The sequence below is a fragment of the Pristiophorus japonicus genome, unplaced genomic scaffold, assembly GCF_044704955.1.
Source record: "Pristiophorus japonicus isolate sPriJap1 unplaced genomic scaffold, sPriJap1.hap1 HAP1_SCAFFOLD_56, whole genome shotgun sequence".
Taxonomy (NCBI): Eukaryota; Metazoa; Chordata; class Chondrichthyes; family Pristiophoridae; genus Pristiophorus; species Pristiophorus japonicus.
The window spans coordinates 2,205,336-2,347,093 of NW_027254467.1; the positions used below are offsets into that span (position 1 = coordinate 2,205,336).

The 141,758-nt window shown below is 45.5% G+C and overlaps 1 long non-coding RNA gene and 37 other non-coding genes across 39 annotated transcripts in view; 37 read left to right on the plus strand and 1 right to left on the minus strand.

Moving 5' to 3' along the window:
* The first annotated feature begins 29,905 nt into the window (after positions 1-29,905).
* Positions 29,906-29,979, plus strand: trnai-aau (transfer RNA isoleucine (anticodon AAU)). The gene has a single exon. It is a non-coding gene; the product is annotated as a tRNA-Ile (tRNA).
* Positions 29,980-32,141: 2,162 nt separating this feature from the next.
* On the plus strand, positions 32,142-32,215 carry trnai-aau (transfer RNA isoleucine (anticodon AAU)). Its single transcript has one exon. It is a non-coding gene; the product is annotated as a tRNA-Ile (tRNA).
* A 2,162-nt stretch (positions 32,216-34,377) lies between these two features.
* Positions 34,378-34,451, plus strand: trnai-aau (transfer RNA isoleucine (anticodon AAU)). Its single transcript has one exon. It is a non-coding gene; the product is annotated as a tRNA-Ile (tRNA).
* Positions 34,452-36,614: 2,163 nt separating this feature from the next.
* On the plus strand, positions 36,615-36,688 carry trnai-aau (transfer RNA isoleucine (anticodon AAU)). The gene has a single exon. It is a non-coding gene; the product is annotated as a tRNA-Ile (tRNA).
* A 2,162-nt stretch (positions 36,689-38,850) lies between these two features.
* On the plus strand, positions 38,851-38,924 carry trnai-aau (transfer RNA isoleucine (anticodon AAU)). The gene has a single exon. It is a non-coding gene; the product is annotated as a tRNA-Ile (tRNA).
* Positions 38,925-41,086: 2,162 nt separating this feature from the next.
* trnai-aau (transfer RNA isoleucine (anticodon AAU)) lies at positions 41,087-41,160 on the plus strand. Its single transcript has one exon. It is a non-coding gene; the product is annotated as a tRNA-Ile (tRNA).
* Positions 41,161-43,322: 2,162 nt separating this feature from the next.
* On the plus strand, positions 43,323-43,396 carry trnai-aau (transfer RNA isoleucine (anticodon AAU)). Its single transcript has one exon. It is a non-coding gene; the product is annotated as a tRNA-Ile (tRNA).
* A 2,206-nt stretch (positions 43,397-45,602) lies between these two features.
* trnai-aau (transfer RNA isoleucine (anticodon AAU)) lies at positions 45,603-45,676 on the plus strand. Its single transcript has one exon. It is a non-coding gene; the product is annotated as a tRNA-Ile (tRNA).
* A 2,206-nt stretch (positions 45,677-47,882) lies between these two features.
* On the plus strand, positions 47,883-47,956 carry trnai-aau (transfer RNA isoleucine (anticodon AAU)). Its single transcript has one exon. It is a non-coding gene; the product is annotated as a tRNA-Ile (tRNA).
* A 2,206-nt stretch (positions 47,957-50,162) lies between these two features.
* On the plus strand, positions 50,163-50,236 carry trnai-aau (transfer RNA isoleucine (anticodon AAU)). The gene has a single exon. It is a non-coding gene; the product is annotated as a tRNA-Ile (tRNA).
* Positions 50,237-52,442: 2,206 nt separating this feature from the next.
* On the plus strand, positions 52,443-52,516 carry trnai-aau (transfer RNA isoleucine (anticodon AAU)). Its single transcript has one exon. It is a non-coding gene; the product is annotated as a tRNA-Ile (tRNA).
* Positions 52,517-54,721: 2,205 nt separating this feature from the next.
* Positions 54,722-54,795, plus strand: trnai-aau (transfer RNA isoleucine (anticodon AAU)). Its single transcript has one exon. It is a non-coding gene; the product is annotated as a tRNA-Ile (tRNA).
* Positions 54,796-56,957: 2,162 nt separating this feature from the next.
* On the plus strand, positions 56,958-57,031 carry trnai-aau (transfer RNA isoleucine (anticodon AAU)). The gene has a single exon. It is a non-coding gene; the product is annotated as a tRNA-Ile (tRNA).
* Positions 57,032-59,252: 2,221 nt separating this feature from the next.
* trnai-aau (transfer RNA isoleucine (anticodon AAU)) lies at positions 59,253-59,326 on the plus strand. The gene has a single exon. It is a non-coding gene; the product is annotated as a tRNA-Ile (tRNA).
* A 2,206-nt stretch (positions 59,327-61,532) lies between these two features.
* Positions 61,533-61,606, plus strand: trnai-aau (transfer RNA isoleucine (anticodon AAU)). Its single transcript has one exon. It is a non-coding gene; the product is annotated as a tRNA-Ile (tRNA).
* Positions 61,607-63,812: 2,206 nt separating this feature from the next.
* On the plus strand, positions 63,813-63,886 carry trnai-aau (transfer RNA isoleucine (anticodon AAU)). Its single transcript has one exon. It is a non-coding gene; the product is annotated as a tRNA-Ile (tRNA).
* Positions 63,887-66,092: 2,206 nt separating this feature from the next.
* On the plus strand, positions 66,093-66,166 carry trnai-aau (transfer RNA isoleucine (anticodon AAU)). The gene has a single exon. It is a non-coding gene; the product is annotated as a tRNA-Ile (tRNA).
* Positions 66,167-68,372: 2,206 nt separating this feature from the next.
* On the plus strand, positions 68,373-68,446 carry trnai-aau (transfer RNA isoleucine (anticodon AAU)). The gene has a single exon. It is a non-coding gene; the product is annotated as a tRNA-Ile (tRNA).
* Positions 68,447-70,652: 2,206 nt separating this feature from the next.
* On the plus strand, positions 70,653-70,726 carry trnai-aau (transfer RNA isoleucine (anticodon AAU)). The gene has a single exon. It is a non-coding gene; the product is annotated as a tRNA-Ile (tRNA).
* A 2,162-nt stretch (positions 70,727-72,888) lies between these two features.
* trnai-aau (transfer RNA isoleucine (anticodon AAU)) lies at positions 72,889-72,962 on the plus strand. Its single transcript has one exon. It is a non-coding gene; the product is annotated as a tRNA-Ile (tRNA).
* Positions 72,963-75,124: 2,162 nt separating this feature from the next.
* Positions 75,125-75,198, plus strand: trnai-aau (transfer RNA isoleucine (anticodon AAU)). Its single transcript has one exon. It is a non-coding gene; the product is annotated as a tRNA-Ile (tRNA).
* Positions 75,199-77,404: 2,206 nt separating this feature from the next.
* On the plus strand, positions 77,405-77,478 carry trnai-aau (transfer RNA isoleucine (anticodon AAU)). Its single transcript has one exon. It is a non-coding gene; the product is annotated as a tRNA-Ile (tRNA).
* Positions 77,479-79,672: 2,194 nt separating this feature from the next.
* trnai-aau (transfer RNA isoleucine (anticodon AAU)) lies at positions 79,673-79,746 on the plus strand. The gene has a single exon. It is a non-coding gene; the product is annotated as a tRNA-Ile (tRNA).
* Positions 79,747-81,939: 2,193 nt separating this feature from the next.
* On the plus strand, positions 81,940-82,013 carry trnai-aau (transfer RNA isoleucine (anticodon AAU)). Its single transcript has one exon. It is a non-coding gene; the product is annotated as a tRNA-Ile (tRNA).
* Positions 82,014-84,207: 2,194 nt separating this feature from the next.
* On the plus strand, positions 84,208-84,281 carry trnai-aau (transfer RNA isoleucine (anticodon AAU)). Its single transcript has one exon. It is a non-coding gene; the product is annotated as a tRNA-Ile (tRNA).
* A 2,193-nt stretch (positions 84,282-86,474) lies between these two features.
* On the plus strand, positions 86,475-86,548 carry trnai-aau (transfer RNA isoleucine (anticodon AAU)). Its single transcript has one exon. It is a non-coding gene; the product is annotated as a tRNA-Ile (tRNA).
* Positions 86,549-88,742: 2,194 nt separating this feature from the next.
* Positions 88,743-88,816, plus strand: trnai-aau (transfer RNA isoleucine (anticodon AAU)). The gene has a single exon. It is a non-coding gene; the product is annotated as a tRNA-Ile (tRNA).
* Positions 88,817-91,010: 2,194 nt separating this feature from the next.
* On the plus strand, positions 91,011-91,084 carry trnai-aau (transfer RNA isoleucine (anticodon AAU)). The gene has a single exon. It is a non-coding gene; the product is annotated as a tRNA-Ile (tRNA).
* Positions 91,085-93,278: 2,194 nt separating this feature from the next.
* Positions 93,279-93,352, plus strand: trnai-aau (transfer RNA isoleucine (anticodon AAU)). The gene has a single exon. It is a non-coding gene; the product is annotated as a tRNA-Ile (tRNA).
* Positions 93,353-95,546: 2,194 nt separating this feature from the next.
* Positions 95,547-95,620, plus strand: trnai-aau (transfer RNA isoleucine (anticodon AAU)). The gene has a single exon. It is a non-coding gene; the product is annotated as a tRNA-Ile (tRNA).
* A 2,193-nt stretch (positions 95,621-97,813) lies between these two features.
* trnai-aau (transfer RNA isoleucine (anticodon AAU)) lies at positions 97,814-97,887 on the plus strand. The gene has a single exon. It is a non-coding gene; the product is annotated as a tRNA-Ile (tRNA).
* Positions 97,888-100,080: 2,193 nt separating this feature from the next.
* trnai-aau (transfer RNA isoleucine (anticodon AAU)) lies at positions 100,081-100,154 on the plus strand. The gene has a single exon. It is a non-coding gene; the product is annotated as a tRNA-Ile (tRNA).
* A 2,194-nt stretch (positions 100,155-102,348) lies between these two features.
* trnai-aau (transfer RNA isoleucine (anticodon AAU)) lies at positions 102,349-102,422 on the plus strand. The gene has a single exon. It is a non-coding gene; the product is annotated as a tRNA-Ile (tRNA).
* A 2,193-nt stretch (positions 102,423-104,615) lies between these two features.
* trnai-aau (transfer RNA isoleucine (anticodon AAU)) lies at positions 104,616-104,689 on the plus strand. The gene has a single exon. It is a non-coding gene; the product is annotated as a tRNA-Ile (tRNA).
* Positions 104,690-106,882: 2,193 nt separating this feature from the next.
* Positions 106,883-106,956, plus strand: trnai-aau (transfer RNA isoleucine (anticodon AAU)). Its single transcript has one exon. It is a non-coding gene; the product is annotated as a tRNA-Ile (tRNA).
* Positions 106,957-109,150: 2,194 nt separating this feature from the next.
* Positions 109,151-109,224, plus strand: trnai-aau (transfer RNA isoleucine (anticodon AAU)). The gene has a single exon. It is a non-coding gene; the product is annotated as a tRNA-Ile (tRNA).
* Positions 109,225-111,417: 2,193 nt separating this feature from the next.
* Positions 111,418-111,491, plus strand: trnai-aau (transfer RNA isoleucine (anticodon AAU)). Its single transcript has one exon. It is a non-coding gene; the product is annotated as a tRNA-Ile (tRNA).
* A 19,872-nt stretch (positions 111,492-131,363) lies between these two features.
* The window catches only part of LOC139254519 (uncharacterized), a 20,296-nt gene continuing 9,901 nt past the window's right edge, over positions 131,364-141,758 (minus strand). For both annotated transcript variants that reach the window (XR_011592031.1, XR_011592030.1), the window contains exon 4: positions 131,364-132,292. This is a non-coding gene — a long non-coding RNA (uncharacterized lncRNA). The remainder of the gene's footprint in view (positions 132,293-141,758) is intronic.

The following is a 141,758-nucleotide window of genomic DNA, read 5'->3' on the forward strand; positions in this document are numbered from 1 at the left end:
GTCATCTGCAAAATTGGAGATTTTGCACTCAATTCCATCATTTAAATCATTAATATATATTGTAAAGAGCTGGCGTCCCAGCACTGCACCCTGCGGCACTTTACTAATCACTGTCTGCTATTCTGAAAAGGACCCATTTATCCCGACTCTCTGCTTCCTGTCTGCCAATCAGTTCTCTATCCTCATCAGTACATTACCCACAATACCATGTGGTTTAATTTTGCACACCAATCTCTTCATTGGGACCTTGTCAAAGCCTTTTGAAATTCCAAACAGACCATATCCACTGGTTTTCCCTTGTCCACTCTACTAGATACACCCTCAAAAAATTCCAGAAGATTTGTCAAGCATGATTTCCCTTTCATAAATCCATGCTGACTTGGACCAATCTATCACTGCATTCCAAATGCGCTGCTATTTGATCCTTAATGATTGATTCCAACATTTTGCCCAGTTCTGATGTCAGGCTAACCGGTCTATAATTACCCGTTTTCTCTCTGCCTCCTTTTTAAAAAAATGTGGTGTTAGATTAGCAACCCTCCAGTCCATAGGAACTGATACAGAGTCGATAGATTGTTGGAAAATTACCAATGCATCCGCTATTTCTAGGGACACTTCCTTAATTACTCTGGGATGTAGACTATCAGGCCTTGGGGATTTATCGGCCTTCAATCCCGTCAATTTCCCAAACACTATTTCCCGCCTAATAAGGATATCCTTCAGTTCCTCCTTCTCTAGCCCCTCGGTCCCCTGGTACATCCGGAAGGTTATTTGTGTTTTCCTTTGTGAAGACAGAACCAAAGTATTTGTTCAATTGGTCAGCCATTTCTTTGTTCCCTATTATAAAGTCACCCGAATCCGACTGCAAGGGACCTACGTTTGTCTTGACTAATCTTTCTCTTCACATATCTATGGACGCTTTTGCAGTCTGTTTTTATGTTTCAAGCAAGCTTCCCCCTCTTAATTAAACCCTTTATCCTCCTCTACTGAATTCTAAATTTCTACAGTCCACCAGTTTGCTGCTTTTTCTGGCTAATTTATATGACAATGATTAACTGTGACCTCAGCTCCTTTATTCAGACTCCAGAGTGTTGGTACAGTGTGGGAGACATGCTTATATACAGTACTCCTAAGGGATGCTGGGATCCCTTAGGACTCCAACAGGTAAGCCGTCTGCTGATAGTATGCAACCCCAGGCAACCTGTATAATACATGACAAGTGGGCCAAGGCAGCAGCGTGTTCTGCGACCAATCGCGCTGATTGAGGGTTGGATACTGAGTCGGACTGTCAGGTGAGTCAGTGCGAACCCCTCTTAAAGAATTTATCTTCTCACAGTTAAATCGAGGTTTGTTTTGGCAACGTAACAGGTGAACATTTGTCAGTATTTTGTTTCCCTGGAGTTCCTATTATGAGTTCCAGGTACTTCAGTGCCAAGTCGAATAAAAATTGAAAAGATCATTCATTTCCCTTTAGCATGTCACTGTTATTTAAAGGAACAGAGATTGATTTCCCCTCATTATGCATTTGTAGTAGTTAAAGTAACTGCCTTCCTATTGGAAGTGAGTCACATTCTGTGTTGGAGGAGATGGCTGGTGGTTTCAGCCTTTAAAATACTCCTCCACTTGTTGAAATTCCTCCAAAGTATCACCCTTGCCTATCTCTGTACCCTCCTCCAGCCCAGCAATCAACTTAACATTTTTTTTTTCTTTGGAATAGAGGAGGCTGAAGGGAGACGTTATTGAGCTGTATAAAATTTTGAGGGGTCTAAATCGAGTGCATAGGACGGACTTATTTCCGATCGCAGAGGGGGGTCACCAACCAGGGGGCATGGATTTAAAGTAATTGGTAGGAGGTTTAGAGGGGAATTTCTTCACCTAGAGAGTGGTGGGGGGTCTGGTACTGGTCTGGTGGGATTAGGCTGGATAGCTCTCTGTCACCCTGCGCAGACACGATGGGCCTAAATGGCCTCCTTCCGTGTAAATTTCTATGCTTCTATAATGAGAAACAATTTTCAGTGTCGGGGGTCTGTGTTGCTGTTAGTTAAAATGTACAGAGATTGATTTACCCTCATTATGCATCTTTAGTCATTAAACAAAAACCTTTCCTGTTCGCAGTAAGTCACATTCTGCACTCGGAGAGAGAGCTGGTGTCCTCAATCTTTAAAATACTCCTCTTGTCCAAATCCCACCAAGGCCTCGCCGCTCACTATCTCTGTAATCTCCTCCAGCCCATCAACTCTCTTAATAAGGAGAAATAATTTTCAGTGTCAGAATGCTTGGTAACCAGAGGTCACCGATTTAATGTGATTGGCAAATGAACCAGATGCTACACGAGGGGGAAAAATTGAGCAGACAGATGTTATGGCCTGGAACGCACTGCCTGTAAGGGTGATGGAAGCAGATTCACATGTTACTTTCAAAAGAGATAAATATTTGAGTTGGAAAGATTTGCAGGGTTATGAGGCAAGAGGAGTGGCTTTCATCCTCATGTCTGAAGAGAAGTAATGGCAGGGATAGTGGATGCACTGGTTGTAATTTACCAAAATTCCTTGGATTCTGGGTAGGTCCCAGCAGATTGGAAAACTGCAAATGTAACGCTCCTATTTAAAAAAGGAGGCAGACAAAAAGCGGAACATCTGTGGTTGGGAAAGTGTTGGAGTCCATTATTAATGAAGCAGTAGCAGGACATTTGGAAAAACAAAGTTCGGTCAAGCAGAGTCAGCATCGATTTATGAAGGGGAAGTCATGTTTGACAAATTTGATGGAAATCTTTGAGGATGTAACGAACAGGGTGGATAAAGGGGAACCAGTGCATTTGGACTTCCACAAGGCGTTTGACAAGGTGCCACATAAAAAGTTACTGCACAAGGTAAAAGTTCATGGGTATGGGGGTAACATATCAGCATGGATCGAAGATTGGCTAACTAACAGACAACAGAAAGGTGGGATAACTGGTTCATTGTCTGGTTGACCATCAGTAACTAGTGGGGTGCTGCAGGGATCAGTGCTGGAGCCTCAACTATTTACAATTTTTATTAGTTACTCGGATGAAGGGACCGAGTGTAACGTAGCCAAACTTGCTGATGATAGAAAGATGGGTGGGAAAGCAAGTTGCAAGGAGGACACAAATAATCTACAAAGGGATATAGATAGGCCCAATGAGCTAGCAAAAATCTGGCAGATGGACTATAATGTGGTAAAACGTCAGGTTATCCCTTTGGTAGGAAAAATAAAAAAGTAAATTATTATTCAAATGTGACAATTACAAAATGCTGTAGTACAGAAGGATCTGGGGGTTCTTGTACATGAAACTCAAAAAGTTAGTATGCAGGTACAGCAATAGGCAAATGGAATGCTGGGGGATGGTATAAAAGTAGGGATGTCCATCTACAACTGTACAGGGCATTGGTAAAACCACACCTGGAGTACTGCGCACAGTTTAGGTCTGGACTTGTCTCTATTCCCATGCCAAGGGGATTGCTACACCAGACGAGAGGGGCAACATTTGGGGACACGGATTCCCCACCAATTCCCATTCCCCTTCCTTCTGGTGGATAATGGAGGGACCACTCTGTGCAATGTGCAAGTCAGTAAGAACTGTCAGCAAGCTCTTTCTAATTGGAGATTTTAGTCAGTGGAAACTTTGACACACTATTGTAGATTTTGTACCAAATATCAATTTAAAATTAAAGTAAAAGTTCATAATTTTATTCCAAACTGTATTTCTGTTGAGAGTCACTGAATTAAGGGGAAGGATAACACACAGCGTTTCTCAAATGGACACTGCAGCCCCGAGAACACAATAAGCAATATATCCAGAATATTATAGTCCAGCCCAGTTATAGGGTTATTAACATCAGCAGAAACAAACCCCAATTATCAGAATGAACATGGTTCAGTCAGTATGCTATTTACAGCAGGAATAACAGCAGATTCCAACCCATGCAGTCACTTGTGAACTCGCTGGTGTGTCAGCAGGGTGGATGACCAAGTGAATCCCTTCCCACACTCAGAGCAGGTGAACGGCTTCTCCCCAGTTTGAACTCGCTGGTGTCTCAGCAGGGTGGATGACTGAGTGAATCGCTTCCCACACTCAGAGCAGTTGAATGGCCTCTCCTCATTGTGAACTCGCTGGTGTGTCAGCAGGATGGATGACTGAGTGAATCCCTACCCACACTCAGAGCAGATGAATGGCCTCAGCCAAGTGTGAATTCGTTGCTATTTCCGCAGAGTGGATGACTGAGTGAATCCCTTCCCACACTCAGAGCAGGTGAACGGCCTCTCCACAGTGTGAACTCGCTGGTGTGTCAGCAGGTGGGTTGATCGAGGGAATCCCTTCCCACACTCAGAGCAGGTGAACGGCCTCTCCCCAGTGTGAACTCGCTGGTGTGACTTTAGATGGGATAATCGAGTGAATCCCTTCCCACACTCACAGCAGGTGAACGGCCTCTCCCCAGTGTGATTGCGTCGATGGGGATCTGCGTCCCTTCCCACAGTCACCACATTTCCACGGTTTCTCCGTGGTGCGGGTATCCTTGTAACTCTCCATGTTTGGACGATCAGTTGAAGCCTCACTCACGCACACAATACGTTTACAGTTTCTCTGCAATTTGAATGGTGCAATGTTCATTTAGGCTGTGCAACTGGCTAAAGCTCTTTCCACAGGCAGTGCACTGGAACACTCACTCAGGTGTGTGTGTCACAGTGCTTTTCCAGTCACAGTGATATTTGAAATCTTTACCCACAGGCAGAACAGACAAACATTCCTCCTTCCACTTTCAAAGGCCGATGATATTCAGGACCTGATGAATAGATTGACTCCGTTAGATCGTGACGCAATGTTTGATTTGTGTTTCCTGTCTGAAAATCTAACCTTCTAAAACGCTGTAAAAGGAGATAACAAAACTCATTACTGTCAGTACAAGACAGAAATTCAGAATAGACACATCTAGTTTCCATGAAACATTCTTTCCTCTCATTCTTCCAAAGCTGTAAATGCCTGTCCCACACATTGTCCCTCCTGCTGTGCTGAAATCCAAACCCATCGCACATTTCTCGACTGTTTCTCCTCCACTCCCAGTTTTCACCACCAATTCGGGCTGGGGTCAGATCGACACTGACTGGTGCCTCTCCAATCCGAACGCTTCAAATATGTACTCCTTTGCAAAACTTGACAGTTAACTTGGAAACTCATTTGACAATTAACATACTACCATCAACAATATGGAAACCACATAGCGAACTTTGAATGTGCAGCACAGTAACAGACTGTTTGCTATAACTGCTGAACGCGGTATTCAAGCTCCACGCCAGCGTCCTCCCACCCTCTTGATCTAATCCTGTAAGCATACCCTTCCAAACAGACAAAGCATGATCTGAATTAACTGAACAGTTGAATTGGAAAAGGCCATCTGGTCCCAGTGAGGACGGTAGTGTTGGATTTGCTCAGCCACAGGACTCTATAATGAGGTGCCACCCGGTGGCCAATGCATTTCCTAACCGCAAGCAATCGATTTGATCATTACAATCTCGTTGATCAACATTTCCCGGTTGCGGAGCTAAATGCCCCATCAGATGGAAACATTGAAAATGTGCATCAGATCAAAGACTGAATTTGGGCAATAATGTAACTGTTTTTGACAATTTGACGCAAGCTATGAAAGATTTCAACAGGGCACTGCTGTGAAACCCTCTGTGTACGTGAACGTTATGCTTTGCCTTAAAAAATAAACATTTTGGTGAACTGTGTAGGTAGATTGAAACTGACACGTGGCAAGATAGTAAGTTCCAATAATAGTGGGAGCCCTTTGGTGATATTGTGTCCTAACAATTAAATGTCGAAAGAAAAATAAAACAAAGATTCAAATTTATATAACGCCTTTCACGACTTCAGGACGTCCCAATGCACTTTACAGCCAATTTAGGAGTTTTGAAGTGCTGTCACTTTTGTAATGAAGGGAAGGCAGCAGCCAATTTGCACACAGAGAGCTCCGACAATCAGCAAAATGATAATGACCAGATCATCTGTTTGTTAGTGATGGTAGTTGATGGATCAGCAATAATCAGGACAGAGGGGAGAACTCACCTGCTCTTCTTCCAAAATAGTGCCATGGACCTCGGGTCAACGTCTCATGTGAAAGACGGCACCGCAGACAGTGCCACACTCCCTCAGTATTGCACTGGGACTGTTGGCCTACATTTATGATCAATGTACACATGGAACATTCATGAAGAGTATCAAAGAGGGCAATATGGACATATACATTTTTATTGATTAAGTCTTTGAGGGATTTGGAGTAAAAGTGGAAACATAGAATTGAGATACAGACCCGAAAATATTGAATTCAATAGTGGGGCAAGCTCAGGAGCTCAATGGCCACATCCTGTTCCCAATTAAGAGGCATAAAAGGTTGAATGGCCACCTGCTGCTACGATATAACAGACCCGAGAGGGTGAATGGCCTCCTCCTATTGCTATGTAGCAGGCTCCAACTAACATGGAGCGGGGCAGTAAGTCATTCCTGTTTCCTATAAAGCAATATCTCAGATCTGAATAGCCTATCCCTATGCAACAGGCTACAGGTGCAGAATGGCCTCCTTCTCTTCCTTTGTGACAGTTTCTGAATGGTCTACTCCTGTTATTATGTTCCTATTAGTGTGAATTAATGCTTGTTCTCCATCTGCAGCCAGTACAGATACAATCACTCTTTCCTTATTTAACAGGTGGTGACCATCTCAAGGGATCAGGTAGTTATTGGAAAAAGTATGTAATCAGGTGCCCAATCAACATTTACCATAAAGAGCAGTGCCCTCTTCAATCAGACGAGCAGCGGGGATTACAAAAACAGCGGGCCTGAGCATCACGAAAGCAACCGAGCAGCGGGGAGCACAAAAGCAGCTCGACCAACCAGCGACAGCTTACCTGGGAAAGAAGTTAAAAGAAAACCAATTGTGATGTCACAGGCAAGTGATTGGTGTTGAGTTTCTCACTTTTCTTAAGCATTGGTTTATATTAAGAGCCGGTATTAAAAAGTAAATGTTTAAAACTTGAGAACTTAATTGATTAACTGCATTAGAGAAGGCAGGGGATGAGATGTGTTACTGCTGCTGCATGTGGGATCTGCTTGATCCCATTGAGGTCCACGGCGACCACACCTGCAGCACTTTTTGAAGCTCGAGGAATTTCAGCTCCATGTTGATTAACTGGAGTCCGAGCTTCAAACAATGCAACAGATCAGAGAGGTGCAGAATTACCTGGACGCTGTGTCCAGGATGCAGTCACACCCCTTAGATTAATTAACTCAAAATTGGTCCGTGGTCAGGGACAAGAGGGTATACCCGCGAGTGAGGCAGGTATGGGGACCGATTATGTAGTGATGGAGGAGCCGCAGCCCTTGCAATTGTCCAACAGGAACGAAATTCTTGCTCCCTATGCGGACGAGGGCAAGGACTGCAGGAAGGATGAGCAAACCGACCACAGCACCGTGGTATAGGGGGCAATTCAAGTGCGGGGAGTAAAAAGGAATATGGTAGTGATAGGGGACAGTATAGTTAGGGGGATAGATAATTTTATCTGAAGCCAAGAGGGTGAGGCCCGAAGGCTGCATTGCCTGACCACTGCCATGGTTAAGGACATCTCCTCTGGGCTGGAGAGGAGCTTGTCATGGAATGAGGAAGATCCAGTTGTCGTGTTCCAGGAAGGTACCAATGACATCGATAGAACAATGCAAGAGATTCTGCTGCGAGAGTATGAGCAGCTAAGGGCAAAGTTAAATATCAGACTACAAAGGTAGCAATATTTGGATTACTACTTGAGCCACGAGCACCTTTTCACAAGGTCAATAAAATCATACAACTGAACACGTGACTCAATGACTGTTGTGGGAGAAATGGTTTCAATTCATCCGGCACTTGCACGAGTACTGGGGTAAGAGGAAGCTGTTCAGTTGGGACGGGCTTCACTTGAACATTGCTGGGACTAGTGTCCCGGCGAATTGAATAACTAGGCTGTAGAGAGGGCTTTCAACTAAAGTGTGTGTGGGGGGTGGGGCGCGGGGCGGTGGAGGGTTCAGGTGAGTGGAAATGTAACGAGTCAAACAGCATGGAGAAGGCAATAGTGCCGCCTGGCGGTGGGGGAATGTTAATCAGAGTGCAACAGGAAGGGAGAAAATGTATACAAATAAAAGTGGAGCAGAAATTGGGGTCAAAGCAGGGAAACATTTTAAAAAGATAAAATTAATAGCTCTTTATCTGAATGCACGCAGCATTCATAACAAGATGGATGAGTTGACGGCACAAATATCTATAAATGGATATGATCTGAGAGTCATTGCAGATACGTGGTTGCAAGGTGAGCAAGACTGGGAACTGAATATTCAGGGGTATCTGACAATTCGGAAGGATAGACAGAAAGAAAAAGTAGGTGGGATAGCATTGTTAGTTAAGGATGCGATCAGTACAGTAATGAGAAATTATATTGGCCCTGATGATCAAGATGTAGAATCAGTTTGGGTGGAGATAAGAAATAATAGGTGGCAGAAGTCAGTGGTGGGCATAGTGTACAGGCCCCCTAACAGTAGTTACACCACTGGACAGAGTATAAATCAAGAAATAACGATGGCTTATAATAAGGCTATGGCAATAATCATGGGCGATTTTAATCTTCATATTGACTGTACAAACCAAATTGGCCAAGGGAACAGTAAGGAAGAGTTCATAGAGTTATCCGGGATTGTTTCCAGAACAGTATGTTCGGGAAGCAACCAGGGAGCAGGCTATCTTGGAAATGGTACTGTGTAATGAGACAGATTAATAAATGATCTCATGGTAAAGGATCCTCGAGGAAAGAGTGATCGTAGCTTGGTTGAATTTGTAATTCAGTTGGAGGGTGAGAAATCTGGATCTCAAACCAGTGTCCTGATCTTAAATAAAGGCGATTACAAAGCTGTAAGGCAGAGTTGGCAAAAGTGGACAGGCAAAATAGATTAAAGTTGATAAGCAGTGGCTGACAGTTAATGAGATAATGTGTAACTCTCATCAAAAGCTTATTTCAGTGAGATTTAAGATAAGGGAGAGCCATCCTTGGCTAACGAAGGAAGTAAAGGATCATATGAAATGAAAACAATGGCATTTAAAGTTACCAAAATTAGTGGGCCAGAGAATTGTGATTTTGTTTTAAACAGCAAAGGACGATTATAAAAAGAAGAAAGAATAAAGTTAGATGATTAAAAGAAACAAGCCAGAGATATAAAAACAGACAATAAGAGCTTCTACAGGTACTCAAAAAGGAAATGTGTGGTTAACGTAAACGTTGGTCACTTAGAGGATGAGAATGGCGAATTAATAATGGGAAACAGGGAAATGGCAGAAACTTTGAACAAATATTTTGTATCGGTCTTCACGGTAGAAGACAATAAAACATCCCAATAATAGATAATCAAGCGTATGTACGGAGGTAGGAAAATAAAAAGAACACCATCACTAAAGAAACGTAGTCTGTAAAATAATGGGACTAAAGATGGAAAAGACCCCTGGACGTTTTGGATTGCATGCTAGGGTCACAGAATAATTGGCTGCAGAGATAGTGGATGCATTGCTTGCAATCTATCAAGATCCCCTGGATTCTGGAGAGGTCACAGCGGATTGGAAAAACACAAAAGTAACCGCGCCCCCCCACCCCCACCCCCGCCGCCCCCCGCTATTGAAAAGAGGAGAGACACAGAAAGGAGGAAACTATAGACCAGTTAGCCGAAAATGTGTCGTTGGGAAAAGGCTGGAATCCATTATTAGGGAAGCAGTAGCATTACATTTGTAAAAGCATAAAATATAATGCAGTCAAGCAGAGTCAGCATAGTTTTAGGAAAGGTAAATCATGTTTGACAAATTTGCTGGGGTTCTTTTGGGATGTAACGAGCAGCGTGGATAAGGGGGGCACCGGTGGATGTGCTGTATTTGGATCTCCAGAAGGCATTCGATCAGGTGCCACATAAAAGGTTACTGCACAAGATAAATGCTCACGGGGTTCGGGTAATATATTAGTGGGGAACATGTCGGAATCAATTATTAAAGATGTAATAGCAGCGCATTTGGAAAGCAGTGCCAGGATCAGTCCAATTCAGCATGGATTTATGAAAGGAAAAGCATGTTTGACAAATCTAGAGTTTTTGAGGATGTAACTAGTCGAGTAGATAAGGGAGAACCAGTGGATGTGGTCTATGTGGACTTTCAAAAGGCTTTTGACAATGTCCCACACAAGAGATTAATGTGCAAAATTAAGGCGCATTGTATTGGGGGTAATGTATTGAAGTGGATAGTGAACTAGTTGGCATATAGGAAGCAAAGAGTTGGAATAAACAAGTCCTTTTCAGAATGGCAGCCAGTGACTAGTGGGGTATCGCAGTGTTCAGTGTTGGGACCCCAGCTATTTACAAGATACATTCATGATTTATACGAAGGAATTGAATGTAATATCTCCAACTTTGCAGATAACACTAAGCTGAGTGGCAGTGTGACCTGCGAGGAGGATGCAAGGAAGCTGCAGGGGGAATTGGGCAGGTGAGGCGAAGGGGCAAATGCATGGCAGTTGCAGTATTATGTGGATAAGTGTGAGTTTATCCACTTTAGTTGCAAAAACAAGAAGGCAGTTTATTAACTGAATGGTGACAGATTAGTAAAAGAGGAGGTGCAACGAGACCTGGGTGTCATGGTACATCAGTCTTTGAAGGTAGGCATGCAGGCAGTAAAGAAGGGAAATTGCATGCTGGCCTTCATATTTGCGTATAGCAGCAGGGAGGTCTTACTGCAGTTGTACAGGGCCTTGGTGAGACCACACCTTGAGTATTGTGTGCAGTTTCGGTCTCCTAATCTGAGGAAGGAAATTCCTGCTATGAGGGAGTGCAGCGAAGGTTAACCAGACTGATTCCTGGGATGGCAGGACTGACAGTTGAAGAAAGACTGGATCGACTAGGCTTATGTTCACTGGAATTTAGAAGAATGAGAGGGGACCCCATAGAAACATGTAAAATTCTGACGGGATTTGATACGTTGGATGCAGGAAGAATGCTCCTGATGTTGGGGAAGTCCAGAACAAGGGGCACAGTCTAAGGATAAGGGGTAAGCAATTTAGGAATGAGATGAGGAGAAACTTCTTCGCTCAGTGAATTGTGAACCTGTGGAATTCTCCACCACAGCAAGTTGTTGAGGACAGTTCGTTAGATATATTCAAAAGGGAGTTAGATGTGGTCCTTACGGCTAAAGGGCTCAAGAGGTATGGAGAGAAAGCAAGAATGGGGTACTGAAGTTGCATGTTCAGCCATGATCATATGGAATAGGGTCGCAGGCTGGATGGGCCGAATGGCCTACTCCTACACTTACTTTCTATGTTTCTTTGTTTCTATTTGCATGGATAGAGGATTGGGTAACTAACAGAAAACAGAGAGTCGGGATAAATGGATCATTTGCAAACGGTAATGAGTGGGGTGTCACAGTGATTGGTTCTGGGGCCTCAACTATTTCCAATTTATAGTAATGACTTGCATGAGGTGGTCGAGCGTAACGGAGTCAAGTTTGCTGATGATACAAAGATGGGTGGGAAAGCAAGTTATGAGGAGGACACACAAAAACTGCAAGGGAATATAGACAGGCGAAGTGAGAGAGAAATGTTTGGCAGATGGAGTATAATGTGGGGAAAATCAGGTTATCCACTTTAGCAGAAAAAATAAAAAGCAAATTATTATTTAAATGGAGAGAGATTACAAAATGCTGCAGTACTGACGGAGCATGAAGCAGAGAAATTTAGTGTGCAGATTCAGCAATTAATCAGGAAGACAAATGGAATGTTGGCCTTTATTGCAAGGAGGACGGTGTATAACAGGAGGGAAATCCTGCTACAACTGTACAGGGTATTGCTGAGGGCAGACTTAGACTACTGCGTACAGTCTTTATTTAACGAGGGTTATACTTGCAATGGAGGCAGTTCAATGAAGGCTCACTGTGGTGATTCCTGAGATGAAGAGGTTGAACTATAGGAAGACAAGAACATAAGAACATAATAAATAGGAACAGGAGTAGGCCATACGGCCCCTCGATGCTGCTAAGCCATTCAATAAGATCATGGCTGATCTGATCATGGACTCAGCTCCACTTCCCCACCTGCTCCCCATAACCATTTATCCCCTTATCATTTAAGAAACTGTCTTTTTCTGTCTTAAATTTATTCAATGTCCCAGATTCCACAGCTCTCTGAGACAGCGAATTTCACAGATTTACAACCCTCTGAGAGAAGAAATTTCCCCTCATCTCTCTTTTAAATGGACGGGCCTTTATTCTAAGATAATTCCCCCTAGTTCTAGTCTCCCCCATCAGTGGAAACATCCTCTCTGCATCCACCTTGATATGCCCCTCATAATCTTGTATTTTTCGATAAGATCACCTCTCATTCTTCTGACCTTCAATGAGTAGTGGCCCAGCGTACTTAACCTTTCCTCATAAGTGAAGCCCTTCATCCCCAGAATCACCCTGTTGAACCTTCTCTGAACTCCAAATCAAGTATATCCTTTCATAAGTATGGAAACGAAAACTGCACGCAGTATTCTGGGTGTGGCCTCACCAAAACCTTGTACAGCTGTAGCAAGACATCCCTGCTTTTATACTCCAGTCCCTTTGTAATAAAGGCCAAGATTCCATTCGCCTCCTGATCATTTGCTGTACCTGCAAAAGATCCTTTTGGTTTCACGCACAAGTATCCCCAGGTCCCGTTGTAATCCAGCGCTTTGCAATCTTTCTCCATTTAAATAATAACTTGTTCTTTGATTTTTTTTCTGCAAAAGTGCCTGACCTCATACTTTCCAACATTATACTCCATCTGCCAAATTTTTGCCCACTCACCTAACCTGTCTATGTCCTTTTGCAGATTGTTTGTGTCCTCCTCACACATTGTTTTTCCTCCCATCTTTGTCGCAATCCCTTCGTCAAAGTCGTTAACATAGATTATAAATAATTGGGTTGATGAAGAAAGGTTGAGCAGGTTGGGACTATACTCATTGCAGTTTAGAAGAATGAGAGTTGATCTTATTGAATCATAAGACACTGAGGGGGATCGACACGGTAGATGCAGAGGGGATGGTTCCACACGTGGGAGAATCAATAACTAGGGGCATAGTTCACCAATAAGAGGTCGCCCATTTAGATCAAGGATGAGGAAACGTTTCTTCTCTCAGAGCACAGTAAACCTGTGGAATTATCTGGCCAGTGCTGTGGAGGATGGGTCATTGTATATACGTAACGTGGAGATAGACAGATTTTTGACGGATAAGGGAATAAAGGGTTGTGGGGAGCAGGCAGGGAAGTGAAGCTGAGTCCATGATCAGATCAACCATGATCTTATTGAATGGCGGAGCAAACACGACGGGCCGAATGGACTACTCCTGCTCGTATTTCTTACATTCTTATGTAATATTTTAAAGGCTGTACAACAGCAGAGAAAGTTGGGGGAGTTCTTACAAAATTATTTCACATTGTAGCAGGCTCCGGCAGGCGGCTATGACGGGAGAGCAGAATGTATTCTCCACTTCCTGTGGAGCAGTATCGAGTGTTTGAATGGTCTACTTATCTTCCTATGTTCCAATTAGTGCGAGTGAGCATGTGGTCTCACCCTGCAATCAGGACAGATACAATCGCTCATTCTTTAGGCTGACCACCAGAATGGATCGGATAGTTTAGGAACTGATGTTCCTCTCATCCACCATGCTACTTCCAATCGGAATGGCCTCCTCCTTTTAGTATGTAAGAATACCGATGAGCCGAATGGTCTCCCGTGTTCCTAGGTAACAGTAGCGAGGGATTGAATGATCACCTAATGTTTCAATATTGCTATTTGATTCTCGTTGAACAATATGTCCCGGTTGCGCAGAGAATTGCCCCATACTAACTGTGCATGGGATTATAGGCTGAATTTTGGCAATCATGTAACTAGTTATGACAATTTGACAAAAGCTGTGAAATATCTCAAAGCGGAACTGTCGTAAAACCGCATGTGTGGATGCAGAGACTGCTTTGCTTTGCAAAAAAAATCATCTTGAAGGAACTGAAACTGAGACGTGCCAAGATTAAACAATTACTTCAGTGGGTACTCTTGGTGATATTGTGCACTGTCAATTAAAAGTTGAAATAAAAACAAAAGAAATATAGACATATCGAGTGGCGTTCTCCAAGGCTTAGTACTAGGAGCACTGCGGTTTCTTATATAAATTAATTATTTGGTACAGTCTACAATTTCAGAATTTGCAGATGATACAAAGCTTAGAAGTGTAGTTAACAGTGAGTTATACAGTGATAGAATTAAATAGACATTGACAAGCTAGTGGAATAGACGTAACATCTCAAATATAAGTCAAAGTAGAGAAGAGTGAGGTGATACATTTGGTACTCAGAATGAAGAGAGGCCATACATACTAAACTGTACAATTTTAAATGGGTGCAAGAGCAGAGATACCTGGGGGTGATGTCACAAATGTTTGAAGTTTTAACAAGCTCCGGCAGGTGGGCGTAACAGGAGAGCAGAAAGACATTCTCCAGCTCTTATGTAACAATATCGGGGGACAGGGCAGACTATTTGTTTGCTTATGTAAGCGGTGAAAAATGACCTCCTTTTTGCTACATAACAGTATCGAGGATTTGAATGTCATCCTGCTGTACCTTTGTAACAGTATCGAGTGTCGGAACAGCCTCCGACTTTTCGTATGTAACAGTATCTATGAGCCGAACGTTTCCTCCTGTCCCTATGTTCCTTTTAATGAGCATGTGGAGTAAACCTGGAGCCAGGAAAGGTAAGATCGCTAATTACTTATTTGACAGGCCTTCGGTGGTTACCACCTCAAGGGCTCAGATAGTTACTGTAAATAGAAGTTTCTCAGGGGCCCAATCATCATTTACCATAAGCTGCAGTGCCATCTTTATTTGGGAACTGATCTTTTCACCAACCGTGCTACGTCCAATCGGAATACATAATACTCTATTACTTTTCCAGGTTAACTTGATAGCTTGCTTGGAATCTCACATGACCTTTACATTACGCACAATAACCATATGGAAGATATACTTACACCCAACGTGCAGCACTGTGACAGGCCCTTTCTCCTTACCGGCGCACGCCAGCGTTTAAGCTGCACGTCTCAATCTAACTACATCACCATAATCTTCTAAACAGACAAAGCACGATGTGAGTTAACTCAATACTTCAATTGAAAAATGCAATCTGGGCTCATGGGCTCATTAAAAATGGCGGGCTTGTATCTGCTCAAGCACAGGACTCCCTTTTTAGGTCGATTTACACTTCCCAAACATATTGGGAAATTACAACCCCAGTTCTCGATGATCAATATGTCCCGGTTGCGGAGAGAATTGCCGCATCAGATGGAAATACTAACGATGTGCATGAGATTAAAAGCTGAATTTTGGCAACAATGTGTCATGACAATTTGTCAAAGCTGTGAAAGATCTCAAAGCCGAAGTGTTGTGAAACCTCTTGTGTGCGTACAGAGTCTGCTTTGCTTTGCAAATAAATCATGTTGTCTAAAAACTTTAAATGGAATTGTAACTGCGATGTGACAAGATTAAGCAATTACTTCAGTGGGGACTCTTGGTGGTATTGTACAGTAAAATTTAAAAGTTGAGATAAAAACAAAAGAAAGATAGACATATTGAGAGGCGTTCCCCAAGGTTTAATACTAGGAGCACTGCGGTTTCTGATATACATTAATGACTTGATCTTGGGGCTACAGGTCACAATTTCGGAATTTGCGAATGATAGGAAATTTAGAAGTGTAGTAAACAGTGAGGTACATAGTGATAGACTTAAAAAGACATAGAGAGGCTGGTGGAATAGACGGACACATCTCAAATATAATTCAACGCAGAGAATTGTGAGGTGATACATTTGGTACGAAACTAAGGAGAGACCATACACACTAAACTGTGCAATCTTAAATAGGTGCAAAAGCAGAGAGAACTGGGGGTGTAATTTCCCAATATGTTTGAAGTTGTAGCAGGCTCTGGCGGGCGGGCGTGACGGGACAGCAAAAAATAATTCTGTAATTCATATGTAAATGTATCGGGGGACAGAGCAAACTATTTGTGTAGCTGTGTAAGAGCCTTGAGGAGAAGAATTGCCTCCTCCTTTTCCTATGTAACAGTATCGATCAGCGGAATGGCCTCCTCCTCTTTCTATGTAACAATATCGAGGGTTTGATTGGTCTCCTGCTGTTTCAATATTGCTATAAGTGTGAGTGAGCATATGGTCTCCCCCTTAAGCAGGGGCAAATACGATCGCTCCTTTCTTATTTAACATGTCCTGGGTGGTGACCGCCTGAAGGGATCAGGTAGTTATTGGAAATAAAAGCTACTCAGAGGACCAATTACCATTTACCATATAGAGCAGTGCCCTCTTCATTTGGGAACTGACCTTCATCACATCCGCCAGGCTACCTCCAATCGGAATGCCATAATTCTCTACTCCTTTTCCAAATTCGAATCTTAATTTGGAATCTCACATGACCATAAATGGTTCTCAATAACCATATTGAAGATATACTTACACCCAACGTACAGCACAGTGAAAGACCAGTTGCTCCAACTGGAGCATGTCAGTGTTTAAGCTGCGCAGGAGCCTCCTCCCAGCCATCTACATCTAACCCTATCACCATAACCTTCTAAACACACAAAGCACAATGTGAATTAATTGAATGCTTGAATTGAAAAATGCAATCTTGGCCTTTTAAAAATGTTGGGCTTGTATCTGCTCAAACACTGGACTCCCTGGTTAGGTCCAATTACACTTCCCGATCATTATAATCTCGTTGATCAATATGCCCCGGTTGCGGAGAGAATTGCCCCATCAGATGGAAATACTAACAATGTGCATGAGATTAAAAGCTGCATTTTGGCAATAATGTAACTAGTTATGACAATTTGACAAAAGCTGCCAAAGATCTCAAAGCAGAACTGTGGTGCATCCTCAAGTGAACGTGCAGATTCTGCTTTGCTTTGTAAAAATATCATCTTCTTGAACACTTTAGATGGAACTGAAACTGAGACGTGTCAAGATTAAGCAATCCCTTCAGTGGGAGAGGTTTGATAATGTTGCGTATTAAAAACTAAAAGCAGAAATAAAAGGAAACGTAAGATAGAGTAATCACGTGGCATTCCCAAGGTTTATTGCCAGGACTCCTGCTGTTTCTGATATACATTACTGGCTTGCTCTTGGGACACGGGGGACATATTTTTGAAATTTGAAGATTATACAAAACTTAGAAGTGTAGTTCGCAGTGAGGAAGATAGTGATAGACTTTAAAACACATAGGCGGGCTGATGGAATAGACGGGCACATTTCAAACATTATTCAAAGCAGAGAAGTGTGGGGGAATAGATTTGGTACTAAGAATGAGGAGAGACCATAAACACTGAAATGTACACTTTTAAAGGGGGTGCAAGAGCAGAGAGACCTGCGGGAGTTCTTTCATACATGTTTGGCATTTTAGCAGGCTCTGGCGGGCAGGTGTGACAGGAGAACAGTAAATCATTCTCCAGTTCCTAATGTTCGACTTTGGCTGGACAAATTTGGCTGGAGAAGTTCATAAAGCAAATGGGATCCGGCGCTTTATTAGTAGCAGCATAGATTACAAAAGCTAAGATATTTTGCTGAACCTATATAAGACATTAGTTCTGCCCCAGCTGGATTGTGTCCAATTCTGGGGAGCACATTTTTGGAAGAACATGACTATTATAGAGGGTACAGAAGGCTAAAATAGTTACAAGGATGGGGCATTATAGTTATTGTGATAGACGAGAGAAGCTGGGCTTGTTATCCTTAAAGCAGAGAGGGCTAAGAGGAGATTTGATAGTGGTGTTAAAAATTATGACGTATTTAGATAGAGTAAATAAAGCGAAACTGTGTCAAAGCTCTAAATGGTCGATAGCCAGATTTAAGGAGGTTGTCAAAAGAACCAGAGGCCGCAGGAAGAAAATTTATTTTTCGCAAAGAGTGGTTAGAATTTGGAATATACTGTCTGATAGAACGGTGGAGGCAGATTCAATCGTGGCTTTCAAAAGGGAATGGTATAAATAATTTAAGAAAAAATGCAGGGATTATGGTGAAAGATTGGGGAGTGGGATTAACTGGATTGCTCTTCGAAAGATCATGCGCAGACTCCAGGGCCCAGCGTCTTTCATGTCCTGAGGACGTCCCAAAGCGCTTTACAGAAAAGTATGCATTTTTGAATTGCTGTCACTATTGCAATGTAAGAAATGCGGCAGCCAAATTTGAACTCAGCAGCCTCAAACTACAGGATTGCGACAATGATTGGATAATCTGCTTTCGATTAATTAGAGAAAACTATCAATATTGGACCGGGAACCGGAGAGACTTCGCCTGCTCTTCTTCGAAAATATTGCCATACGAGCTTTTACGTTCACATGAGAGAGCAGACGAGGCCCTCGTTTTAACATCTGATCTGAAAGACAGCACCAGCGACAGCGCAGCACTCCCTCAATAATGCACTGGGAGTGTTGGTCTAAACTTTGTGCACAGGTCCCTGGAGAGGCGCTTGAACCCAAAGCCTTTCGATCCAGAGATAATGTCCCTATGGTTGACATCGTTCACGTCATTCTGGCCTTTGAGTCAGAAGGTGGTGGGGTCAAATCCCACTGCACAGTGTTGAGCACATATTCTAGGTCGGCACTTCCATTGACAGTATTGAGGGAGCGCTCTTCTGTCAGCAATTCCGGCTTTTGGATGATTCGGGAGAACCAGGCCCAGAGTTCACTCTCAGATGGACTTTAATGATACATGGCACTATTGCAAGTAGAGCACTAGAGTTCACCCTGGTGTTCTGGCCTGCATTTGTCCCTCAACTAACATAATTAAAAAAGACAGATTAACAGTTTATGATCAGATCGCTATGTGTGGGAGCTTGCTCTGTGCAAATTGGCTGCCGTGTTTCCCATTTACAATATTGACTACACTCTTAAAAACAAAGCGCTGAATTGATTGTAAAGCACTTTGGGATGATCTAATATTGTGAATCATGTTTATAAATAGGGCTTCTTTCTTTATATGTTTCAATGACCACTGGCGACCTCAATCATGTAAACAAATCCCATACCACTATTCTCATTGGGCGAAGATGTCCTTATCCAATGCAAGTGTTCAGTTCATTCGCATCCTGTTTTACCCCTTCTGTGTGGATTAAGATCAGAATGAAATGGTCATTTCTTAATAGTTCCCAAAGAGACTGTCAACTTTTATGGTGGATTGCAGCCTTAAATTGAATTACTGAAAAGGAGTATGAGATTATGGGCTAAATTTCTGTATAAATGTACACAGTTATTGCACAAAGATGAAGAGCACCGAGGAGGCCAATAGGAAGCATTTGATTACAGGATGGATAGATGTATGTTGGACACATTTTGAGGGATTTGGAGTAAAAGCGTAAAAATGCAATTGAGATATCGATCAGCCATTATCTAACTCAATGGTGGTGCAGGCTCGAGGGGCTGAACAGCTTCCTTCTGTTCCCGTGTAACAGACGTGAGCGAGTTAGTGGCATCCTCCTGTTTATAAGTAACAGGCATGAGCGGGTAATTAACCTGCTCTTTTTCCTATGTAAACATTGCGAGGGACTGAATGGCATCCTGATGTTCCGAAGTAAATGTTCCGAAAAATCTAAATGGCCTCCTCCTGTTCATATGTAACAGGTGTGAAGGGGTCAATGGCCTCCTCCTGTTCCGATGAAACGGGCTCGAGGAGCTGAACGGCCTCCTCCTGTTGCTATGCAGCAGGCTCCGGCAGGCGGTTGTGGGGGCAAAAAGGCATTCTCCATTTCCTATATAACAGTAGCGAGGGCCTGAACAGCATATGTCTGTTCCTATTTAACAGGCTTCAGGTGCAGAATGGCCTGCTCCTTTTCCTATGAAATAGGATGGAACGGCAGAATTGCATCCTCCTGTGGCTATATTACAGTATCGAGGGTCTGAATATGCTCTTCCTGTCCTATGTTCCTAAAATCCGGTGCCCACTGCAGCAAGGAGAGATAGAGTCGCTCCTTCCTTATTTTACAGTCCTGGGTGGTGTCCACCTCAAGGGGTCAGGTAGTTATTGGCAATAGAAACTACTCAGTTGCACTTTCGCTATTTACCATGAAGAACTTTACCCTTCTGCAATTGTGAACTGATCTTATATTTATCAGCTGGGGTACCTCCAATAGGAATGCCACAATTTTGTACTTTTTGCCAAATTTGATAGTTAACTTGGAAACTCAGATGACAATTAAATTCCTATCAACAATATGGAAGAGACACAGAGAACAATTGAAGATTCAGCACAGTAACTGATCATTTCCCATAACTGGTGTGCGCGGTGTTCAAGCTCCACATCAGTCCACTCCCACTCACTTGATCTCATCCTTCCATACCCTTCGAAACAGGCAAAGCAGGGTGCGAATTAACTCATCAGTAGAATTAGGAAATTCCATATGGTTCCTGTGAGGACGGTGGCTTTGGATTCGCTCAACCAAAGGATTTCCTAATGAGGCACCACCCGTTGGTCAATGCACATTTTAACCGCATTCCATCGATTTGGTCATTAGAATCTGTTTGATTTCTGCTCACCCGTCAACCCTGTTCTCGCTGAGTTACATTGGCTTCTGGTTCAGCAACGCCTCTATTTCAAAATTCTTATCCTTATTTTCAAATCCCTCCATGGCCTCGTCCCTCCCTATCTCTGTCATCTCCTCCAGCCCCGCAATCCCCCCAAGATGTCTGCGCTCCTCTAATTCTGCCCTCTAGAGCATCCCTGATGATAATCGCTCAAACATTGTTGCCTAGCCCCAAACTCTCGAACTCCCTGCTTAAACCTTTCCACCTCTCTATCGCTCTTTCCTCCTTGAAGACTCTCCTTTAAACATATCCCCTTTGAAAGCTTTTGGTCACCTGAACTAATTTCTACTTATGCGGCTCGGTTTCAAATGTCTTTTCACATAATACACCCGTGAAGCGCTTTGGGACGTGTCACTACATTAAAGATGCTATATACATTGTTGTTGTTGTTTCACCTCATGGTTGTGGAGAGAATTGCCCATCAGTTGGAAATACTGACTTTATGTATGAGATCAAAGGCTGCAGTTAGGGCCAAACAGCAGTAGTTATGAAACATTGACGAAATCTATGAAAGATATCAATGGTGAACCTTTGCTGAACTTGATGTATACTTGCAGATTTTGTGTTTCTCTGTAGAATATTGGTGAACTGCTGAGTTGGAATTTGAAATGGAGACGTGCCAAGTTTACGCTGTCACTGCAGTTGGAGACTTTTGGTGATATTCTGTACGAACAATTACATGTCGAAATCATAAGAAAGGCGTGCATTTATATCGCAATTTAAATTAGTCAAAGTCCCACAGCACTTCACAGCCAATTAACTATTTGTCAAATGTAGTCAATGTTGTTATGGAGGAAACGCACCAGAAGAATTGTACACAGCAAGCTCCCATTACAGCAATGTGCAAATTAGCAGATAATCTGTTTATTTATCAAAGATGTTGGTTAAGGGTTAAATATTGACTGGACATCGGAAGAAATCCCGTCTTCTTCTTGGAAAATAGGGTTTCTACGGAGAGAGCAAACAGGGCCCTCTGATTAATGTTTTATATGCAAGAGTTTTTACAGTGCAGCAGAACCTCCATATGTAATTGGGAGTGTTGGCCTGGAAGTTGGGCTTAAATGCAGAGCCTTCTTCCACACAGGCAACAGTGGTACCCACTCAGACAGAGCTGACACATCAGCTATGATATATTATGCATTGGTTGCATGTCTTATCATCAAATTCAATCAAATTATGAAAAAGGGCAATGACTGAGTCCATCTGCCACCATTAATATGTCCCGTGGAAGATGAGCAATCGACATTAGTTTGTTAGCTGGCTGTGCAAAGTAGGAACTGAAAGCTGTTTAGTCATACAGTAAAAGCTGATAATGTCAGTGCGGGATGAGAAGCTACAACAGTGGACATTTAAAGATCACACAGATGAATTTCAACAATTGTACATCCCAGTCTGGCGTAACAATAAAACAGGGAGGGTGGCTCAATCGTAGCTAACAAGGGAAATTAGGGATAGTTTTAAATGCAAGAAAGAGGCATATAAATTGGCCGGAAAAAGAAGCAAACCTGACGATTGGGAGAAATTTCCAATTCAGCAGGAGGAAGACAAAGGCTTTAATTAGGAGGCGACAAATAGAGTATGAGAGTAAGCTTGCAGGGAACATAAAAACTGACAGCAAAAGCTTCTATATATATATGGAAAGAAAGAGATTAGTGAAGACAAAAGTAGGTGCCTTGCAGTCAGAATCAGATGAATTTATAATGAGGAAAAAAAATGGCAGACCAAATTGAACATATAGTTTTCTTCCGTCTTCACGAAGGAAGACACAAAATAACCTTCCTGAAATACTGGGAACCGAGGGTCTAGTGAGAAGGTGGAACTGAAGGAAATCCTTATTATTCAGGAAATTGTGTTATGGAAATTGATGGGGTTGAAAGCCGATAAATCACCAGGGCCGAATAGTCTGCATCCCAGAGTATTTAAGGAAGTGTCCCTAGAAATAGTGGATGCATTGGTGGTCAAATTCCAACATTCAGTAGATTCTGCATCAGTTCCTATGGATTGGAGGGTAGTTAATGTCACCCAAATTTCTAAAAAAAAAGGAGGGAGAGAGAAAACAGGGAATTATAGATCGGTTAGCCTGACATTGGCAGTGGGGAAAATGTTGCAATCAATTATAAAAAATGTAATAGCAGCGCATTTGGAAAGCAGTGACATGATCGGTCCATGTTAGCACGGATTTATGAAAGGGAAATCAAGCTTGATAAATATTCTAGAATTATTTGAGGATGTAACTAGTAGAGTGGACAAGGGAGAACCTGTGGTTGTGGTGTATTTGGACTTTCAAAAGGCTTGTGACAAGGTCCCAGACAAGAGATTAGTATGCAAAATTAAAGCACATGTTATTGGGGGTAATGTATTGACATGGATAGAGAACTGGTTGGTAGAAAGGAAGAATAGAGGAGGCATAAACAGATACTTTTCAGAAAAGCAGGCAGTGACTAGTGGGGTACCTCAAGGTTCAGTGCTGGTACGCCAGCTATTTATAATATGCATTAATGGTTTAGCCGAAGGAATTGAACGTAATATCTCCAAGTTTGCAGACGACACTAAGCTGGTTGGCAGTGTGAGCTGTGAGGAGGATGCTAAGAGGCTGCAGGGTGAATTGGACAGGTTATGTGAGTGGGCAAATGCATGGCAGAGGCAGTATAATGTAAATAAATGTGAGTTTATCCACTTTGGTGGCAAAAACAAGAAGGAAGATTATTATCTGAATGGTGACAGATTAGGAAAGGGGAGGTGCAACGAGACCTGCGTGTCATTGTACATCAGTCATTGACAGTTGGCCTGCAGGTACAGCAGACGGTGAAGAAGGCCAATGGCATGTTGGCCTTCATCGCGAGAGGATTTGAGTATAAAATGCAACATCCCACCGACACCTGGGTGTCCCTGGTCAAAGGCCGCCCTAAGTGGAGGAAGAGAATCAGGAAGGGCGCTGAGCACCTCGATTCTCATCGCCGAGAGCAGGCAGAAAACAAGCAGTGTGCGGCAAACCAGCAACCCCACTCACCCCCCTTTCCTTGAAAGACAGTTTGCCCCACCTGTTACAGAGACTGTAATTCCCGTATTCGACAGTTCAGTCACCTGAGAACTCATGTTTAGAATGGAAGCAAGTCTTCCTCGATTTCGAGGGACTGTCTATGATGATGAACATCTGCTCTGAAACTTCTCTGCACATGGAGAACAACCCCTGCTTCTCCTGTCTCTCAATGTAACTGAAGTCCCTCGTCCCTAGCACCATTCCACTGAATCTCTTCTGCACTATGTCGAAGGCAATAGCATCCTTCCAACGTGTGGTCCCCAGACTTAAACAAAATACTCCAGCTGAAGCCCAGTGTGTTTTAAATGTTTCACACACCGTCTTTGCTTTCTATTCTATGTGTAAATAAATCCGATTAACTCATACTGTTTAGAAGCCTTCTCAACGTGTCCTGTTACTTTCAATGTTGTGTGTACATACACCACATTTAAATTACACAATTTAGTATATAGTGTCTCCCGTGATTGTCTCTACCAAAATATATGAGTTCAAACTTTACTGTGTTAAATATTATCTGCCAGGTATCTGCCCATTTTATCAGTCTGTTATCCTCCTGAATTATGTTCTCAGCTAACTTATTTTTTATTACATTTCCGAGTTTTTTTTCTTCTGAAACCATTGAATTATGTCTTTTACACCCAAATTAATTTTATTACTGGAGATAATAAAGTGCCGTGGTCCCAAGTAACACCGCTGTGTACCTCCTTCCTGTTAGAAAAAACAACCCTCTACCTTATGACCCTTTGGCAAATTTGGATCAATGATGTCACTCTCCCTTTAATCCCATGGGAATTACGTTTGCTTACAAGTCGATTATGCCTGTTGAAAGTCCAGGTACACAACATCAAGCACAGTAGCATCATATACACACTCCGCTAATTCAGCACAGAATGCGATCCGGTTAGACAAACACGATTTGCCTTTTATCAAATGCGAGATGACTTTCATTTATTATCGCATTGTTCCCCATAGCCAATTAATTTTGCCAAGCATTATTGACATTAAAGGTTTCCTCACCACTGACCTTAGACTGTGAGGTTTGTAGTTGCCAGGTTTATCCCAGTCCCTATTTTTTCAAAGTTGTAACATTTGCAATGATTCAGTCAGCAAAAACAGTTTCATAGAATTAATTTGGAAATGACTGTGACTGTGCAACCTTTTACTCCACCCACAGCCAGAGTGATAAATGCGCTGGGCAAGTTTTAAAGACTTTACCCTTTCTACAGCTGAGAAGGTTTTTTCACTGGGTTTAGATAAGAATTTGTCTTTAATTAAATGACCGGCACACGGTGCGACCGTGGGATCTGTAAGCCTGATATGGACACTCCGATTTTTTCCAAGAAAAACCTTTCCTTGCTGACGTTCGCACGCTCACAGAGTCATGGGATCTTACAGTGCAGCAGGAAGCCATTCGGTCCATCATTCCTGTACCGGTGTCCTGTTCCCGTGCTTTAATAGCAAATTTCAGTTAGATATCTTCGGGAACTGCAAAAACTGGCCAAATATTATTCCGTGATTTAAATTATTCGCAATTCTGGGCAGCACGCTTTAGTTGGCGTGTTAACGGTTTGGAGAGATCAAAGAGGAGAATTACTAGAAAGGTACTGGGAATGAATTACTTCAGTTACACGTAGAGAAAAGAGAAGTTGGGATTTTTCTCCTCAGAGCAGAGAAGGTGAATAGGAGACATAATAGCGGGATTCAAAATTATGAGCAGTTTTGATGGAGAGAACAAGGTGAAACATTTTCCAGTGGCGGAATGGACGGTACCAGAAGAAACAGATTTAAGATAAACGGCAAAAGATTCAGAGGCGAGGTGAGTTTTTTCTTACGCAGCAAGTTGTTGTAATCTGAATTTGACTGCCTGAAAGGTTGGTGGAAGCAGATTAAATAGTAATTTTCAAAACGGAATTGGATAAACAGATGACTGGAGAAAAATCCCGGGCTACGAAGAAAAAGCAAGAGAGAATATAAGTATATAGAATTAGCAGCAGGAGTGGGACATTCTGACCCTTGAAACTGCTCCACCACTCAATTAGATCATGATCTTCCACCTCAACACCAAATGAAATGTTCACCAGGCACCGAGTGTGAAAAATCCCGAGAAAAGGAAAGAATGAAATAGATTTCAGTGGATGCCTACCCGCACGTGATGCTGTGGATGCGCGGACAGATCTTTGGTGTTCTCCACAAAAAATGCCATTTGCTGCGAACAGTTTTCCCTGGCGCGAATGTGGTGAGAATTTGGAAGGAGCAAGCAGGAAAGACCTGGTTGGTCTGCTTATTGGCAAGGACATGTGTAGCAGCTTCCCTGGTGGTCTAGTGGTTCGAATTCGCCGCTTTCACTGCGACGGTCCGGCTTCGATTCCTGGTTAGGGAACATTGTATTTTCGGCCGTTTGAATTGCAAGGCACTTCCTGAAAAAATGTACAGCTCACCACACTGTTGCTGGCGCAACCATCGGCAGCGCATCATTCATTGCAGTAATGCAGTATACACTTCTGTGCCTTCCGTTTGAAAGTCAGCAGCAAATGACGAGATCTTGCTCAACAAGTGCTGCTTGACACCGTAAATATTGCCAATCATGGTTAACTTTAGTCTTCCATGTACATTTTTGCGGCACATCACTCAAGCTTCCCATCAGTCAATGCATTGCCAGTGTGGAAATAATCAGCATTTTAAACTAAGCAACGTGTGCAAGACTGGAATCAGTGAATGCCTGAACCATGGGCACAGATAACTTATCCTGAGCATTCAATTGGCCTGGGCCCCTCCTATATTGCACATTGGCTCACTGTGTGTCTATGGTTGGCGTTCACAGGCGATTTACAAGCTCTGAATTTCCCAGCAGAGAATTCATGGAGTGCTTGATCTAACCGACATTTAACATCAGTATCGTTATATCTCTCCTTGATTCGACTCTTATCTCTCTTCAGCATATCACTGCTTTGGACTGAACCTGTTATAATTTCACCTTGGCTCGGGGTCAGTGCGGCTAAGTGGGACTTCGGCCCCTCTCATTTTAACACCCCACCAGTGTCGAGAAAAGAACGGAATATTTTTATGCCATTTTATTTTCACAAACAGTTATAAATTCTCCTGTGTATTTCACTGTGTCTTCAAGACTGTGAGATCGAGCCTGTTGTGCAAGCTTTATTTCTTTATGAACACTTCAGCAGAAGATTAAATCAACATATCGAAATAGAATTGCTGATTGACACTGTAAGTTTGCCAACATTTAACTGCAGTGTGAGAACAATCTCAATTATCATTAGGCTTCCATTACCTTCTTGCACGACATCACCCTAAGCAACATAGTTGATCACAGCACAGGTATTAGTCCAATCATTGCCAGTGCGAAAAAATGCACATTTTGAACTTAGCAACGTGTACAAGACCACTACCTGGATCGTGGCAGTGATAACGGAACATGAGCATTACAATTTTCGGTATCATTATACATTACATTAACACAACCTGAACTCCGAGATGTGTTTGGGACCCATTGCCCCGAAATGAGGACTGAGTGGGCGGGGCAATTCCTTCCGGAGTCAGGATTTCTTTCAAAAAGGTGTGAGAATATTTTGCTTCGTTCACTGTCAGGCCGAAATAGTTCAGTTGGGAATGCGTTTGACTGAAGATCCAGATGGTTCCTGGTTCTAATTCCGTGTTTCAACAAGTTCTGGTTATTTCGCTTTCCCTTCATTCTAACGGTAGTGTCTGATTTTATATCGGAACAGTGCTTGTGGGATGGGCTGTTCAGCGGTTACGTGATAATTTTCAACATGAATTGTTTTTAGATTTAGCGCTCTTTTTCTGTTTCGTTCTATATGCACTCTGCCGAGTGTTGTAGATGAACAGTGAACAATGTTTAAGCGATGTGATGTGTTCAATGTTTATACAATAAACCTGTCGCGCACTGTGAGTCGGAAACACAATCCCCGCAGACTGAGTTTTCACGCAACTTCAACAGACTCTGTGGCCGGTGAGCTCAGTTGGTTGGAGCGTAATGTTAATAACTCCAAGGTCGCGTGTTCGATCCACGTACGGGCCATTCCAGTGTTTTTCATAATTTTTATTCGGTTTTTCGTCACTTTTAAAATCAAATCTTTATAATGAAACAAATCCACACAGAATCCCAAGGGTTGGGAATTATTTGGAATAACAGTCATGGCGTATTTGCCGACGGGATGGAGAGGCACATCTTTCTGTTTATTTTTGTTTCTTGGTTTGCTGATAAACGATGAACCGGAGGCCTGTTCCCGTAAATGGTCAAATGTAGGAACAGACAGACAGAACGGTTCTGTCGCCTGGAGATGGGCAAAAGGCTGCAGTTCAGGACAATAATACCCGGCACCGAGAGTGAAAAATCCCGAGAAAAGGACAGAACGAAAGATTTCAGTGGATGCCGACCGGCACGTGATGCTGTGGATGCGCGGACAGATCTTTGGTGTTCTCCACAAAAAATGGCATTTGGTACGAACAGTTTTACCTGGCGCGAATGTGGTGAGAATTTGGAAAAAGAAAGCAGGAAAGACTGTGTTGGCAAGCACATCTGCAGCAGCTTCCAGTGGTTAGGATTCGGCACTTCTACCGCTGCGACCCGGGTTCGATTCCAGGTCAGGGAACATTGTATTTTCTGCCGTTTGAACTGCAAGGCTGTTCCTGAACAAATTTACAGCTCACCACGCTCTTGCTGCCCCAACCATCATCAGCGCATCATTCTTTGCAGTGATACAGCATACACTTCTGTGCTTTCCGTTTTAAAGTCAGCAATCAATGACGAGATCTCGCTCAACAAGTGCTGATTGACACCGTAAATGTTGCCTTCCGTGTACATTTTTGCGGCACATCACTCTAGCTTACCATCTGTCAATGCATTGCCAGTGTGGAAATATTCAGCATTTTAAACTTAGCAACGTCTGCAAGACTGGAATCAGTGAATGCCTGGGCCATGGCCACTGATAACTTATCCCGAGCATTCATTTGGCCTGGGCCCCTACTATATTGCACATTGGCTCACTGTGTGTCTATGTTTAGCGTTCACAGGCAATTTACAAGCTCCTAATTTCCCAGCAGTGAATTCATGGAGTGATTGATCTAACCGACATTCAACATCAGTATTGTTAAGTCTCTCCTTGATTCGCGACACTTATCTCTCTTCAGCATAGCACTGCTATGGACTGAACCTGCTAGAATTTCACCTTGCCTCGGGGTCAGTGCGGCGATGTGGGACTTCGGCCGGTCTCCCTTTCACAGCCCATCAGTGTCGAGAAAAGAACCGGGTATTTTACTGACATTTTATGTTCTCAAACAGTTATAAACTCTCCAGTATATTTCACTGTGTCTTCAAGACGGTGAGATCGAGCCTGTTGTGCAAGCTTTGTTTCTTTATGAACACTTCAGCAGAACATTAAATCAACATGTGGAATTGAATTGCTGATTGACACTGTAAATTAGCCTTCCATTACGTTCTTGCACGACATCACCCTAAGTAACCTAGTTGATCACAGCACAGATATCAGTTAATTCATTGCCAGTGCGAAAAAATACACATTTTGAACTTAGCAACGTGTACAAGACCATTGCCTGGATCTTGGGCACTGATAACGGAACATGAGCATTAAGATTTTCGGTATCATTATACTTTACATTGACACAACCTGAGCTCTGTGATGTGTTTGGGACTCATTGCCCCGAAACGAGGACAGAGTGGGTGGGGCAATTCCTTCCGGGGTCAGGTTTTCTTTCAAAAAGGTGTGAGAAAACTTTGCTTCGTTCACTGTCAGACCGAAATAGTTCAGTTGGGAAGGCGTTTGACTGAAGATCCAGATGGTTCATGGCTCAATCCCGTGTTTCAGCAATTTTTGGTTATTTCGCGTTCCCTTCATTCTAAGGGTAGTGGCTGATTTTATATCGGGACAGTGGGCTGTTCAGCGGTTGCGTGATAATAATTTTCAACAGGAATTGTTTTTAGATTTAGCTGTTACGTTCTGTTACGTTCTATTTACACTCTGCGCAGTGTTGTAGATGAACAGTGAACAATGTTTAAGCGTTGTGATGTGTTCAATGTTTATGCAGTAAATCTGTCATCCAGTGTGAGTTGGAAACACCATCCCCGCAGACTGAGCTTTCATGCAACGTTAACACAATTTGTGGCCGGTTAGCTCAGTTGGTTAGAGCGTGGTGCTAATAACGCCAAGGTCGCGGGTTCGATCCCCGTACGGGCCATTCCAGTGTTTTTCATAATTTTTATTCGGTTTTTAGTCACGTTGAAAATCAAATCTTTATAATGTAACAAATCCATTCAGAATCCCAAGGGTTGGGAATTATTTGGAAAAACAGTCATTGCTTCTTTGCCGAGGGGTGGAGAGGCACATCTTTCTGTTTATTTCTGTTTCTTGGGTTGCTGATAAACGATGAACCGGAGGCCTGTTCCCGTAAATGCTCAAAAGTAGGAACAGACAGACAGAACGGTTCTGTCGCCTGGAGATGGGCAAAAGACTGCAGTTCAGGATAAAAACACGAAATGAAATGTTCACCCGGCACCGAGAGTGAAAAATCCCGAGAAAAGGACAGAATGAAATAGATTTCAGTGGATGCCTACCCGCACGTGATGCTGTGGATGCGCGGACATATCTTTGGTGTTGTCCACAAAAAATGCCATTTGCTCCGAACAGTTTTACCAGGCGCGAAAATGGTGAGACTTTGGAAGGAGCAAGCAGGAATGACTGCGTTGGTCTGCTTGTTGGCAAGCAAATGTGTAGCAGCTTCCCTGGTGGTTTAGTGGTTAGGTTTCGGCGCTTTCACCGCTGCGGCCCGGGTTCGATTCCCGGTCAGGGAACATTGTATCTTTGGCCGTTTGAACTGCAAGGCTGTTCCTGAACAAATTCACAGCTCACTGCACTCTTGCTGCCCCAACCATCAGCAGCGCATCATTCGTTGCAGTGATACAGCACACACTTCTGTGCCTTCCGTTTCAAAGTCAGCAGTAAATGAGGAGATCTCGCTCAACAAGTGCTGATTGACACCGTAAATGTTGCCAATCATGGCGAACTTTAGCCTTCCGTGTACATTTTTGCGGCACATCACTCTAGCTTACCATCTGTCAATGCATTGCCAGTGTGGAAATATTCAGCATTTTAAACTTAGCAACGTCTGCAAGACTGGAATCAGTGAATGCCTGGGCCATGGCCACTGATAACTTATCCCGAGCATTCATTTGGCCTGGGCCCCTCCTATATTGCACATTGGCTCACTGTGTGTCTATGTTTAGCGTTCACAGGCAATTTACAAGCTCTGAATTTCCCAGCAGTGAATTCATGGAGTGATTGATCTAACCGACATTCAACATCAGTATTGTTAAGTCTCTCCTTGATTCGCGACACTTATCTCTCTTCAGCATAGCACTGCTATGGACTGAACCTGCTAGAATTTCACCTTGCCTCGGGGTCAGTGCGGCTATGTGGGACTTCGGCCGTTCTCCCTTTCACAGCCCATCAGTGTCGAGAAAAGAACCGGGTATTTTACTGACATTTTATGTTCTCAAACAGTTATAAACTCTCCAGTATATTTCACTGTGTCTTCAAGACGGTGAGATCGAGCCTGTTGTGCAAGCTTTGTTTCTTTATGAACACTTCAGCAGAACATTAAATCAACATGTGGAATTGAATTGCTGATTGACACTGTAAATTAGCCTTCCATTACGTTCTTGCACGACATCACCCGAAGTAACCTAGTTGATCACAGCACAGATATCAGTTAATTCATTGCCAGTGCGAAAAAATACACATTTTGAACTTAGCAACGTGTACAAGACCATTGCCTGGATCTTGGGCACTGATAACGGAACATGAGCATTAAGATTTTCGGTATCATTATACTTTACATTGACACAACCTGAGCTCTGTGATGTGTTTGGGACTCATTGCCCCGAAACGAGGACAGAGTGGGTGGGGCAATTCCTTCCGGGATCAGGTTTTCTTTCAAAAAGGTGTGAGAAAACTTTGCTTCGTTCACTGTCAGACCGAAATAGTTCAGTTGGGAAGGCGTTTGACTGAAGATCCAGATGGTTCATGGCTCAATCCCGTGTTTCAGCAATTTTTGGTTATTTCGCGTTCCCTTCATTCTAAGGGTAGTGGCTGATTTTATATCGGGACAGTGGGCTGTTCAGCGGTTGCGTGATAATAATTTTCAACAGGAATTGTTTTTAGATTTAGCTGTTACGTTCTGTTACGTTCTATTTACACTCTGCGCAGTGTTGTAGATGAACAGTGAACAATGTTTAAGCGATGTGATGTGTTCAATGTTTATGCAGTAAATCTGTCATCCAGTGTGAGTTGGAAACACCATCCCCGCAGACTGAGCTTTCATGCAACGTTAACACAATTTGTGGCCGGTTAGCTCAGTTGGTTAGAGCGTGGTGCTAATAACGCCAAGGTCGCGGGTTCGATCCCCGTACGGGCCATTCCAGTGTTTTTCATAATTTTTATTCGGTTTTTAGTCACGTTGAAAATCAAATCTTTATAATGTAACAAATCCATTCAGAATCCCAAGGGTTGGGAATTATTTGGAAAAACAGTCATTGCTTCTTTGCCGAGGGGTGGAGAGGCACATCTTTCTGTTTATTTCTGTTTCTTGGGTTGCTGATAAACGATGAACCGGAGGCCTGTTCCCGTAAATGCTCAAAAGTAGGAACAGACAGACAGAACGGTTCTGTCGCCTGGAGATGGGCAAAAGACTGCAGTTCAGGACAAAAACACGAAATGAAATGTTCACCCGGCACCGAGAGTGAAAAATCCCGAGAAAAGGACAGAATGAAATAGATTTCAGTGGATGCCTACCCGCACGTGATGCTGTGGATGCGCGGACATATCTTTGGTGTTGTCCACAAAAAATGCCATTTGCTCCGAACAGTTTTACCAGGCGCGAAAATGGTGAGACTTTGGAAGGAGCAAGCAGGAATGACTGCGTTGGTCTGCTTGTTGGCAAGCAAATGTGTAGCAGCTTCCCTGGTGGTTTAGTGGTTAGGTTTCGGCGCTTTCACCGCTGCGGCCCGGGTTCGATTCCCGGTCAGGGAACATTGTATCTTTGGCCGTTTGAACTGCAAGGCTGTTCCTGAACAAATTCACAGCTCACTGCACTCTTGCTGCCCCAACCATCAGCAGCGCATCATTCGTTGCAGTGATACAGCACACACTTCTGTGCCTTCCGTTTCAAAGTCAGCAGTAAATGAGGAGATCTCGCTCAACAAGTGCTGATTGACACCGTAAATGTTGCCAATCATGGCGAACTTTAGCCTTCCGTGTACATTTTTGCGGCACATCACTCTAGCTTACCATCTGTCAATGCATTGCCAGTGTGGAAATATTCAGCATTTTAAACTTAGCAACGTCTGCAAGACTGGAATCAGTGAATGCCTGGGCCATGGCCACTGATAACTTATCCCGAGCATTCATTTGGCCTGGGCCCCTCCTATATTGCACATTGGCTCACTGTGTGTCTATGTTTAGCGTTCACAGGCAATTTACAAGCTCTGAATTTCCCAGCAGTGAATTCATGGAGTGATTGATCTAACCGACATTCAACATCAGTATTGTTAAGTCTCTCCTTGATTCGCGACACTTATCTCTCTTCAGCATAGCACTGCTATGGACTGAACCTGCTAGAATTTCACCTTGCCTCGGGGTCAGTGCGGCTATGTGGGACTTCGGCCGTTCTCCCTTTCACAGCCCATCAGTGTCGAGAAAAGAACCGGGTATTTTACTGACATTTTATGTTCTCAAACAGTTATAAACTCTCCAGTATATTTCACTGTGTCTTCAAGACGGTGAGATCGAGCCTGTTGTGCAAGCTTTGTTTCTTTATGAACACTTCAGCAGAACATTAAATCAACATGTGGAATTGAATTGCTGATTGACACTGTAAATTAGCCTTCCATTACGTTCTTGCACGACATCACCCTAAGTAACCTAGTTGATCACAGCACAGATATCAGTTAATTCATTGCCAGTGCGAAAAAATACACATTTTGAACTTAGCAACGTGTACAAGACCATTGCCTGGATCTTGGGCACTGATAACGGAACATGAGCATTAAGATTTTCGGTATCATTATACTTTACCTTGACACAACCTGAGCTCTGTGATGTGTTTGGGACTCATTGCCCCGAAACGAGGACAGAGTGGGTGGGGCAATTCCTTCCGGGGTCAGGTTTTCTTTCAAAAAGGTGTGAGAAAACTTTGCTTCGTTCACTGTCAGACCGAAATAGTTCAGTTGGGAAGGCGTTTGACTGAAGATCCAGATGGTTCATGGCTCAATCCCGTGTTTCAGCAATTTTTGGTTATTTCGCGTTCCCTTCATTCTAAGGGTAGTGGCTGATTTTATATCGGGACAGTGGGCTGTTCAGCGGTTGCGTGATAATAATTTTCAACAGGAATTGTTTTTAGATTTAGCTGTTACGTTCTGTTACGTTCTATTTACACTCTGCGCAGTGTTGTAGATGAACAGTGAACAATGTTTAAGCGATGTGATGTGTTCAATGTTTATGCAGTAAATCTGTCATCCAGTGTGAGTTGGAAACACCATCCCCGCAGACTGAGCTTTCATGCAACGTTAACACAATTTGTGGCCGGTTAGCTCAGTTGGTTAGAGCGTGGTGCTAATAACGCCAAGGTCGCGGGTTCGATCCCCGTACGGGCCATTCCAGTGTTTTTCATAATTTTTATTCGGTTTTTAGTCACGTTTGAAAATCAAATCTTTATAATGTAACAAATCCATTCAGAATCCCAAGGGTTGGGAATTATTTGGAAAAACAGTCATTGCTTCTTTGCCGAGGGGTGGAGAGGCACATCTTTCTGTTTATTTCTGTTTCTTGGGTTGCTGATAAACGATGAACCGGAGGCCTGTTCCCGTAAATGCTCAAAAGTAGGAACAGACAGACAGAACGGTGCTGTCGCCTGGAGATGGGCAAAAGACTGCAGTTCAGGACAAAAACACGAAATGAAATGTTCACCCGGCACCGAGAGTGAAAAATCCCGAGAAAAGGACAGAATGAAATAGATTTCAGTGGATGCCTACCCGCACGTGATGCTGTGGATGCGCGGACATATCTTTGGTGTTGTCCACAAAAAATGCCATTTGCTCCGAACAGTTTTACCAGGCGCGAAAATGGTGAGACTTTGGAAGGAGCAAGCAGGAATGACTGCGTTGGTCTGCTTGTTGGCAAGCAAATGTGTAGCAGCTTCCCTGGTGGTTTAGTGGTTAGGTTTCGGCGCTTTCACCGCTGCGGCCCGGGTTCGATTCCCGGTCAGGGAACATTGTATCTTTGGCCGTTTGAACTGCAAGGCTGTTCCTGAACAAATTCACAGCTCACTGCACTCTTGCTGCCCCAACCATCAGCAGCGCATCATTCGTTGCAGTGATACAGCACACACTTCTGTGCCTTCCGTTTCAAAGTCAGCAGTAAATGAGGAGATCTCGCTCAACAAGTGCTGATTGACACCGTAAATGTTGCCAATCATGGCGAACTTTAGCCTTCCGTGTACATTTTTGCGGCACATCACTCTAGCTTACCATCTGTCAATGCATTGCCAGTGTGGAAATATTCAGCATTTTAAACTTAGCAACGTCTGCAAGACTGGAATCAGTGAATGCCTGGGCCATGGCCACTGATAACTTATCCCGAGCATTCATTTGGCCTGGGCCCCTCCTATATTGCACATTGGCTCACTGTGTGTCTATGTTTAGCGTTCACAGGCAATTTACAAGCTCTGAATTTCCCAGCAGTGAATTCATGGAGTGATTGATCTAACCGACATTCAACATCAGTATTGTTAAGTCTCTCCTTGATTCGCGACACTTATCTCTCTTCAGCATAGCACTGCTATGGACTGAACCTGCTAGAATTTCACCTTGCCTCGGGGTCAGTGCGGCTATGTGGGACTTCGGCCGTTCTCCCTTTCACAGCCCATCAGTGTCGAGAAAAGAACCGGGTATTTTACTGACATTTTATGTTCTCAAACAGTTATAAACTCTCCAGTATATTTCACTGTGTCTTCAAGACGGTGAGATCGAGCCTGTTGTGCAAGCTTTGTTTCTTTATGAACACTTCAGCAGAACATTAAATCAACATGTGGAATTGAATTGCTGATTGACACTGTAAATTAGCCTTCCATTACGTTCTTGCACGACATCACCCTAAGTAACCTAGTTGATCACAGCACAGATATCAGTTAATTCATTGCCAGTGCGAAAAAATACACATTTTGAACTTAGCAACGTGTACAAGACCATTGCCTGGATCTTGGGCACTGATAACGGAACATGAGCATTAAGATTTTCGGTATCATTATACTTTACCTTGACACAACCTGAGCTCTGTGATGTGTTTGGGACTCATTGCCCCGAAACGAGGACAGAGTGGGTGGGGCAATTCCTTCCGGGGTCAGGTTTTCTTTCAAAAAGGTGTGAGAAAACTTTGCTTCGTTCACTGTCAGACCGAAATAGTTCAGTTGGGAAGGCGTTTGACTGAAGATCCAGATGGTTCATGGCTCAATCCCGTGTTTCAGCAATTTTTGGTTATTTCGCGTTCCCTTCATTCTAAGGGTAGTGGCTGATTTTATATCGGGACAGTGGGCTGTTCAGCGGTTGCGTGATAATAATTTTCAACAGGAATTGTTTTTAGATTTAGCTGTTACGTTCTGTTACGTTCTATTTACACTCTGCGCAGTGTTGTAGATGAACAGTGAACAATGTTTAAGCGATGTGATGTGTTCAATGTTTATGCAGTAAATCTGTCATCCAGTGTGAGTTGGAAACACCATCCCCGCAGACTGAGCTTTCATGCAACGTTAACACAATTTGTGGCCGGTTAGCTCAGTTGGTTAGAGCGTGGTGCTAATAACGCCAAGGTCGCGGGTTCGATCCCCGTACGGGCCATTCCAGTGTTTTTCATAATTTTTATTCGGTTTTTAGTCACGTTGAAAATCAAATCTTTATAATGTAACAAATCCATTCAGAATCCCAAGGGTTGGGAATTATTTGGAAAAACAGTCATTGCTTCTTTGCCGAGGGGTGGAGAGGCACATCTTTCTGTTTATTTCTGTTTCTTGGGTTGCTGATAAACGATGAACCGGAGGCCTGTTCCCGTAAATGCTCAAAAGTAGGAACAGACAGACAGAACGGTGCTGTCGCCTGGAGATGGGCAAAAGACTGCAGTTCAGGACAAAAACACGAAATGAAATGTTCACCCGGCACCGAGAGTGAAAAATCCCGAGAAAAGGACAGAATGAAATAGATTTCAGTGGATGCCTACCCGCACGTGATGCTGTGGATGCGCGGACATATCTTTGGTGTTGTCCACAAAAAATGCCATTTGCTCCGAACAGTTTTACCAGGCGCGAAAATGGTGAGACTTTGGAAGGAGCAAGCAGGAATGACTGCGTTGGTCTGCTTGTTGGCAAGCAAATGTGTAGCAGCTTCCCTGGTGGTTTAGTGGTTAGGTTTCGGCGCTTTCACCGCTGCGGCCCGGGTTCGATTCCCGGTCAGGGAACATTGTATCTTTGGCCGTTTGAACTGCAAGGCTGTTCCTGAACAAATTCACAGCTCACTGCACTCTTGCTGCCCCAACCATCAGCAGCGCATCATTCGTTGCAGTGATACAGCACACACTTCTGTGCCTTCCGTTTCAAAGTCAGCAGTAAATGAGGAGATCTCGCTCAACAAGTGCTGATTGACACCGTAAATGTTGCCAATCATGGCGAACTTTAGCCTTCCGTGTACATTTTTGCGGCACATCACTCTAGCTTACCATCTGTCAATGCATTGCCAGTGTGGAAATATTCAGCATTTTAAACTTAGCAACGTCTGCAAGACTGGAATCAGTGAATGCCTGGGCCATGGCCACTGATAACTTATCCCGAGCATTCATTTGGCCTGGGCCCCTCCTATATTGCACATTGGCTCACTGTGTGTCTATGTTTAGCGTTCACAGGCAATTTACAAGCTCTGAATTTCCCAGCAGTGAATTCATGGAGTGATTGATCTGACCGACATTCAACATCAGTATTGTTAAGTCTCTCCTTGATTCGCGACACTTATCTCTCTTCAGCATAGCACTGCTATGGACTGAACCTGCTAGAATTTCACCTTGCCTCGGGGTCAGTGCGGCTATGTGGGACTTCGGCCGTTCTCCCTTTCACAGCCCATCAGTGTCGAGAAAAGAACCGGGTATTTTACTGACATTTTATGTTCTCAAACAGTTATAAACTCTCCAGTATATTTCACTGTGTCTTCAAGACGGTGAGATCGAGCCTGTTGTGCAAGCTTTGTTTCTTTATGAACACTTCAGCAGAACATTAAATCAACATGTGGAATTGAATTGCTGATTGACACTGTAAATTAGCCTTCCATTACGTTCTTGCACGACATCACCCTAAGTAACCTAGTTGATCACAGCACAGATATCAGTTAATTCATTGCCAGTGCGAAAAAATACACATTTTGAACTTAGCAACGTGTACAAGACCATTGCCTGGATCTTGGGCACTGATAACGGAACATGAGCATTAAGATTTTCCGTATCATTATACTTTACATTGACACAACCTGAGCTCTGTGATGTGTTTGGGACTCATTGCCCCGAAACGAGGACAGAGTGGGTGGGGCAATTCCTTCCGGGGTCAGGTTTTCTTTCAAAAAGGTGTGAGAAAACTTTGCTTCGTTCACTGTCAGACCGAAATAGTTCAGTTGGGAAGGCGTTTGACTGAAGATCCAGATGGTTCATGGCTCAATCCCGTGTTTCAGCAATTTTTGGTTATTTCGCGTTCCCTTCATTCTAAGGGTAGTGGCTGATTTTATATCGGGACAGTGGGCTGTTCAGCGGTTGCGTGATAATAATTTTCAACAGGAATTGTTTTTAGATTTAGCTGTTACGTTCTGTTACGTTCTATTTACACTCTGCGCAGTGTTGTAGATGAATAGTGAACAATGTTTAAGCGTTGTGATGTGTTCAATGTTTATGCAGTAAATCTGTCATCCAGTGTGAGTTGGAAACACCATCCCCGCAGACTGAGCTTTCATGCAACGTTAACACAATTTGTGGCCGGTTAGCTCAGTTGGTTAGAGCGTGGTGCTAATAACGCCAAGGTCGCGGGTTCGATCCCCGTACGGGCCATTCCAGTGTTTTTCATAATTTTTATTCGGTTTTTAGTCACGTTGAAAATCAAATCTTTATAATGTAACAAATCCATTCAGAATCCCAAGGGTTGGGAATTATTTGGAAAAACAGTCATTGCTTCTTTGCCGAGGGGTGGAGAGGCACATCTTTCTGTTTATTTCTGTTTCTTGGGTTGCTGATAAACGATGAACCGGAGGCCTGTTCCCGTAAATGCTCAAAAGTAGGAACAGACAGACAGAACGGTTCTGTCGCCTGGAGATGGGCAAAAGACTGCAGTTCAGGACAAAAACACGAAATGAAATGTTCACCCGGCACCGAGAGTGAAAAATCCCGAGAAAAGGACAGAATGAAATAGATTTCAGTGGATGCCTACCCGCACGTGATGCTGTGGATGCGCGGACATATCTTTGGTGTTGTCCACAAAAAATGCCATTTGCTCCGAACAGTTTTACCAGGCGCGAAAATGGTGAGACTTTGGAAGGAGCAAGCAGGAATGACTGCGTTGGTCTGCTTGTTGGCAAGCAAATGTGTAGCAGCTTCCCTGGTGGTTTAGTGGTTAGGTTTCGGCTCTTGCACCGCTGCGGCCCGGGTTCGATTCCCGGTCAGGGAACATTGTATCTTTGGCCGTTTGAACTGCAAGGCTGTTCCTGAACAAATTCACAGCTCACTGCACTCTTGCTGCCCCAACCATCAGCAGCGCATCATTCGTTGCAGTGATACAGCACACACTTCTGTGCCTTCCGTTTCAAAGTCAGCAGTAAATGAGGAGATCTCGCTCAACAAGTGCTGATTGACACCGTAAATGTTGCCAATCATGGCGAACTTTAGCCTTCCGTGTACATTTTTGCGGCACATCACTCTAGCTTACCATCTGTCAATGCATTGCCAGTGTGGAAATATTCAGCATTTTAAACTTAGCAACGTCTGCAAGACTGGAATCAGTGAATGCCTGGGCCATGGCCACTGATAACTTATCCCGAGCATTCATTTGGCCTGGGCCCCTCCTATATTGCACATTGGCTCACTGTGTGTCTATGTTTAGCGTTCACAGGCAATTTACAAGCTCTGAATTTCCCAGCAGTGAATTCATGGAGTGATTGATCTAACCGACATTCAACATCAGTATTGTTAAGTCTCTCCTTGATTCGCGACACTTATCTCTCTTCAGCATAGCACTGCTATGGACTGAACCTGTTAGAATTTCACCTTGCCTCGGGGTCAGTGCGGCTATGTGGGACTTCGGCCGTTCTCCCTTTCACAGCCCATCAGTGTCGAGAAAAGAACCGGGTATTTTACTGACATTTTATGTTCTCAAACAGTTATAAACTCTCCAGTATATTTCACTGTGTCTTCAAGACGGTGAGATCGAGCCTGTTGTGCAAGCTTTGTTTCTTTATGAACACTTCAGCAGAACATTAAATCAACATGTGGAATTGAATTGCTGATTGACACTGTAAATTAGCCTTCCATTACGTTCTTGCACGACATCACCCTAAGTAACCTAGTTGATCACAGCACAGATATCAGTTAATTCATTGCCAGTGCGAAAAAATACACATTTTGAACTTAGCAACGTGTACAAGACCATTGCCTGGATCTTGGGCACTGATAACGGAACATGAGCATTAAGATTTTCGGTATCATTATACTTTACATTGACACAACCTGAGCTCTGTGATGTGTTTGGGACTCATTGCCCCGAAACGAGGACAGAGTGGGTGGGGCAATTCCTTCCGGGGTCAGGTTTTCTTTCAAAAAGGTGTGAGAAAACTTTGCTTCGTTCACTGTCAGACCGAAATAGTTCAGTTGGGAAGGCGTTTGACTGAAGATCCAGATGGTTCATGGCTCAATCCCGTGTTTCAGCAATTTTTGGTTATTTCGCGTTCCCTTCATTCTAAGGGTAGTGGCTGATTTTATATCGGGACAGTGGGCTGTTCAGCGGTTGCGTGATAATAATTTTCAACAGGAATTGTTTTTAGATTTAGCTGTTACGTTCTGTTACGTTCTATTTACACTCTGCGCAGTGTTGTAGATGAACAGTGAACAATGTTTAAGCGATGTGATGTGTTCAATGTTTATGCAGTAAATCTGTCATCCAGTGTGAGTTGGAAACACCATCCCCGCAGACTGAGCTTTCATGCAACGTTAACACAATTTGTGGCCGGTTAGCTCAGTTGGTTAGAGCGTGGTGCTAATAACGCCAAGGTCGCGGGTTCGATCCCCGTACGGGCCATTCCAGTGTTTTTCATAATTTTTATTCGGTTTTTAGTCACGTTGAAAATCAAATCTTTATAATGTAACAAATCCATTCAGAATCCCAAGGGTTGGGAATTATTTGGAAAAACAGTCATTGCTTCTTTGCCGAGGGGTGGAGAGGCACATCTTTCTGTTTATTTCTGTTTCTTGGGTTGCTGATAAACGATGAACCTGAGGCCTGTTCCCGTAAATGCTCAAAAGTAGGAACAGACAGACAGAACGGTGCTGTCGCCTGGAGATGGGCAAAAGACTGCAGTTCAGGACAAAAACACGAAATGAAATGTTCACCCGGCACCGAGAGTGAAAAATCCCGAGAAAAGGACAGAATGAAATAGATTTCAGTGGATGCCTACCCGCACGTGATGCTGTGGATGCGCGGACATATCTTTGGTGTTGTCCACAAAAAATGCCATTTGCTCCGAACAGTTTTACCAGGCGCGAAAATGGTGAGACTTTGGAAGGAGCAAGCAGGAATGACTGCGTTGGTCTGCTTGTTGGCAAGCAAATGTGTAGCAGCTTCCCTGGTGGTTTAGTGGTTAGGTTTCGGCGCTTTCACCGCTGCGGCCCGGGTTCGATTCCCGGTCAGGGAACATTGTTTCTTTGGCCGTTTGAACTGCAAGGCTGTTCCTGAACAAATTCACAGCTCACTGCACTCTTGCTGCCCCAACCATCAGCAGCGCATCATTCGTTGCAGTGATACAGCACACACTTCTGTGCCTTCCGTTTCAAAGTCAGCAGTAAATGAGGAAATCTCGCTCAACAAGTGCTGATTGACACCGTAAATGTTGCCAATCATGGCGAACTTTAGCCTTCCGTGTACATTTTTGCGGCACATCACTCTAGCTTACCATCTGTCAATGCATTGCCAGTGTGGAAATATTCAGCATTTTAAACTTAGCAACGTCTGCAAGACTGGAATCAGTGAATGCCTGGGCCATGGCCACTGATAACTTATCCCGAGCATTCATTTGGCCTGGGCCCCTCCTATATTGCACATTGGCTCACTGTGTGTCTATGTTTAGCGTTCACAGGCAATTTACAAGCTCTGAATTTCCCAGCAGTGAATTCATGGAGTGATTGATCTAACCGACATTCAACATCAGTATTGTTAAGTCTCTCCTTGATTCGCGACACTTATCTCTCTTCAGCATAGCACTGCTATGGACTGAACCTGCTAGAATTTCACCTTGCCTCGGGGTCAGTGCGGCTATGTGGGACTTCGGCCGTTCTCCCTTTCACAGCCCATCAGTGTCGAGAAAAGAACCGGGTATTTTACTGACATTTTATGTTCTCAAACAGTTATAAACTCTCCAGTATATTTCACTGTGTCTTCAAGACGGTGAGATCGAGCCTGTTGTGCAAGCTTTGTTTCTTTATGAACACTTCAGCAGAACATTAAATCAACATGTGGAATTGAATTGCTGATTGACACTGTAAATTAGCCTTCCATTACGTTCTTGCACGACATCACCCTAAGTAACCTAGTTGATCACAGCACAGATATCAGTTAATTCATTGCCAGTGCGAAAAAATACACATTTTGAACTTAGCAACGTGTACAAGACCATTGCCTGGATCTTGGGCACTGATAACGGAACATGAGCATTAAGATTTTCGGTATCATTATACTTTACATTGACACAACCTGAGCTCTGTGATGTGTTTGGGACTCATTGCCCCGAAACGAGGACAGAGTGGGTGGGGCAATTCCTTCCGGGGTCAGGTTTTCTTTCAAAAAGGTGTGAGAAAACTTTGCTTCGTTCACTGTCAGACCGAAATAGTTCAGTTGGGAAGGCGTTTGACTGAAGATCCAGATGGTTCATGGCTCAATCCCGTGTTTCAGCAATTTTTGGTTATTTCGCGTTCCCTTCATTCTAAGGGTAGTGGCTGATTTTATATCGGGACAGTGGGCTGTTCAGCGGTTGCGTGATAATAATTTTCAACAGGAATTGTTTTTAGATTTAGCTGTTACGTTCTGTTACGTTCTATTTACACTCTGCGCAGTGTTGTAGATGAACAGTGAACAATGTTTAAGCGATGTGATGTGTTCAATGTTTATGCAGTAAATCTGTCATCCAGTGTGAGTTGGAAACACCATCCCCGCAGACTGAGCTTTCATGCAACGTTAACACAATTTGTGGCCGGTTAGCTCAGTTGGTTAGAGCGTGGTGCTAATAACGCCAAGGTCGCGGGTTCGATCCCCGTACGGGCCATTCCAGTGTTTTTCATAATTTTTATTCGGTTTTTAGTCACGTTGAAAATCAAATCTTTATAATGTAACAAATCCATTCAGAATCCCAAGGGTTGGGAATTATTTGGAAAAACAGTCATTGCTTCTTTGCCGAGGGGTGGAGAGGCACATCTTTCTGTTTATTTCTGTTTCTTGGGTTGCTGATAAACGATGAACCGGAGGCCTGTTCCCGTAAATGCTCAAAAGTAGGAACAGACAGACAGAACGGTTCTGTCGCCTGGAGATGGGCAAAAGACTGCAGTTCAGGACAAAAACACGAAATGAAATGTTCACCCGGCACCGAGAGTGAAAAATCCCGAGAAAAGGACAGAATGAAATAGATTTCAGTGGATGCCGACCCGCACGTGATGCTGTGGATGCGCGGACATATCTTTGGTGTTGTCCACAAAAAATGTCATTTGCTCCGAACAGTTTTACCAGGCGCAAAAGTGTTGAGACTTTGGAATTAGCAAGCAGGAAAGACTGCGTTGGTCTGCTTGTTGGCAAGCGAATGTGTAGCAGCTTCCCTGGTGGTTTAGTGGTTAGGTTTCGGCGCTTTCACCGCTGCGGCCCGGGTTCGATTCCCGGTCAGGGAACATTGTATCTTTGGCCGTTTGAACTGCAAGGCTGTTCCTGAACAAATTCACAGCTCACTGCACTCTTGCTGCCCCAACAATCAGCAGCGCATCATTCGTTGCAGTGATACAGCACACACTTCTGTGCCTTCCGTTTCAAAGTCAGCAGTAAATGAGGAGATCTCGCTCAACAAGTGCTGATTGACACCGTAAATGTTGCCAATCATGGCGAACTTTAGCCTTCCGTGTACATTTTTGCGGCACATCACTCTAGCTTACCATCTGTCAATGCATTGCCAGTGTGGAAATATTCAGCATTTTAAACTTAGCAACGTCTGCATGACTGGAATCAGTGAATGCCTGGGCCATGGCCACTGATAACTTATCCCGAGCATTCATTTGGCCTGGGCCCCTCCTATATTGCACATTGGCTCACTGTGTGTCTATGTTTAGCGTTCACAGGCAATTTACAAGCTCTGAATTTCCCAGCAGTGAATTCATTGAGTGATTGATCTGACCGACATTCAACATCAGTATTGTTAAGTCTCTCCTTGATTCGCGACAATTATCTCTCTTCAGCATAGCACTGCTATGCACTGAACCTGCTAGAATTTCACCTTGCCTCGGGGTCAGTGCGGCTATGTGGGACTTCGGCCGGTCTCCCTTTCACAGCCCATCAGTGTCGAGAAAAGAACCGGGTATTTTACTGACATTTTATGTTCTCAAACAGTTATAAACTCTCCAGTATATTTCACTGTGTCTTCAAGACGGTGAGATCGAGCCTGTTGTGCAAGCTTTGTTTCTTTATGAACACTTCAGCAGAACATTAAATCAACATGTGGAATTGAATTGCTGATTGACACTGTAAATTTGCCAACATTTAACTGCAGTGTGAGAACAATCACCATTATAATTAGCCTTCCATTACGTTCTTGCACGACATCACCCTAAGTAACCTAGTTGATCACAGCACAGATATCAGTTAATTCATTGCCAGTGCGAAAAAATACACATTTTGAACTTAGCAACGTGTACAAGACCATTGCCTGGATCTTGGGCACTGATAACGGAACATGAGCATTAAGATTTTCGGTATCATTATACTTTACATTGACACAACCTGAGCTCTGTGATGTGTTTGGGACTCATTGCCCCGAAACGAGGACAGAGTGGGTGGGGCAATTCCTTCCGGGGTCAGGTTTTCTTTCAAAAAGGTGTGAGAAAACTTTGCTTCGTTCACTGTCAGACCGAAATATTTCAGTTGGGAAGGCGTTTGACTGAAGATCCAGATGGTTCATGGCTCAATCCCGTGTTTCAGCAATTTTTGGTTATTTCGCGTTCCCTTCATTCTAAGGGTAGTGGCTGATTTTATATCGGGACAGTGGGCTGTTCAGCGGTTGCGTGATAATAATTTTCAACAGGAATTGTTTTTAGATTTAGCTGTTACGTTCTGTTACGTTCTATTTACACTCTGCGCAGTGTTGTAGATGAACAGTGAACAATGTTTAAGCGATGTGATGTGTTCAATGTTTATGCAGTAAATCTGTCATCCAGTGTGAGTTGGAAACACCATCCCCGCAGACTGAGCTTTCATGCAACGTTAACACAATTTGTGGCCGGTTAGCTCAGTTGGTTAGAGCGTGGTGCTAATAACGCCAAGGTCGCGGGTTCGATCCCCGTACGGGCCATTCCAGTGTTTTTCATAATTTTTATTCGGTTTTTAGTCACGTTGAAAATCAAATCTTTATAATGTAACAAATCCATTCAGAATCCCAAGGGTTGGGAATTATTTGGAAAAACAGTCATTGCTTCTTTGCCGAGGGGTGGAGAGGCACATCTTTCTGTTTATTTCTGTTTCTTGGGTTGCTGATAAACGATGAACCGGAGGCCTGTTCCCGTAAATGCTCAAAAGTAGGAACAGACAGACAGAACGGTTCTGTCGCCTGGAGATGGGCAAAAGACTGCAGTTCAGGACAAAAACACGAAATGAAATGTTCACCCGGCACCGAGAGTGAAAAATCCCGAGAAAAGGACAGAATGAAATAGATTTCAGTGGATGCCTACCCGCACGTGATGCTGTGGATGCGCGGACATATCTTTGGTGTTGTCCACAAAAAATGCCATTTGCTCCGAACAGTTTTACCAGGCGCAAAAGTGTTGAGACTTTGGAATTAGCAAGCAGGAAAGACTGCGTTGGTCTGCTTGTTGGCAAGCGAATGTGTAGCAGCTTCCCTGGTGGTTTAGTGGTTAGGTTTCGGCGCTTTCACCGCTGCGGCCCGGGTTCGATTCCCGGTCAGGGAACATTGTATCTTTGGCCGTTTGAACTGCAAGGCTGTTCCTGAACAAATTCACAGCTCACTGCACTCTTGCTGCCCCAACCATCAGCAGCGCATCATTCGTTGCAGTGATACAGCACACACTTCTGTGCCTTCCGTTTCAAAGTCAGCAGTCAATGAGGAGATCTCGCTCAACAAGTGCTGATTGACACCGTAAATGTTGCCAATCATGGCGAACTTTAGCCTTCCGTGTACATTTTTGCGGCACATCACTCTAGCTTACCATCTGTCAATGCGTTGCCAGTGTGGAAATATTCAGCATTTTAAACTTAGCAACGTCTGCATGACTGGAATCAGTGAATGCCTGGGCCATGGCCACTGATAACTTATCCCGAGCATTCATTTGGCCTGGGCCCCTCCTATATTGCACATTGGCTCACTGTGTGTCTATGTTTAGCGTTCACAGGCAATTTACAAGCTCTGAATTTCCCAGCAGTGAATTCATGGAGTGATTGATCTAACCGACATTCAACATCAGTATTGTTAAGTCTCTCCTTGATTCGCGACAATTATCTCTCTTCAGCATAGCACTGCTATGGACTGAACCTGCTAGAATTTCACCTTGCCTCGGGGTCAGTGCGGCTATGTGGGACTTCGGCCGGTCTCCCTTTCACAGCCCATCAGTGTCGAGAAAAGATCCGGGTATTTTACTGACATTTTATGTTCTCAAACAGTTATAAACTCTCCAGTATATTTCACTGTGTCTTCAAGACGGTGAGATCGAGCCTGTTGTGCAAGCTTTGTTTCTTTATGAACACTTCAGCAGAACATTAAATCAACATGTGGAATTGAATTGCTGATTGACACTGTAAATTTGCCAACATTTAACTGCAGTGTGAGAACAATCACCATTATAATTAGCCTTCCATTACGTTCTTGCACGACATCACCCTAAGTAACCTAGTTGATTACAGCACAGATATCAGTTAATTCATTGCCAGTGCGAAAAAATACACATTTTGAACTTAGCAACGTGTACAAGACCATTGCCTGGATCTTGGGCACTGATAACGGAACATGAGCATTAAGATTTTCGGTATCATTATACTTTACATTGACACAACCTGAGCTCTGTGATGTGTTTGGGACTCATTGCCCCGAAACGAGGACAGAGTGGGTGGGGCAATTCCTTCCGGGGTCAGGTTTTCTTTCAAAAAGGTGTGAGAAAACTTTGCTTCGTTCACTGTCAGACCGAAATAGTTCAGTTGGGAAGGCGTTTGACTGAAGATACAGATGGTTCATGGCTCAATCCCGTGTTTCAGCAATTTTTGGTTATTTCGCGTTCCCTTCATTCTAAGGGTAGTGGCTGATTTTATATCGGGACAGTGGGCTGTTCAGCGGTTGCGTGATAATAATTTTCAACAGGAATTGTTTTTAGATTTAGCTGTTACGTTCTGTTACGTTCTATTTACACTCTGCGCAGTGTTGTAGATGAACAGTGAACAATGTTTAAGCGATGTGATGTGTTCAATGTTTATGCAGTAAATCTGTCATCCAGTGTGAGTTGGAAACACCATCCCCGCAGACTGAGCTTTCATGCAACGTTAACACAATTTGTGGCCGGTTAGCTCAGTTGGTTAGAGCGTGGTGCTAATAACGCCAAGGTCGCGGGTTCGATCCCCGTACGGGCCATTCCAGTGTTTTTCATAATTTTTATTCGGTTTTTAGTCACGTTGAAAATCAAATCTTTATAATGTAACAAATCCATTCAGAATCCCAAGGGTTGGGAATTATTTGGAAAAACAGTCATTGCTTCTTTGCCGAGGGGTGGAGAGGCACATCTTTCTGTTTATTTCTGTTTCTTGGGTTGCTGATAAACGATGAACCGGAGGCCTGTTCCCGTAAATGCTCAAAAGTAGGAACAGACAGACAGAACGGTTCTGTCGCCTGGAGATGGGCAAAAGACTGCAGTTCAGGACAAAAACACGAAATGAAATGTTCACCCGGCACCGAGAGTGAAAAATCCCGAGAAAAGGACAGAATGAAATAGATTTCAGTGGATGCCTACCCGCACGTGATGCTGTGGATGCGCGGACATATCTTTGGTGTTGTCCACAAAAAATGCCATTTGCTCCGAACAGTTTTACCAGGCGCAAAAGTGTTGAGACTTTGGAATTAGCAAGCAGGAAAGACTGCGTTGGTCTGCTTGTTGGCAAGCAAATGTGTAGCAGCTTCCCTGGTGGTTTAGTGGTTAGGTTTCGGCGCTTTCACCGCTGCGGCCCGGGTTCGATTCCCGGTCAGGGAACATTGTATCTTTGGCCGTTTGAACTGCAAGGCTGTTCCTGAACAAATTCACAGCTCACTGCACTCTTGCTGCCCCAACCATCAGCAGCGCATCATTCGTTGCAGTGATACAGCACACACTTCTGTGCCTTCCGTTTCAAAGTCAGCAGTCAATGAGGAGATCTCGCTCAACAAGTGCTGATTGACACCGTAAATGTTGCCAATCATGGCGAACTTTAGCCTTCCGTGTACATTTTTGCGGCACATCACTCTAGCTTACCATCTGTCAATGCGTTGCCAGTGTGGAAATATTCAGCATTTTAAACTTAGCAACGTCTGCATGACTGGAATCAGTGAATGCCTGGGCCATGGCCACTGATAACTTATCCCGAGCATTCATTTGGCCTGGGCCCCTCCTATATTGCACATTGGCTCACTGTGTGTCTATGTTTAGCGTTCACAGGCAATTTACAAGCTCTGAATTTCCCAGCAGTGAATTCATGGAGTGATTGATCTAACCGACATTCAACATCAGTATTGTTAAGTCTCTCCTTGATTCGCGACAATTATCTCTCTTCAGCATAGCACTGCTATGGACTGAACCTGCTAGAATTTCACCTTGCCTCGGGGTCAGTGCGGCTATGTGGGACTTCGGCCGGTCTCCCTTTCACAGCCCATCAGTGTCGAGAAAAGATCCGGGTATTTTACTGACATTTTATGTTCTCAAACAGTTATAAACTCTCCAGTATATTTCACTGTGTCTTCAAGACGGTGAGATCGAGCCTGTTGTGCAAGCTTTGTTTCTTTATGAACACTTCAGCAGAACATTAAATCAACATGTGGAATTGAATTGCTGATTGACACTGTAAATTTGCCAACATTTAACTGCAGTGTGAGAACAATCACCATTATAATTAGCCTTCCATTACGTTCTTGCACGACATCACCCTAAGTAACCTAGTTGATTACAGCACAGATATCAGTTAATTCATTGCCAGTGCGAAAAAATACACATTTTGAACTTAGCAACGTGTACAAGACCATTGCCTGGATCTTGGGCACTGATAACGGAACATGAGCATTAAGATTTTCGGTATCATTATACTTTACATTGACACAACCTGAGCTCTGTGATGTGTTTGGGACTCATTGCCCCGAAACGAGGACAGAGTGGGTGGGGCAATTCCTTCCGGGGTCAGGTTTTCTTTCAAAAAGGTGTGAGAAAACTTTGCTTCGTTCACTGTCAGACCGAAATAGTTCAGTTGGGAAGGCGTTTGACTGAAGATACAGATGGTTCATGGCTCAATCCCGTGTTTCAGCAATTTTTGGTTATTTCGCGTTCCCTTCATTCTAAGGGTAGTGGCTGATTTTATATCGGGACAGTGGGCTGTTCAGCGGTTGCGTGATAATAATTTTCAACAGGAATTGTTTTTAGATTTAGCTGTTACGTTCTGTTACGTTCTATTTACACTCTGCGCAGTGTTGTAGATGAACAGTGAACAATGTTTAAGCGATGTGATGTGTTCAATGTTTATGCAGTAAATCTGTCATCCAGTGTGAGTTGGAAACACCATCCCCGCAGACTGAGCTTTCATGCAACGTTAACACAATTTGTGGCCGGTTAGCTCAGTTGGTTAGAGCGTGGTGCTAATAACGCCAAGGTCGCGGGTTCGATCCCCGTACGGGCCATTCCAGTGTTTTTCATAATTTTTATTCGGTTTTTAGTCACGTTGAAAATCAAATCTTTATAATGTAACAAATCCATTCAGAATCCCAAGGGTTGGGAATTATTTGGAAAAACAGTCATTGCTTCTTTGCCGAGGGGTGGAGAGGCACATCTTTCTGTTTATTTCTGTTTCTTGGGTTGCTGATAAACGATGAACCGGAGGCCTGTTCCCGTAAATGCTCAAAAGTAGGAACAGACAGACAGAACGGTTCTGTCGCCTGGAGATGGGCAAAAGACTGCAGTTCAGGACAAAAACACGAAATGAAATGTTCACCCGGCACCGAGAGTGAAAAATCCCGAGAAAAGGACAGAATGAAATAGATTTCAGTGGATGCCTACCCGCACGTGATGCTGTGGATGCGCGGACATATCTTTGGTGTTGTCCACAAAAAATGCCATTTGCTCCGAACAGTTTTACCAGGCGCAAAAGTGTTGAGACTTTGGAATTAGCAAGCAGGAAAGACTGCGTTGGTCTGCTTGTTGGCAAGCAAATGTGTAGCAGCTTCCCTGGTGGTTTAGTGGTTAGGTTTCGGCGCTTTCACCGCTGCGGCCCGGGTTCGATTCCCGGTCAGGGAACATTGTATCTTTGGCCGTTTGAACTGCAAGGCTGTTCCTGAACAAATTCACAGCTCACTGCACTCTTGCTGCCCCAACCATCAGCAGCGCATCATTCGTTGCAGTGATACAGCACACACTTCTGTGCCTTCCGTTTCAAAGTCAGCAGTAAATGAGGAGATCTCGCTCAACAAGTGCTGATTGACACCGTAAATGTTGCCAATCATGGCGAACTTTAGCCTTCCGTGTACATTTTTGCGGCACATCACTCTAGCTTACCATCTGTCAATGCGTTGCCAGTGTGGAAATATTCAGCATTTTAAACTTAGCAACGTCTGCATGACTGGAATCAGTGAATGCCTGGGCCATGACCACTGATAACTTATCCCGAGCATTCATTTGGCCTGGGCCCCTCCTATATTGCACATTGGCTCACTGTGTGTCTATGTTTAGCGTTCACAGGCAATTTACAAGCTCTGAATTTCCCAGCAGTGAATTCATGGAGTGATTGATCTAACCGACATTCAACATCAGTATTGTTAAGTCTCTCCTTGATTCGCGACACTTATCTCTCTTCAGCATAGCACTGCTATGGACTGAACCTGCTAGAATTTCACCTTGCCTCGGGGTCAGTGCGGCTATGTGGGACTTCGGCCGGTCTCCCTTTCACAGCCCATCAGTGTCGAGAAAAGATCCGGGTATTTTACTGACATTTTATGTTCTCAAACAGTTATAAACTCTCCAGTATATTTCACTGTGTCTTCAAGACGGTGAGATCGAGCCTGTTGTGCAAGCTTTGTTTCTTTATGAACACTTCAGCAGAACATTAAATCAACATGTGGAATTGAATTGCTGATTGACACTGTAAATTTGCCAACATTTAACTGCAGTGTGAGAACAATCACCATTATAATTAGCCTTCCATTACGTTCTTGCACGACATCACCCTAAGTAACCTAGTTGATTACAGCACAGATATCAGTTAATTCATTGCCAGTGCGAAAAAATACACATTTTGAACTTAGCAACGTGTACAAGACCATTGCCTGGATCTTGGGCACTGATAACGAAACATGAGCATTAAGATTTTCGGTATCATTATACTTTCCATTGACACAACCTGAGCTCTGTGATGTGTTTGGGACTCATTGCCCCGAAACGAGGACAGAGTGGGTGGGGCAATTCCTTCCGGGGTCAGGTTTTCTTTCAAAAAGGTGTGAGAAAACTTTGCTTCGTTCACTGTCAGACCGAAATAGTTCAGTTGGGAAGGCGTTTGACTGAAGATACAGATGGTTCATGGCTCAATCCCGTGTTTCAGCAATTTTTGGTTATTTCGCGTTCCCTTCATTCTAAGGGTAGTGGCTGATTTTATATCGGGACAGTGGGCTGTTCAGCGGTTGCGTGATAATAATTTTCAACAGGAATTGTTTTTAGATTTAGCTGTTACGTTCTGTTACGTTCTATTTACACTCTGCGCAGTGTTGTAGATGAACAGTGAACAATGTTTAAGCGATGTGATGTGTTCAATGTTTATGCAGTAAATCTGTCATCCAGTGTGAGTTGGAAACACCATCCCCGCAGACTGAGCTTTCATGCAACGTTAACACAATTTGTGGCCGGTTAGCTCAGTTGGTTAGAGCGTGGTGCTAATAACGCCAAGGTCGCGGGTTCGATCCCCGTACGGGCCATTCCAGTGTTTTTCATAATTTTTATTCGGTTTTTAGTCACGTTGAAAATCAAATCTTTATAATGTAACAAATCCATTCAGAATCCCAAGGGTTGGGAATTATTTGGAAAAACAGTCATTGCTTCTTTGCCGAGGGGTGGAGAGGCACATCTTTCTGTTTATTTCTGTTTCTTGGGTTGCTGATAAACGATGAACCGGAGGCCTGTTCCCGTAAATGCTCAAAAGTAGGAACAGACAGACAGAACGGTTCTGTCGCCTGGAGATGGGCAAAAGACTGCAGTTCAGGACAAAAACACGAAATGAAATGTTCACCCGGCACCGAGAGTGAAAAATCCCGAGAAAAGGACAGAATGAAATAGATTTCAGTGGATGCCTACCCGCACGTGATGCTGTGGATGCGCGGACATATCTTTGGTGTTGTCCACAAAAAATGCCATTTGCTCCGAACAGTTTTACCAGGCGCAAAAGTGTTGAGACTTTGGAATTAGCAAGCAGGAAAGACTGCGTTGGTCTGCTTGTTGGCAAGCAAATGTGTAGCAGCTTCCCTGGTGGTTTAGTGGTTAGGTTTCGGCGCTTTCACCGCTGCGGCCCGGGTTCGATTCCCGGTCAGGGAACATTGTATCTTTGGCCGTTTGAACTGCAAGGCTGTTCCTGAACAAATTCACAGCTCACTGCACTCTTGCTGCCCCAACCATCAGCAGCGCATCATTCGTTGCAGTGATACAGCACACACTTCTGTGCCTTCCGTTTCAAAGTCAGCAGTCAATGAGGAGATCTCGCTCAACAAGTGCTGATTGACACCGTAAATGTTGCCAATCATGGCGAACTTTAGCCTTCCGTGTACATTTTTGCGGCACATCACTCTAGCTTACCATCTGTCAATGCATTGCCAGTGTGGAAATATTCAGCATTTTAAACTTAGCAACGTCTGCATGACTGGAATCAGTGAATGCCTGGGCCATGGCCACTGATAACTTATCCCGAGCATTCATTTGGCCTGGGCCCCTCCTATATTGCACATTGGCTCACTGTGTGTCTATGTTTAGCGTTCACAGGCAATTTACAAGCTCTGAATTTCCCAGCAGTGAATTCATTGAGTGATTGATCTGACCGACATTCAACATCAGTATTGTTAAGTCTCTCCTTGATTCGCGACAATTATCTCTCTTCAGCATAGCACTGCTATGCACTGAACCTGCTAGAATTTCACCTTGCCTCGGGGTCAGTGCGGCTATGTGGGACTTCGGCCGGTCTCCCTTTCACAGCCCATCAGTGTCGAGAAAAGAACCGGGTATTTTACTGACATTTTATGTTCTCAAACAGTTATAAACTCTCCAGTATATTTCACTGTGTCTTCAAGACGGTGAGATCGAGCCTGTTGTGCAAGCTTTGTTTCTTTATGAACACTTCAGCAGAACATTAAATCAACATGTGGAATTGAATTGCTGATTGAAACTGTAAATTTGCCAACATTTAATGCAGTGTGAGAACAATCACCATTATAATTAGCCTTCCATTACGTTCTTGCACGACATCACCCTAAGTAACCTAGTTGATTACAGCACAGATATCAGTTAATTCATTGCCAGTGCGAAAAAATACACATTTTGAACTTAGCAACGTGTACAAGACCATTGCCTGGATCTTGGGCACTGATAACGGAACATGAGCATTAAGATTTTCGGTATCATTATACTTTACATTGACACAACCTGAGCTCTGTGATGTGTTTGGGACTCATTGCCCCGAAACGAGGACAGAGTGGGTGGGGCAATTCCTTCCGGGGTCAGGTTTTCTTTCAAAAAGGTGTGAGAAAACTTTGCTTCGTTCACTGTCAGACCGAAATAGTTCAGTTGGGAAGGCGTTTGACTGAAGATACAGATGGTTCATGGCTCAATCCCGTGTTTCAGCAATTTTTGGTTATTTCGCGTTCCCTTCATTCTAAGGGTAGTGGCTGATTTTATATCGGGACAGTGGGCTGTTCAGCGGTTGCGTGATAATAATTTTCAACAGGAATTGTTTTTAGATTTAGCTGTTACGTTCTGTTACGTTCTATTTACACTCTGCGCAGTGTTGTAGATGAACAGTGAACAATGTTTAAGCGATGTGATGTGTTCAATGTTTATGCAGTAAATCTGTCATCCAGTGTGAGTTGGAAACACCATCCCCGCAGACTGAGCTTTCATGCAACGTTAACACAATTTGTGGCCGGTTAGCTCAGTTGGTTAGAGCGTGGTGCTAATAACGCCAAGGTCGCGGGTTCGATCCCCGTACGGGCCATTCCAGTGTTTTTCATAATTTTTATTCGGTTTTTAGTCACGTTGAAAATCAAATCTTTATAATGTAACAAATCCATTCAGAATCCCAAGGGTTGGGAATTATTTGGAAAAACAGTCATTGCTTCTTTGCCGAGGGGTGGAGAGGCACATCTTTCTGTTTATTTCTGTTTCTTGGGTTGCTGATAAACGATGAACCGGAGGCCTGTTCCCGTAAATGCTCAAAAGTAGGAACAGACAGACAGAACGGTTCTGTCGCCTGGAGATGGGCAAAAGACTGCAGTTCAGGACAAAAACACGAAATGAAATGTTCACCCGGCACCGAGAGTGAAAAATCCCGAGAAAAGGACAGAATGAAATAGATTTCAGTGGATGCCTACCCGCACGTGATGCTGTGGATGCGCGGACATATCTTTGGTGTTGTCCACAAAAAATGCCATTTGCTCCGAACAGTTTTACCAGGCGCAAAAGTGTTGAGACTTTGGAATTAGCAAGCAGGAAAGACTGCGTTGGTCTGCTTGTTGGCAAGCAAATGTGTAGCAGCTTCCCTGGTGGTTTAGTGGTTAGGTTTCGGCGCTTTCACCGCTGCGGCCCGGGTTCGATTCCCGGTCAGGGAACATTGTATCTTTGGCCGTTTGAACTGCAAGGCTGTTCCTGAACAAATTCACAGCTCACTGCACTCTTGCTGCCCCAACCATCAGCAGCGCATCATTCGTTGCAGTGATACAGCACACACTTCTGTGCCTTCCGTTTCAAAGTCAGCAGTAAATGAGGAGATCTCGCTCAACAAGTGCTGATTGACACCGTAAATGTTGCCAATCATGGCGAACTTTAGCCTTCCGTGTACATTTTTGCGGCACATCACTCTAGCTTACCATCTGTCAATGCATTGCCAGTGTGGAAATATTCAGCATTTTAAACTTAGCAACGTCTGCAAGACTGGAATCAGTGAATGCCTGGGCCATGGCCACTGATAACTTATCCCGAGCATTCATTTGGCCTGGGCCCCTCCTATATTGCACATTGGCTCACTGTGTGTCTATGTTTAGCGTTCACAGGCAATTTACAAGCTCTGAATTTCGCAGCAGTGAATTCATTGAGTGATTGATCTGACCGACATTCAACATCAGTATTGTTAAGTCTCTCCTTGATTCGCGACAATTATCTCTCTTCAGCATAGCACTGCTATGCACTGAACCTGCTAGAATTTCACCTTGCCTCGGGGTCAGTGCGGCTATGTGGGACTTCGGCCGTTCTCCCTTTCACAGCCCATCAGTGTCGAGAAAAGAACCGGGTATTTTACTGACATTTTATGTTCTCAAACAGTTATAAACTCTCCAGTATATTTCACTGTGTCTTCAAGACGGTGAGATCGAGCCTGTTGTGCAAGCTTTGTTTCTTTATGAACACTTCAGCAGAACATTAAATCAACATGTGGAATTGAATTGCTGATTGACACTGTAAATTAGCCTTCCATTACGTTCTTGCACGACATCACCCTAAGTAACCTAGTTGATCACAGCACAGATATCAGTTAATTCATTGCCAGTGCGAAAAAATACACATTTTGAACTTAGCAACGTGTACAAGACCATTGCCTGGATCTTGGGCACTGATAACGGAACATGAGCATTAAGATTTTCCGTATCATTATACTTTACATTGACACAACCTGAGCTCTGTGATGTGTTTGGGACTCATTGCCCCGAAACGAGGACAGAGTGGGTGGGGCAATTCCTTCCGGGGTCAGGTTTTCTTTCAAAAAGGTGTGAGAAAACTTTGCTTCGTTCACTGTCAGACCGAAATAGTTCAGTTGGGAAGGCGTTTGACTGAAGATCCAGATGGTTCATGGCTCAATCCCGTGTTTCAGCAATTTTTGGTTATTTCGCGTTCCCTTCATTCTAAGGGTAGTGGCTGATTTTATATCGGGACAGTGGGCTGTTCAGCGGTTGCGTGATAATAATTTTCAACAGGAATTGTTTTTAGATTTAGCTGTTACGTTCTGTTACGTTCTATTTACACTCTGCGCAGTGTTGTAGATGAACAGTGAACAATGTTTAAGCGATGTGATGTGTTCAATGTTTATGCAGTAAATCTGTCATCCAGTGTGAGTTGGAAACACCATCCCCGCAGACTGAGCTTTCATGCAACGTTAACACAATTTGTGGCCGGTTAGCTCAGTTGGTTAGAGCGTGGTGCTAATAACGCCAAGGTCGCGGGTTCGATCCCCGTACGGGCCATTCCAGTGTTTTTCATAATTTTTATTCGGTTTTTAGTCACGTTGAAAATCAAATCTTTATAATGTAACAAATCCATTCAGAATCCCAAGGGTTGGGAATTATTTGGAAAAACAGTCATTGCTTCTTTGCCGAGGGGTGGAGAGGCACATCTTTCTGTTTATTTCTGTTTCTTGGGTTGCTGATAAACGATGAACCGGAGGCCTGTTCCCGTAAATGCTCAAAAGTAGGAACAGACAGACAGAACGGTTTTGTCGCCTGGAGATGGGCAAAAGACTGCAGTTCAGGACAAAAACACGAAATGAAATGTTCACCCGGCACCGAGAGTGAAAAATCCCGAGAAAAGGACAGAATGAAATAGATTTCAGTGGATGCCTACCCGCACGTGATGCTGTAGATGCGCGGACATATCTTTGGTGTTGTCCACAAAAAATGCCATTTGCTCCGAACAGTTTTACCAGGCGCGAAAATGGTGAGACTTTGGAAGGAGCAAGCAGGAATGACTGCGTTGGTCTGCTTGTTGGCAAGCAAATGTGTAGCAGCTTCCCTGGTGGTTTAGTGGTTAGGTTTCGGCGCTTTCACCGCTGCGGCCCGGGTTCGATTCCCGGTCAGGGAACATTGTATCTTTGGCCGTTTGAACTGCAAGGCTGTTCCTGAACAAATTCACAGCTCACTGCACTCTTGCTGCCCCAACCATCAGCGCCCCAACCATCAGCAGCGCATCATTCGTTGCAGTGATACAGCACACACTTCTGTGCCTTCCGTTTCAAAGTCAGCAGTAAATGAGGAGATCTCGCTCAACAAGTGCTGATTGACACCGTAAATGTTGCCAATCATGGCGAACTTTAGCCTTCCGTGTACATTTTTGCGGCACATCACTCTAGCTTACCATCTGTCAATGCATTGCCAGTGTGGAAATATTCAGCATTTTAAACTTAGCAACGTCTGCATGACTGGAATCAGTGAATGCCTGGGCCATGGCCACTGATAACTTATCCCGAGCATTCATTTGGCCTGGGCCCCTCCTATATTGCACATTGGCTCACTGTGTGTCTATGTTTAGCGTTCACAGGCAATTTACAAGCTCTGAATTTCCCAGCAGTGAATTCATTGAGTGATTGATCTGACCGACATTCAACATCAGTATTGTTAAGTCTCTCCTTGATTCGCGACAATTATCTCTCTTCAGCATAGCACTGCTATGCACTGAACCTGCTAGAATTTCACCTTGCCTCGGGGTCAGTGCGGCTATGTGGGACTTCGGCCGGTCTCCCTTTCACAGCCCATCAGTGTCGAGAAAAGAACCGGGTATTTTACTGACATTTTATGTTCTCAAACAGTTATAAACTCTCCAGTATATTTCACTGTGTCTTCAAGACGGTGAGATCGAGCCTGTTGTGCAAGCTTTGTTTCTTTATGAACACTTCAGCAGAACATTAAATCAACATGTGGAATTGAATTGCTGATTGACACTGTAAATTTGCCAACATTTAACTGCAGTGTGAGAACAATCACCATTATAATTAGCCTTCCATTACGTTCTTGCACGACATCACCCTAAGTAACCTAGTTGATCACAGCACAGATATCAGTTAATTCATTGCCAGTGCGAAAAAATACACATTTTGAACTTAGCAACGTGTACAAGACCATTGCCTGGATCTTGGGCACTGATAACGGAACATGAGCATTAAGATTTTCGGTATCATTATACTTTACATTGACACAACCTGAGCTCTGTGATGTGTTTGGGACTCATTGCCCCGAAACGAGGACAGAGTGGGTGGGGCAATTCCTTCCGGGGTCAGGTTTTCTTTCAAAAAGGTGTGAGAAAACTTTGCTTCGTTCACTGTCAGACCGAAATAGTTCAGTTGGGAAGGCGTTTGACTGAAGATCCAGATGGTTCATGGCTCAATCCCGTGTTTCAGCAATTTTTGGTTATTTCGCGTTCCCTTCATTCTAAGGGTAGTGGCTGATTTTATATCGGGACAGTGGGCTGTTCAGCGGTTGCGTGATAATAATTTTCAACAGTAATTGTTTTTAGATTTAGCTGTTACGTTCTGTTACGTTCTATTTACACTCTGCGCAGTGTTGTAGATGAACAGTGAACAATGTTTAAGCGATGTGATGTGTTCAATGTTTATGCAGTAAATCTGTCATCCAGTGTGAGTTGGAAACACCATCCCCGCAGACTGAGCTTTCATGCAACGTTAACACAATTTGTGGCCGGTTAGCTCAGTTGGTTAGAGCGTGGTGCTAATAACGCCAAGGTCGCGGGTTCGATCCCCGTACGGGCCATTCCAGTGTTTTTCATAATTTTTATTCGGTTTTTAGTCACGTTGAAAATCAAATCTTTATAATGTAACAAATCCATTCAGAATCCCAAGGGTTGGGAATTATTTGGAAAAACAGTCATTGCTTCTTTGCCGAGGGGTGGAGAGGCACATCTTTCTGTTTATTTCTGTTTCTTGGGTTGCTGATAAACGATGAACCGGAGGCCTGTTCCCGTAAATGCTCAAAAGTAGGAACAGACAGACAGAACGGTTCTGTCGCCTGGAGATGGGCAAAAGACTGCAGTTCAGGACAAAAACACGAAATGAAATGTTCACCCGGCACCGAGAGTGAAAAATCCCGAGAAAAGGACAGAATGAAATAGATTTCAGTGGATGCCTACCCGCACGTGATGCTGTGGATGCGCGGACATATCTTTGGTGTTGTCCACAAAAAATGCCATTTGCTCCGAACAGTTTTACCAGGCGCAAAAGTGTTGAGACTTTGGAATTAGCAAGCAGGAAAGACTGCGTTGGTCTGCTTGTTGGCAAGCAAATGTGTAGCAGCTTCCCTGGTGGTTTAGTGGTTAGGTTTCGGCGCTTTCACCGCTGCGGCCCGGGTTCGATTCCCGGTCAGGGAACATTGTATCTTTGGCCGTTTGAACTGCAAGGCTGTTCCTGAACAAATTCACAGCTCACTGCACTCTTGCTGCCCCAACCATCAGCAGCGCATCATTCGTTGCAGTGATACAGCACACACTTCTGTGCCTTCCGTTTCAAAGTCAGCAGTCAATGAGGAGATCTCGCTCAACAAGTGCTGATTGACACCGTAAATGTTGCCAATCATGGCGAACTTTAGCCTTCCGTGTACATTTTTGCGGCACATCACTCTAGCTTACCATCTGTCAATGCGTTGCCAGTGTGGAAATATTCAGCATTTTAAACTTAGCAACGTCTGCATGACTGGAATCAGTGAATGCCTGGGCCATGGCCACTGATAACTTATCCCGAGCATTCATTTGGCCTGGGCCCCTCCTATATTGCACATTGGCTCACTGTGTGTCTATGTTTAGCGTTCACAGGCAATTTACAAGCTCTGAATTTCCCAGCAGTGAATTCATGGAGTGATTGATCTAACCGACATTCAACATCAGTATTGTTAAGTCTCTCCTTGATTCGCGACAATTATCTCTCTTCAGCATAGCACTGCTATGGACTGAACCTGCTAGAATTTCACCTTGCCTCGGGGTCAGTGCGGCTATGTGGGACTTCGGCCGGTCTCCCTTTCACAGCCCATCAGTGTCGAGAAAAGATCCGGGTATTTTACTGACATTTTATGTTCTCAAACAGTTATAAACTCTCCAGTATATTTCACTGTGTCTTCAAGACGGTGAGATCGAGCCTGTTGTGCAAGCTTTGTTTCTTTATGAACACTTCAGCAGAACATTAAATCAACATGTGGAATTGAATTGCTGATTGACACTGTAAATTTGCCAACATTTAACTGCAGTGTGAGAACAATCACCATTATAATTAGCCTTCCATTACGTTCTTGCACGACATCACCCTAAGTAACCTAGTTGATTACAGCACAGATATCAGTTAATTCATTGCCAGTGCGAAAAAATACACATTTTGAACTTAGCAACGTGTACAAGACCATTGCCTGGATCTTGGGCACTGATAACGGAACATGAGCATTAAGATTTTCGGTATCATTATACTTTACATTGACACAACCTGAGCTCTGTGATGTGTTTGGGACTCATTGCCCCGAAACGAGGACAGAGTGGGTGGGGCAATTCCTTCCGGGGTCAGGTTTTCTTTCAAAAAGGTGTGAGAAAACTTTGCTTCGTTCACTGTCAGACCGAAATAGTTCAGTTGGGAAGGCGTTTGACTGAAGATACAGATGGTTCATGGCTCAATCCCGTGTTTCAGCAATTTTTGGTTATTTCGCGTTCCCTTCATTCTAAGGGTAGTGGCTGATTTTATATCGGGACAGTGGGCTGTTCAGCGGTTGCGTGATAATAATTTTCAACAGGAATTGTTTTTAGATTTAGCTGTTACGTTCTGTTACGTTCTATTTACACTCTGCGCAGTGTTGTAGATGAACAGTGAACAATGTTTAAGCGATGTGATGTGTTCAATGTTTATGCAGTAAATCTGTCATCCAGTGTGAGTTGGAAACACCATCCCCGCAGACTGAGCTTTCATGCAACGTTAACACAATTTGTGGCCGGTTAGCTCAGTTGGTTAGAGCGTGGTGCTAATAACGCCAAGGTCGCGGGTTCGATCCCCGTACGGGCCATTCCAGTGTTTTTCATAATTTTTATTCGGTTTTTAGTCACGTTGAAAATCAAATCTTTATAATGTAACAAATCCATTCAGAATCCCAAGGGTTGGGAATTATTTGGAAAAACAGTCATTGCTTCTTTGCCGAGGGGTGGAGAGGCACATCTTTCTGTTTATTTCTGTTTCTTGGGTTGCTGATAAACGATGAACCGGAGGCCTGTTCCCGTAAATGCTCAAAAGTAGGAACAGACAGACAGAACGGTTCTGTCGCCTGGAGATGGGCAAAAGACTGCAGTTCAGGACAAAAACACGAAATGAAATGTTCACCCGGCACCGAGAGTGAAAAATCCCGAGAAAAGGACAGAATGAAATAGATTTCAGTGGATGCCTACCCGCACGTGATGCTGTGGATGCGCGGACATATCTTTGGTGTTGTCCACAAAAAATGCCATTTGCTCCGAACAGTTTTACCAGGCGCAAAAGTGTTGAGACTTTGGAATTAGCAAGCAGGAAAGACTGCGTTGGTCTGCTTGTTGGCAAGCAAATGTGTAGCAGCTTCCCTGGTGGTTTAGTGGTTAGGTTTTGGCGCTTTCACCGCTGCGGCCCGGGTTCGATTCCCGGTCAGGGAACATTGTATCTTTGGCCGTTTGAACTGCAAGGCTGTTCCTGAACAAATTCACAGCTCACTGCACTCTTGCTGCCCCAACCATCAGCAGCGCATCATTCGTTGCAGTGATACAGCACACACTTCTGTGCCTTCCGTTTCAAAGTCAGCAGTCAATGAGGAGATCTCGCTCAACAAGTGCTGATTGACACCGTAAATGTTGCCAATCATGGCGAACTTTAGCCTTCCGTGTACATTTTTGCGGCACATCACTCTAGCTTACCATCTGTCAATGCATTGCCAGTGTGGAAATATTCAGCATTTTAAACTTAGCAACGTCTGCATGACTGGAATCAGTGAATGCCTGGGCCATGGCCACTGATAACTTATCCCGAGCATTCATTTGGCCTGGGCCCCTCCTATATTGCACATTGGCTCACTGTGTGTCTATGTTTAGCGTTCACAGGCAATTTACAAGCTCTGAATTTCCCAGCAGTGAATTCATTGAGTGATTGATCTGACCGACATTCAACATCAGTATTGTTAAGTCTCTCCTTGATTCGCGACAATTATCTCTCTTCAGCATAGCACTGCTATGCACTGAACCTGCTAGAATTTCACCTTGCCTCGGGGTCAGTGCGGCTATGTGGGACTTCGGCCGGTCTCCCTTTCACAGCCCATCAGTGTCGAGAAAAGAACCGGGTATTTTACTGACATTTTATGTTCTCAAACAGTTATAAACTCTCCAGTATATTTCACTGTGTCTTCAAGACGGTGAGATCGAGCCTGTTGTGCAAGCTTTGTTTCTTTATGAACACTTCAGCAGAACATTAAATCAACATGTGGAATTGAATTGCTGATTGACACTGTAAATTTGCCAACATTTAACTGCAGTGTGAGAACAATCACCATTATAATTAGCCTTCCATTACGTTCTTGCACGACATCACCCTAAGTAACCTAGTTGATCACAGCACAGATATCAGTTAATTCATTGCCAGTGCGAAAAAATACACATTTTGAACTTAGCAACGTGTACAAGACCATTGCCTGGATCTTGGGCACTGATAACGGAACATGAGCATTAAGATTTTCCGTATCATTATACTTTACATTGACACAACCTGAGCTCTGTGATGTGTTTGGGACTCATTGCCCCGAAACGAGGACAGAGTGGGTGGGGCAATTCCTTCCGGGGTCAGGTTTTCTTTCAAAAAGGTGTGAGAAAACTTTGCTTCGTTCACTGTCAGACCGAAATAGTTCAGTTGGGAAGGCGTTTGACTGAAGATCCAGATGGTTCATGGCTCAATCCCGTGTTTCAGCAATTTTTGGTTATTTCGCGTTCCCTTCATTCTAAGGGTAGTGGCTGATTTTATATCGGGACAGTGGGCTGTTCAGCGGTTGCGTGATAATAATTTTCAACAGGAATTGTTTTTAGATTTAGCTGTTACGTTCTGTTACGTTCTATTTACACTCTGCGCAGTGTTGTAGATGAACAGTGAACAATGTTTAAGCGATGTGATGTGTTCAATGTTTATGCAGTAAATCTGTCATCCAGTGTGAGTTGGAAACACCATCCCCGCAGACTGAGCTTTCATGCAACGTTAACACAATTTGTGGCCGGTTAGCTCAGTTGGTTAGAGCGTGGTGCTAATAACGCCAAGGTCGCGGGTTCGATCCCCGTACGGGCCATTCCAGTGTTTTTCATAATTTTTATTCGGTTTTTAGTCACGTTGAAAATCAAATCTTTATAATGTAACAAATCCATTCAGAATCCCAAGTGTTGGGAATTATTTGGAAAAACAGTCATTGCTTCTTTGCCGAGGGGTGGAGAGGCACATCTTTCTGTTTATTTCTGTTTCTTGGGTTGCTGATAAACGATGAACCGGAGGCCTGTTCCCGTAAATGCTCAAAAGCAGGAACAGACAGACAGAACGGTTCTGTCGCCTGGAGATGGGCAAAAGACTGCAGTTCAGGACAAAAACACGAAATGAAATGTTCACCCGGCACCGAGAGTGAAAAATCCCGAGAAAAGGACAGAATGAAATAGATTTCAGTGGATGCCTACCCGCACGTGATGCTGTGGATGCGCGGACATATCTTTGGTGTTGTCCACAAAAAATGCCATTTGCTCCGAACAGTTTTACCAGGCGCAAAAGTGTTGAGACTTTGGAATTAGCAAGCAGGAAAGACTGCGTTGGTCTGCTTGTTGGCAAGCAAATGTGTAGCAGCTTCCCTGGTGGTTTAGTGGTTAGGTTTCGGCGCTTTCACCGCTGCGGCTCGGGTTCGATTCCCGGTCAGGGAACATTGTATTTTTGGCCGTTTGAACTGCAAGGCTGTTCCTGAACAAATTCACAGCTCACTGCACTCTTGCTGCCCCAACCATTAGCAGCGCATCATTCGTTGTAGTGACACAGCACACACTTCTGTGCCTTCCGTTTCAAAGTCAGCAGTAAATGAGGAGATCTCGCTCAACAATTGCTGATTGACACCGTAAATGTTGCCAATCATGGCGAACTTTAGCCTTCCGTGTACATTTTTGCGGCACATCACTCTAGCTTACCATCTGTCAATGCATTGCCAGTGTGGAAATATTCAGCATTTTAAACTTAGCAACGTCTGCATGACTGGAATCAGTGAATGCCTGGGCCATGGCCACTGATAACTTATCCCGAGCATTCATTTGGCCTGGGCCCCTCCTATATTGCACATTGGCTCACTGTGTGTCTATGTTTAGCGTTCACAGGCAATTTACAAGCTCTGAATTTCCCAGCAGTGAATTCATTGAGTGATTGATCTGACCGACATTCAACATCAGTATTGTTAAGTCTCTCCTTGATTCGCGACAATTATCTCTCTTCAGCATAGCACTGCTATGCACTGAACCTGCTAGAATTTCACCTTGCCTCGGGGTCAGTGCGGCTATGTGGGACTTCGGCCGGTCTCCCTTTCACAGCCCATCAGTGTCGAGAAAAGAACCGGGTATTTTACTGACATTTTATGTTCTCAAACAGTTATAAACTCTCCAGTATATTTCACTGTGTCTTCAAGACGGTGAGATCGAGCCTGTTGTGCAAGCTTTGTTTCTTTATGAACACTTCAGCAGAACATTAAATCAACATGTGGAATTGAATTGCTGATTGACACTGTAAATTTGCCAACATTTAACTGCAGTGTGAGAACAATCACCATTATAATTAGCCTTCCATTACGTTCTTGCACGACATCACCCTAAGTAACCTAGTTGATCACAGCACAGATATCAGTTAATTCATTGCCAGTGCGAAAAAATACACATTTTGAACTTAGCAACGTGTACAAGACCATTGCCTGGATCTTGGGCACTGATAACGGAACATGAGCATTAAGATTTTCCGTATCATTATACTTTACATTGACACAACCTGAGCTCTGTGATGTGTTTGGGACTCATTGCCCCGAAACGAGGACAGAGTGGGTGGGGCAATTCCTTCCGGGGTCAGGTTTTCTTTCAAAAAGGTGTGAGAAAACTTTGCTTCGTTCACTGTCAGACCGAAATAGTTCAGTTGGGAAGGCGTTTGACTGAAGATCCAGATGGTTCATGGCTCAATCCCGTGTTTCAGCAATTTTTGGTTATTTCGCGTTCCCTTCATTCTAAGGGTAGTGGCTGATTTTATATCGGGACAGTGGGCTGTTCAGCGGTTGCGTGATAATAATTTTCAACAGGAATTGTTTTTAGATTTAGCTGTTACGTTCTGTTACGTTCTATTTACACTCTGCGCAGTGTTGTAGATGAACAGTGAACAATGTTTAAGCGATGTGATGTGTTCAATGTTTATGCAGTAAATCTGTCATCCAGTGTGAGTTGGAAACACCATCCCCGCAGACTGAGCTTTCATGCAACGTTAACACAATTTGTGGCCGGTTAGCTCAGTTGGTTAGAGCGTGGTGCTAATAACGCCAAGGTCGCGGGTTCGATCCCCGTACGGGCCATTCCAGTGTTTTTCATAATTTTTATTCGGTTTTTAGTCACGTTGAAAATCAAATCTTTATAATGTAACAAATCCATTCAGAATCCCAAGTGTTGGGAATTATTTGGAAAAACAGTCATTGCTTCTTTGCCGAGGGGTGGAGAGGCACATCTTTCTGTTTATTTCTGTTTCTTGGGTTGCTGATAAACGATGAACCGGAGGCCTGTTCCCGTAAATGCTCAAAAGCAGGAACAGACAGACAGAACGGTTCTGTCGCCTGGAGATGGGCAAAAGACTGCAGTTCAGGACAAAAACACGAAATGAAATGTTCACCCGGCACCGAGAGTGAAAAATCCCGAGAAAAGGACAGAATGAAATAGATTTCAGTGGATGCCTACCCGCACGTGATGCTGTGGATGCGCGGACATATCTTTGGTGTTGTCCACAAAAAATGCCATTTGCTCCGAACAGTTTTACCAGGCGCAAAAGTGTTGAGACTTTGGAATTAGCAAGCAGGAAAGACTGCGTTGGTCTGCTTGTTGGCAAGCAAATGTGTAGCAGCTTCCCTGGTGGTTTAGTGGTTAGGTTTCGGCGCTTTCACCGCTGCGGCTCGGGTTCGATTCCCGGTCAGGGAACATTGTATTTTTGGCCGTTTGAACTGCAAGGCTGTTCCTGAACAAATTCACAGCTCACTGCACTCTTGCTGCCCCAACCATTAGCAGCGCATCATTCGTTGTAGTGACACAGCACACACTTCTGTGCCTTCCGTTTCAAAGTCAGCAGTAAATGAGGAGATCTCGCTCAACAATTGCTGATTGACACCGTAAATGTTGCCAATCATGGCGAACTTTAGCCTTCCGTGTACATTTTTGCGGCACATCACTCTAGCTTACCATCTGTCAATGCATTGCCAGTGTGGAAATATTCAGCATTTTAAACTTAGCAACGTCTGCATGACTGGAATCAGTGAATGCCTGGGCCATGGCCACTGATAACTTATCCCGAGCATTCATTTGGCCTGGGCCCCTCCTATATTGCACATTGGCTCACTGTGTGTCTATGTTTAGCGTTCACAGGCAATTTACAAGCTCTGAATTTCCCAGCAGTGAATTCATTGAGTGATTGATCTGACCGACATTCAACATCAGTATTGTTAAGTCTCTCCTTGATTCGCGACAATTATCTCTCTTCAGCATAGCACTGCTATGCACTGAACCTGCTAGAATTTCACCTTGCCTCGGGGTCAGTGCGGCTATGTGGGACTTCGGCCGGTCTCCCTTTCACAGCCCATCAGTGTCGAGAAAAGAACCGGGTATTTTACTGACATTTTATGTTCTCAAACAGTTATAAACTCTCCAGTATATTTCACTGTGTCTTCAAGACGGTGAGATCGAGCCTGTTGTGCAAGCTTTGTTTCTTTATGAACACTTCAGCAGAACATTAAATCAACATGTGGAATTGAATTGCTGATTGACACTGTAAATTTGCCAACATTTAACTGCAGTGTGAGAACAATCACCATTATAATTAGCCTTCCATTACGTTCTTGCACGACATCACCCTAAGTAACCTAGTTGATCACAGCACAGATATCAGTTAATTCATTGCCAGTGCGAAAAAATACACATTTTGAACTTAGCAACGTGTACAAGACCATTGCCTGGATCTTGGGCACTGATAACGGAACATGAGCATTAAGATTTTCCGTATCATTATACTTTACATTGACACAACCTGAGCTCTGTGATGTGTTTGGGACTCATTGCCCCGAAACGAGGACAGAGTGGGTGGGGCAATTCCTTCCGGGGTCAGGTTTTCTTTCAAAAAGGTGTGAGAAAACTTTGCTTCGTTCACTGTCAGACCGAAATAGTTCAGTTGGGAAGGCGTTTGACTGAAGATCCAGATGGTTCATGGCTCAATCCCGTGTTTCAGCAATTTTTGGTTATTTCGCGTTCCCTTCATTCTAAGGGTAGTGGCTGATTTTATATCGGGACAGTGGGCTGTTCAGCGGTTGCGTGATAATAATTTTCAACAGGAATTGTTTTTAGATTTAGCTGTTACGTTCTGTTACGTTCTATTTACACTCTGCGCAGTGTTGTAGATGAACAGTGAACAATGTTTAAGCGATGTGATGTGTTCAATGTTTATGCAGTAAATCTGTCATCCAGTGTGAGTTGGAAACACCATCCCCGCAGACTGAGCTTTCATGCAACGTTAACACAATTTGTGGCCGGTTAGCTCAGTTGGTTAGAGCGTGGTGCTAATAACGCCAAGGTCGCGGGTTCGATCCCCGTACGGGCCATTCCAGTGTTTTTCATAATTTTTATTCGGTTTTTAGTCACGTTGAAAATCAAATCTTTATAATGTAACAAATCCATTCAGAATCCCAAGGGTTGGGAATTATTTGGAAAAACAGTCATTGCTTCTTTGCCGAGGGGTGGAGAGGCACATCTTTCTGTTTATTTCTGTTTCTTGGGTTGCTGATAAACGATGAACCGGAGGCCTGTTCCCGTAAATGCTCAAAAGCAGGAACAGACAGACAGAACGGTTCTGTCGCCTGGAGATGGGCAAAAGACTGCAGTTCAGGACAAAAACACGAAATGAAATGTTCACCCGGCACCGAGAGTGAAAAATCCCGAGAAAAGGACAGAATGAAATAGATTTCAGTGGATGCCTACCCGCACGTGATGCTGTGGATGCGCGGACATATCTTTGGTGTTGTCCACAAAAAATGCCATTTGCTCCGAACAGTTTTACCAGGCGCAAAAGTGTTGAGACTTTGGAATTAGCAAGCAGGAAAGACTGCGTTGGTCTGCTTGTTGGCAAGCAAATGTGTAGCAGCTTCCCTGGTGGTTTAGTGGTTAGGTTTCGGCGCTTTCACCGCTGCGGCTCGGGTTCGATTCCCGGTCAGGGAACATTGTATTTTTGGCCGTTTGAACTGCAAGGCTGTTCCTGAACAAATTCACAGCTCACTGCACTCTTGCTGCCCCAACCATTAGCAGCGCATCATTCGTTGTAGTGACACAGCACACACTTCTGTGCCTTCCGTTTCAAAGTCAGCAGTAAATGAGGAGATCTCGCTCAACAATTGCTGATTGACACCGTAAATGTTGCCAATCATGGCGAACTTTAGCCTTCCGTGTACATTTTTGCGGCACATCACTCTAGCTTACCATCTGTCAATGCATTGCCAGTGTGGAAATATTCAGCATTTTAAACTTAGCAACGTCTGCATGACTGGAATCAGTGAATGCCTGGGCCATGGCCACTGATAACTTATCCCGAGCATTCATTTGGCCTGGGCCCCTCCTATATTGCACATTGGCTCACTGTGTGTCTATGTTTAGCGTTCACAGGCAATTTACAAGCTCTGAATTTCCCAGCAGTGAATTCATTGAGTGATTGATCTGACCGACATTCAACATCAGTATTGTTAAGTCTCTCCTTGATTCGCGACAATTATCTCTCTTCAGCATAGCACTGCTATGCACTGAACCTGCTAGAATTTCACCTTGCCTCGGGGTCAGTGCGGCTATGTGGGACTTCGGCCGGTCTCCCTTTCACAGCCCATCAGTGTCGAGAAAAGAACCGGGTATTTTACTGACATTTTATGTTCTCAAACAGTTATAAACTCTCCAGTATATTTCACTGTGTCTTCAAGACGGTGAGATCGAGCCTGTTGTGCAAGCTTTGTTTCTTTATGAACACTTCAGCAGAACATTAAATCAACATGTGGAATTGAATTGCTGATTGACACTGTAAATTTGCCAACATTTAACTGCAGTGTGAGAACAATCACCATTATAATTAGCCTTCCATTACGTTCTTGCACGACATCACCCTAAGTAACCTAGTTGATCACAGCACAGATATCAGTTAATTCATTGCCAGTGCGAAAAAATACACATTTTGAACTTAGCAACGTGTACAAGACCATTGCCTGGATCTTGGGCACTGATAACGGAACATGAGCATTAAGATTTTCCGTATCATTATACTTTACATTGACACAACCTGAGCTCTGTGATGTGTTTGGGACTCATTGCCCCGAAACGAGGACAGAGTGGGTGGGGCAATTCCTTCCGGGGTCAGGTTTTCTTTCAAAAAGGTGTGAGAAAACTTTGCTTCGTTCACTGTCAGACCGAAATAGTTCAGTTGGGAAGGCGTTTGACTGAAGATCCAGATGGTTCATGGCTCAATCCCGTGTTTCAGCAATTTTTGGTTATTTCGCGTTCCCTTCATTCTAAGGGTAGTGGCTGATTTTATATCGGGACAGTGGGCTGTTCAGCGGTTGCGTGATAATAATTTTCAACAGGAATTGTTTTTAGATTTAGCTGTTACGTTCTGTTACGTTCTATTTACACTCTGCGCAGTGTTGTAGATGAACAGTGAACAATGTTTAAGCGATGTGATGTGTTCAATGTTTATGCAGTAAATCTGTCATCCAGTGTGAGTTGGAAACACCATCCCCGCAGACTGAGCTTTCATGCAACGTTAACACAATTTGTGGCCGGTTAGCTCAGTTGGTTAGAGCGTGGTGCTAATAACGCCAAGGTCGCGGGTTCGATCCCCGTACGGGCCATTCCAGTGTTTTTCATAATTTTTATTCGGTTTTTAGTCACGTTGAAAATCAAATCTTTATAATGTAACAAATCCATTCAGAATCCCAAGGGTTGGGAATTATTTGGAAAAACAGTCATTGCTTCTTTGCCGAGGGGTGGAGAGGCACATCTTTCTGTTTATTTCTGTTTCTTGGGTTGCTGATAAACGATGAACCGGAGGCCTGTTCCCGTAAATGCTCAAAAGCAGGAACAGACAGACAGAACGGTTCTGTCGCCTGGAGATGGGCAAAAGACTGCAGTTCAGGACAAAAACACGAAATGAAATGTTCACCCGGCACCGAGAGTGAAAAATCCCGAGAAAAGGACAGAATGAAATAGATTTCAGTGGATGCCTACCCGCACGTGATGCTGTGGATGCGCGGACATATCTTTGGTGTTGTCCACAAAAAATGCCATTTGCTCCGAACAGTTTTACCAGGCGCAAAAGTGTTGAGACTTTGGAATTAGCAAGCAGGAAAGACTGCGTTGGTCTGCTTGTTGGCAAGCAAATGTGTAGCAGCTTCCCTGGTGGTTTAGTGGTTAGGTTTCGGCGCTTTCACCGCTGCGGCTCGGGTTCGATTCCCGGTCAGGGAACATTGTATTTTTGGCCGTTTGAACTGCAAGGCTGTTCCTGAACAAATTCACAGCTCACTGCACTCTTGCTGCCCCAACCATTAGCAGCGCATCATTCGTTGTAGTGACACAGCACACACTTCTGTGCCTTCCGTTTCAAAGTCAGCAGTAAATGAGGAGATCTCGCTCAACAATTGCTGATTGACACCGTAAATGTTGCCAATCATGGCGAACTTTAGCCTTCCGTGTACATTTTTGCGGCACATCACTCTAGCTTACCATCTGTCAATGCATTGCCAGTGTGGAAATATTCAGCATTTTAAACTTAGCAACGTCTGCATGACTGGAATCAGTGAATGCCTGGGCCATGGCCACTGATAACTTATCCCGAGCATTCATTTGGCCTGGGCCCCTCCTATATTGCACATTGGCTCACTGTGTGTCTATGTTTAGCGTTCACAGGCAATTTACAAGCTCTGAATTTCCCAGCAGTGAATTCATTGAGTGATTGATCTGACCGACATTCAACATCAGTATTGTTAAGTCTCTCCTTGATTCGCGACAATTATCTCTCTTCAGCATAGCACTGCTATGCACTGAACCTGCTAGAATTTCACCTTGCCTCGGGGTCAGTGCGGCTATGTGGGACTTCGGCCGTTCTCCCTTTCACAGCCCATCAGTGTCGAGAAAAGAACCTGGTATTTTACTGACATTTTATGTTCTCAAACAGTTATAAACTCTCCAGTATATTTCACTGTGTCTTCAAGACGGTGAGATCGAGCCTGTTGTGCAAGCTTTGTTTCTTTATGAACACTTCAGCAGAACATTAAATCAACATGTGGAATTGAATTGCTGATTGACACTGTAAATTAGCCTTCCATTACGTTCTTGCACGACATCACCCTAAGTAACCTAGTTGATCACAGCACAGATATCAGTTAATTCATTGCAAGTGCGAAAAAATACACATTTTGAACTTAGCAACGTGTACAAGACCATTGCCTGGATCTTGGGCACTGATAACGGAACATGAGCATTAAGATTTTCGGTATCATTATACTTTACATTGACACAACCTGAGCTCTGTGATGTGTTTGGGACTCATTGCCCCGAAACGAGGACAGAGTGGGTGGGGCAATTCCTTCCGGGGTCAGGTTTTCTTTCAAAAAGGTGTGAGAAAACTTTGCTTCGTTCACTGTCAGACCGAAATAGTTCAGTTGGGAAGGCGTTTGACTGAAGATCCAGATGGTTCATGGCTCAATCCCGTGTTTCAGCAATTTTTGGTTATTTCGCGTTCCCTTCATTCTAAGGGAAGTGGCTGATTTTATATCGGGACAGTGGGCTGTTCAGCAGTTGCGTGATAATAATTTTCAACAGGAATTGTTTTTAGATTTAGCTGTTACGTTCTGTTACGTTCTATTTACACTCTGCGCAGTGTTGTAGATGAACAGTGAACAATGTTTAAGCGATGTGGTGTGTTCAATGTTTATGCAGTAAATCTGTCATCCAGTGTGAGTTGGAAACACCTTTCCCGCAGACTGAGCTTTCATGCAACGTTAACACAATTTGTGGCCGGTTAGCTCAGTTGGTTAGAGCGTGGTGCTAATAACGCCAAGGTCGCGGGTTCGATCCCCGTACGGGCCATTCCAGTGTTTTTCATAATTTTTATTCGGTTTTTAGTCACGTTGAAAATCAAATCTTTATAATGTAACAAATCCATTCAGAATCCCAAGGGTTGGGAATTATTTGGAAAAACAGTCATTGCTTCTTTGCCGAGGGGTGGAGAGGCACATCTTTCTGTTTATTTCTGTTTCTTGGGTTGCTGATAAACGATGAACGGGAGGCCTGTTCCCGTAAATGCTCAAAAGTAGGAACAGAGAGACAGAACGGTTCTGTCGCCTGGAGATGGGCAAAAGACTGCAGTTCAGGACAAAAACACGAAATGAAATGTTCACCCGGCACCGAGAGTGAAAAATCCCGAGAAAAGGACAGAATGAAATAGATTTCAGTGGATGCCTACCCGCACGTGATGCTGTGGATGCGCGGACATATCTTTGGTGTTCTCCACAAAAAATGCCATTTGCTCCGAACAGTTTTACCAGGCGCGAAAGTGGTGAGACTTTGGAAGGAGCAAGCAGGAATGACTGCGTTGGTCTGCTTGTTGGCAAGCAAATGTGTAGCAGCTTCCCTGGTGGTTTAGTGGTTAGGTTTCGGCGCTTTCACCGCTGCGGCTCGGGTTCGATTCCCGGTCAGGGAACATTGTATCTTTGGCCGTTTGAACTGCAAGGCTGTTCCTGAACAAATTCACAGCTCACTGCGCTCTTGCTGCCCCAACCATCAGCAGCGCATCATTCGTTGCAGTGATACAGCACACACTTCTGTGCCTTCCGTTTCAAAGTCAGCAGTCAATGAGGAGATCTCGCTCAACAAGTGCTGATTGACACCGTAAATGTTGCCAATCATGGCGAACTTTAGCCTTCCGTGTACATTTTTGCGGCACATCACTCTAGCTTACCATCTGTCAATGCATTGCCAGTGTGGAAATATTCAGCATTTTAAACTTAGCAACGTCTGCAAGACTGGAATCAGTGAATGCCTGGGCCATGGCCACTGATAACTTATCCCGAGCATTCATTTGGCCTGCGCCCCTCCTATATTGCACATTGGCTCACTGTGTGTCTATGTTTAGCGTTCACAGGCAATTTACAAGCTCTGAATTTCCCAGCAGTGAATTCATGGAGTGATTGATCTAACCGACATTCAACATCAGTATTGTTAAGTCTCTCCTTGATTCGCGACACTTATCTCTCTTCAGCATAGCACTGCTATGGCCTGAACCTGCTAGAACTTCACCTTGCCTCGGGGTCAGTGCGGCTATGTGGGACTTCGGCCGTTCTCCCTTTCACAGCCCATCAGTGTCGAGAAAAGAACCGGGTATTTTACTGACATTTTATGTTCTCAAACAGTTATAAACTCTCCAGTATATTTCACTGTGTCTTCAAGACGGTGAGATCGAGCCTGTTGTGCAAGCTTTGTTTCTTTATGAACACTTCAGCAGAACATTAAATCAACATGTGGAATTGAATTGCTGATTGACACTGTAAATTAGCCTTCCATTACGTTCTTGCACGACATCACCCTAAGTAACCTAGTTGATCACAGCACAGATATCAGTTAATTCATTGCAAGTGCGAAAAAATACACATTTTGAACTTAGCAACGTGTACAAGACCATTGACTGGATCTTGGGCACTGATAACGGAACATGAGCATTAAGATTTTCGGTATCATTATACTTTACATTGACACAACCTGAGCTCTGTGATGTGTTTGGGACTCATTGCCCCGAAACGAGGACAGAGTGGGTGGGGCAATTCCTTCCGGGGTCAGGTTTTCTTTCAAAAAGGTGTGAGAAAACTTTGCTTCGTTCACTGTCAGACCGAAATAGTTCAGTTGGGAAGGCGTTTGACTGAAGATCCAGATGGTTCATGGCTCAATCCCGTGTTTCAGCAATTTTTGGTTATTTCGCGTTCCCTTCATTCTAAGGGAAGTGGCTGATTTTATATCGGGACAGTGGGCTGTTCAGCAGTTGCGTGATAATAATTTTCAACAGGAATTGTTTTTAGATTTAGCTGTTACGTTCTGTTACGTTCTATTTACACTCTGCGCAGTGTTGTAGATGAACAGTGAACAATGTTTAAGCGATGTGGTGTGTTCAATGTTTATGCAGTAAATCTGTCATCCAGTGTGAGTTGGAAACACCTTTCCCGCAGACTGAGCTTTCATGCAACGTTAACACAATTTGTGGCCGGTTAGCTCAGTTGGTTAGAGCGTGGTGCTAATAACGCCAAGGTCGCGGGTTCGATCCCCGTACGGGCCATTCCAGTGTTTTTCATAATTTTTATTCGGTTTTTAGTCACGTTGAAAATCAAATCTTTATAATGTAACAAATCCATTCAGAATCCCAAGGGTTGGGAATTATTTGGAAAAACAGTCATTGCTTCTTTGCCGAGGGGTGGAGAGGCACATCTTTCTGTTTATTTCTGTTTCTTGGGTTGCTGATAAACGATGAACGGGAGGCCTGTTCCCGTAAATGCTCAAAAGTAGGAACAGAGAGACAGAACGGTTCTGTCGCCTGGAGATGGGCAAAAGACTGCAGTTCAGGACAAAAACACGAAATGAAATGTTCACCCGGCACCGAGAGTGAAAAATCCCGAGAAAAGGACAGAATGAAATAGATTTCAGTGGATGCCTACCCGCACGTGATGCTGTGGATGCGCGGACATATCTTTGGTGTTCTCCACAAAAAATGCCATTTGCTCCGAACAGTTTTACCAGGCGCGAAAGTGGTGAGACTTTGGAAGGAGCAAGCAGGAATGACTGCGTTGGTCTGCTTGTTGGCAAGCAAATGTGTAGCAGCTTCCCTGGTGGTTTAGTGGTTAGGTTTCGGCGCTTTCACCGCTGCGGCTCGGGTTCGATTCCCGGTCAGGGAACATTGTATCTTTGGCCGTTTGAACTGCAAGGCTGTTCCTGAACAAATTCACAGCTCACTGCGCTCTTGCTGCCCCAACCATCAGCAGCGCATCATTCGTTGCAGTGATACAGCACACACTTCTGTGCCTTCCGTTTCAAAGTCAGCAGTCAATGAGGAGATCTCGCTCAACAAGTGCTGATTGACACCGTAAATGTTGCCAATAATGGCGAACTTTAGCCTTCCGTGTACATTTTTGCGGCACATCACTCTAACTTACCATCTGTCAATGCATTGCCAGTGTGGAAATATTCAGCATTTTAAACTTAGCAACGTCTGCAAGACTGGAATCAGTGAATGCCTGAGCCATGGCCACTGATAACTTATCCCGAGCATTCATTTGGCCTGGGCCCCTCCTATATTGCACATTGGCTCACTGTGTGTCTATGTTTAGCGTTCACAGGCAATTTACAAGCTCTGAATTTCCCAGCAGTGAATTCATGGAGTGATTGATCTAACCGACATTCAACATCAGTATTGTTAAGTCTCTCCTTGATTCGCGACACTTATCTCTCTTCAGCATAGCACTGCTATGGCCTGAACCTGCTAGAATTTCACCTTGCCTCGGGGTCAGTGCGGCTATGTGGGACTTCGGCCGTTCTCCCTTTCACAGCCCATCAGTGTCGAGAAAAGAACCGGGTATTTTACTGACATTTTATGTTCTCAAACAGTTATAAACTCTCCAGTATATTTCACTGTGTCTTCAAGACGGTGAGATCGAGCCTGTTGTGCAAGCTTTGTTTCTTTATGAACACTTCAGCAGAACATTAAATCAACATGTGGAATTGAATTGCTGATTGACACTGTAAATTTGCCAACATTTAACTGCAGTGTGAGAACAATCACCATTATAATTAGCCTTCCATTACGTTCTTGCACGACATCACCCTAAGTAACCTAGTTGATCACAGCACAGATATCAGTTAATTCATTGCCAGTGCGAAAAAATACACATTTTGAACTTAGCAACGTGTACAAGACCATTGCCTGGATCTTGGGCACTGATAACGGAACATGAGCATTAAGATTTTCCGTATCATTATACTTTACATTGACACAACCTGAGCTCTGTGATGTGTTTGGGACTCATTGCCCCGAAACGAGGACAGAGTGGGTGGGGCAATTCCTTCCGGGGTCAGGTTTTCTTTCAAAAAGGTGTGAGAAAACTTTGCTTCGTTCACTGTCAGACCGAAATAGTTCAGTTGGGAAGGCGTTTGACTGAAGATCCAGATGGTTCATGGCTCAATCCCGTGTTTCAGCAATTTTTGGTTATTTCGCGTTCCCTTCATTCTAAGGGAAGTGGCTGATTTTATATCGGGACAGTGGGCTGTTCAGCGGTTGCGTGATAATAATTTTCAACATAAATTGTTTTTAGATTTAGCTGTTACGTTGTGTTACGTTCTATTAACACTCTGCGCAGTGTTGTAGATGAACAGTGAACAATGTTTAAGCGATGTGATGTGTTCAATGTTTATGCAGTAAATCTGTCATCCAGTGTGAGTTGGAAACACCATCCCCGCAGACTGAGCTTTCATGCAACGTTAACGCAATTTGTGGCCGGTTAGCTCAGTTGGTTAGAGCGTGGTGCTAATAACGCTAAGGTCGCGGGTTCGATCTCCGTACGTGCCATTCCAGTGTTTTTCATAATTTTTATTCCGTTTTTAGTCACGTTGAAAATCAAATCTTTATAATGTAACAAATCCATTCAGAATCCCAAGGGTTGGGAATTATTTGGAAAAACAGTCATTGCTTCTTTGCCGACGGGTTGGAGAGGCACATCTTTCTGTTTATTTCTGTTTCTTGGTTTGCTGATAAACGATGAACCGGAGGCCTGTTCCCGTAAATGCTCAAAAGTAGGAACAGACAGACAGAACGGTTCTGTCGCCTGGAGATGGGCAAAAGACTGCAGTTCAGGACAAAAACACTAAATGAAATGTTCACCCGGCACCGAGAGTGAAAAATCCCGAGAAAAGGACAGAATGAAATAGATTTCAGTGGATGCCTACCCGCACGTGATGCTGTGGATGCGCGGACATATCTTTGGTGTTGTCCACAAAAAATGCCATTTGCTCCGAACAGTTTTACCAGGCGCGAAAGTGGTGAGACTTTGGAAGGAGCAAGCAGGAATGACTGCGTTGGTCTGCTTGTTGGCAAGCAAATGTGTAGCAGCTTCCCTGGTGGTTTAGTGGTTAGGTTTCGGCGCTTTCACCGCTGCGGCCCGGGTTCGATTCCCGGTCAGGGAACATTGTATCTTTGGCCGTTTGAACTGCAAGGCTGTTCCTGAACAAATTCACAGCTCACTGCCCTCTTGCTGCCCCAACCATCAGCAGCGCATCATTCGTTGTAGTGATACAGCACATACTTCTGTGCCTTCCGTTTCAAAGTCAGCAGTAAATGAGGAGATCTTGCTCAACAAGTGCTGATTGACACCGTAAATGTTGCCAATCATGGCGAACTTTAGCCTTCCGTGTACATTTTTGCGGCACATCACTCTAGCTTACCATTTGTCAATGCATTGCCAGTGTGGAAATATTCAGCATTTTAAACTTAGCAACGTCTGCATGACTGGAATCAGTGAATGCCTGGGCCATGGCCACTGATAACTTATCCCGAGCATTCATTTGGCCTGGGCCCCTCCTATATTGCACATTGGCTCACTGTGTGTCTATATTTAGCGTTCACAGGCAATTTACAAGCTCTGAATTTCCCAGCAGTGAATTCATGGAGTGATTGATCGAACCGACATTCAACATCAGTATTGTTAAGTCTCTCCTTGATTCGCGACACTTATCTCTCTTCAGCATAACACTGCTATGGACTGAACCTGCTAGAATTTCACCTTGCCTCGGGGTCAGTGCGGCAATGTGGGACTTCGGCCGGTCTCCCTTTCACAGCCCATCAGTGTCGAGAAAAGACTGACATTTTATGTTCTCAAACAGTTATAAACTCTCCAGTATATTTCACTGTGTCTTCAAGACGGTGAGATCGAGCCTGTTGTGCAAGCTTTGTTTCTTTATGAACACTTCAGCAGAACATTAAATCAACATGTGGAATTGAATTGCTGATTGACACTGTAAATTTGCCAACATTTAACTGCAGTGTGAGAACAATCACCATTATAATTAGCCTTCCATTACGTTCTTGCACGACATCACCCTAAGTAACCTAGTTGATCACAGCACAGATATCAGTTAATTCATTGCCAGTGCGAAAAAATACACATTTTGAACTTAGCAACGTGTACAAGACCATTGCCTGGATCTTGGGCACTGATAACGGAACATGAGCATTAGGATTTTCGGTATCATTATACTTTACATTGACACAACCTGAGCTCTGTGATGTGTTTGGGACTCATTGCCCCGAAACGAGGACAGAGTGGGTGGGGCAATTCCTTCCGGGGTCAGGTTTTCTTTCAAAAAGGTGTGAGAAAACTTTGCTTCGTTCACTGTCAGACCGAAATAGTTCAGTTGGGAAGGCGTCTGACTGAAGATCCAGATGGTTCATGGCTCAATCCCGTGTTTCAGCAATTTTTGGTTATTTCGCGTTCCCTTCATTCTAAGGCTAGTGGCTGATTTTATATCGGGACAGTGGGCTGTTCAGCGGTTGCGTGATAATAATTTTCAACAGAAATTGTTTTTAGATTTAGCTGCTACGTTCTATTACGTTCTATTTACACTCTGCGCAGTGTTGTAGATGAACAGTGAACAATGTTTAAGCGATGTGATGTGTTCAATGTTTATGCAGTAAATCTCTCATCCAGTGTGAGTTGGAAACACCATCCCCGCAGACTGAGCTTTCACGCAACGTTAACACAAATTGTGGCTGGTTAGCTCAGGTGGTTAGAGCGTGGTGCTAATAACGCCAAGGTCGCGGGTTCGATCCCCGTACGGGCCATTCCAGTGTTTTTCATAATTTTTATTCGGTTTTTATTCACGTTGAAAATCAAATCTTTATAATGTAACAAATCCATTCAGAATCCCAAGGGTTGGGAATTATTTGGAAAAACAGTCATTGCTTCTTTGCCGAGGGGTGGAGAGGCACATCTTTCTGTTTATTTCTGTTTCTTGGTTTGCTGATAAACGATGAACCGTAGGCCTGTTCCCGTACATGCTCAAAAGTAGGAACAGACAGAAAGAACGGTTCTGTCGGCTGGAGATGTGCAAAAGACTGCAGTTCAGTACAAAAACACTAAATGAAATGTTCACCCGGCACCGAGAGTGAAAAATCCCGAGAAAAGGACAGAATGAAATAGATTTCAGTGGATGCCTACCCGCACGTGATGCTGTGGATGCGCGGACATATCTTTGGCGTTGTCCACAAAAAATGCCATTTGCTCCGAACAGTTTTACCAGGCGCGAAAGTGGTGAGACTTTGGAAGGAGCAAGCAGGAAAGACTGTGTTGGTCTGCTTGTTGGCATGCAAATGTGTAGCAGCTTCCCTGGTGGTCTAGTGGTTAGGTTTCGGCGCTTTCACTGCTGCGGCCCGGGTTCGATTCCCGGTCAGGGAACATTGTATCTTTGGCCGTTTGAACTGCAAGGCTGTTCCTGAACAAATTCACAGCTCACTGCCCTCTTGCTGCCCCAACCATTAGCAGCGCATCATTCGTTGTAGTGACACAGCACACACTTCTGTGCCTTCCGTTTCAAAGTCAGCAGTAAATGAGGAGATCTTGCTCAACAAGTGCTGATTGACACCGTAAATGTTGCCAATCATGGCGAACTTTAGCCTTCCGTGTACATTTTTGCGGCACATCACTCTAGCTTACCATCTGTCAATGCATTGCCAGTGTGGAAATATTCAGCATTTTAAACTTAGCAACGTCTGCATGACTGGAATCAGTGAATGCCTGGGCCATGGCCACTGATAACTTATCCCGAGCATTCATTTGGCCTGGGCCCCTCCTATATTGCACATTGGCTCACTGTGTGTCTATATTTAGCGTTCACAGGCAACTTACAAGCTCTGAATTTCCCAGCAGTGAATTCATGGAGTGATTGATCGAACCGACATTCAACATCAGTATTGTTAAGTCTCTCCTTGATTCGCGACACTTATCTCTCTTCAGCATAACACTGCTATGGACTGAACCTGCTAGAATTTCACCTTGCCTCGGGGTCAGTGCGGCAATGTGGGACTTCGGCCGGTCTCCCTTTCACAGCCCATCAGTGTCGAGAAAAGACTGACATTTTATGTTCTCAAACAGTTATAAACTCTCCAGTATATTTCACTGTGTCTTCAAGACGGTGAGATCGAGCCTGTTGTGCAAGCTTTGTTTCTTTATGAACACTTCAGCAGAACATTAAATCAACATGTGGAATTGAATTGCTGATTGACACTGTAAATTTGCCAACATTTAACTGCAGTGTGAGAACAATCACCATTATAATTAGCCTTCCATTACGTTCTTGCACGACATCACCCTAAGTAACCTAGTTGATCACAGCACAGATATCAGTTAATTCATTGCCAGTGCGAAAAAATACACATTTTGAACTTAGCAACGTGTACAAGACCATTGCCTGGATCTTGGGCACTGATAACGGAACATGAGCATTAGGATTTTCGGTATCATTATACTTTACATTGACACAACCTGAGCTCTGTGATGTGTTTGGGACTCATTGCCCCGAAACGAGGACAGAGTGGGTGGGGCAATTCCTTCCGGGGTCAGGTTTTCTTTCAAAAAGGTGTGAGAAAACTTTGCTTCGTTCACTGTCAGACCGAAATAGTTCAGTTGGGAAGGCGTCTGACTGAAGATCCAGATGGTTCATGGCTCAATCCCGTGTTTCAGCAATTTTTGGTTATTTCGCGTTCCCTTCATTCTAAGGGTAGTGGCTGATTTTATATCGGGACAGTGGGCTGTTCAGCGGTTGCGTGATAATAATTTTCAACAGAAATTGTTTTTAGATTTAGCTGCTACGTTCTATTACGTTCTATTTACACTCTGCGCAGTGTTGTAGATGAACAGTGAACAATGTTTAAGCGATGTGATGTGTTCAATGTTTATGCAGTAAATCTCTCATCCAGTGTGAGTTGGAAACACCATCCCCGCAGACTGAGCTTTCACGCAACGTTACCACAAATTGTGGCCGGTTAGCTCAGGTGGTTAGAGCGTGGTGCTAATAACGCCAAGGTCGCGGGTTCGATCCCCGTACGGGCCATTCCAGTGTTTTTCATAATTTTTATTCGGTTTTTAGTCACGTTGAAAATCAAATCTTTATAATGTAACAAATCCACTCAGAATCCCAAGGGTTGGGAATTATTTGGAATAACAGTCATTGCTTCTTTGCCGACGGGTTGGAGAGGCACATCTTTCTGTTTATTTCTGTTTCTTGGTTTGCTGATAAACGATGAACCGGAGGCCTGTTCCCGTAAATGCTCAAAAGTAGGAACAGACAGACAGAACGGTTCTGTCGCCTGGAGATGGGCAAAAGACTGCAGTTCAGGACAACAACACTAAATGAAATGTTCACCCGGCACCGAGAGTGAAAAATCCCGAGAAAAGGACAGAATGAAATAGATTTCAGTGGATGCCTACCCGCACGTGATGCTGTGGATGCGCGGACATATCTTTGGTGTTCTCCACAAAAAATGCCATTTGCTCCGAACAGTTTTACCAGGCGCGAAAGTGGTGAGACTTTGGAAGGAGCAAGCAGGAATGACTGCGTTGGTCTGCTTGTTGGCAAGCAAATGTGTAGCAGCTTCCCTGGTGGTTTAGTGGTTAGGTTTCGGCGCTTTCACCGCTGCGGCCCGGGTTCGATTCCCGGTCAGGGAACATTGTATCTTTGGCCGTTTGAACTGCAAGGCTGTTCCTGAACAAATTCACAGCTCACTGCCCTCTTGCTGCCCCAACCATCAGCAGCGCATCATTCGTTGTAGTGATACAGCACATACTTCTGTGCCTTCCGTTTCAAAGTCAGCAGTAAATGAGGAGATCTTGCTCAACAAGTGCTGATTGACACCGTAAATGTTGCCAATCATGGCGAACTTTAGCCTTCCGTGTACATTTTTGCGGCACATCACTCTAGCTTACCATTTGTCAATGCATTGCCAGTGTGGAAATATTCAGCATTTTAAACTTAGCAACGTCTGCATGACTGGAATCAGTGAATGCCTGGGCCATGGCCACTGATAACTTATCCCGAGCATTCATTTGGCCTGGGCCCCTCCTATATTGCACATTGGCTCACTGTGTGTCTATATTTAGCGTTCACAGGCAATTTACAAGCTCTGAATTTCCCAGCAGTGAATTCATGGAGTGATTGATCGAACCGACATTCAACATCAGTATTGTTAAGTCTCTCCTTGATTCGCGACACTTATCTCTCTTCAGCATAACACTGCTATGGACTGAACCTGCTAGAATTTCACCTTGCCTCGGGGTCAGTGCGGCAATGTGGGACTTCGGCCGGTCTCCCTTTCACAGCCCATCAGTGTCGAGAAAAGACTGACATTTTATGTTCTCAAACAGTTATAAACTCTCCAGTATATTTCACTGTGTCTTCAAGACGGTGAGATCGAGCCTGTTGTGCAAGCTTTGTTTCTTTATGAACACTTCAGCAGAACATTAAATCAACATGTGGAATTGAATTGCTGATTGACACTGTAAATTTGCCAACATTTAACTGCAGTGTGAGAACAATCACCATTATAATTAGCCTTCCATTACGTTCTTGCACGACATCACCCTAAGTAACCTAGTTGATCACAGCACAGATATCAGTTAATTCATTGCCAGTGCGAAAAAATACACATTTTGAACTTAGCAACGTGTACAAGACCATTGCCTGGATCTTGGGCACTGATAACGGAACATGAGCATTAGGATTTTCGGTATCATTATACTTTACATTGACACAACCTGAGCTCTGTGATGTGTTTGGGACTCATTGCCCCTAAACGAGGACAGAGTGGGTGGGGCAATTCCTTCCGGGGTCAGGTTTTCTTTCAAAAAGTTGTGAGAAAACTTTGCTTCGTTCACTGTCAGACCGAAATAGTTCAGTTGGGAAGGCGTCTGACTGAAGATCCAGATGGTTCATGGCTCAATCCCGTGTTTCAGCAATTTTTGGTTATTTCGCGTTCCCTTCATTCTAAGGCTAGTGGCTGATTTTATATCGGGACAGTGGGCTGTTCAGCGGTTGCGTGATAATAATTTTCAACAGAAATTGTTTTTAGATTTAGCTGCTACGTTCTATTACGTTCTATTTACACTCTGCGCAGTGTTGTAGATGAACAGTGAACAATGTTTAAGCGATGTGATGTGTTCAATGTTTATGCAGTAAATCTCTCATCCAGTGTGAGTTGGAAACACCATCCCCGCAGACTGAGCTTTCACGCAACGTTAACACAAATTGTGGCTGGTTAGCTCAGGTGGTTAGAGCGTGGTGCTAATAACGCCAAGGTCGCGGGTTCGATCCCCGTACGGGCCATTCCAGTGTTTTTCATAATTTTTATTCGGTTTTTAGTCACGTTGAAAATCAAATCTTTATAATGTAACAAATCCATTCAGAATCCCAAGTGTTGGGAATTATTTGGAAAAACAGTCATTGCTTCTTTGCCGAGGGGTGGAGAGGCACATCTTTCTGTTTATTTCTGTTTCTTGGTTTGCTGATAAACGATGAACCGTAGGCCTGTTCCCGTACATGCTCAAAAGTAGGAACAGACAGAAAGAACGGTTCTGTCGGCTGGAGATGGGCAAAAGACTGCAGTTCAGGACAAAAACACTAAATGAAATGTTCACCCGGCACCGAGAGTGAAAAATCCCGAGAAAAGGACAGAATGAAATAGATTTCAGTGGATGCCTACCCGCACGTGATGCTGTGGATGCGCGGACATATCTTTGGCGTTGTCCACAAAAAATGCCATTTGCTCCGAACAGTTTTACCAGGCGCGAAAGTGGTGAGACTTTGGAAGGAGCAAGCAGGAAAGACTGTGTTGGTCTGCTTGTTGGCATGCAAATGTGTAGCAGCTTCCCTGGTGGTCTAGTGGTTAGGTTTCGGCGCTTTCACTGCTGCGGCCCGGGTTCGATTCCCGGTCAGGGAACATTGTATCTTTGGCCGTTTGAACTGCAAGGCTGTTCCTGAACAAATTCACAGCTCACTGCCCTCTTGCTGCCCCAACCATTAGCAGCGCATCATTCGTTGTAGTGACACAGCACACACTTCTGTGCCTTCCGTTTCAAAGTCAGCAGTAAATGAGGAGATCTTGCTCAACAAGTGCTGATTGACACCGTAAATGTTGCCAATCATGGCGAACTTTAGCCTTCCGTGTACATTTTTGCGGCACATCAATCTAGCTTACCATCTGTCAATGCATTGCCAGTGTGGAAATATTCAGCATTTTAAACTTAGCAACGTCTGCATGACTGGAATCAGTGAATGCCTGGGCCATGGCCACTGATAACTTATCCCGAGCATTCATTTGGCCTGGGCCCCTCCTATATTGCACATTGGCTCACTGTGTGTCTATATTTAGCGTTCACAGGCAATTTACAAGCTCTGAATTTCCCAGCAGTGAATTCATGGAGTGATTGATCGAACCGACATTCAACATCAGTATTGTTAAGTCTCTCCTTGATTCGCGACACTTATCTCTCTTCAGCATAACACTGCTATGGACTGAACCTGCTAGAATTTCACCTTGCCTCGGGGTCAGTGCGGCAATGTGGGACTTCGGCCGGTCTCCCTTTCACAGCCCATCAGTGTCGAGAAAAGACTGACATTTTATGTTCTCAAACAGTTATAAACTCTCCAGTATATTTCACTGTGTCTTCAAGACGGTGAGATCGAGCCTGTTGTGCAAGCTTTGTTTCTTTATGAACACTTCAGCAGAACATTAAATCAACATGTGGAATTGAATTGCTGATTGACACTGTAAATTTGCCAACATTTAACTGCAGTGTGAGAACAATCACCATTATAATTAGCCTTCCATTACGTTCTTGCACGACATCACCCTAAGTAACCTAGTTGATCACAGCACAGATATCAGTTAATTCATTGCCAGTGCGAAAAAATACACATTTTGAACTTAGCAACGTGTACAAGACCATTGCCTGGATCTTGGGCACTGATAACGGAACATGAGCATTAGGATTTTCGGTATCATTATACTTTACATTGACACAACCTGAGCTCTGTGATGTGTTTGGGACTCATTGCCCCGAAACGAGGACAGAGTGGGTGGGGCAATTCCTTCCGGGGTCAGGTTTTCTTTCAAAAAGGTGTGAGAAAACTTTGCTTCGTTCACTGTCAGACCGAAATAGTTCAGTTGGGAAGGCGTCTGACTGAAGATCCAGATGGTTCATGGCTCAATCCCGTGTTTCAGCAATTTTTGGTTATTTCGCGTTCCCTTCATTCTAAGGGTAGTGGCTGATTTTATATCGGGACAGTGGGCTGTTCAGCGGTTGCGTGATAATAATTTTCAACAGAAATTGTTTTTAGATTTAGCTGCTACGTTCTATTACGTTCTATTTACACTCTGCGCAGTGTTGTAGATGAACAGTGAACAATGTTTAAGCGATGTGATGTGTTCAATGTTTATGCAGTAAATCTCTCATCCAGTGTGAGTTGGAAACACCATCCCCGCAGACTGAGCTTTCACGCAACGTTAACACAAATTGTGGCCGGTTAGCTCAGGTGGTTAGAGCGTGGTGCTAATAACGCCAAGGTCGCGGGTTCGATCCCCGTACGGGCCATTCCAGTGTTTTTCATAATTTTTATTCGGTTTTTAGTCACGTTGAAAATCAAATCTTTATAATGTAACAAATCCACTCAGAATCCCAAGGGTTGGGAATTATTTGGAATAACAGTCATTGCTTCTTTGCCGACGGGTTGGAGAGGCACATCTTTCTGTTTATTTCTGTTTCTTGGTTTGCTGATAAACGATGAACCGGAGGCCTGTTCCCGTAAATGCTCAAAAGTAGGAACAGACAGACAGAACGGTTCTGTCGCCTGGAGATGGGCAAAAGACTGCAGTTCAGGACAAAAACACTAAATGAAATGTTCACCCGGCACCGAGAGTGAAAAATCCCGAGAAAAGGACAGAATGAAATAGATTTCAGTGGATGCCTACCCGCACGTGATGCTGTGGATGCGCGGACATATCTTTGGTGTTCTCCACAAAAAATGCCATTTGCTCCGAACAGTTTTACCAGGCGCGAAAGTGGTGAGACTTTGGAAGGAGCAAGCAGGAATGACTGCGTTGGTCTGCTTGTTGGCAAGCAAATGTGTAGCAGCTTCCCTGGTGGTTTAGTGGTTAGGTTTCGGCGCTTTCACCGCTGCGGCCCGGGTTCGATTCCCGGTCAGGGAACATTGTATCTTTGGCCGTTTGAACTGCAAGGCTGTTCCTGAACAAATTCACAGCTCACTGCCCTCTTGCTGCCCCAACCATCAGCAGCGCATCATTCGTTGTAGTGATACAGCACATACTTCTGTGCCTTCCGTTTCAAAGTCAGCAGTAAATGAGGAGATCTTGCTCAACAAGTGCTGATTGACACCGTAAATGTTGCCAATCATGGCGAACTTTAGCCTTCCGTGTACATTTTTGCGGCACATCACTCTAGCTTACCATTTGTCAATGCATTGCCAGTGTGGAAATATTCAGCATTTTAAACTTAGCAACGTCTGCATGACTGGAATCAGTGAATGCCTGGGCCATGGCCACTGATAACTTATCCCGAGCATTCATTTGGCCTGGGCCCCTCCTATATTGCACATTGGCTCACTGTGTGTCTATATTTAGCGTTCACAGGCAATTTACAAGCTCTGAATTTCCCAGCAGTGAATTCATGGAGTGATTGATCGAACCGACATTCAACATCAGTATTGTTAAGTCTCTCCTTGATTCGCGACACTTATCTCTCTTCAGCATAACACTGCTATGGACGGAACCTGCTAGAATTTCACCTTGCCTCGGGGTCAGTGCGGCAATGTGGGACTTCGGCCGGTCTCCCTTTCACAGCCCATCAGTGTCGAGAAAAGACTGACATTTTATGTTCTCAAACAGTTATAAACTCTCCAGTATATTTCACTGTGTCTTCAAGACGGTGAGATCGAGCCTGTTGTGCAAGCTTTGTTTCTTTATGAACACTTCAGCAGAACATTAAATCAACATGTGGAATTGAATTGCTGATTGACACTGTAAATTTGCCAACATTTAACTGCAGTGTGAGAACAATCACCATTATAATTAGCCTTCCATTACGTTCTTGCACGACATCACCCTAAGTAACCTAGTTGATCACAGCACAGATATCAGTTAATTCATTGCCAGTGCGAAAAAATACACATTTTGAACTTAGCAACGTGTACAAGACCATTGCCTGGATCTTGGGCACTGATAACGGAACATGAGCATTAGGATTTTCGGTATCATTATACTTTACATTGACACAACCTGAGCTCTGTGATGTGTTTGGGACTCATTGCCCCGAAACGAGGACAGAGTGGGTGGGGCAATTCCTTCCGGGGTCAGGTTTTCTTTCAAAAAGGTGTGAGAAAACTTTGCTTCGTTCACTGTCAGACCGAAATAGTTCAGTTGGGAAGGCGTCTGACTGAAGATCCAGATGGTTCATGGCTCAATCCCGTGTTTCAGCAATTTTTGGTTATTTCGCGTTCCCTTCATTCTAAGGGTAGTGGCTGATTTTATATCGGGACAGTGGGCTGTTCAGCGGTTGCGTGATAATAATTTTCAACAGAAATTGTTTTTAGATTTAGCTGCTACGTTCTATTACGTTCTATTTACACTCTGCGCAGTGTTGTAGATGAACAGTGAACAATGTTTAAGCGATGTGATGTGTTCAATGTTTATGCAGTAAATCTCTCATCCAGTGTGAGTTGGAAACACCATCCCCGCAGACTGAGCTTTCACGCAACGTTAACACAAATTGTGGCCGGTTAGCTCAGGTGGTTAGAGCGTGGTGCTAATAACGCCAAGGTCGCGGGTTCGATCCCCGTACGGGCCATTCCAGTGTTTTTCATAATTTTTATTCGGTTTTTAGTCACGTTGAAAATCAAATCTTTATAATGTAACAAATCCACTCAGAATCCCAAGGGTTGGGAATTATTTGGAATAACAGTCATTGCTTCTTTGCCGACGGGTTGGAGAGGCACATCTTTCTGTTTATTTCTGTTTCTTGGTTTGCTGATAAACGATGAACCGGAGGCCTGTTCCCGTAAATGCTCAAAAGTAGGAACAGACAGACAGAACGGTTCTGTCGCCTGGAGATGGGCAAAAGACTGCAGTTCAGGACAAAAACACTAAATGAAATGTTCACCCGGCACCGAGAGTGAAAAATCCCGAGAAAAGGACAGAATGAAATAGATTTCAGTGGATGCCTACCCGCACGTGATGCTGTGGATGCGCGGACATATCTTTGGTGTTCTCCACAAAAAATGCCATTTGCTCCGAACAGTTTTACCAGGCGCGAAAGTGGTGAGACTTTGGAAGGAGCAAGCAGGAATGACTGCGTTGGTCTGCTTGTTGGCAAGCAAATGTGTAGCAGCTTCCCTGGTGGTTTAGTGGTTAGGTTTCGGCGCTTTCACCGCTGCGGCCCGGGTTCGATTCCCGGTCAGGGAACATTGTATCTTTGGCCGTTTGAACTGCAAGGCTGTTCCTGAACAAATTCACAGCTCACTGCCCTCTTGCTGCCCCAACCATCAGCAGCGCATCATTCGTTGTAGTGATACAGCACATACTTCTGTGCCTTCCGTTTCAAAGTCAGCAGTAAATGAGGAGATCTTGCTCAACAAGTGCTGATTGACACCGTAAATGTTGCCAATCATGGCGAACTTTAGCCTTCCGTGTACATTTTTGCGGCACATCACTCTAGCTTACCATTTGTCAATGCATTGCCAGTGTGGAAATATTCAGCATTTTAAACTTAGCAACGTCTGCATGACTGGAATCAGTGAATGCCTGGGCCATGGCCACTGATAACTTATCCCGAGCATTCATTTGGCCTGGGCCCCTCCTATATTGCACATTGGCTCACTGTGTGTCTATATTTAGCGTTCACAGGCAATTTACAAGCTCTGAATTTCCCAGCAGTGAATTCATGGAGTGATTGATCGAACCGACATTCAACATCAGTATTGTTAAGTCTCTCCTTGATTCGCGACACTTATCTCTCTTCAGCATAACACTGCTATGGACTGAACCTGCTAGAATTTCACCTTGCCTCGGGGTCAGTGCGGCAATGTGGGACTTCGGCCGGTCTCCCTTTCACAGCCCATCAGTGTCGAGAAAAGACTGACATTTTATGTTCTCAAACAGTTATAAACTCTCCAGTATATTTCACTGTGTCTTCAAGACGGTGAGATCGAGCCTGTTGTGCAAGCTTTGTTTCTTTATGAACACTTCAGCAGAACATTAAATCAACATGTGGAATTGAATTGCTGATTGACACTGTAAATTTGCCAACATTTAACTGCAGTGTGAGAACAATCACCATTATAATTAGCCTTCCATTACGTTCTTGCACGACATCACCCTAAGTAACCTAGTTGATCACAGCACAGATATCAGTTAATTCATTGCCAGTGCGAAAAAATACACATTTTGAACTTAGCAACGTGTACAAGACCATTGCCTGGATCTTGGGCACTGATAACGGAACATGAGCATTAGGATTTTCGGTATCATTATACTTTACATTGACACAACCTGAGCTCTGTGATGTGTTTGGGACTCATTGCCCCGAAACGAGGACAGAGTGGGTGGGGCAATTCCTTCCGGGGTCAGGTTTTCTTTCAAAAAGGTGTGAGAAAACTTTGCTTCGTTCACTGTCAGACCGAAATAGTTCAGTTGGGAAGGCGTCTGACTGAAGATCCAGATGGTTCATGGCTCAATCCCGTGTTTCAGCAATTTTTGGTTATTTCGCGTTCCCTTCATTCTAAGGGTAGTGGCTGATTTTATATCGGGACAGTGGGCTGTTCAGCGGTTGCGTGATAATAATTTTCAACAGAAATTGTTTTTAGATTTAGCTGCTACGTTCTATTACGTTCTATTTACACTCTGCGCAGTGTTGTAGATGAACAGTGAACAATGTTTAAGCGATGTGATGTGTTCAATGTTTATGCAGTAAATCTCTCATCCAGTGTGAGTTGGAAACACCATCCCCGCAGACTGAGCTTTCACGCAACGTTAACACAAATTGTGGCCGGTTAGCTCAGGTGGTTAGAGCGTGGTGCTAATAACGCCAAGGTCGCGGGTTCGATCCCCGTACGGGCCATTCCAGTGTTTTTCATAATTTTTATTCGGTTTTTAGTCACGTTGAAAATCAAATCTTTATAATGTAACAAATCCACTCAGAATCCCAAGGGTTGGGAATTATTTGGAATAACAGTCATTGCTTCTTTGCCGACGGGTTGGAGAGGCACATCTTTCTGTTTATTTCTGTTTCTTGGTTTGCTGATAAACGATGAACCGGAGGCCTGTTCCCGTAAATGCTCAAAAGTAGGAACAGACAGACAGAACGGTTCTGTCGCCTGGAGATGGGCAAAAGACTGCAGTTCAGGACAAAAACACTAAATGAAATGTTCACCCGGCACCGAGAGTGAAAAATCCCGAGAAAAGGACAGAATGAAATAGATTTCAGTGGATGCCTACCCGCACGTGATGCTGTGGATGCGCGGACATATCTTTGGTGTTCTCCACAAAAAATGCCATTTGCTCCGAACAGTTTTACCAGGCGCGAAAGTGGTGAGACTTTGGAAGGAGCAAGCAGGAATGACTGCGTTGGTCTGCTTGTTGGCAAGCAAATGTGTAGCAGCTTCCCTGGTGGTTTAGTGGTTAGGTTTCGGCGCTTTCACCGCTGCGGCCCGGGTTCGATTCCCGGTCAGGGAACATTGTATCTTTGGCCGTTTGAACTGCAAGGCTGTTCCTGAACAAATTCACAGCTCACTGCCCTCTTGCTGCCCCAACCATCAGCAGCGCATCATTCGTTGTAGTGATACAGCACATACTTCTGTGCCTTCCGTTTCAAAGTCAGCAGTAAATGAGGAGATCTTGCTCAACAAGTGCTGATTGACACCGTAAATGTTGCCAATCATGGCGAACTTTAGCCTTCCGTGTACATTTTTGCGGCACATCACTCTAGCTTACCATTTGTCAATGCATTGCCAGTGTGGAAATATTCAGCATTTTAAACTTAGCAACGTCTGCATGACTGGAATCAGTGAATGCCTGGGCCATGGCCACTGATAACTTATCCCGAGCATTCATTTGGCCTGGGCCCCTCCTATATTGCACATTGGCTCACTGTGTGTCTATATTTAGCGTTCACAGGCAATTTACAAGCTCTGAATTTCCCAGCAGTGAATTCATGGAGTGATTGATCGAACCGACATTCAACATCAGTATTGTTAAGTCTCTCCTTGATTCGCGACACTTATCTCTCTTCAGCATAACACTGCTATGGACGGAACCTGCTAGAATTTCACCTTGCCTCGGGGTCAGTGCGGCAATGTGGGACTTCGGCCGGTCTCCCTTTCACAGCCCATCAGTGTCGAGAAAAGACTGACATTTTATGTTCTCAAACAGTTATAAACTCTCCAGTATATTTCACTGTGTCTTCAAGACGGTGAGATCGAGCCTGTTGTGCAAGCTTTGTTTCTTTATGAACACTTCAGCAGAACATTAAATCAACATGTGGAATTGAATTGCTGATTGACACTGTAAATTTGCCAACATTTAACTGCAGTGTGAGAACAATCACCATTATAATTAGCCTTCCATTACGTTCTTGCACGACATCACCCTAAGTAACCTAGTTGATCACAGCACAGATATCAGTTAATTCATTGCCAGTGCGAAAAAATACACATTTTGAACTTAGCAACGTGTACAAGACCATTGCCTGGATCTTGGGCACTGATAACGGAACATGAGCATTAGGATTTTCGGTATCATTATACTTTACATTGACACAACCTGAGCTCTGTGATGTGTTTGGGACTCATTGCCCCGAAACGAGGACAGAGTGGGTGGGGCAATTCCTTCCGGGGTCAGGTTTTCTTTCAAAAAGGTGTGAGAAAACTTTGCTTCGTTCACTGTCAGACCGAAATAGTTCAGTTGGGAAGGCGTCTGACTGAAGATCCAGATGGTTCATGGCTCAATCCCGTGTTTCAGCAATTTTTGGTTATTTCGCGTTCCCTTCATTCTAAGGGTAGTGGCTGATTTTATATCGGGACAGTGGGCTGTTCAGCGGTTGCGTGATAATAATTTTCAACAGAAATTGTTTTTAGATTTAGCTGCTACGTTCTATTACGTTCTATTTACACTCTGCGCAGTGTTGTAGATGAACAGTGAACAATGTTTAAGCGATGTGATGTGTTCAATGTTTATGCAGTAAATCTCTCATCCAGTGTGAGTTGGAAACACCATCCCCGCAGACTGAGCTTTCACGCAACGTTAACACAAATTGTGGCCGGTTAGCTCAGGTGGTTAGAGCGTGGTGCTAATAACGCCAAGGTCGCGGGTTCGATCCCCGTACGGGCCATTCCAGTGTTTTTCATAATTTTTATTCGGTTTTTAGTCACGTTGAAAATCAAATCTTTATAATGTAACAAATCCACTCAGAATCCCAAGGGTTGGGAATTATTTGGAATAACAGTCATTGCTTCTTTGCCGACGGGTTGGAGAGGCACATCTTTCTGTTTATTTCTGTTTCTTGGTTTGCTGATAAACGATGAACCGGAGGCCTGTTCCCGTAAATGCTCAAAAGTAGGAACAGACAGACAGAACGGTTCTGTCGCCTGGAGATGGGCAAAAGACTGCAGTTCAGGACAAAAACACTAAATGAAATGTTCACCCGGCACCGAGAGTGAAAAATCCCGAGAAAAGGACAGAATGAAATAGATTTCAGTGGATGCCTACCCGCACGTGATGCTGTGGATGCGCGGACATATCTTTGGTGTTCTCCACAAAAAATGCCATTTGCTCCGAACAGTTTTACCAGGCGCGAAAGTGGTGAGACTTTGGAAGGAGCAAGCAGGAATGACTGCGTTGGTCTGCTTGTTGGCAAGCAAATGTGTAGCAGCTTCCCTGGTGGTTTAGTGGTTAGGTTTCGGCGCTTTCACCGCTGCGGCCCGGGTTCGATTCCCGGTCAGGGAACATTGTATCTTTGGCCGTTTGAACTGCAAGGCTGTTCCTGAACAAATTCACAGCTCACTGCCCTCTTGCTGCCCCAACCATCAGCAGCGCATCATTCGTTGTAGTGATACAGCACATACTTCTGTGCCTTCCGTTTCAAAGTCAGCAGTAAATGAGGAGATCTTGCTCAACAAGTGCTGATTGACACCGTAAATGTTGCCAATCATGGCGAACTTTAGCCTTCCGTGTACATTTTTGCGGCACATCACTCTAGCTTACCATTTGTCAATGCATTGCCAGTGTGGAAATATTCAGCATTTTAAACTTAGCAACGTCTGCATGACTGGAATCAGTGAATGCCTGGGCCATGGCCACTGATAACTTATCCCGAGCATTCATTTGGCCTGGGCCCCTCCTATATTGCACATTGGCTCACTGTGTGTCTATATTTAGCGTTCACAGGCAATTTACAAGCTCTGAATTTCCCAGCAGTGAATTCATGGAGTGATTGATCGAACCGACATTCAACATCAGTATTGTTAAGTCTCTCCTTGATTCGCGACACTTATCTCTCTTCAGCATAACACTGCTATGGACTGAACCTGCTAGAATTTCACCTTGCCTCGGGGTCAGTGCGGCAATGTGGGACTTCGGCCGGTCTCCCTTTCACAGCCCATCAGTGTCGAGAAAAGACTGACATTTTATGTTCTCAAACAGTTATAAACTCTCCAGTATATTTCACTGTGTCTTCAAGACGGTGAGATCGAGCCTGTTGTGCAAGCTTTGTTTCTTTATGAACACTTCAGCAGAACATTAAATCAACATATGGAATTGAATTGCTGATTGACACTGTAAATTTGCCAACATTTAACTGCAGTGTGAGAACAATCACCATTATAATTAGCCTTCCATTACGTTCTTGCACGACATCACCCTAAGTAACCTAGTTGATCACAGCACAGATATCAGTTAATTCATTGCCAGTGCGAAAAAATACACATTTTGAACTTAGCAACGTGTACAAGACCATTGCCTGGATCTTGGGCACTGATAACGGAACATGAGCATTAGGATTTTCGGTATCATTATACTTTACATTGACACAACCTGAGCTCTGTGATGTGTTTGGGACTCATTGCCCCTAAACGAGGACAGAGTGGGTGGGGCAATTCCTTCCGGGGTCAGGTTTTCTTTCAAAAAGTTGTGAGAAAACTTTGCTTCGTTCACTGTCAGACCGAAATAGTTCAGTTGGGAAGGCGTCTGACTGAAGATCCAGATGGTTCATGGCTCAATCCCGTGTTTCAGCAATTTTTGGTTATTTCGCGTTCCCTTCATTCTAAGGCTAGTGGCTGATTTTATATCGGGACAGTGGGCTGTTCAGCGGTTGCGTGATAATAATTTTCAACAGAAATTGTTTTTAGATTTAGCTGCTACGTTCTATTACGTTCTATTTACACTCTGCGCAGTGTTGTAGATGAACAGTGAACAATGTTTAAGCGATGTGATGTGTTCAATGTTTATGCAGTAAATCTCTCATCCAGTGTGAGTTGGAAACACCATCCCCGCAGACTGAGCTTTCACGCAACGTTAACACAAATTGTGGCTGGTTAGCTCAGGTGGTTAGAGCGTGGTGCTAATAACGCCAAGGTCGCGGGTTCGATCCCCGTACGGGCCATTCCAGTGTTTTTCATAATTTTTATTCGGTTTTTAGTCACGTTGAAAATCAAATCTTTATAATGTAACAAATCCATTCAGAATCCCAAGTGTTGGGAATTATTTGGAAAAACAGTCATTGCTTCTTTGCCGAGGGGTGGAGAGGCACATCTTTCTGTTTATTTCTGTTTCTTGGTTTGCTGATAAACGATGAACCGTAGGCCTGTTCCCGTACATGCTCAAAAGTAGGAACAGACAGAAAGAACGGTTCTGTCGGCTGGAGATGGGCAAAAGACTGCAGTTCAGGACAAAAACACTAAATGAAATGTTCACCCGGCACCGAGAGTGAAAAATCCCGAGAAAAGGACAGAATGAAATAGATTTCAGTGGATGCCTACCCGCACGTGATGCTGTGGATGCGCGGACATATCTTTGGCGTTGTCCACAAAAAATGCCATTTGCTCCGAACAGTTTTACCAGGCGCGAAAGTGGTGAGACTTTGGAAGGAGCAAGCAGGAAAGACTGTGTTGGTCTGCTTGTTGGCATGCAAATGTGTAGCAGCTTCCCTGGTGGTCTAGTGGTTAGGTTTCGGCGCTTTCACTGCTGCGGCCCGGGTTCGATTCCCGGTCAGGGAACATTGTATCTTTGGCCGTTTGAACTGCAAGGCTGTTCCTGAACAAATTCACAGCTCACTGCCCTCTTGCTGCCCCAACCATTAGCAGCGCATCATTCGTTGTAGTGACACAGCACACACTTCTGTGCCTTCCGTTTCAAAGTCAGCAGTAAATGAGGAGATCTTGCTCAACAAGTGCTGATTGACACCGTAAATGTTGCCAATCATGGCGAACTTTAGCCTTCCGTGTACATTTTTGCGGCACATCACTCTAGCTTACCATTTGTCAATGCATTGCCAGTGTGGAAATATTCAGCATTTTAAACTTAGCAACGTCTGCATGACTGGAATCAGTGAATGCCTGGGCCATGGCCACTGATAACTTATCCCGAGCATTCATTTGGCCTGGGCCCCTCCTATATTGCACATTGGCTCACTGTGTGTCTATATTTAGCGTTCACAGGCAATTTACAAGCTCTGAATTTCCCAGCAGTGAATTCATGGAGTGATTGATCGAACCGACATTCAACATCAGTATTGTTAAGTCTCTCCTTGATTCGCGACACTTATCTCTCTTCAGCATAACACTGCTATGGACTGAACCTGCTAGAATTTCACCTTGCCTCGGGGTCAGTGCGGCAATGTGGGACTTCGGCCGGTCTCCCTTTCACAGCCCATCAGTGTCGAGAAAAGACTGACATTTTATGTTCTCAAACAGTTATAAACTCTCCAGTATATTTCACTGTGTCTTCAAGACGGTGAGATCGAGCCTGTTGTGCAAGCTTTGTTTCTTTATGAACACTTCAGCAGAACATTAAATCAACATGTGGAATTGAATTGCTGATTGACACTGTAAATTTGCCAACATTTAACTGCAGTGTGAGAACAATCACCATTATAATTAGCCTTCCATTACGTTCTTGCACGACATCACCCTAAGTAACCTAGTTGATCACAGCACAGATATCAGTTAATTCATTGCCAGTGCGAAAAAATACACATTTTGAACTTAGCAACGTGTACAAGACCATTGCCTGGATCTTGGGCACTGATAACGGAACATGAGCATTAGGATTTTCGGTATCATTATACTTTACATTGACACAACCTGAGCTCTGTGATGTGTTTGGGACTCATTGCCCCTAAACGAGGACAGAGTGGGTGGGGCAATTCCTTCCGGGGTCAGGTTTTCTTTCAAAAAGTTGTGAGAAAACTTTGCTTCGTTCACTGTCAGACCGAAATAGTTCAGTTGGGAAGGCGTCTGACTGAAGATCCAGATGGTTCATGGCTCAATCCCGTGTTTCAGCAATTTTTGGTTATTTCGCGTTCCCTTCATTCTAAGGCTAGTGGCTGATTTTATATCGGGACAGTGGGCTGTTCAGCGGTTGCGTGATAATAATTTTCAACAGAAATTGTTTTTAGATTTAGCTGCTACGTTCTATTACGTTCTATTTACACTCTGCGCAGTGTTGTAGATGAACAGTGAACAATGTTTAAGCGATGTGATGTGTTCAATGTTTATGCAGTAAATCTCTCATCCAGTGTGAGTTGGAAACACCATCCCCGCAGACTGAGCTTTCACGCAACGTTAACACAAATTGTGGCTGGTTAGCTCAGGTGGTTAGAGCGTGGTGCTAATAACGCCAAGGTCGCGGGTTCGATCCCCGTACGGGCCATTCCAGTGTTTTTCATAATTTTTATTCGGTTTTTAGTCACGTTGAAAATCAAATCTTTATAATGTAACAAATCCATTCAGAATCCCAAGTGTTGGGAATTATTTGGAAAAACAGTCATTGCTTCTTTGCCGAGGGGTGGAGAGGCACATCTTTCTGTTTATTTCTGTTTCTTGGTTTGCTGATAAACGATGAACCGTAGGCCTGTTCCCGTACATGCTCAAAAGTAGGAACAGACAGAAAGAACGGTTCTGTCGGCTGGAGATGGGCAAAAGACTGCAGTTCAGGACAAAAACACTAAATGAAATGTTCACCCGGCACCGAGAGTGAAAAATCCCGAGAAAAGGACAGAATGAAATAGATTTCAGTGGATGCCTACCCGCACGTGATGCTGTGGATGCGCGGACATATCTTTGGCGTTGTCCACAAAAAATGCCATTTGCTCCGAACAGTTTTACCAGGCGCGAAAGTGGTGAGACTTTGGAAGGAGCAAGCAGGAAAGACTGTGTTGGTCTGCTTGTTGGCATGCAAATGTGTAGCAGCTTCCCTGGTGGTCTAGTGGTTAGGTTTCGGCGCTTTCACTGCTGCGGCCCGGGTTCGATTCCCGGTCAGGGAACATTGTATCTTTGGCCGTTTGAACTGCAAGGCTGTTCCTGAACAAATTCACAGCTCACTGCCCTCTTGCTGCCCCAACCATTAGCAGCGCATCATTCGTTGTAGTGACACAGCACACACTTCTGTGCCTTCCGTTTCAAAGTCAGCAGTAAATGAGGAGATCTTGCTCAACAAGTGCTGATTGACACCGTAAATGTTGCCAATCATGGCGAACTTTAGCCTTCCGTGTACATTTTTGCGGCACATCAATCTAGCTTACCATCTGTCAATGCATTGCCAGTGTGGAAATATTCAGCATTTTAAACTTAGCAACGTCTGCATGACTGGAATCAGTGAATGCCTGGGCCATGGCCACTGATAACTTATCCCGAGCATTCATTTGGCCTGGGCCCCTCCTATATTGCACATTGGCTCACTGTGTGTCTATATTTAGCGTTCACAGGCAATTTACAAGCTCTGAATTTCCCAGCAGTGAATTCATGGAGTGATTGATCGAACCGACATTCAACATCAGTATTGTTAAGTCTCTCCTTGATTCGCGACACTTATCTCTCTTCAGCATAACACTGCTATGGACTGAACCTGCTAGAATTTCACCTTGCCTCGGGGTCAGTGCGGCAATGTGGGACTTCGGCCGGTCTCCCTTTCACAGCCCATCAGTGTCGAGAAAAGACTGACATTTTATGTTCTCAAACAGTTATAAACTCTCCAGTATATTTCACTGTGTCTTCAAGACGGTGAGATCGAGCCTGTTGTGCAAGCTTTGTTTCTTTATGAACACTTCAGCAGAACATTAAATCAACATGTGGAATTGAATTGCTGATTGACACTGTAAATTTGCCAACATTTAACTGCAGTGTGAGAACAATCACCATTATAATTAGCCTTCCATTACGTTCTTGCACGACATCACCCTAAGTAACCTAGTTGATCACAGCACAGATATCAGTTAATTCATTGCCAGTGCGAAAAAATACACATTTTGAACTTAGCAACGTGTACAAGACCATTGCCTGGATCTTGGGCACTGATAACGGAACATGAGCATTAGGATTTTCGGTATCATTATACTTTACATTGACACAACCTGAGCTCTGTGATGTGTTTGGGACTCATTGCCCCGAAACGAGGACAGAGTGGGTGGGGCAATTCCTTCCGGGGTCAGGTTTTCTTTCAAAAAGGTGTGAGAAAACTTTGCTTCGTTCACTGTCAGACCGAAATAGTTCAGTTGGGAAGGCGTCTGACTGAAGATCCAGATGGTTCATGGCTCAATCCCGTGTTTCAGCAATTTTTGGTTATTTCGCGTTCCCTTCATTCTAAGGGTAGTGGCTGATTTTATATCGGGACAGTGGGCTGTTCAGCGGTTGCGTGATAATAATTTTCAACAGAAATTGTTTTTAGATTTAGCTGCTACGTTCTATTACGTTCTATTTACACTCTGCGCAGTGTTGTAGATGAACAGTGAACAATGTTTAAGCGATGTGATGTGTTCAATGTTTATGCAGTAAATCTCTCATCCAGTGTGAGTTGGAAACACCATCCCCGCAGACTGAGCTTTCACGCAACGTTAACACAAATTGTGGCCGGTTAGCTCAGGTGGTTAGAGCGTGGTGCTAATAACGCCAAGGTCGCGGGTTCGATCCCCGTACGGGCCATTCCAGTGTTTTTCATAATTTTTATTCGGTTTTTAGTCACGTTGAAAATCAAATCTTTATAATGTAACAAATCCACTCAGAATCCCAAGGGTTGGGAATTATTTGGAATAACAGTCATTGCTTCTTTGCCGACGGGTTGGAGAGGCACATCTTTCTGTTTATTTCTGTTTCTTGGTTTGCTGATAAACGATGAACCGGAGGCCTGTTCCCGTAAATGCTCAAAAGTAGGAACAGACAGACAGAACGGTTCTGTCGCCTGGAGATGGGCAAAAGACTGCAGTTCAGGACAAAAACACTAAATGAAATGTTCACCCGGCACCGAGAGTGAAAAATCCCGAGAAAAGGACAGAATGAAATAGATTTCAGTGGATGCCTACCCGCACGTGATGCTGTGGATGCGCGGACATATCTTTGGTGTTCTCCACAAAAAATGCCATTTGCTCCGAACAGTTTTACCAGGCGCGAAAGTGGTGAGACTTTGGAAGGAGCAAGCAGGAATGACTGCGTTGGTCTGCTTGTTGGCAAGCAAATGTGTAGCAGCTTCCCTGGTGGTTTAGTGGTTAGGTTTCGGCGCTTTCACCGCTGCGGCCCGGGTTCGATTCCCGGTCAGGGAACATTGTATCTTTGGCCGTTTGAACTGCAAGGCTGTTCCTGAACAAATTCACAGCTCACTGCCCTCTTGCTGCCCCAACCATCAGCAGCGCATCATTCGTTGTAGTGATACAGCACATACTTCTGTGCCTTCCGTTTCAAAGTCAGCAGTAAATGAGGAGATCTTGCTCAACAAGTGCTGATTGACACCGTAAATGTTGCCAATCATGGCGAACTTTAGCCTTCCGTGTACATTTTTGCGGCACATCACTCTAGCTTACCATTTGTCAATGCATTGCCAGTGTGGAAATATTCAGCATTTTAAACTTAGCAACGTCTGCATGACTGGAATCAGTGAATGCCTGGGCCATGGCCACTGATAACTTATCCCGAGCATTCATTTGGCCTGGGCCCCTCCTATATTGCACATTGGCTCACTGTGTGTCTATATTTAGCGTTCACAGGCAATTTACAAGCTCTGAATTTCCCAGCAGTGAATTCATGGAGTGATTGATCGAACCGACATTCAACATCAGTATTGTTAAGTCTCTCCTTGATTCGCGACACTTATCTCTCTTCAGCATAACACTGCTATGGACTGAACCTGCTAGAATTTCACCTTGCCTCGGGGTCAGTGCGGCAATGTGGGACTTCGGCCGGTCTCCCTTTCACAGCCCATCAGTGTCGAGAAAAGACTGACATTTTATGTTCTCAAACAGTTATAAACTCTCCAGTATATTTCACTGTGTCTTCAAGACGGTGAGATCGAGCCTGTTGTGCAAGCTTTGTTTCTTTATGAACACTTCAGCAGAACATTAAATCAACATGTGGAATTGAATTGCTGATTGACACTGTAAATTTGCCAACATTTAACTGCAGTGTGAGAACAATCACCATTATAATTAGCCTTCCATTACGTTCTTGCACGACATCACCCTAAGTAACCTAGTTGATCACAGCACAGATATCAGTTAATTCATTGCCAGTGCGAAAAAATACACATTTTGAACTTAGCAACGTGTACAAGACCATTGCCTGGATCTTGGGCACTGATAACGGAACATGAGCATTAGGATTTTCGGTATCATTATACTTTACATTGACACAACCTGAGCTCTGTGATGTGTTTGGGACTCATTGCCCCGAAACGAGGACAGAGTGGGTGGGGCAATTCCTTCCGGGGTCAGGTTTTCTTTCAAAAAGTTGTGAGAAAACTTTGCTTCGTTCACTGTCAGACCGAAATAGTTCAGTTGGGAAGGCGTCTGACTGAAGATCCAGATGGTTCATGGCTCAATCCCGTGTTTCAGCAATTTTTGGTTATTTCGCGTTCCCTTCATTCTAAGGCTAGTGGCTGATTTTATATCGGGACAGTGGGCTGTTCAGCGGTTGCGTGATAATAATTTTCAACAGAAATTGTTTTTAGATTTAGCTGCTACGTTCTATTACGTTCTATTTACACTCTGCGCAGTGTTGTAGATGAACAGTGAACAATGTTTAAGCGATGTGATGTGTTCAATGTTTATGCAGTAAATCTCTCATCCAGTGTGAGTTGGAAACACCATCCCCGCAGACTGAGCTTTCACGCAACGTTAACACAAATTGTGGCTGGTTAGCTCAGGTGGTTAGAGCGTGGTGCTAATAACGCCAAGGTCGCGGGTTCGATCCCCGTACGGCCCATTCCAGTGTTTTTCATAATTTTTATTCGGTTTTTAGTCACGTTGAAAATCAAATCTTTATAATGTAACAAATCCATTCAGAATCCCAAGGGTTGGGAATTATTTGGAAAAACAGTCATTGCTTCTTTGCCGAGGGGTGGAGAGGCACATCTTTCTGTTTATTTCTGTTTCTTGGTTTGCTGATAAACGATGAACCGTAGGCCTGTTCCCGTACATGCTCAAAAGTAGGAACAGACAGAAAGAACAGTTCTGTCGGCTGGAGATGGGCAAAAGACTGCAGTTCAGGACAAAAACACTAAATGAAATGTTCACCCGGCACCGAGAGTGAAAAATCCCGAGAAAAGGACAGAATGAAATAGATTTCAGTGGATGCCTACCCGCACGTGATGCTGTGGATGCGCGGACATATCTTTGGCGTTGTCCACAAAAAATGCCATTTGCTCCGAACAGTTTTACCAGGCGCGAAAGGGGTGAGACTTTGGAAGGAGCAAGCAGGAAAGACTGTGTTGGTCTGCTTGTTGGCATGCAAATGTGTAGCAGCTTCCCTGGTGGTCTAGTGGTTAGGTTTCGGCGCTTTCACTGCTGCGGCCCGGGTTCGATTCCCGGTCAGGGAACATTGTATCTTTGGCCGTTTGAACTGCAAGGCTGTTCCTGAACAAATTCACAGCTCACTGCCCTCTTGCTGCCCCAACCATTAGCAGCGCATCATTCGTTGTAGTGACACAGCACACACTTCTGTGCCTTCCGTTTCAAAGTCAGCAGTAAATGAGGAGATCTTGCTCAACAAGTGCTGATTGACACCGTAAATGTTGCCAATCATGGCGAACTTTAGCCTTCCGTGTACATTTTTGCGGCACATCACTCTAGCTTACCATTTGTCAATGCATTGCCAGTGTGGAAATATTCAGCATTTTAAACTTAGCAACGTCTGCATGACTGGAATCAGTGAATGCCTGGGCCATGGCCACTGATAACTTATCCCGAGCATTCATTTGGCCTGGGCCCCTCCTATATTGCACATTGGCTCACTGTGTGTCTATATTTAGCGTTCACAGGCAATTTACAAGCTCTGAATTTCCCAGCAGTGAATTCATGGAGTGATTGATCGAACCGACATTCAACATCAGTATTGTTAAGTCTCTCCTTGATTCGCGACACTTATCTCTCTTCAGCATAACACTGCTATGGACTGAACCTGCTAGAATTTCACCTTGCCTCGGGGTCAGTGCGGCAATGTGGGACTTCGGCCGGTCTCCCTTTCACAGCCCATCAGTGTCGAGAAAAGACTGACATTTTATGTTCTCAAACAGTTATAAACTCTCCAGTATATTTCACTGTGTCTTCAAGACGGTGAGATCGAGCCTGTTGTGCAAGCTTTGTTTCTTTATGAACACTTCAGCAGAACATTAAATCAACATGTGGAATTGAATTGCTGATTGACACTGTAAATTTGCCAACATTTAACTGCAGTGTGAGAACAATCACCATTATAATTAGCCTTCCATTACGTTCTTGCACGACATCACCCTAAGTAACCTAGTTGATCACAGCACAGATATCAGTTAATTCATTGCCAGTGCGAAAAAATACACATTTTGAACTTAGCAACGTGTACAAGACCATTGCCTGGATCTTGGGCACTGATAACGGAACATGAGCATTAGGATTTTCGGTATCATTATACTTTACATTGACACAACCTGAGCTCTGTGATGTGTTTGGGACTCATTGCCCCTAAACGAGGACAGAGTGGGTGGGGCAATTCCTTCCGGGGTCAGGTTTTCTTTCAAAAAGTTGTGAGAAAACTTTGCTTCGTTCACTGTCAGACCGAAATAGTTCAGTTGGGAAGGCGTCTGACTGAAGATCCAGATGGTTCATGGCTCAATCCCGTGTTTCAGCAATTTTTGGTTATTTCGCGTTCCCTTCATTCTAAGGCTAGTGGCTGATTTTATATCGGGACAGTGGGCTGTTCAGCGGTTGCGTGATAATAATTTTCAACAGAAATTGTTTTTAGATTTAGCTGCTACGTTCTATTACGTTCTATTTACACTCTGCGCAGTGTTGTAGATGAACAGTGAACAATGTTTAAGCGATGTGATGTGTTCAATGTTTATGCAGTAAATCTCTCATCCAGTGTGAGTTGGAAACACCATCCCCGCAGACTGAGCTTTCACGCAACGTTAACACAAATTGTGGCTGGTTAGCTCAGGTGGTTAGAGCGTGGTGCTAATAACGCCAAGGTCGCGGGTTCGATCCCCGTACGGGCCATTCCAGTGTTTTTCATAATTTTTATTCGGTTTTTAGTCACGTTGAAAATCAAATCTTTATAATGTAACAAATCCATTCAGAATCCCAAGTGTTGGGAATTATTTGGAAAAACAGTCATTGCTTCTTTGCCGAGGGGTGGAGAGGCACATCTTTCTGTTTATTTCTGTTTCTTGGTTTGCTGATAAACGATGAACCGTAGGCCTGTTCCCGTACATGCTCAAAAGTAGGAACAGACAGAAAGAACGGTTCTGTCGGCTGGAGATGGGCAAAAGACTGCAGTTCAGGACAAAAACACTAAATGAAATGTTCACCCGGCACCGAGAGTGAAAAATCCCGAGAAAAGGACAGAATGAAATAGATTTCAGTGGATGCCTACCCGCACGTGATGCTGTGGATGCGCGGACATATCTTTGGCGTTGTCCACAAAAAATGCCATTTGCTCCGAACAGTTTTACCAGGCGCGAAAGTGGTGAGACTTTGGAAGGAGCAAGCAGGAAAGACTGTGTTGGTCTGCTTGTTGGCATGCAAATGTGTAGCAGCTTCCCTGGTGGTCTAGTGGTTAGGTTTCGGCGCTTTCACTGCTGCGGCCCGGGTTCGATTCCCGGTCAGGGAACATTGTATCTTTGGCCGTTTGAACTGCAAGGCTGTTCCTGAACAAATTCACAGCTCACTGCCCTCTTGCTGCCCCAACCATTAGCAGCGCATCATTCGTTGTAGTGACACAGCACACACTTCTGTGCCTTCCGTTTCAAAGTCAGCAGTAAATGAGGAGATCTTGCTCAACAAGTGCTGATTGACACCGTAAATGTTGCCAATCATGGCGAACTTTAGCCTTCCGTGTACATTTTTGCGGCACATCAATCTAGCTTACCATCTGTCAATGCATTGCCAGTGTGGAAATATTCAGCATTTTAAACTTAGCAACGTCTGCATGACTGGAATCAGTGAATGCCTGGGCCATGGCCACTGATAACTTATCCCGAGCATTCATTTGGCCTGGGCCCCTCCTATATTGCACATTGGCTCACTGTGTGTCTATATTTAGCGTTCACAGGCAATTTACAAGCTCTGAATTTCCCAGCAGTGAATTCATGGAGTGATTGATCGAACCGACATTCAACATCAGTATTGTTAAGTCTCTCCTTGATTCGCGACACTTATCTCTCTTCAGCATAACACTGCTATGGACTGAACCTGCTAGAATTTCACCTTGCCTCGGGGTCAGTGCGGCAATGTGGGACTTCGGCCGGTCTCCCTTTCACAGCCCATCAGTGTCGAGAAAAGACTGACATTTTATGTTCTCAAACAGTTATAAACTCTCCAGTATATTTCACTGTGTCTTCAAGACGGTGAGATCGAGCCTGTTGTGCAAGCTTTGTTTCTTTATGAACACTTCAGCAGAACATTAAATCAACATGTGGAATTGAATTGCTGATTGACACTGTAAATTTGCCAACATTTAACTGCAGTGTGAGAACAATCACCATTATAATTAGCCTTCCATTACGTTCTTGCACGACATCACCCTAAGTAACCTAGTTGATCACAGCACAGATATCAGTTAATTCATTGCCAGTGCGAAAAAATACACATTTTGAACTTAGCAACGTGTACAAGACCATTGCCTGGATCTTGGGCACTGATAACGGAACATGAGCATTAGGATTTTCGGTATCATTATACTTTACATTGACACAACCTGAGCTCTGTGATGTGTTTGGGACTCATTGCCCCGAAACGAGGACAGAGTGGGTGGGGCAATTCCTTCCGGGGTCAGGTTTTCTTTCAAAAAGGTGTGAGAAAACTTTGCTTCGTTCACTGTCAGACCGAAATAGTTCAGTTGGGAAGGCGTCTGACTGAAGATCCAGATGGTTCATGGCTCAATCCCGTGTTTCAGCAATTTTTGGTTATTTCGCGTTCCCTTCATTCTAAGGGTAGTGGCTGATTTTATATCGGGACAGTGGGCTGTTCAGCGGTTGCGTGATAATAATTTTCAACAGAAATTGTTTTTAGATTTAGCTGCTACGTTCTATTACGTTCTATTTACACTCTGCGCAGTGTTGTAGATGAACAGTGAACAATGTTTAAGCGATGTGATGTGTTCAATGTTTATGCAGTAAATCTCTCATCCAGTGTGAGTTGGAAACACCATCCCCGCAGACTGAGCTTTCACGCAACGTTAACACAAATTGTGGCCGGTTAGCTCAGGTGGTTAGAGCGTGGTGCTAATAACGCCAAGGTCGCGGGTTCGATCCCCGTACGGGCCATTCCAGTGTTTTTCATAATTTTTATTCGGTTTTTAGTCACGTTGAAAATCAAATCTTTATAATGTAACAAATCCACTCAGAATCCCAAGGGTTGGGAATTATTTGGAATAACAGTCATTGCTTCTTTGCCGACGGGTTGGAGAGGCACATCTTTCTGTTTATTTCTGTTTCTTGGTTTGCTGATAAACGATGAACCGGAGGCCTGTTCCCGTAAATGCTCAAAAGTAGGAACAGACAGACAGAACGGTTCTGTCGCCTGGAGATGGGCAAAAGACTGCAGTTCAGGACAAAAACACTAAATGAAATGTTCACCCGGCACCGAGAGTGAAAAATCCCGAGAAAAGGACAGAATGAAATAGATTTCAGTGGATGCCTACCCGCACGTGATGCTGTGGATGCGCGGACATATCTTTGGTGTTCTCCACAAAAAATGCCATTTGCTCCGAACAGTTTTACCAGGCGCGAAAGTGGTGAGACTTTGGAAGGAGCAAGCAGGAATGACTGCGTTGGTCTGCTTGTTGGCAAGCAAATGTGTAGCAGCTTCCCTGGTGGTTTAGTGGTTAGGTTTCGGCGCTTTCACCGCTGCGGCCCGGGTTCGATTCCCGGTCAGGGAACATTGTATCTTTGGCCGTTTGAACTGCAAGGCTGTTCCTGAACAAATTCACAGCTCACTGCCCTCTTGCTGCCCCAACCATCAGCAGCGCATCATTCGTTGTAGTGATACAGCACATACTTCTGTGCCTTCCGTTTCAAAGTCAGCAGTAAATGAGGAGATCTTGCTCAACAAGTGCTGATTGACACCGTAAATGTTGCCAATCATGGCGAACTTTAGCCTTCCGTGTACATTTTTGCGGCACATCACTCTAGCTTACCATTTGTCAATGCATTGCCAGTGTGGAAATATTCAGCATTTTAAACTTAGCAACGTCTGCATGACTGGAATCAGTGAATGCCTGGGCCATGGCCACTGATAACTTATCCCGAGCATTCATTTGGCCTGGGCCCCTCCTATATTGCACATTGGCTCACTGTGTGTCTATATTTAGCGTTCACAGGCAATTTACAAGCTCTGAATTTCCCAGCAGTGAATTCATGGAGTGATTGATCGAACCGACATTCAACATCAGTATTGTTAAGTCTCTCCTTGATTCGCGACACTTATCTCTCTTCAGCATAACACTGCTATGGACTGAACCTGCTAGAATTTCACCTTGCCTCGGGGTCAGTGCGGCAATGTGGGACTTCGGCCGGTCTCCCTTTCACAGCCCATCAGTGTCGAGAAAAGACTGACATTTTATGTTCTCAAACAGTTATAAACTCTCCAGTATATTTCACTGTGTCTTCAAGACGGTGAGATCGAGCCTGTTGTGCAAGCTTTGTTTCTTTATGAACACTTCAGCAGAACATTAAATCAACATGTGGAATTGAATTGCTGATTGACACTGTAAATTTGCCAACATTTAACTGCAGTGTGAGAACAATCACCATTATAATTAGCCTTCCATTACGTTCTTGCACGACATCACCCTAAGTAACCTAGTTGATCACAGCACAGATATCAGTTAATTCATTGCCAGTGCGAAAAAATACACATTTTGAACTTAGCAACGTGTACAAGACCATTGCCTGGATCTTGGGCACTGATAACGGAACATGAGCATTAGGATTTTCGGTATCATTATACTTTACATTGACACAACCTGAGCTCTGTGATGTGTTTGGGACTCATTGCCCCGAAACGAGGACAGAGTGGGTGGGGCAATTCCTTCCGGGGTCAGGTTTTCTTTCAAAAAGTTGTGAGAAAACTTTGCTTCGTTCACTGTCAGACCGAAATAGTTCAGTTGGGAAGGCGTCTGACTGAAGATCCAGATGGTTCATGGCTCAATCCCGTGTTTCAGCAATTTTTGGTTATTTCGCGTTCCCTTCATTCTAAGGCTAGTGGCTGATTTTATATCGGGACAGTGGGCTGTTCAGCGGTTGCGTGATAATAATTTTCAACAGAAATTGTTTTTAGATTTAGCTGCTACGTTCTATTACGTTCTATTTACACTCTGCGCAGTGTTGTAGATGAACAGTGAACAATGTTTAAGCGATGTGATGTGTTCAATGTTTATGCAGTAAATCTCTCATCCAGTGTGAGTTGGAAACACCATCCCCGCAGACTGAGCTTTCACGCAACGTTAACACAAATTGTGGCTGGTTAGCTCAGGTGGTTAGAGCGTGGTGCTAATAACGCCAACGTCGCGGGTTCGATCCCCGTACGGCCCATTCCAGTGTTTTTCATAATTTTTATTCGGTTTTTAGTCACGTTGAAAATCAAATCTTTATAATGTAACAAATCCATTCAGAATCCCAAGGGTTGGGAATTATTTGGAAAAACAGTCATTGCTTCTTTGCCGAGGGGTGGAGAGGCACATCTTTCTGTTTATTTCTGTTTCTTGGTTTGCTGATAAACGATGAACCGTAGGCCTGTTCCCGTACATGCTCAAAAGTAGGAACAGACAGAAAGAACAGTTCTGTCGGCTGGAGATGGGCAAAAGACTGCAGTTCAGGACAAAAACACTAAATGAAATGTTCACCCGGCACCGAGAGTGAAAAATCCCGAGAAAAGGACAGAATGAAATAGATTTCAGTGGATGCCTACCCGCACGTGATGCTGTGGATGCGCGGACATATCTTTGGCGTTGTCCACAAAAAATGCCATTTGCTCCGAACAGTTTTACCAGGCGCGAAAGGGGTGAGACTTTGGAAGGAGCAAGCAGGAAAGACTGTGTTGGTCTGCTTGTTGGCATGCAAATGTGTAGCAGCTTCCCTGGTGGTCTAGTGGTTAGGTTTCGGCGCTTTCACTGCTGCGGCCCGGGTTCGATTCCCGGTCAGGGAACATTGTATCTTTGGCCGTTTGAACTGCAAGGCTGTTCCTGAACAAATTCACAGCTCACTGCCCTCTTGCTGCCCCAACCATTAGCAGCGCATCATTCGTTGTAGTGACACAGCACACACTTCTGTGCCTTCCGTTTCAAAGTCAGCAGTAAATGAGGAGATCTTGCTCAACAAGTGCTGATTGACACCGTAAATGTTGCCAATCATGGCGAACTTTAGCCTTCCGTGTACATTTTTGCGGCACATCAATCTAGCTTACCATCTGTCAATGCATTGCCAGTGTGGAAATATTCAGCATTTTAAACTTAGCAACGTCTGCATGACTGGAATCAGTGAATGCCTGGGCCATGGCCACTGATAACTTATCCCGAGCATTCATTTGGCCTGGGCCCCTCCTATATTGCACATTGGCTCACTGTGTGTCTATATTTAGCGTTCACAGGCAATTTACAAGCTCTGAATTTCCCAGCAGTGAATTCATGGAGTGATTGATCGAACCGACATTCAACATCAGTATTGTTAAGTCTCTCCTTGATTCGCGACACTTATCTCTCTTCAGCATAACACTGCTATGGACTGAACCTGCTAGAATTTCACCTTGCCTCGGGGTCAGTGCGGCAATGTGGGACTTCGGCCGGTCTCCCTTTCACAGCCCATCAGTGTCGAGAAAAGACTGACATTTTATGTTCTCAAAAAGTTATAAACTCTCCAGTATATTTCACTGTGTCTTCAAGACGGTGAGATCGAGCCTGTTGTGCAAGCTTTGTTTCTTTATGAACACTTCAGCAGAACATTAAATCAACATGTGGAATTGAATTGCTGATTGACACTGTAAATTTGCCAACATTTAACTGCAGTGTGAGAACAATCTCCATTATAATTAGCCTTCCATTACGTTCTTGCACGACATCACCCTAAGTAACCTAGTTGATCACAGCACAGATATCAGTTAATTCATTGCCAGTGCGAAAAAATACACATTTTGAACTGAGCAACGTGTACAAGACCATTGCCTGGATCGTGGGCACTGATAACGGAACATGAGCATTAAGATTTTCGGTATCATTATACTTTACATTGACACAACCTGAGCTCTGAGATGTGTTTGGGACTCATTGCCCCGAAACGAGGACAGAGTGGGTGGGGCAATTCCTTCCGGGGTCAGGTTTTCTTTCGAAAAGGTGTGAGAAAACTTTGCTTCGTTCACTGTCAGACCGTAATAGTTCAGTTGGGATGGCGTTTGACTGAAGATCCAGATGGTTCATGGCTCAATCCCGTGTTTCAGCAATTTTTGGTTATTTCGCGTTCCCTTCATTCTAAGGGTAGTGGCTGATTTTATATCGGGACAGTGGGCTGTTCAGCGGTTGCGTGACAATAATTTTCAACAGAAATTGTTTTTAGATTTAGCTGTTACGTTCTGTTACGTTCTATTTACACTCTGCGCAGTGTTGTAGATGAACAGTGAACAATGTTTAAGCGATGTGATGCGTTCAATGTTTATGCAGTAAATCTGTCATCCTGTGTGAGTTGGAAACACAATCCGCGCAGACTGAGCTTTCATGCAACGTTAACACAATTTGTGGCCGGTTAGCTCAGTTGGTTAGAGCGTGGTGCTAATATTGCCAAAGTCGCGGGTTCGATCCCCGTACGGGCCATTCCAGTGTTTTTCATAATTTATATTCGGTTTTTAGTCACGTTGAAAATCAAATCTTTATAATGAAACAAATCAACACAGAATTCCAAGGGTTGGGAATTATTTGGAATAACAGTCATTGCTTCTTTGCCGACGGGGTGGAGAGGCACATCTTTCTGTTTATTTGTGTTTCTTGGTTTGCTGATAAACGATGAACCGGAGGCCTGTTCCCATAAATGCTCAAAAGTAGGAACAGACAGACAGAACGGTTCTGTCGCCTGGAGATGGGCAAGAGACTGCAGTTCAGGACAAAAACACCAAATGAAATGTTCACCCGGCACCGAGAATGAAAAATCCCGAGAACTGCAAGGCTGCTCCTGAACAAATTTACAGCTCACTGCACTCTTGCTGCCCCAACCATCAGCAGCGCATCATTCGTTGCAGTGATACAGCATACAATTCTGTGCCTTCCGTTTTAAAGTCAGCAGTAAATGAGGAGATCTCGCTCAACAAGTGCTGATTGACACCGTAGATGTTGCCAATCATGGCTAACTTTAGCTTTCCGTGTACATTTTTGCGGCACATCACTCTAGTTTAACATCTGTCAATGCATTGCCAGTGTGGAAATATTCAGCATTTTAAACTTAGCAACGTGTCCAAGACTCGAATCAGTGAATGCCTGGGCCATGGCCACTGATAACTAATCGCGATCATTCATTTGACCTGGGCTCATCCTGTATTGCACATTGGCTCACACTGTGTCTATGTTTAGCGTTCACAGGCAATTTGCAAGCTCTGAATTTCCCAGCAGTGAATTCATGGAGTGATTGATCTTACCGACATTCAACATCAGTATTGTTAAATCTCTCCTTGATTCGCGACACTTCTCTTTCTTCAGCATATCACTGCTATTGACTGAACCTGTTATAATTTCACCTTGCCTCGGGGTCAGTGCGGCTAAGTGGGACTTCGGCCCGTCTCCCTTTCACAGCCCACAAGTGTCGAGAAAAGAACGGGGTATTTTACTGACATTTGATGTTCTCAAACTCTTATACACTCTCCAGTATATTTCACTGTGTCTTCAAGACGGTGAGATCGAGCCTGTTGTGCAAGCTTTGTTTATTTATGAACAATTCAGCAGAACATTAAATCAACATATGGAACAAGAATTGCTGATTGACATTGTAAGTTTGCCAACATTTAACTGCAGTGTGATAACAATCACCATTATAATTAGGCTTCCATTACGTTCTTGCACGACATCACCCAAAGAAACCTAGTTGATCACAGCACAGATATCAGTCAATTCATTGCCAGTGCGAAAAAATACACATTTTGAACTTAGCAAGACCACTGCCTGGATCGTGGGCATGATAACGGAACATGAGCATTAAGATTTTCGGTATCATTATACATTACAGTAACACAACCTGAGCTCCGAGATGCGTTTGGGATCCATTGCCACGAAATGAGTACTGAGTGGGCGGGGCAATTCATTCCGGGGTCAGGTTTTCTTTCATAAAGGTGTGAGAAAACTTTGCTTTGTTCACTGTGAGGCCGAAATAGTTCAGTTGGGAAGGCGTTTGAATGAAGATCCAGATGGTTCCTGGTTCAATCCCGTGTTTCAGCAATTTCTGGTTATTTCGCGTTCCCTTCATTCTCAGTGGAGTGGCTGATTTTATAACGGGACAGAGGGCTGTTCAGCGGTTGCGTGATAATAATTTACAACATGAATTGTTTTCAGATTTAGCGCCCTTTTTCTGTTACGTTCTATTTACGCTCTGCACAGTGTTGTCGATGAACAGTGAACAATGTTTAAGCGATGTGATGTGTTTAATGTTTCTGCAGTAAATCTGTCACCCAGTGTGAGTTGGAAACACAATCCCCGCAGACTGAGCTTTCATGCAACGTTAGCACAATTTGTGGCCGGTTAGCTCAGTTGGTTAGAGCGTGGTGCTAATAACGCCAAAGTCGCGGGTTCGATCCCAGTGTTTTTCATCATTTTTATTCGGTTTTTAGTCACGTGTAAAATCAAAACTTTATAATGAAACAAATCCACACAGAGTCGCAAGGTTTGAGAATTATTTGGAATAAAAAAGTTATTGCTTCTTTGCCGACGGGGTGGAGAGGCACATCTTTCTGTTTATTTGTGTTTCTTGGTTTGCTGATAAGCGATGAACCGGAGGCCTGTTCCCGTAAATGCTCATAAGCAGGAACAGACAGACAGAACGGTTCTGTCGCCTTGAGATGGGCAAAAGACAAATGCCTGTAGACCTGTGAACCCTGAGAACCAGCCCAGGAAGAGGAGGAAGGGGCTTACTACAATTCACCATCCAGAGGGAGAGGAGGAGAGCAGAAAACAGCATCTTTACCAGTACTGGAGAGAGTTGGAGAGAGCGGGAAATGAACAATTCTGTATCCATCCAGTGTGGAAGGAGGGAGATTCTACAATCTTTGACAGATGAGTGTACTGGTGCATTCCCCTAAAGACTTTGTTTTATCGGTGAGGGGAGGAAAGAAGATGTATTTGAGGCCCGGAACATCGCGGTGTTGTGTGTGTGTGGAAGTGTGTGTGGGGGTCTTGCTAAAAACTAGGCCCCACACACCACTGAAGCACCCCTCCCCCATTGCCTAGCCTGGGATAGCTGGAGCTACCTTGCTGAAGATTTGTTAATCACCCCAATTAGCATCGTTTGGAGTACTGTGCCTGGGTGGCTCCAGTTGCCACAGGTGAAGACATCTTCTCCCTCCACCCGAAGACCATTCTTAAGACTTTCTCCTTTCACCATCTGGGGGGTACTTCCCAGCAACAGCTGCTCATCGCTGTGAGGGGAGAGTTGCCCTCACAGCTTCCCTCTTTCCCACCCCCTCGCTCTCTCACTCTGTCACTCTCTCTGTCTCTCCCCTCTCTCTCTCTGAGAGCCCCTTTCCTCTTTAACTAAACAAATTAAGACAACTGAGCAGAGGGAGCAAGGCCCCTCCCCAAATCGTTAACTGGGGGAGAGGTGTGCCTCCTTAAGAGCTCCGTCTGCTCATATATTAAACGAGGCCGTTAAGACCATTAAGGCCTGTGACTTTGGGGTGAGTGCAGCCCTTAAAGCGACCCCGTGAGGGCGACACCATCCACGCCGGTGACAGGGCCAGCGAAGACTTATGCGCAGGCGGCATCCATAGCCACAGCGCCTCCTGCGCCTCCTGCTGCCCTGCCACCATTTAGACTAATAACGAAGAAATATGGGGTCAATAACTACACTCACCCGACAATGAGCATTGAGGAGTGCCTGCGGGCGATAGCTGGGTTAGTCGTCCCCTCGGCCATTGTCGCAGAATCAAAATGTCTGGGAAGGCTTTGTTCTTCCTGGGTTCGGAGCGGGCGGTGTCCCTGGCCCTCGAAAAGGGGCACACGGTGGGCGGGACATTCCTGTCGATGGACCCACTCGAGGCCACTGCGCAGAGGGTCATTCTCTCAAACATCCCGCCGTTTGTTCTCGCTGAGCTCCTCCTCCCTCACCTACACCAACTGGGGGAGGTAAGTCAGGGATTAACCCCATAGCGCTCGGCCTCAGGGAGAGCAGCCTGCGCCACGTCTTCTCCTTCTACCGCCAGCTCTTTGTCCAGCTGGCGCGGGAGGTGACGACGGAGTGATCATTCAATGTGGTGCATGAGGGGACTGCCTACCGCATCATCTTGACGTCGGACGGCGCGCGGTGCCATGCCTGTAGGGAGGTGGGGTACGTTCGTAAGAACTGCCCCGCCTCCAAGGCCGCCAAACCACCAAAGGCGGCCAAGGCTGGCGCCGCCGCCACGCCTCCCCCAAGTTGCGTCCGCGTACCGGGAGCCGTAGGTGCGTCGGCATCGTCGGAGGCATTTGTTTTCACGGCCTCCGGCATGGGGGAGAGAGAGTGTTCGGGTGGAAAGAAGGCACGGAGGAAGACTAAAAACCTCGAGGCGTGTCCTCTCAGTGCGCCGGAGAGTCCAATCACCGCGCTCAGAACAAGCCTGTCACCGGCGAGCGCGGGATGCCGTGAGCCTGTGCCCGAGCCCTCGACCAATACCGCAGGGGGGCTCGGGAGCAGGCAAGAAAAACAAAAGGGGGGAGCGGTGCGGGAGGCCTCGGCAGACATGAAAAAAAGGAGGCGCCGCTCCAATGAAGCGGAGGGGAACAACATACCTTCGTCCCGCGTCCCCCACCAGTGCCCACAAACTGCGCCGGAGGGGGGAGGAATCTGTCCCCGGGGAGAGTGAGACAGTCGAGGCTGCCCAGCCTCTGCCTCCTGGGGATGGCAAGGAAGATCTGCCTGTCGTGGGGGTTGTGGCACCGGCAGAGGAATGCGTTGCCGCCAGCCAAACGTCCTGGGGACTGAGGCGGGTGGGGCTGAAAAGGCCGAACCTGAACCCGCCCACCAAACAATCAACAACCCCGGGTACTTGCTCGATTCGGCAGAAAAAGGACATTTTATAAATTTTTATGAATAATCCACACGCTGGGCTGGAGGGTTGCGGCGGGGGGGGAGAGGAACACCAACCCTCGCTCCCAACTTTGGGGCTGGGGGAATTGGAGGACCTGGAGAATTTATTTTACCGGGTCTCTCCATGTTCCCCAGTCCCTGTGGCGGAGGAGGAACCCCTTCTGCTGCCGCTTCCTGACCCGGCACCACAGTTAAAAGAGCCCAGTGGGGACTCTTCTGCCGATGATCCTGGGGGTGGGAACGGAGCAGAGCGAGGGCCAGATGGAGCGGCCCGGCCGTTTGCTGTACCTCGTGCGGTCGACAGGCCGGCTGCTGTGGCGACCTGCCAGAGGGGGACCGGGACTCGGTGGAGGATGCGGGAGAAGAAATGGAATCCATCGCCAGTGAGGTGGTGGATCTCCTCGCGCCCGCCGCTAAGTCCCCCCTCATTCCTGTAAAGGAGCTCCGGGACTTTTTGGTCCAGAGCCAGGGTCACCGCAACCGAGCCCATCTGGCTCTGGAAAAATGGTCCGAGCCGGTGTTGCTCATCACGTCCGTAAGCGCCGCCACTAAAACTATGGCCGCGGGCGGGCCCTTATCAAATGTGCAAAGACTTGAGCTGCGCCGGCTCAAAACGTTCCTCGCTGGGTTGCTGAGGGAGTGGAGGTTAACAGACGACTCCACTCCCCCCCCACAGTAGGTTGGGTGGAGGTTGCACTCTGCTTTTGTCATGAAGATAACCATAGTCAGCCTCAACATCAACGGCAGCAGAGAGGCACACCGTAGATTTAACAATTTTTCGCTCCTGCGGGAGTGGAAATATGCGGTGTGCTTCCTGCAAGAAACCCAAACTGTTCCACGAGACAAAGCCACGTGGCTCTGGAATGGCAAGGAGAGGTCCGCATAAGACACCTCACCACCACTTCTAGTGGGATGGCCATCTTCTGGCCCCGCATTTTCAGCCGGAGATCTTGGGTTTCGAGGAGCCCGTGCCAGGCCACTTGCTGCACATCACGGTTCGCCTGGGAGACGTGCCACTCCATATCTTGAACGTGTACGCCCCTCAGCCCGGCCCGCAGCAAAGGTGCTTCTTCAAAGAAGTGTCCGCTATTCTTGGATCCTTCGACGTCAGCGACTGCATTGCCCTCGGGGGGGATTTTAACTGCACCCTCGAGGCGAGGGACCGCTCCGGTGCCCCACAGAGCATGATGGTGATCGAGAAGTTGTGGGACCTGGTCGGGTCCTTCGACTTGATGGACCTTTGGCGAAATGTCCATCCCGACTCCAGCACCTTTACTTGGGTGAGACCTGGAGTAGGATGGTCCAGAGTCGACCGCCTTTACGTGTCTCAAGCATATGTTTCCATCGTCCCGGCGGCCTCCGTGCGGCCGGTGCAGTGTTCGGACCACCACCTAGTGTGGGCGGAGCTCGCGTCGCTCCGCGCGATGACGGGGTCCTCGTAATGGCATTTTAACAACCAGCTGCTGGAGGACGAGCGGTTCCAGGGTCATTGCGTCGTTTCTGGGCCGACTGGAGAAAGAAGCAGGGGGGCTTCCCCTCCTTGAGGCTATGGTGGGACGTGGGCAAGGCTCACGTCCATGTCTTCTGTCAAGAGTATGCGAGGGGGTCGACCAAGAGGCAGGCGGCTAGGGTCGGGCGCCTAGAAAAAGAGGTGCTCGACCTGGAATCCCGTCTCGATCAAGTCGTCGAGGACCCGGTCCTGTGGACGGAGTACGAAGCGAAGAAGGCCGCGCTGAAAGACGTGCAGCTCGTCGGGTCCCGAGGCGCATTCGTGAGGTCGTGGATCCGTTTCCTGCGGGATCTGGACCGCTGCTCCCCCTTCTTCTACTCGTTGGAAAAAAAACAGGTTCTCCGTAAGCAGCACTTGACACTGCTGGCCGATGACGGCTCTCTCGTCTCGGATCCGGAGGGCGTCATCAACAGGGCCCGAGACTATTACGGGGCTCTATTCTCTCCGGAGCCGTCCAGCGAGGAAGAGCGTAGAGTGGTAGAGTGTTGTGGGAGGACCTGCTGAAGGTCAGCCCGGAAGGCGCCGAAAATCTGGAAGCTTCGCGAAGCCTGGCGGAGATGACCGGCGCTCACGACCTGCACTCGAGGCGAAAAACCCCGGGGCTGGATGGGCTGACAGTGGAGTTCCACAGGGCATTCTGGGACGTGCTGGGGGGCGGCTACGCGCGGGTCCTGGGGGAAAGTCTGGCGACCGGCGAGATGCCCCTCTCTTGGCGCAGGGCAGTCATCATCCTGCTGTTGAAGAAGGGTGATCTCCGCCTCCTTAAGAACTGGCGCCCGGTCTCCCTCCTCAGCACGAACTACAAATTCTTCTCCAGGGCGATGTCTGCTCGCCTTGGTGCCGTGCTGGACCACATGATCCACCCCGACCAGTCCTACACGGCCTGGGCCGGACACTCCATGATAACGTTTATCTGGTCCGGGACCTCATCCATTATTCCCAGGAGGCTGGTCTGTCGATCGCCTTCCCATCTCTCGACCAAGAGAAGGCGTTCGACAGGGTGGATCACGATTATCTGTTTTGAACTCTGCGCGCTTTCAGGTTCGGGATGCATTTCGTCGCTCGGATCCGACTTTTGTACGCAGCGGCGGAGTGTCTGATTAAGGTTAACGGGTCCTTGTCGGCGCCCCTTCGCTTTCGGAGAAGGATGAACCAGGGATGCCCCATATCCGGCCAGTCATATGCCATTTGCGTGGAGCCTTTCCTGTGCCTCCTGCGGACGAGGTTGACGGGACTGGCTCTGCAAGAGCCGAGCGTGGAGGTCGTCCTCTTGGCTTACGCCGATGACGTGCTCCTCACTGTAGAGGATCCCGCTGACCTGCGGAGGATGCGTGAGTGCCAGGAGATTTACTCGGCAGCATCCTCTGCCAGGATCAACTGGGAGAAATGTTCCAGACTCCTGTTGGGTCAGTGGTGGGGGGACTTCCTGCCAGAGGAGCTCAGGCCTTTTGCCTGGAGCACGACCCATCTCCTCTATCTGGGAGTCAACCTTAGCCCCAACGAGGAAGCCTAGCCGGCAAACTGGCAAGAGCTGGAGACCAAGGTCGCTGCTCGCCTAGGACGCTGGACAGGACTGCTCCGAATGCTGTCCTACAGGGATCGAGCGTAAGTCCTAAACCAGCTGGTGGCCGCTATGCTGTGGTACCGGCTGGTCACTATGACCCCTCCTCCTGCGTTTGTCGCCAAGATACAGAAGAAGCTGGTGGACTTCTTCTGGAACAATAGGAAGCACTGGGTCTCTGCCGTGGTCTTGAGTCTCCCGCTTATGGAGGGCGGTCAGTCGTTGGTGTGCGTCAGCACCCAGCTAGCGACTTTCCGTCTTCAGACCCTGCAGAGATACCTTTACATCGAGCCCCCTCCTAGGTGGCGTGCGCTGGCAACGTATTTCTTCCGCCTGCAGCACGGCCTCAACTACGACACGCAGCTCCTTTTTGTGAGCTCGGGGGTATCAGGACCGCCGTCCAGGAGCTGTCTGTCTTTTACAAGGAACTCACCAGAGTCTGGAACAAAGTCTCCACCAAGCGCAGCTCTCCATTTCCTGGAGTGGCGGCTGTCCTGCAGGAGCCGCTGCTCGGGAATCCGTACCTCCACAACCGAGGTTTTAGGTGGCTGACGGACGAAAAGGCTGTGGCTGGTGAGGTGACCAGGGTCAGGGACCTGCTCGATGGTGGAGGAGCGGGCTGGATGGCGCCAGACATGCTGGCAAGGCGCCTAAATTCGGCCGACGTCCGCTGCGTGGCCGATGCCATCGAGTCGCTAAAAACAGCTTTGGGCCCTGTCTTCGTTAGGTGTGTCGAGGAGGCTCATGCACGTGGGAAGATCCCGTCCGAACTGACCCCCGTCCGGACGGAATTCCTCATCGGCGCCAAACCGCGGTACCTCCCTCAGAGGCCGGCGCCTCACAACTTGAGCCGCCTGGGGGAAATCCCCTCTGTGCCTTTCAGTTCCGCACGGATGGTTTTCCTGTACGGGCTGCTCCTGCACACTCTCAACTTTGCCATCCTCGCCTGCCGTCCGGACACGCCATGGCGTACCATCTTGCCATGCGGAGGAGGCGGGGGTCCCCGATGGAGTGCACTCTACGCAGGAGTCCACCCACTGTTTATCGCGGACTTGGCCTGGAGGGTGGTGCACGGAGCAGTGCCGTGCAACAAATGTTTAAGCCAGTTCACGGGCTCTCAGGCCGCCTGCAATTTCTACGGTCTGGAAGAGTCCATGTTGCACGTTTTTATTGAATGTACGAGGTTGCAGCCCCCGTTCCAATATTTAAAGGGGCTGCTCCTGAATTTCTGGCTGCACTTCAGTCTCACACTCCTGATCTTTGGGCACCCTGTGCGGAGGGGAGCGGGTAGTTCCGAGGACATCCTCGTAGGACTGCTCCTGGGCACGGCCAAGGGTGCCATCAACCGGTCGAGGCAGCGGGCGGTCGGGGGGGTCGTTCAGCCTGACTTCCTGCCGCTCTTCTGCGCGTACATCCGCGCCAGGGTGTCCTTAGAGATGGAGCACGCGGTGTCCACCGGCATGCTCGCGGCCTTCCGTGAGATGTTGGCGCCGGAGACACTGGAGTGCATCATCACCACCGGCAACCAAATTTTAATTTGATTTTATGTTTTAAAGTTTAATTTGTTTTAATTGCCGGTTTTTTTTTAGTGTCCCCCTCCCCATTTATAGGGGGCACTTGTAAAAATGTATGATTTCATTGCCCAATAAAATCACAAATGGAAACAAAAAAAAAAGTAAAAAAAAAAAACCCCAAAAAAACCAAAAAAAGGGGCAGTTGAAAAATGTTTGGAGTGTCCCCAAGATCGGGGGTCACTTGACCTAATGTTTATGTGTCTCCTCTAAAAGAGTTGTGTCTGTTTAAAGGGGCAGTATCACTGTGCCTCTTTCATCATCATCATCATCATCATCATCATGGTGGGAAGTCCCTGGGGATGGAGGAAGACTTGCTTCCAGTGTAAAGGTGAATTGTCAGGTGACTGAACAGCCCAAGGGAATGAGAGTGTGTGTCACAGGTGGACAGACAGTGGTTGAGGGAAAGGGAGGGTCGGACAGGTTTACCACTCGCTCTGTCCGCTGCCTGAACTTGGTTTCTGCTCACTCTCGGCGATGCTCAGCGCCCTCCCGGATACACTGCCTCCACTTTGGACGGTCTGTGACCAGGGACTCCCAGGTGTCGGTGGGGATGTTACATTTTATCAGTGAGGCTTTGAGGATATCCTTGTAACGTTCCCTCTGCCCACATGGGGCTCGCTGGCCGTGTAGGAGATCCGAGTACAGCACTTGCTTTGGGAGTCTGGTGTGGGACATGTGGACAATGTGGCCTGCCCAGCGGAGCTGGTCGAGTGTGGTCAGTACTTTGATGCTGGGGATGTTGGTCTGATCGAGTACACTGACGTTGGTGTGTCTGTCCTCCCAGGGGATGTGTAGGATCTTGCGGAGACAGCGTTGGTGGTATTTCTCCAGCGACTTGGGGTGTCTCTGTGCCTGTTTCAATTTGCATTATCTCTGTCCATGTTTAAAGGGAGAGGGGTGAAATTTTGCTCCTTTGGGTCTCCTGTCAGTGCCCCCGGCTGGCGATAACGGGGTTTAAATGAGTGTGACCGGACTCGGTGAGAACAGCACCTCCTGCTAAATCTGTCGGGAGTTTTGAGGATGCCGTAACACATTGCGCCTCACTTTGCTGCGCTCTGTGATGCTGATGTTATCGCCGTGCACAGCGCCCCGGCTCAAACATTGGCTCTCGCCCCATGGTTCTGACCCAACAGCTTCAGCAGTCGCCGTTCAGTCGGATGTCGGCTTGTGGAGCGCTATTTAATGGTGCCATCATCCGGTTTACTTTTAATCGTGCATTAATGCTTCTTTCTTAGTTTTACACAGTCTCTGTAGCTGTTTAAAGGGAAAGAGTCGCTGTGCCCATTCAAAGGGAATTTCTTTGGATTCTCATATTACTTCACACAGGTATGCCCCAATTTGTGATTTTGCAAACACAACAGGTCAGCACCAGTGACACCCAACCTCAATGCTCACATCAGCATCCATCCCATGCTCTACCTGCCCTGGGCCTGTTGGATGGGACAGTTTAGAGGGAGCTTTACTCTGTATCTAACCTGAGCTATACCTGCTCTGGGAGTGTTTGATTGAACAGTGATGAGGGAGCTTTACTTTGTATCTGTAAATGTCTTGAGAATGTTTGATGGGATAGTGTAGAGGGAGCTTTACTCTTTATCTAACCCGTGCTGTATCTGCCCTGGGAGCGTTTGATGGGCTGTGGAGAGGGAGCTTTACTCTGTATCTAACCCGTGCTGTACCTGCCCTGGAAGTGTTTCATGGGAGAGTGTAGAGGGAGCTTTACTCTGTATCTAACCCGTGCTGTATCTGCCCTGGGAGCGTTTGATGGGCTGTGGAGAGGGAGCTTTACTCTGTATCTAACCCGTGCTGTACCTGCCCTGGAAGTGTTTCATGGGACAGTGTAGAGGGAGCTTTACTCTGTATCTAACCCGTGCTGTACCTGCCCTTGGAGTGTTTGTTGGGACAGTGTAGAGGGAAGTTTACTCTCTTTTGAATCCCCAGGGAAGGGCCAGGGCCCAGATTGTGGAACATAACCAAGGGGGAAAGAGGAGGAGAGAAGGGTAGATAAATCAAGGAGACAGGACTGAGGGACACCAAGCTTCAGTGTTATAGCCTGTAGACTTCAGGAAGGGCAGACTGAGTTTAGTAGTTTTAGGATCCAGGTAGAGAACAAGGAGCAGATGGGGAGACTGTTGTGGATTCCAGCACAGTGAGGATGTCGGGGAGAGAGGTTGTGTAGGCTGTGTATTAGGGGTGTAGCAGGGACAAGGGAGAAAATGTCAGAGGAGCAATTACTGCAGCAATGTCCATAAATAGTGAGAGATAGAAGGTGGGGTTAGAGTGGACCATGGACAGGCTGTTAAACTGTCTGTTTGCTGTCACCAGCTTTCCTTCTGTTAAAAATAGCCTCCTGTAGCCCAGTGACACAAACAGCCCATTAAACTCCACCAATGTCCTTTGGTCTGGTGAGAAATCCATTTGTGAAACATCGGTTGTTGTTAAAGCTTCTCATTCTGACACCTCACAGTGAGAAATGAGCTTCAGAACTGCCGATACCATCAGCTTTAAGGAGATAATCCCCTTTGAAGATTGGATTGCCCATTGAGTTTGACTAAATTGATGTTAAACCAACAATGCTGCTTTACCCTGTGACAATAACAGATTATCAGAATATTTCCCATAGGTTAAAATCCAATATTACAGGGACTCACTTTCCTGGATGGTTGGACTGGATTCTGTGATATGAGAAACATTTACCTCCTGTCAGACTTGGACATCTTGCAGATACATCTTTTAAAAAGTTGTGGGAACTCAGTTCTGAAATGGATTCCACACAGTTTGTAACAAGTGGTCAATCAGCTCGTCTTAGTGTCGAGACATCAAGGACTCGACACACTGAGTGTGTGTGAAACAAACCTGATTTATTTGACATTGATACAGATTAAACTCCAGCACAGTTATAGGGATTACTCACATCAGCTTTACCAAACCCCAACTGCCCGAATGAACATGGTTGAAGCCTGGATTTGATTAACAGTAACAGCAGAATCCAACCCCTGAATCACTTGTGAACTCGCTGGTGTGTCAGCACGTTGGATAAATTAGTGAATCCCTTTGCACACTCACGGCAGGTGAACAGTCTCTCCCCAGTGTGAATTCAGTGGTGTGTCAGCAGATTCTTTGTGCTTTGAAAGCTCCTCCCACAGTCAGAACATTTAAAAGGTACTTTATCGGTGTGAAGAAGCTGGTGTGTCCTGAGGTTGGATGATTGAGTGAATCTCATCCCACACACCGAGCAGGAGACGGCTTTTTCCAGGGTGAACTCGCTTGTGGGTCAGCAAGTTAGATGAACGAGTGAATCCCTTCCCACATACGGAGCAGGTGAATGACCTTTCCATGGTGTGAACTCGCTGGTATTTCAGTAGGTTGGGTGAGTGAGCAAATGTCTTTGCAGAGTTAGAGCACAGAAACGATCACTCGCCAGTGTGAACTCGCTGGTGTGCCAGGGTGTGGTTGGATTGAGAAAATCCCTTCCCACACTGAGCAGGTGAACGGCTTCTCCCTAGTATAAATTTGCTGGTGTTTCGCAGGTACGATGATTTTTATGGAAGTCTTCAGACAGTAAGAGCAACTGAACAGCCTCTCCCGAATGTGACTGCGTCGATGAATTTCCAGCTGGGACGGGTAAATGAATCTCTTCCTACAGTCCCCATATTTCCACGGTTTCTCCGTGGTGCGGGTGTCTTTGTGTCTCTTCAGGTTGGACACTCTTTTGAAGCCTGGTCCACACACAATACACGTGTACGGTTTCTCCCTGCTATCAATGGTGCGATGTTTTTTCAGATTGTGTAACTGATAAAAGCTCTTTCCACAGGCAGTACGCTGGAACACTCTCACTCGTGTGTGTGTGTGTGTGTGTGTGTGTGGGAGAGTCTCGGTACTTTTCCAGTCACACTGATGTTTGAAATTTTTTCCCACAAACACAACAAACGTTTAACCTTCCACATTCAAAGGCCGATGATATTGGGACCCTGGTGAATGGAGTGATTCTGTCAGACCTTAATGTGATGTTGGGTTTCAGTGTGCAGTCTGTAAATGCTGCCCTTCTCACAGCCTGTAACATGAGTTTAAAAAGCCATCAAAATTCCAGGATATAAACTCACAACATTGGCCTGGAAATCCTGGCCTCCCCGGGTCCGTACGGAGTGTGCAAGGACCCGGGAAGGCATCGCAAAAGCCGGTTTCCAGCACACAATGCGCTTGACAGATCCAACACATATCGGGAGCGAGGACATTTGCATGGGCAAGCTTGCAGGATTTACCCATATCTTGCCCAGCAAATGTCCTCAAACCTCTTGCACCAGATAAAAACAGGAGCATAGCCTACTTTTACAGGTGTAAGTGTTTCAAAAAAACACACTTAAAACAGAAAGTAACATTTTAAAAAAAACTTTATTTTTTTTATAAACCCTGCCCACTAGATTATTTTAAACCATAATTTAAAAAACCTTTTTAACACTCGCAAATGTTTTTTTCCCTAATATATTTATTAACTTTAATTTCAATTAGGGTGTGTTTCTAATGTTTTATTTGGTTTTATTGTGTTTGCTGTTTTTCTCAATGAACAGCAATGAGAATTCGGAGGTAGGGAGATCCGCTTACTGTTAATTGAGAATACTTTACCTGATTGGTTGAGCAGTCACACGTCACTGCATCTCCTGCGTGGGAACCTTGAGGACGGGAGCGCGCTTTGCATTGCGGGAAGAGAAGGTCTCCCCACCGGAATCTCACGCTCCTCCGGGAACAGGAACTTACATCGAAATGTTTCAGGTCGGAGGCATCTGCCCGCGGTTCTTGTTCGGGGCCTGAGGCCCACAGCGGGTGTGTAAAGCGGTGATGCGGAGTGTTTTCTCTGGGCCACCACTCGGGCTGTGTGAGGCCCGCGTCCCCCCCGCCCCACCCCCGGGGTTTATTAAACCGCGGCCCCCCCCCCGCCCCACCCCCGGGGTTTATTAACCCGCGGCCCCCCCCCCCGCCCCACCCCCGGGGTTTATTAACCCGCGTCCATCCGCCCCACCCCCGGGGTTTATTAAAACGCGTCCCCCCCCCCGCCCCACCCCCGGGGTTTATTAACCCGCGTCCATCCGCCCCACCCCCGGGGTTTATTAACCCGCGTCCCCCCCCCCCCCGCCCCACCCCCGGGGTTTATTAACCCGCGTCCATCCGCCCCACCCCCGGGGTTTATTAACCCGCGTCCCCCCCCCCCCCGCCCCACCCCCGGGGTTTATTAAACCGCGGCCCCCCCCCCGCCCCACCCCCGGGGTTTATTAAACCGCGTCCCCCCCCCCCCCCGCCCCACCCCCGGGGTTTATTAAACCGCGTCCCCCCCCCCCCCCCGCCCCACCCCCGGGGTTTATTAAACCGCGGCCCCCCCCCCCGCCCTACCCCCGGGGTTTATTAAACCGCGTCCCCCCCGCCCCACCCCCGGAGTTTATTAACCCGTGTCCCCCCCGCCCCACCCCCGGGGTTTATTAACCCGTGTCCCCCCCGCCCCACCCCCGGAGTTTATTAACCCGTGTCCCCCCCGCCCCACCCCCGGGGTTTATTAAACCGTGTCCCCCCCCGCCCCACCCCCGGGGTTTATTAAACCGCGTCCCCCCCCCCCCGGCCTATCCCCGGGGTTTATTAAACCGCGTCCCCCCCCCCCCCGCCCCACCCCCGGAGTTTATTAACCCGTGTCCCCCCCGCCCCACCCCCGGGGTTTATTAAACCGTGTCCCCCCCCGCCCCACCCCCGGGGTTTATTAAACCGCGTCCCCCCCCCCCCGGCCTATCCCCGGGGTTTATTAAACCGCGTCCCCCCCCCCCCCGCCCCACCCCCGGAGTTTATTAAACCGTGTCCCCCCCCCGCCCCAGCCCCGGGGTTTATTAAACCGCGTCCCCCCCCGCCCCAGCCCCGGGGTTTATTAAACCGCGTCCCCACCCCCCCGGCCTATCCCCGGGGTTTATTAAACCGCGTCCCCCCCCCCCCGGCCTATCCCCGGGGTTTATTAAACCGCGTCCCCCCCCCGCCCCAGCCCCGGGGTTTATTGAACCGCGTCCCCCCCCGCCCCAGCCCCGGGGTTTATTAAACCGCGTCCCCCCCCCGCCCTACCCCCGGGGTTTATTAAACCGCGTCCCCCCCCCGCCCTACCCCCGGGGTTTATTATACCGTGTCCCCCCCCCGCCCCACCCCCGGGGTTTATTAAACCGTGTCCCCCCCCCGCCCCACCCCCGGGGTTTATTAAACCGCGTCCCCCCCCCCCGGCCTATCCCCGGGGTTTATTAAACCGCGTCCCCCCCCCGCCCCAGCCCCGGGGTTTATTAAACCGCGTGCCCCCCCCGCCCCAGCCCCGGGGTTTATTGAACCGCGTCCCCCCCCGCCCCAGCCCCGGGGTTTATTAAACCGCGTCCCCCCCCCGCCCTACCCCCGGGGTTTATTAACCCGCGTCCCCCCCCGCCCCAGCCCCGGGGTTTATTAACCCGCGTCCCCCCCCCGCCCCACCCCCGGGGTTTATTGAACCGCGTCCCCCCCCCCGGCCTATCCCCGGGGTTTATTAACCCGCGTCCCCCCCCCGCCCCACCCCCGGGGTTTATTAAACCGCGTCCCCCCCCCCGCCCTACCCCCGGGGTTTATTAAACCGTGTCCCCCCCCCGCCCCACCCCCGGGGTTTATTAACCCGCGTCCCCCCCGCCCTACCCCCGGGGTTTATTAACCCGCGTCCCCCCCGCCCTACCCCCGGGGTTCATTAACCCGCGTCCCCCCCTGCCCCACTCCCGGGGTTCATTAACCCGCGTCCCCCCCCCCCGCCCTACCCCCGGGGTTCATTAACCCGCGTCCCCCCCGCCCTACCCCCGGGGTTCATTAACCAGCGTCCCCCCCCCCCGCCCTACCCCCAGGGTTTATTAACCCGCGTACCCCCCGCCCTACCCCCGTTGTTTATTAACCCGCGTCCCCCCCGCCCTACCCCCGGGGTTCATTAACCCGCGTCCCCCCCCCGCCCTACCCCCGGGGTTTATTAACCCGCGTCCCCCCCGCCCTACCCCCGTTGTTTATTAACCCGCGTCCCCCCCCCGCCCTACCCCCGGGGTTCATTAACCCGCGTCCCCCCCCGCCCCACCCCCGGGGTTTATTAACCCGCGTCCCCACCCCGCCCCACCCCCGGGGTTCATTAACCCGCGTCCCCCCCCCGCCCCACCCCCGGGGTTCATTAACCCGCGTCCCCCCCCCGCCCCACCCCCGGGGTTTATTAACCCGCTCCCTCCCTCCCCACCCCCGGGGTTTATTAACCCGCTCCCTCCCTCCCGCCCATCTCTCACCCACCGCGCATGCTCAGCTCACAATGCCCGACAGATTGACGTGCCTCCCGACCAATAGGAAGAGCGAAGAGCGCAGTGCAGGGCTGGAGGACGGACCAGGCGGTTGGTCCTTCAACCAATCAGAGTGTGCGAGGGGCGGGGTTGGCTCAGCAGGCGGGGCTTGCGGCCCCCAGTGGGCAGGGCCGAGTCTGCATCTCCCTCACTGTCTGCGCAGGCAGTGGAGGCGGACTTCGGTCGGACAGCCAGTTCCGGGAGACGGGAGGGGATTGTGGCCGCAGGGCAGGATTAGGACCCATGGGTGGGTTGGGAAGCTCTGTCAACACCCGGTGTCGGCATCAGGCCCCGAATTAGAGCCGACAGTCCCAGGTGAGCTGGGTCACTGGCCGCCATCTTGCGCAGGGCGGGGTCAGGGTTCATGCGCGGCCATCTTGGTTCAGGAACAGAGTGGGTGGGGCTTCAGGGTCTCTGCTCCCAACGAGATCCCAGTGCCCGGGAGATGGAGCATCCTGGGCAACAGGTTTTTCATCATCTTAGAATCAGAGACGGTTATAGCGCGGAAGGAGGCCATTTGGCCTATTGAGCCTATGCTGGCTATCTGCAAAAGATTCAGCTAATCCCACTCCCCCTCCCTTTCCCCATAGTCCTGCAGATTTATCTCTCTCTGGTACTTATCTAATTCCCTTTTGAAAGCCGTGATTGAGTCTGCCTCCACCATCCTTTCAGGCAGTGCATTCCAGATCCTAACCACTAGCTACGTAAAAAATATTTTTCTTATGTTGCCTTTGGTTCTTTTGCTAATCATCTTAAATTTATGTCCTCTGGTTCTCGGCTCTACTGCCAATGGGCACAGTTTCTATCGACTCTTTCCAGACCCCTCATGATTTTGAACACCTCTGTCAAATCTCCTCGCAATATTCTCTGTTCTGAGGAGAACAACCCCAGCTTCTCCAGACTATCCACGTAACTGAAGTCTCTCATCCCTGGAATCATTCTCGTAAATCTTTTCTGCACCCTCGCCAAAGCCTTCACATAATTACTAAAAGGCGGTGCCCAGAATTGGACACAACCCTCCAATTGAGACCGAAACAATATTGTATGCAAGTCGATCATAATATCCACACTTCTATACCTCTATTCATGAAGCCTAGGATCCCGGAAGTCTTTGTAACCGCTTTCTCAACCTGTGCTGCCACCTTCAGTGATTGGTGCACATATACTCCTGGGTCTCTCTGTTCACGGACCCCTTTAAAATTGTACCCTTTAGTTTATATTGCCTCTCCTCTTCTGAACAAAATGTATCACTTTTATCTCTTCCATGTTAAATTTAGGCTGCCACATGTCTGCCCATTCCACCAGCCTGTATTTCTTTCTGAAGTCTATCACCATCCTCCTCAGTGTTCACGATCCTTCCAAGTTTTGTTTCATCTGCAAGGTTGGAAATTGTGCCCTGTACACCCAAGTCTAAGTCATTAATATAGATCAAGAAAAGCAGTATACTCAGTAACGACTCCTGGGGAACACCACTTCCTCCAGTCAGAAAAACAACCGTTCACCACTACTCTGTTTGTGTCACTTAGCCACTTTCATATCCATGCTGCCACTGTCCATGTTATTCATGGGCTTCGATTTTGCTGGTATTGGTAACACGCCCGGGATGCCTAAAAACTAAGCCCAGTCTGTTAATCACTTTCAGCTACTGGACTTAGCGTATGTCCCACAGCATCTCTTCCACCTTCAATATGTGAATAGGGCATCACGCCTGCAAACGTGGTTTAAGTTTATATCCACTCAGCAAATCGATTTAAGAAAAGCCTGTAGGCCGCTGAGACACTGTTCTGTTGCCAGTGTGCTGCTGGTTTGCTTGGTATTTTGCCTGTAATGGACTTCGTATTTTGGTCTCCATATTTAAGGGTGGATATACTTGCATTGGAGGCTGTTCAGAGAAAGTTCACTACATTGATTCCAGAGATGAGGGGGTTGATTTATGAAGATAAGTTGAGTAGGTTGGGCCTATACACATTGGAGCTCAGAAGAATGAGAGGTGATCTTAACGAAACTTAAAAGATAATGACGGGGCTCGACAAAGTGGATGAAGGAAGGATATTTCAACTCAGGGGAAACTAAAACTAGGGACATATCTTAGAATAACTGGCCACCCATTAGAAACGGAGATGATGAATTTCTTCTCTGAGGGTTGTAAATCTATGGAATCCTCTGCCTCAGAAAGCTGTGGAGGCTGGGTCTTTGAATATAATTAATGCAGAGATAGACAGATTTTTGAGTGATAAGGGAGTAAAGGGTTATGCGGAGCAGGCAGGGAGGTGGAACTGAGTCCATGATCAGATCAGCGATGATCTTCTTAAATGGCAGAGCAGGCTCGAGGGTCCAAATATCCGACTCCTGCTCCTATTTCATATGTTCTAACTGAACATTTCTCCCAGTGTAACGTTTGTTGTATTGAAATGTGTGTCTTTTATAAGCTTCAGGTCCTTGCTCATGCCTACTGCAATTGTGTAGAAAAGGTATGCGTAAAGAGATGGCTATGTATGGAGATGTGAATCAAGGAAACACGACCTGTGTGTGACAGTGACACAGCCTTGTGTCACAAGCAGAACAATGCACCGATATCCTTGTGGTTATGGTTTGAGCAGGGTCAGTTCACCAATGCTCAAGCTAAGAGGTGGCAGGAATCGGGAGCAGCACCAGTAAATAAAATCTAAATGGAAATTCTGATATAGTTATCTTCATTTATTCGTATTTTAATAGCTTTTGCTGAATGTGGCCCACGCCAAGTGCCAGGATATCAGATCAGGCTCACCATAGAAAATGAGTTTGACAGCCCGAAGGTAGACAATGTCAACCAGATTCCCCCATCCACCAACCTAACTATTTCTTCACTAACTCGAGCTATTTTGTAAGATGTGACCTTATTTTGAGGAAGCCATGTTCAGTACTTTTAATAGCCCCTTCACTTTCCCCATGAAAACAGCATCTCTCAGGATATATTCGAGCATCTTCCTGGTGATCGAGGTCACGTTGATGGGCGTTTATTCCCTGGCTCAGATTTGTCCCCAATTTGGTAAATAGGAACGACATGTGCTGCCTTCTATTCTCAGGGAACAACCCATGACTCTACTGTGCTGTTGTAGATATGGGCAAGAGGCTGAAAGAGCGCCCATCCCATCTCTATAATCACCCTTAAGTGGTATCATCTGGACCGTACACATGTCAGGATTAATCCTCATGGCAACTTTGCTGTCAGTGAAGAGAGATGAGAAAGACTAAAGTGCTGCTTGCCCCTCTCAGTGTGGCCCTGAAGGACTGTGTCCAGCGTGAAGTTCTGTTCCCCCTGTAAGATCCTCCCCCCCAGATTGTCCTTTCTCAGCTCCAGCCAGGTGATGCTAAACACTCAGGTGGCGCTAAACACTCAGGTGGCAAAGACAAAAATCCACAGGAATGTGCTGAAAGCAAGACTAATTTGCGTGTCTATATAGATTTATTAACACCAGCGTTACAGGAGTTATAAACCCCAACTATCAGAATGAACACGATTCAGTCCGGGATGTGATTAACAGCAGCAATAATAGCAGAGTCCAACCCCTGCAGTCACTTGTAAACTCGCTGGTGTCTCAGCAGGTATTGTTTGCTTTTAAAACTCTTCTCACAGTCAGAACATTTAAAAGGCCTCTGCCCAGTATGAACTCGCTGGTGTGTCTGCAGGTGGGATGACCGAGTGAATCCCTTCCCACACTCAGAGCAGGTGAATGACCTCTCCCCAGTGTGAACTCGCTGGTGTGTCAGGAGGTGCTGTTTGATTTTAAAACTCTTCTCACAGTGAGATCATTTAAAAGGTTTCTCCCCAGTGTGAACTTGCTGATGTGCCAGCAGGTAGCATAATGCAGTGAATCCCTTCCCACACCCAGAGCAGGTGAACGGCCTCTCCCCAGTTTGAACACGCTGGTGAGTTAGAAGGTTGGATGACTGAGTCAATCCCTTTCCACAGTCGAGCAGGTGAACGGCCTCTCCCCAGTGTGAACTCGCTGATGTGTCCGCAGGTCGGATGATGTCGTAAATCCATTCGCACAATCGAAGCAGGTGAACGGCCTCTCCCCGGTGTGAATTCGATGATGTGTTTCCAGCTGGGACAGGTAGTTGAATCTTTTGGCACAATCCCCACATTTAAATGGTTTATCCCCAATGTGACTGCGCTTGTGTCTCTCCAGGTTGGATGATTGGCTGAAGCCTTGTCCACACACAGAGCACGTGTACCGTTTCTCCCCACTGTGAACAGTGGTTTCTGCTTCCATGGTCAAAAGCTGATGATATTCCAGTCCCAATGGATTGAGTGACTGTCAGATCTTGAGGTGATGTTTGGTTTGAGCTTTCGGTCTAGAAATCCTCCCCTTTTAACACCCTGTAAAGTGAATTTCAAACAGGAAAAAGTGAGTGAGAGAGAACCAACAAAAACACAAAGGCAGATTGTGAAATTGAGCTTAATGAATCTGATCATTTGTGGGGCCGGCACTAGAAAAAAGTGACCATGAAAGCTGCCGGATTGTCGTAGAAAAACATCTGGGCCATTACTGTCCTTCAGGGAAGGGAACCCACCTCCCTCGACAGGCCCACATGGGAAATTGTTGGTCCCACTGGGCCCAGAATTACCGGGAGTGAATCCGAGCAGCTTCTCCCCCCTCTCCATCCAGCTGAAACTGATGCAACAAACAGACCCACACAGGAGGCCAGGGAGTAACTTCCACATCCAGCGCCCACCCTGATACAGAGCGGCTGGGAATTGCTGGGCCTGCTGTGTAAGTGTAAGTTGTTGTTTTCCTGGTGTGGGGGAGGCGCTGCCCCTGGGGTTTGCTGGTGCTGGGAGTGGAACCTGACTCTGGGCCCGAGAGCTGCATTGCCCGAGAGCCGCGGGCCGTGTTGCCCTGGTTTGGGGGGGGGGTGCAGGCTTGACCAGCAGCTCTGTCTCAAGGCATTTGACAAGGTGCCACATAAAAGGTTACTGCACAAGATAAAAGTTCACGGGGTTGGGGGTAATATATTAGCATGGATAGAGGATTGGCTAACTAATAGAAAACAGAGAGTCGGGATAAATGGTTCATTCACTGTTTGGCAATCATTAATTAGTGTCAAATGCCGACTGGAATTCCAAATACACCACATCCACTTTATCCACCCTGTTCGTTACATCCACAAAGAATTCCAGCAAATTTGTCAAATATGACTTCCTCTTCATAAATCCATGCTGTCTCTGCCGCAGGGATCGGTGCTGGGACCCCAACTATTTGCAATCTATGTTAACGATTTGGAAGAAGGGACAGAGTGTAATCTCGCCAAGTTTGCTGACGTTACAAAGGAAGGAGGAAAAGCAATGTGTGAGGAGGACACAGAATCTGCAAGAGGACACAGAATGGCTAAGTGAGTGGGCAAAAATTTGGCAGATGGACTATAATATTGGAAAGTGTGAGGTCATGCACTTTGGCACAAAAAATCAAAGAGCAAGTTATTACTTAAATGGAGAAAGATTGCAAAGTGCTGCATTACAGCGGGACCTGGAGGTAATTATGCATGAAACTCAAAAGATTACTATGCAGGTACAGCAAGTGATCAGAAAGGCCAATGGAGTCTTGGCCTTTATTGCAAAGGGGATAAAACCAAGGAAGTTTTGCTACAGTTACACAGGTTATTGGTGAGGCCACTCCTGGAATACTGCATGCAGTTTTGGTTTTTTTATTTACAAAAGGAAATACGTACTTTGGAGGCAGTTCAGAGAAGGTTCACTAGGTTGATTCCGGAAATGAGGGGTTGACTTATGAGAAAAGGTTGAGGAGGTTGGAACTCTACACATTGGAATTCAGAAGAAAGAGAGGTGATTTATCAAACCGTATAAGATTATAACGGGGTTTGACAAGATGGATGGACAGAGGATGTTTCCACTGATAGGGGAGACTAGAACTAGGGGGCATAATCTTAGATTAAGGTGTCGCCCATTTAAAACGGAGATGAGGAGGAATTTCTTCTATCACAGGGTTGTAAATCTGTGGAATTCGCTTCCTCAGAGAGCTGAGGAACCAAGGACATTGAATACATTTAAGCCACAGATAGAGAGTTTCTGAACCGATAAGGGAATAAGGGGTTATGGGGAGTGGGCAGGGAAGTGGACCCGAGTCCATGATCGGATCAGCCATGATCGTATTAAATGTAGATGTCTCTGCAAGGTCCTGCAACTCCCCTGGGAGGACAGGCGTATCAACATCAGTGTCCTCGTCCAGGCTAACATCCTGATAGAGAATTCAAACAGGCTGCATTTAGACAGGTTGAGAAAACACAGACTCCCATGTCTGCATGCGACTGAGCACATTCCATTAAGTCATCAATCAACTTGACATTTCAGGACCTTTGACAGTGAGCCATTTCGGGGTTAAGAATATATCAATTGAGCCAATAAGGTCAAAGGAGGCAAGTTCTTTTCTGTAAATTGAACCAGGTATAAGTACAGCCATTTTGACCATGTGGTCTCAGAAGGACAAAGGCCTGGCTTAAAGCCAGAAGCTTGTTGTTGCTGCCAGAATAAAGTTACATTAAAACTACAATCGGAGTTCGTATTTCATTGGAAATTAGGAGATGTAACAATTTTGGCGTCATGAACAGGATCGCTGAGGGAAGAAACTGAATTTTGGACATCGGACCTACATACTGAGGTAAGGACTCCTCTTTATAAAAGTCCTCGGTCAAAAGTCTAAATTCGCCTCTCCTTCTACGCGATTCCGAAAGCCTCCGGTTTGCTAACCCTCCAGTTGGTAGTCGGCTTGAGGTCCCATAGACGTCTAACTTCGGCGGTGCGTTAGTGAATTAATCACCGACCTACTGAACGGCTGAAAAGCCTACGACTCGAGACCCCAGTAAAGAAATCAGTAGTGTGGCAGCAGGAGATAAGAGCAAAGAATTGCCTACAACTGTTAAAGGTGGGCAGGCGCCACCTGAGGTTTTGATAGATGAAATCCTCCAACAGTTGAAAGAATACATACAGCAACAACTCGACTTATCTAAAACCTGTATTAAGATCGAACAAAAGTACGGAACCTCCAAAGGATAATGGTCCTTGGACGAGATTAAAAGGGTCTGGGGAAAAACGACCTGTATGAAAAATAAAGAGCGAACTAGATGGTCCCTAGCCGTTATGGAAAAGATCCGAAAGCGGAATGAAATTATAATGCGTTCCCAACATGATCGAGAACTGACCAGTACAACGGACCAATTGCAAGCTGTTTGTGCACTGGTCTAACAGAAAAAACTTCAACTTGAAAAGTCGGAAGCGGAAGTTAAAGATCTTAAAGTTGAAATTAAAGAATGGAAAAAATCATTTGGTCAAGGAGACAGTGATAGGAAAAGGAAAATGTATCGATCAATTCCCAGGGTACCCATGTTTGGATCAATTAAAAGCACAAACCCGAAGACACGACCGAGGAATAGATACGGATTCTGAATCCTCCGACGATACAGTGTCGGAGGATGAAGAATTAGGTGTGCGCTTTGCCCCATTTAAAAAAAGACGAGTTGTAGTCAAATCGGAAGAGACTGCGGATGAGGGTGGAACCAAAAAAACGAGGAAAAGGGTGTATGCAGAATATTTAGTTCATGATCCGGCTGAGCCAGAGAAAATTGATAAATGGTCCAAGGAATTGCCCAATCCAAAGAAAGGGGGAGTAAAAACGTGGGACTAATTTGACCGCTTTAGAAATATATATCAACTTCATCCCTGGGACGGAGTGCAAATTTTGACCATAATGGTGCCAAAAACACAGGGAAGAAAATTGCACGACAAGGTAGAAGAAGCTTTGAGGCAGGATGAACAAGAATTAAACGCAGGATAGGAGGCGATTAAACTGGCTGCAAGCCTTCAGTCCAGCTAAGACAGACTGGGGAAAAATTGCAGCCTGCCAACAGAAAGGAACAGAGGAGGTCCGGGAGTATGACGAGCGGTTTAGATACACGTGGCTAGAACATTCGGGTATGAATAATACGGATGAGGAAATGGATGAACAAGTGTTTGGACCCCTGAAAGCAGCTTTCGTGGCAGGTCTGAAGCCAGAACTGTCCAAAATGCTTGAGGTAGTGTTACCGGACTGGGAAAGTAGAGGAACTACCTTTGCAGCATTGGTGGATCAATCTAACCAATTACATCGGGATATGGGAGCTAAAGTCCGAGCTGTACAGGCTATGGGATGGAAATCCCAGGATTCCGATAAACAGTTAGTAGGAAAATTACCTGTAAAATGTCATTATTGTGGGAAAGAAGGTCACTGGGCCAAGACATGCAAGGCAAAACAGCAAGGTCGTGGCTGGGGAAGAGGACGCAGCCAGGGATACAATTCAGCCAACAAACCAGGCTTGTCAGAAGATAACGACCTCATAGAAGCATTTAAGCGACTGACAATACAACAACAGAAGGAGTTACTTGGGATAGCAAAAAACGATTAGAGCCCACCCTGATCCACCTCCTCACACTAATACTACAAAAGGGAGATGGGCTATATATAACTGTGAGGATGGGCGATAAGGATGTGGACTGTCTTTTCGACACGGGGTGGAATTAACATGCTTACCCCTACAATATGGAGACTTTTTGTCGTTGGATGGTAGGGCACGTACACCCTCTGGAGTTGGGGGCCATGAAATGGAAATTAAAAAGACAACACGGGTACTTAAAGGGCTGGGTCCACATGAATTAACCACGCCGGTCTGGATAGGCCCAGTAGATCAACCCCTTTTGGGAATGGGCATTCTATTCCAAGTAGATTCATCATTGCATTTCGAGGATTGTCGGGTGACGTGGTCAATTAGAACTTTGAAGAAAGAAGAATTGAAGGAACACCCGATATGGACTAAAGATAAGAACGATTGTAGCCTACTCCAGATGGAGCCTATGTCATTTACCAGGACCAAGCCTCCATGCGCTAAATAGTATCCCATCAGTCCAACTGCCATCGTGGGAATCTTACCGGTTATTCAGCAATTGGAGAAACAAGGGGTGCTTATTAAAATGCATAACTCCTCCAATAGCCCCGTGTGGCCCGTACAGAAATCTAATGAGACTTGGCGTTTGACTGTCGATTATAGGAAAGCTAACCAGTGTATTGATCAAAGCTCCTTTGTTCACGGATCCTTCCACCATTTTTAATGCTCTCAAAACGTAACATAAATATTTCTCGGTTATAGATATGGCCAATGGATTTTGGTCGGTGCCTCTGGCACCGGAGGTTCGACAGTGGTTTGCTTTCACGGTCCAAGGACAACAGTATACTTGGACCCGGTTACCGCAGGGTTTCCACAACAGCACTACGGTATTCCACATGGCTTTACAAAGCCATTTGTGAGAATTACCTCCCCTGTCATCCACAGTCATCCAATATGTAGACGATATCCTGCTAGCTTCAAACACGGAAGAACAGCATGAACAAGATTTACGAGCTTTGCTGGACCACCTTTAGCTGAAAGGACATAAAGCCAGCATCGACAAAGCACAAAAATCCCAAGAAGAGGTGGTATACCTGGGAGAACAGATTTCAGAAGGAAAGAGATAACTTAACTAGGATAGAACTGCAGCCATTCGGGCTGCTAAAAACCCACCACTATTCAGGAACTAAGGTCTTTTTTGGGATTGTGTAACTTCAACAGAAATAGGATTGACTCCTTCACACAGCTTGCTCAGTCACTGATATTTTAAAGGGGAAACGTGCCTCTAAAGAAGCCATCACCCTCACTAAGGAACAGCAAGAGGCCTACCTGAGTTTGAAAAAGGTTTTGTGTTCAGCACCGGCTCTGGGAATCCCCGACAGTGGTAAGCCATTTATCCTGTTAGTCCATGAGAAAGAAGGATATATGACAGCTATATTGACACAAGAACATGGGGATCGGCAAAGACCAATTGGCTATTATTCGGCAAAACTAGATGCGGTAGCCCTCGGATGGGGAAGTTGCCTAAGGGCCATGGAAGCTACATGTCGAGCGGTAATGACCACTGCGGGTCTAGTCCTCGACCAAAAGCTGATTGTCAAGTGTCCCCACACCGTACACGCTTTGCTGTCTTTGAAAAGAATGTCTCAGGCGACGGCAGCAAGATGGACCCGCTGGACAGCAGTTTTGGAAGCTCCTAATCACCATATCGTCCGGGCCAGCCCTGTTATTCCCGCAACTATGCTCCCGATGTCAGAATCGAGGGAGCAAGAGGGGGGAGAGTGTGAAGAGCATGACTGCGTGGAGATTTTAAAAGAAACAGAAGAAGCAGCCTTAGCAGTAGAGGAGCCTCTGCACAACCCAGACCTCATCCTGTTTACAGATTGTTCCTCCTTTGTTGACAATGGTACCAGAAAAGCAGGATGGGCAGTTACAACCTTATATGAGGTAGTGGTAAAAGGATGTTTACCATCAGGAACGTCAGTACAACAGGCCGAGTTACGGGCCCCGTCAGAAGCATGTCGAATAGCAGGAGGACAGACAGCTAATGTCGACACAGATTCGCGTTATGCTTTTGGAGTCGCTCACGACTTTGGTCTGTTATGGCCTTAAAGAGCATTCCTCACTGCTGCTGGTACACCTATCCGAAATGGAAAAGAAGTCTGAGACTTACGAGAGGCCATACAATTACCTCAGGAAGTGTCCATCCTGAAGTGTAAGGCCCATACCAAGGAAAATACTGCGGAAGCACAGAGAAATGCCCTAGCCGACCAGGCAGCTAAAGATGCCGCTGCACAGGGCCTTCCCCCAGAAGAACCAACACAGAGGTGCAGATTGAAAGCACTCAGGACTCTGACACGAGACCTTCAAACAATGCCAGGCGAGTGCTCCCGAGAGGAAAAATGGACATGGATTGATTCAGGAATTAAGCTATGTGAAGATGGTGTCTGGAGACAAAGAGTTACCGACAAGCCAGTCGCGCCACAAGCGCTTGTGCCTTTGTTAGCCCAACAGATCCACTCGTGGGGACACTTGGCCTCACAACAGATGACAGCACGGTTCCAGAAAAGCTGGTGGTGTCGGGGATTTAAAAAACATGCCCAGCTGGAAGCAGACCGCTATGTGGTCTGCCAGAAAAATAATTCTGGACCCATCACGGTAATGCCCCAACTGAGGCCCCCTGCCCCTGTCGGACCATTCCAGCATCTGCAGGTTGATTATATATCTCTTCCTTCATGCCAAGGATACACTCACATTCTTGTCATGGTCGACAGATTCTCTCGATGGGTAGAAGCTGTCCCAACTAAAAGAGCCACAGCCAATCACACTGCAAAGGACTTGTGTAAGGATTACATTCCCCGATGGGGAGTCCCGAGTAGCATTGACTCAGATCAGGGAACACACTTCACAGGTGCTGTCTGCCAAGAAGTCTGTAGGTTACTGAACATTACGTGGGATTTACACTGTCCTTATCATCCACAATCATCAGGACAAGTAGAACGAATGAATCGAACTCTGAAACAACGGCTTGCCAAATATCACCAAGAAGGAACACCGTGGCCCCAGGCACTACCAATAGTGCTTTGGAGCATTAGCGCAACCCCAAACAGAACTACAGGTCTAAGCCCATTTGAAATTATAACAGGAAGACCCATATCGCTGCCAGGAACTATTGATTTAAGGAAAGCTGATGTTCACTTAATGAGTGACACTTTGTTATCATACTATCAGAACCTACCCAATGCTATTAGTTCTGTTTCCCAACAGGTATCAACAGCTTGGGGTAATCCATCCGAAGGAGGACATGACATCATCCCGGGAGTCTGGGTGTATGTGAAAAAGTTGCATAAAGAAGCTTTGGGTGCCAAGTGGGAGGGACCTTATCAAGTGTTATTGACCACCCAGACAGCTGTTAAAGTCCAAGGAAACAAAGCTTGTATCCACGCTTCACACGTTAAACGAGCACCCGTAACTGAAGCTGAAATTTAATAAGGACAATTACTTTTTGCCAAAATGTATAAATTTACTGTATTAATGGTTGTGGATATTCTAGGCATAGGCCTACTTCTTACTAGCCGGCCCTCTGCACCAAAGGAAAATAGTAGAGTACCAAGGGAATTACATGTAAATACCTTTTTATATATGTCATACATTTATGCCAAACAAGGTAATATTTCCAGTTGTTGAGTATGTACACATATTCCTATTCACTCAAAGGGAGGGATTCCCTTGAGGCCATTTCCCTTGAACATCTCGGAAATGGCTGAGTGGATAATTAATCAAAACAAAACAGGCAATTTCAGGATATGGAAAACTGGGCGCGAAAATGGAAGTCAGCAGGTTACAATCTGACTACCTTTGAAGGGGGATACCAGCCATGCTACAATAATTCCAAACGGCCCCCATTTTTTGTTATCACTAATACAACGGGAATAGGAAGACCGGGGGAATCGGTCTGTCTGATTAGAAACATCAAAGGAGGCCAAAATACGGGGTATAGTAACTGCTCCCGGAATAATAATATAATCAAGCCACAGAACCATCCAAACTGGGCTGATGTGGGAATATTTAACGTAACGGGGATTCAGAATAAAACGGATGGAAAAGCCTGGACAGGACCCGGAGTGTTGCTGACAAAAAAACAGCTAACCTTCATTGCCTATAATGGCACCTATTGGGTGTGTGGCCACAACGCCTACCCTTGGCTGCCCCAAGGGATCCTGATATTTAGCCTACATTGTGCCTTATATGTATCATATAAAGTCACTGTCGGAACATTTACACCGTACTAAGAGAGCTATCACAGAAACAGAGAGGTTCTTTGCCATTCTGATCCCCAGGTACGAGACCGCCAGACTGGCAAGGGAATCCATTAACATGGCAGCCGTTGTGGAACGGGTAGCCAATGATACCTAAGAGGCCCTAGTTAAAATCAATGCAGAAATGGTAGCAATCCGCACAGTAGCCCGACAGAATAGACTGGCCCTTGATTACATCCTGGCTGAAAAGGGAGGTACTTGCGCCCTACTCGGAACTGAGTGTTGCACATATATCCCAGATAGCTCTGAAGAAATTACCCACTTAGTGGAGCATATCCAAAAGGAGGTGGAAAAACTTAAGCAACCCCCATCATTCACTTTGTGGAGTGGAGCCACTGAATGGCTAGGTTCAATGGGAACTTCATTGGTGGAAGGTTTAATTCCATTTGTTGTAATTATTTTACTTTTATATTGTTCGTTTATGTTGTTTAAATGTTGTAGCAACCAGGCGGCTATAGCTGCTGTCCAGCAGGTGAGACACATTGCAGGTCCCAGCAGACCCTCTGTACATAGCACAGGGGTATGTTATGTTTCAGGGAAGGTTCTTTACTGGTTGAATTAAGATATTGATTTGGATGGAATTGGACTAAGGTTAATTAACCTACTAAAACCAGACTTCCATTGTGGCCACGATGGAACTCGGGTTGGTGTAAATTTGTGTGGAAGCTACTAGTCTGGATATGTGGCGAAACACATCAACAAATTTTAGAAGGAAACTCTATTAACATGTATGAATTTATTTTGAAGAATATTTAACCAGTGATACCTTATGTGTTATGATTCCGTTTGTGAAAGAATCAAAGGGGGATTGATAGAGAATTCAAACAGGCTGCATTTAGACAGGTTGAAAAAACACAGACTCCAATGTCTACATGTGACTGAGCACATTGCATTAAGTCATCAATCAACTTGACATTTCAGGACCTTTGACAGTGAGCCAATTCGGGGTTAAGAATATATCAATTGAGCTAATGTCAAAGGAGGCGAGTTCTTTTCTGTAAATTGAACCAGGTATAAGTACAGCCATTTTGACCATGTGGTCTCAGAAGGACAAAGGCCTGGCTTAAAGCCAGAAGATTGTTGCTGCTGACAGAA